The sequence below is a fragment of the Polypterus senegalus genome, chromosome 6, assembly GCF_016835505.1.
Source record: "Polypterus senegalus isolate Bchr_013 chromosome 6, ASM1683550v1, whole genome shotgun sequence".
Taxonomy (NCBI): Eukaryota; Metazoa; Chordata; class Cladistia; order Polypteriformes; family Polypteridae; genus Polypterus; species Polypterus senegalus.
In genome coordinates this window covers 6,449,106-6,593,284 of record NC_053159.1, presented here as the reverse complement: position 1 = coordinate 6,593,284, position 144,179 = coordinate 6,449,106, and the positions used below count along the sequence as shown (strand labels likewise).

The window sequence follows — 144,179 nt, the reverse complement described above, 5'->3', positions numbered from 1 at the left end:
TGTTTTAGTATAGATAGATAGATAGATAGATACTTTATTACTCCCAAGGGGAAATTCCCATACTCCAGCAGCAGCATACTGATAAAGAACAATATTAAATTAAAGAGTGATAACAATGAAGGTATAACAGACAATAACTTTGTATAATGTTAACGTTTACCCCGCCGGGCGGAATTGAAGAGTCGCATAGTGTGGGGTCTCCTCAGTCTGTCAGTGGAGCAGGACGGTGACAGCAGTCTGTCTCTGAAGCTGCTCCTCGGTCTGGAGATGATAATCCAGGAAGGTCCCACTCGGACCATTGTGGTTAAGGTAGACACACAGAACTTTATTTGTAACAAAGGGGGAATTTTTGGCTTTCCAGAAGCTCAATGACTAAATTTTGGGGTCCCCGACTCCAGTCCTGCAGGCTTTCATTCTAACCCTTTTTTTAATTAGTGACCTGTTTTTGCTGCTAATTAACTTCTTTTGAATTCATTTTAAGTGATTTGCTCTTGAAGACTCAGACCCTTTAATTGTTTCTTTTTTCCTTAATTAGCAGCCAAACAATAATGAGAGTTGGCACCCTGCCCAGGATTGGTTCCTGCCTTGTGCCCTGTGTTGGCTGGGATTGGCTCCAGCAGACCCCCGTGACATTGTATTTGGATTCAGCGGGTTAGAAAATGGATGGGTGGACAATAATGAGATACAAAATGAGCCAAAACATGAGCAGCAGACTGTGACCATCATACAATCTCTGAAAATACAGAAAGGTGGAGGTCTCAGGAATGCTGATCTGCTCAGGTCCCCAGTGCTCTTAGGAAAGAGAAGATCAACAATTTTGGGAATGTCTGCGATGGCACAATGAGAAGCAACAAGCCATGGAATTAAAGAATAAGTTTAGTTAATGACAAGAATCAGCGCCTCATTAAGCAACTGGTTGGAGTGAAATTGGTTGAAGTTTGAGGCCCTGACTTAGTTGGTCTTCTGTTGGCTCACTCACTTCACGTTTCATTTCTGTTTGGGTGCCATTTAAGGAAAGAAATGAAGCAATTCAGAGGAACAATGAAGAAATTCAAGGGCACAAATCCATCCAACCTGCTATATCCTAACTACAGGGTCATGGGGGTCTGCTGGAGTGCAAGACAGGACAGGGCACACACCAGGGACAATTTGGGATGGCCAATGCACCTGACCTGCATGTCTTTGGACTGTGGGAGGAAACCCACGCAGACATGGGGAGAACATGCAAACTCCGCACAGGAAGGACCTGGGAAGCGAACCCATGTCTCCTAACTGTGATGCAGCAGCGCTACCCACTGCGCCACCATGCCGCCCTGGCACAAATCTTAAAGAAAAAAAAGTCAATTAAAATGGAAATAAAAGAAGTTAATTAATAGCAAAAACTGGTCACCAATTAAGAAAAGGGTTAGAATGAAAACCTGCAGAGTTTGAGAACCCTGGAATAAATAAATAAATATTATATTACTAGCTGAAGTGCCTGGCATTTCCCAGATATTTTTGTAGAATGTGATAAGGAAAGAAAGCAAAGGTTTCTGTGTTTTTTTGAAATGGTGTCCCTGTTGTCATTGCTGGCCGTCCCATCCGTCATCCACACCGCCCCTCTCTTTCAATGCCTTGTGATGCACGAGTTCCTGCCTTGCACCCCAAAACACAAGACTGAGTTGCAGCACTTTAGCAAATCCAGCTTTATTCAAGTTGAAACAGGAACAGCACAGTTATTTATTGCAGCGGGAGCTACCACTGCCGCACACAGGGTACAAAAACAAAGCAGAACAAACTGAGACCCACCCCTAGAGATCAAAGTTTCAGGTTCCAAAGAACTTTTTCTTCTCCGTATGGTCCTGGAGAGCAACTAGGCACCATTTGGTCCGGATTGTTCTAAGGGTGTAGGATTGTGATACTAGCTGTGATCCAGCAGGTGGCGCCGATGTGTAAATGGTAGCACACAGGAAAAAAACAAAACCCCACTGGCACCCCTAGGGTCAATATTTTGGGTTTCCAAAGAAGTCTTTCTTTTTGCCAACCCGCACTGCCTGGTATCAATTTGTCAGGAAGTCAAACAGCTGGAGCTGCTCAGATCAAGTTCTGTGAGCTTTAGTGCCAGCGTGGAGGGCACAATGGTGTTGAAGGCAGAGCCATAGTCCTTACCCAGTGTTGATTTCTTCCTTTCCGGATGTCCCAGAGCAGTATGCAGGGTGATGGAGATGGCATCCTCCATAGATCTGTTACACTGGTATACAAACTGGTATGGGTCCATCGCAGCAGGGATGTTGTGGTTCATGTGGACCATGAGCAGTTTCTCCAGACACCATGGTGGTTAATGCGAAGGTCTATTCAAGCATATTATATCAGGCACTGGCACAAAAGTGGTTTTCTTAAAATGCTGCGGCACCCTACGTAAAGACATGGTCACGGTGAAGGTGTCGATGTGCACCCATGATGTGCCTTTGGGATGCCATCTGGGCCACCAGCTTAGTGGGCTTTAAAGGGAGTAGTGAAACAATACCAACAAAATGACCGCCAAAAAAAAAAACTGCATCCATAGACTGCAACATACACGGGACCCTGGGCCTATGAGGCAGCCGAGCTCATCAGTGTGCCATCCAGGGCAAACGTAACAACAAATATTTCTGGTTTGTCAGTAGGATTTGAGCCACTCTCCTGCTCGTCAAGACCGAAGTGAACAGCTTCAGGTCAAAAAGGGCAAAACGAAAAGAAGCCGCCATAATCTCCTCTTGCTTAATTAGCCGCTGTCTGCCGAGAGCGCCAGCGCGGCCCTCGTCTTCCAGGCTCTGTCTGTCAGTGTCAGTTTCTCTGTGATTTCAGCTCGGTGCCCCCCAGCGCACTAATGATCTCCTGAAAAGCACATGGAGATTTCTGCTGAATAAAGAACAAAGTCGCATGCATGAATAACAACAAGAAGGAAAAAGGAGCGGCATTGTTTTCATCTACCGTACATTACTTATTAAATTCCTGCAGCATTTTTCAGCTGTGAATCTTCCGTTCCACTTCAGCCCAAAGGCGCTATAGAGGATTGAGATGAGGGGAACCACGCGGGTCATTGCGGCAAAGTGAAGTCCCTGTCATGTTCACAGAGCCAGCTTGAGATGAAGATGATGATGATGTGTGCTTTGTAACATGGCTGAGCCTGTCCATTTGAAAAGACAAAGATATGGGGCCACAAAGGGCTGGCATTCAAGATGTGTCCGGCTGGCATTAGGAGGTTCAGCGTGTGCCAAGAAAACCTCACCACAACCATTAACACCATCAGTACCTGTCTGTGGTACTGGGGGCAAGCAAGGGATTCATGCTGTTGGCCCTCATTACAGCACAAATTGACATTCAACACACCAGGAAACATTTTTTCTAATCTTCAGTGGTCCAGTTTGGTCGAACACATGCCCACTGTAGCCTCCTTTGCCTGGTTTGGGTCTTGTGCTGCTTCAAGGATGGACATGATGTTCTCTCCGAGATGCCCTTCTGCACTGTTCTTATAATGTTTGAGACTGATCTGTTAGCTTAAGAGCGAGGCTTCTAAACTGGGGGGGCTCTTTGGTGGGCCCTGCCCAAGCAACAACCTTAGACCCACCATCTTAATACACACACAACAGATATCAATGAAAAAAACTCTGTTCTCCTGTCACATAATCCAAATGTTGGGAATCCACAACATCATAACTACACAGGAAAGACACTATGTTAGGGATGTTTAGATCATATAGATTAAAAAAGGCACTGGAGTAAAGAACCACACTAATATAGTAAATATTAAAAAGATAAGAAAGACACTGAAAAAGGGTAAAAGGCACTATATTATGGAAATCCATAAATATAAAAATACTAAATAGGTAAATATGAAGATAGGAAAGACACTATCTATTATACAGTGCCTTTTTAGAATATATTATTTTTTCATTATAAATATAAAAAATACACTATCTAAAGAATGAGAAGTTAGGCAAAATAACACCTTTTATTGGCTAACTAAAAAGATTTACAATATGCATCAGGTCCCTTCTTTACATCCATAATGGCAAACACGGTACAACATTTTAGTACTACATCCTCTCTCTCTCTCTCTCTCTCTCTCTCTCTCTCTCTCTCTCTCTCTCTGTCGTCCAGCCCGCTAAATCCTAACACAGGGTCACGAGGGTCTGCTGGAGCCAATCCCAGCCAACACAGGGTGCAGGGCAGGAACAAACCCCGGGCAGGGCGCCAGCCCATCGCAGGTACTACATCCTAAGGAATAAATAAATAACTATGAAAGGTACTAGATGGGAAACCCACTATATAACGTAAAACTTAATATATTGCTAAAAGACGTTATATAATCAGTAAATGTAAAAATGCACTATATAATACAGTAGATAAACAGATAAATATGAAAGGCAATAGTTGATTGATCTGAAAGGCACTTTATATTAGATACTTGTGAAAGGCACTAATACAGTAGCCAAGTAGACTGATCTGAAATGACTATATATTAGAAAGATGAATGTGAGAGGTACCGTGTAATAATATAGTAAACATACAAAAGGCACTATATAACATACAGATAGATATTGAAGACATTGTATAAGACTGGACTCCTTCATCTGTCTCTTTGGAGAATCCTTGGGTCCCACTGGTTTGACTTTGTGTTGCTCATGGAGTCCCGAATGAAGCACATGACCTGCATTGTGAGGAAGCATCAGCTACGGCACTACGGCTATGTGGCGCGATTCACTGAGGGTCATCCGGCTCATTGCTGAGAGCCCAAGTGGCTGGACCAGGCCAAGAGAACGCCCACGTAACACCTGGCTGCAGCAGATACAGGGTCATTTCCGGAGGGTGGGATTGGACCACATGTCTGCCTGGATGGGTTGCCAACCGGGATCCCTAGCTGTTTTGTCATGTGGTGGGTGCGGAAACATGCTGCACCAGTGCCGGCTCCCCAACCTATGAAAGGCACTGTAAGAATATTTTATAATTAATAGGCAGGAAAGGCACTATATAATAGAAAGGTATAATGCAATAGATGAATATACCAGATTGATATTAAATGTACTATATAAGATATAGAAGAGGAAAGGCTCCATATATGTATGTGTATATATGTATATATTGTGATGGACAGCCGGGTCCCATGCCCGGCCGGGACACCCCTGCTGCATATGTTCCGGGAGAGCCACTATGGACAGCTCAATACCTCCCCCGGGACGCTTGGTGGCAGCCTCCCTGGCCGATGTTGATGGACATGGAGTCCTCCTCAACCTGGGTGGAAGCTGGGGTGGCCGCTAAGGGGTGCTGCCGAGACTCAAGAACCCGGCTGGATGAGTCATCAGCCCCACCCGGAGGTGCAATTGGGACCAGGTGGTCAAGCACCTGGAACACTTCCGGGTGGGCTATAAAACGGGCCAGCCTCCACCACTAAAGGACCAGAATCGGGAGGAAGAGGACGAGGTTGCCTGGGAGAAGTGGTGGTACAAGGTGTAGAGTTGTTGGTGTGTTTAAAGTGCTTTTGGGACTGTGTTGGGCCTGTGGGACACGGGGAAGACATGTCCCACGACTGAAGAGAAAATAAAAGCCTGTGTGGTTTGTACACGTGCCTTTGCGTCAGTCTGTGCCAGGTCGGGCGCTATATAGCGCCTTTCTCACAATATGTATATATGTATATGTGTGTGTATATGTGTGTATACACGGTGGGCCATTTATATGGATACACCTTAATAAAATGGGAATGGTTGGTGATATTAACTTCCTGTTTGTGGCACATTATTATATGTGAGGGGGGAAACTTTTCAAGATGGGTGGTGACCATGGTGGCCATTTTGAAATCGGCCATTTTGGGTCCAACTTTTGTTTTTTCAATAGGAAGAGGGTCATGTGACACATCAAACTTATTGGGAATTTCACCAGAAAAACAATGTTGTGCTTGGTTTTAACGTAACTTTATTCTTTCATGAGTTATTTACAAGTTTCTGACCACTTATAAAATGTGTTCAATGTGCCGCCCATTGTGTTGGATTGTCAATGCAACCCTCTTCTCCCACTCTTCACACACTGATAGCAACACCGCAGGAGAAATGCTAGCACAGGCTTCCAGTATCCGTAGTTTCAGGTGCTGCACATCTCGTATCTTCACAGCATAGACAATTGCCTTCAGATGACCCCAAAGATAAAAGTCTAAGGGGGTCAGATCAGGAGACCTTTAGGGGCATTCAACTGGCCCACAACGACCAATCCACTTTCCAGGAAACTGTTCATCTAGGACCTGACACCCATAATGTGGTGGTGCACCATCTTGCTGGAAAAACTCAGGGAACGTGCCAGCTTCAGTGCATAAAGAGGGAAGCACATCATCATGTAGCAATTTCGCATATCCAGTGGCCTTGAGGTTTCCATTGATGAAGAATGGCTCCACTATCTTTGTACCCCATATACCACACCATAAAAAATCACCTAACTGTGGTGTATCACACCTGAGTTCAATTTCCTGATTAATGCCACACCTGTTTCAATCAAGAAATCACTTCAATAGGAGCTGCCTGACACAGAGAAGTAGACCAAAAGCACCTCAAAAGCTAGACATCATGCCAAGATCCAAAGAAATTCAGGAACAAATGAGAACAGAAGTAATTGAGATCTATCAGTCTGGTAAAGGTTATAAAGCCATTTCTAAAGTTTTGGGACTCCAGTGAACCACAGTGAGAGCCATTATCCACAAATGGCAAAAACATGGAACAGTGGTGAACCTTCCCAGGAGTGGCCGGCCGACCAAAATTACCCCAAGAGCGCAGAGAAGACTCATCCGAGAGGTCACAAAAGACCCCAGGACAACGTCTAAAGAACTGCAGGCCTCACTTGCCTCAATTAAGGTCAGTGTTCACGACTCCACCATAAGAAAGAGACTGGGCAAAATGGCCTGCATGGCAGATTTCCAAGACGCAAACCACTGTTAAGCAAAAAGAACATTAGGGCTCGTCTCAATTTTGCTAAGAAACATCTCAATGATTGCCAAGACTTTTGGGAAAATACCTTGTGGACTGATGAGACAAAAGTTGAACGTTTTGGAAGGCAAATGTCCCGTTACATCTGGCGTAAAAGGAACACAGCATTTCAGAAAAAGAACATCATACCAACAGTAAAATATGGTGGTGGTAGTGTGATGGTCTGGGGTTGTTTTGCTGCTTCAGGACCTGGAAGGCTTGCTGTGATAGATGAAACCATGAATTCTACTGTCTACCAAAAAATCCTGAAGGAGAATGTCCGGCCATCTGTTCTTCAACTCAAGCTGAAGCGATCTTGGGTGCTGCAACAGGACAATGACCCAAAACACACCAGCAAATCCACCTCTGAATGGCTGAAGAAACACAAAATGAAGACTTCGGAGTGGCCTAGTCAAAGTCCTGACCTGAATCCAATTGAGATGCTATGGCATGACCTTAAAAAGGCGCTTCATGCTAGAAAACCCTCAAATAAAGCTGAATTACAACAATTCTGCAAAGATGAGTGGGCCAAAATTCCTCCAGAGTGCTGTAAAAGACTCATTGCAAGTTATCGCAAACGCTTGATTGCAGTTATTGCTGCTAAGGGTGGCCCAACCAGTTATTAGGTTCAGGGGGCAATTACTTTTTCACACAGGGCCATGTAGGTTTGGATTTTTTCTCCCTAAATAATAAAAACCATCATTTAAAAACTGCATTTTGTGTTTACTTGTGTTTTATTTGACTAATGGTTAAATGTGTTTGATGATCAGAAACATTTTGTGTGACAAACATGCAAAAGAATAAGAAATCAGGAAGGGGGCAAATAGTTTTTCACACCACTGTATAACAGTGGCAGTCCTACATTCTTGGTGCCCTGAAACTTTCACTGTAATGGAGGGCCTCTTCGCAACCACTGAGGTCTGGGTAACCTCTGTTTTCTTCTTCAGAGGGGTTGTTCATTGACAGGTTACCACATATTTTTTCTTTTCATGTAACTTCTCATTCAGTAGACAAACCTTTAAACCAATGAGGACTAAATTTGCTTCTGGAGGCCCTTTGGGATTGGGGATCCCAAAGCTTCACTAGTAGATAATTGATCTGCCCCTGACTCCAATCGCCAGATGACCCTGCCACAGCTGCCATTGCTGCATTGGCCGCTGTTATGTAAGCCTTACCTGCTCTCATGGTGGCTGATTGGCTCCAGTGGGTTTGTGTTCTGCTAATGACCGACCTACCGTGCTGTCCAGCATTGGCACCCTTTTTTATTTCTCTACCAGGACGCTTCATCCTCCCATTATGCTGAACTGGAGACAATGGCACACAATTAATAATGAACTGGCAATTCTTTGGCGTCAAGCGTGCTGACCTTTAGGATTTTGTTATCAAATCTCAGCTGTGCTATGATGAATCCCGACTCACTTCAGCACGATGGTATGCACACTTAAATAACTAATTGCTGGATTGTTTAAAGGTTACTTCACCTTAGGGTGTTGCCTGCCATTCTTAATTGATGGACAGAGCCACTTTACGCAGTCGCACTTTTCTCAGATACAGTAAGTTTGAATGCGATCAGCGTGGACGGCTGGGGGGGGGAGGCGAAAAGGTCCAGAGCACATGCCGCTTGACTTGACCAAAACAGCGCACCTCGCTGTCCAAAGTACGGACGTACGGTTGCGCGCACCACTTCAGTTACATAAATGGCGTGCGCCCATTAACTTTCAGAGTCCACGCCCGCCTGTGTCGCCTAATGGACTGACCGGCTCGGATTTGGAGACAAACGAATTGTAAAGGATTGTTAGTTAATACAAGTAAAACTCGGACTGACGAACCCCCCCAATGACAGCATGCAAAGATTTAATCTGGAAAAACGAGGTCTTCCTCTCCTCCATTATAAAATGAAACAGCGGCCCTTAATGAATTCAATCAGCACATTGTCATTCTTTATCTTGCCTTGAAAGCCTCACCAGGCGGCAGTCAATACCCATGGATTCATATGATAAGTTCCCCCCTTGATGAATCACCCGCTCGCAGTGCCACTACCCAATAAAATCTAAATGTCAGCATATGACACTCTAAATTAATATTAGTACAAGTAAATGAAAGCAGGTCAGACGGAGAACGCCTCTAAAACGGGGTCCCACTATTGATAAATACGCAGAGTCGATGCGCTGGCCTGTTATTTCCTGCTTGAATTCATTTTTACTAATAGATCACCGCTGCATATTTTATCCCACGCAATGCTGAAGTGCCTGTGTCTATCCGTGACATTTACTGGTAGCCGTTCCCAAATAACGGTGGACAAAAGCTGCAAGATAGGTGACACTTCTTCTTCATTAACTGCAGTGCAACTTTTAAATAACAACTTGACAAATGAAGGGATGAAACAAAATCATTCCGTCGATGTATAAAAGAGCAGAGGTGTCCGCCCTATTGAATGTGATCATCCAAAAACCAGAACTGAAATAAGCCCTGTGGGGGGCGCTATAACTGAGGGGGGAAAAAAGGCAATGGGGCTTCCAAGAACAGCGAGCTCTGATGTGCGGGTGTAGATCAGGGAAGCATGGGAGTTGTAGTAGGAGGGGGATTGAGGGTAATGATTACCCAGGGCCCACTGGGGTGGGGGTGGGCGGGGCACAAAGCCTGTGATGTAAAGGATATGTGACAGACATGGATTGAGAGGAAGGGGCCCGCAGGGACTGCTTACGTACAGTATAAAGGGCCCAGAGTTCTGTGCTACAACCCTGCAGGGAAGTCCAGCTCCCATCTGTATTTATAAGGAATTGACCATCGGGGCAGGGCATCCAGGGACCTTTTGGGTGTGGCTCAGATGCCCTTACTGGGTGTGCTCTCAGTACTGTGTGGGGTGAAAAAGAGACAATACTGTTAGTGATGGTGCCTCCTTTCAATCCACAGTGGTACTGCAGAGTCTGAAAGGTGATCCTCAGACCCCCATGCGTGACACTACATAAACACAATAGCAGTCAGAGGAAGTCTGGGCAAATTGGCAAATTATTAGGTAATAATAATAAATTCTATTCATATAACACCTTTCCCATGCACACCTGCTCATCCACATAATTATGTAATCAGCCAGTCATGTGGCAGCAGCGCAAGGCACAAAATCCTGCAGATGCAGGTCAGGAGCCTCCGTTCACATTCACATCAGAGACCACACGTGTCATCTCAGTAACTTTCACTGCTGGGACCAGATGGGCTGGTTTGAGTACTTATAGAACTTCTGGAATTTTCACCAACAACAGTCTCTAGACTGCGAAAAACATCCAGTGACCATGCGTTCTGTTTGAGAGAGGTCAGAGAAGAACGTCCAGAGTGGTGGGACCTGACAGAAAGGCTATGGCAACACAGATGACCGCTCTCTACAACTGTGGTGAGCAGAAAAACATCTCGGAGTGCACAACATGTTGAACCTTGAGAAAGAGGGGCTACAACAGAAGGGGACCACATTGGGTTCCACTCCTGTCTGCCAAGAACACAAAGCTGAGGCTGCAGTAGGCACAGGCTGGCCAAATCTATCTATCTATCTATCTATCTATCTATCTATCTATCTATCTATCTATCTATCTATCTATCTATCTATCTATCTATCTATCTATCTATCTATCTATCTGTGTTCTTCAGTGGTCTTCTCCAGCCCTGAATCCAACAGATGTGGTAGAAAAGGAGATGAATGTTCAGCTGACAGACCCGTAGACATTGTGTGATGCAATCATTTCAATATGGACCAGAATCTCAAAGTAAGATGTCCTCCATTGTATTATCGTAGTATTTCCCTCTAATTAGCCTTTACCTGTTTTCCCTCAAGGGTAAGTGTACTCGTCATGTTCATTATCAAGTTGGTCTACTGTTGCACTTTAAGATGAATACACACATACATAGCTATACGCATACACACAGACCGTAACCACAACAGTGCCCCATGAATGACACACACACGCTGATTAACCTCCAGCACTTTAAACCACACAAGTGCTTTAGGAATAACACAGCCAGTCACTCAGCACTTCAAGAGACTTACTTATTATTGGCACGAACAACATACAATGTTTTAATGATATCTCAGACCTAAATATTACTTTTGGTCTACAAGAATACATTTAAACATACAAAGGATCAGCACTCTTGACTATTGGCCATTTATCAGCCAAGAATGCCTTCTTTACATCCTGTCCCTACTACTGAGTGGAGCTCTCACCCTCAGCCTTAATAAACCTCACAGCACAGAGGTAATGGCAAATCTCCGGCTGCGCCAGGTGCTGAAAGAAATCAAACTTATTACTTCAATCACTCTATAGACATTAAGACAAAGCATAGAAAGTTAAAAGCAGCTTGGTATTTATTATAAAAAAATGAATAATACCACTGGAACAAAGAATAATAGAAAAGTGGAACTGATAGGAAAGTCTTGCTTGGCTCCTTAGTTCCAGTGAAGGGAACTCTTAATGCTTCAGCATACTAAGCCATTTTGGACAATTTCACTTTGTGGGAACAGTTTGGAGATGGCAACATGACTGCGCACGCACCAGTGCACAAAGCAAAGGCCTGTAAAGAAATGGAGGAGCGAGTTTGGTGTGGCTGCACAGAGCCCTGACCACAACCCGATACTTTTGGGATGAATTAGAGCGGAAAGCCAGGAATTCTCATCTAACATCAGTGCCTGACCTCACAAATGCTCTCCTGGTCACAAATTCCCATAAACTACACTCCTACACCTCGTGAAAAGCCTTCCCAGAAGAGTCGAAGCTGTTAGAACTGCAAAGGGCGGGCCAATTCCTTATTAAAGCCTATGCATTACCAAAGCTGATCCTCCAGGTAGGACGTTGGATATCTCTAAATCCATGGTTCTTGTGGCTGATCCTCCAATTAACTGTGAACCACCCAGTCTTACTGAGATTGCACAGGTGGTGAACCAGCTGAGGGTAGGAAGGGCTGCAGGGATCTGTGGTAACTGGGTTGAACTTCTCCAGGCTGTTGGCAAGGCTGTCCTCCTGGCATTGCAAGCAATCTTTACTTCCATTTGGGAGACAGGCATCATCCCAACTGACTGGAAAAAGGGACTTGTCGTCCCTATCTGGAAAGGGAAGAGTGATTATCTGGATTGCAGCAACTACAGGGGGATAACACGGCTCTCGGTGTTGGGTAAGGTCCTTGCTAGGGTCGTCCTCCATGGGATCCGTGATCACTTGCTCACCTACCAATGACTGGAACAGTCTGGTTTTACGCCTAAGAAGTCTACCATCGACCGCATCCTGGTACTGAGGGTTCTCATAGAGCGTAAATGCGAATATCAGCAGAGTTTCTTTGCAGCCTTTGTCTATTTTTGCAAAACGTTCAACTCATTTGATCAAGCTGCCCTGTGGGACATCCTAAGGGTTTGCGGGATCACCTCAAGGTTGTTGGATATCATGGCCGGCCTGTACACTGGTACTGTGAGTGCTGTGCAGAGTGGATGCAGGACCTCTAAGTTTTTCCCAGTTGATTCTGGGATTCGTCAGGGGTCTGTTCTGCTCCTACTCTGTTCAATGCTTGCCATAGACAGGGTGCTGGGTAAGTTTGTGGGGTCCAGTGGCTGTTGGGCATCTGTTTGGTGATGAATGATTCACAGATATTGACTTTGCTGACGATGCTGTGATCTTCGCGGTGTCAACTTAGGCTCTGATCGGGACGCTCGAGAGACTGAGTGAGGAGTTTGAGTGTCTGGGCTTGCGAGTGTCCTGGATAAAAACCAACATCCAGTCCTTTAATGACCTCTTGGACATGGCCATCACCAGTGTGTCTGTCTGTGGTGAGAGTGCCGACCTCATGGAGAGGTTTACTTACCTTGGCAGTGACATTCATGTCTCTGGTGACTCATCCTATGAAGTCAGTAGACGGATTGGGAGAGCATGGGGGGATCATGAGATCACTGGAAAGGGGTGTGTGGCGCTCCCGATATCTGCAAACGGATGAAGGTCCAAGTCTTTAGAGTCCTGGTGCATCCTGTCTTACTATATGGTTGTGAGTCATGGACGCTGTCCAGTGACCTGAGACGGAGACTGGACTCCTTTGGTAATGTGTCTCTCCGGAAAATCCTTGGGTCCCGTTAGTTTGACTTTGTGTTGCTCATGGAGTCCCGAATGAGGCTCTTGACCTGCATTGTGAGGGAGCGTCAGTTACGGCACTACTGTCATGTGATGCGTTTCCCCGAGGGTGATCTGGTTCATAAGATCCTCATTGTGGGTGACCCAAGTGGCTGAACCAGGCTAAGGGGTCGCCCACGTAACACCTGGCTGCGGCAGATAGAGGGTCGCTTCCGGAGGGCAGGACTGGACCGTGTGTCTGCCTGGGGGGTTGCCAACCGGGATTCCAAGCTGTTTCGACGTGTACTGGGTGCGGCAACACGCTGTACCAGTGTATGCTCCCCAGCTTGACTTGACTTGATTACCTATGGGATGTCAGTAAAGTTCATGTGTGTGTAAAGGCAGACGTCCCAATACTTTTGACAATATAGTGTATATCTTTATAGCATTAACGACGGTCTTCATGGAACCAGGAGGCTGAGCCAAAACCCTGCCATTAGCTCCCTCATCCACCAAACATGGTACAGTGGGCACTGTGCCATCCAGAGGGCAGCATTCACCTGGTATCCTCCAAACTACATCTTATCCATCAGCCTTCCAGAGAGTGAAGCAAGATTCATCATTTCAGAGAACACGTTTCCACTACTCCAGAGTCAAATGGTGGGTGGTGGGCGGCGGGCTCTACACCACTCCAGCTGACACCTGGCATTGCGTGTAGTGGTCTTAGACTTGCATGCAGCTGCTTGGCTGTGGAAGCCCATTTCATGAAGCTTCTGATGCTCGGCTCTTGTATTGATGTTCCTTTCATGGGGAGTTTGGACCTCTGCTGCCGGTGATGCCATATAGGAGAGGCCATTTTTACGCACTTCCGCACTCGGTGGTCCTGCTCTGTGAGTTTGGGTGGTCTACCACTTTGTGACTGAGCTGTGATGGGGCACTTACAGTTTACTGCGGTACATCTAGCAGAGCTGATTTGTGGCACAGGCGGCATCATATGACAGTGCCAGGTTTAAAGTCACTGAGCCCTTCAGGGCAACCTGTTGTCCTGCTGATGGACACTGAAGGTCTTTGTGCCGATTGGATGAACCTGCTGACAATGAAGCACCTGAACTGTATTATGCGTCTCCCTTTTCTCATGTAAACTTGCCATTGCTGCATCACAGCCTCCTACTAAAGGCACTTGATTTCTCTTCTGCTTATTTTTATTATGTTTTGAACATTTTATATTCTGGAAGTCAGAACAGAAAGGATAAAGGCAGTTTAATCACCACTGAAAAATACTATTATTTGTCAAAAGTGAAAATTGCTCCAAAATGCTACTATTGATAAAAGGCATTCATTACTGTAAAACACTGTCATTAATGGAGGAGGAAAATGGCCTGCTGCTGTAGGTCTGCTTTCCAAAATTTCACCCACTATATCAACATAAAAGAAAATCATCAATCCATTCTTCTGCAGCTGGGCACAGGATGACACAATCCATACGTGTGCTGCACTGGGCACAAGACAAGAGGCAATCCTGTGTGGAATGGCAGTTCACTGCAAAGCACACAGCAATCGAGAGCTGCTAATCGGCAAAGTAAATCTGCAGCCTTATGATGTCAAAGGAAAAGGAAGCGACTGAATAAAACCCACAGGAGAAAAGGCAGATAATGTGCCAACTGCACGTAAGAGGTGGCTGAATTGTCATTGGAATCCATGTCACCTGCAGCATCGGGCAGGAGTGCTAACCAATGTGCCACCACACTGTGGCATAGGGGTTAAGGCTTTGGACTTCATGGATTCCAATCCCACTACTGACACCATGTGACCAGGTCACTTCACCTGCCTGTGTGCCAATAATAGGGGGAGGGGGGGCACAAAAGTTGTATCTCAAATGTTGTAAGTCACCTTGGATAAAAGTACCATATTCTGAGCTAATTAGTAAAATCATTACTTTGGTAGAAAAGGAGCACTCATGTGAAGTAATGACCTGTGCCTTTAATCGTTGTTACAAAGCCATTCTGTGGGTTACACCGCATTTTATATTAATGGGCGACTAATCTTGTCTGATTCAAAACGCGACCCGAACAACTCAGGGCTTGGTGCTGCTGCCTCCCCACATTTGAGACATTTTTAGACACTCTGAATTGTCACCTGGTGCCCAACTGTACCTTTGTGACATTCTGAATTGTCCCCTGGTGACACCGTGAATTGTCACCTGGTACCCAACTGTATCCTGGCGACATTCTGAATTGTCCCCTGGTGCCCAGCTGTACCTTGGTGACACTCTTTAATTGTCACCTGGTGCCCAACTGTACCCTGGTGATACTCTTTAATTGTCACTTGGCACCCAGCTGCACCCTGGTGACATTCTTTAATTGCACCTGGTACCCAGCTGTAACCTGGTGACACACTGAATTGTGCCCTGGTGCCCAACTGTACACTGGTGACACACTGAATTGTCACCTGGTGTCCAACTGTACCCTGGTGACACTCTTTAATTGTCACTTGACACCCAGCTGCACCCTGGTGACACACTGAATTGTGCCCTGGTGCCCAACCATACACTGGTGACACACTGAATTGTCCCTTGGTGGCCAACTGTACCTTGGTGACACTCTGCATTGTCCCCTGGTGACACTTTTTAATTGTCACCTGGTGCTCAACTGTACCCTGGTGACAGTCTGAATTGTCACCTAGTGCCCAACTGTACCCTGGTGACACTCTTTAATTGTCACCTGGTGTCCAGCTGTACCCTGCTAAATCCTGGCGTGCCATCTAAGATGGTATACAGAGTGGCTCGGACTCCTCGACCCTGGGAATAAACAGAAAATGTAAAGCTGTGAAGACGAGGAAGAAGGCTTCAAAGTGATTACTCTCCTAATCGCACGGTACGATTGCTCCAAGAAAAACACATTGCCTTTTAAATTTCTCTTTCTTTAAGTTTGTGGCGGCTTCTTTTCAAGTACTTTAAAGCGTGTTATTATTAGACTTCCCCTCGGTTCTTTCAAGAAAGCACAAAGAGTTCCTGCAAAAATGACATTTCAGAAGAAGAAGTGGGTCTTGTGATTACAAACAACACTAATAAAGCGGTGCAAAGTCTCAAGTGATCCTTCCAACCGACACAAAAGAACGTCTTTAAGAACATCCAGCGAGAAATTGACATTTGGGGGCCGCTTTGCTCTGTTTTAGTTGATCAGATGGCTTGTGAGTGTGGTGGGATTAGTGGTTGACAACCCGCCACCCCCCTTTTTTTGTTTGTACGCTGTTAGGTTGCACTTGCTGATTGCAGTAATTGTGTTGAAAGGCACCGTAACTACTTCAGCCATTAAATGACGTTAAATCACTTGGAGTCAGAGGAGTCCCGTTTGTGTCAACCATTCGTCTCCTGATCCTACCAGAAATGAATACCACGAAACGCTTCGAGTGATCGACAAGGACAGTGACGTGCGCTGAGGTTCATGGCTGGTGACTCCTTCAGCGTCAGATTTACAAATCTATGAACCCCAAAGAGTCGCTCATTCACTAATCAACTGGCAGCCAGCACTTTGACTACTGGTTATGTTTCATATCTCATCAGCGTGCTTTACACACATGCAGGTAAGGTTCATATTTGGATAAGAGAGAACATTACATTTATAACGGAGAGAGAGAGCGGAGACAGCGCATTTGCTCCTCACCCTCCATCCATCCATCCATCCATCCATTATCCAACCCGCTATATCCTACCCAGAGGGTCACAGGGGGGTCTACTGGAGCCAATCCCAGCCAACATAGGGCGCAAGGCAGGAAACAAACCCCGAGCAGGGCACCAGCCCACCACAGGGCGCACACACACACACACACACAAGGGACAATTTAGGATCACCAATGCAGCTAATCTGCATGTCTTTGGACTGTGGGAGGACACCGGAGCACCCGGAGGAAACCCACGCAGACACGGGGAGAACATGCAAACTCCACGCAGGAAGGACCCGGGAAGCGAACCCAGACGGGTCTCCTAACTGCGAGGCAGCAGCGCTACCCACTGCGCCACCGTGCCGCCTCCTCACCCTCCATGTGCTCTAAATTTGCTGCTGCAATTCCACAATTCATACTCATACAATGCAAATGAAAGTATAGAGTGGTGTACAAAAGAAATCGGATTTGAATTTTGACCTTAATTGAAATATTTAGTTGCTTTTAACTCTGATGCTTTAATCAATTTTAATACAGACTGATTAACAAAAGGATGACAAGAAAAACAAAGGAATATTTTAAGGTCAAAATTTAGTTTTTAAATATTGGATCTTTTTTTCTTAGTCTGGTGCCATTTTTTATAAAATTGAACACTGTTTAAGGTCTTACCTTTATTTGTAAATGAAGTCCATGCGCCTGTCCTTCTCCATGAAAATCTCCGTCACTTTCTTGTAAAAGTCCTCCTTATTTTCCTTTAGTTTTAAAAATCTTAATCTTCCATTTTGGCAGTCAGTCGGAACAAAAAATAAAAATAAACGGACCGCGGGAGTGCACTTGTGTTTCTGATATCGCTGTCTTATTGGCGCCTCTGCGTGGAAGAACAGCAGCAACGAGCACCTGTTGGGCTCTCATGCGCCCCCTTCAGGACGGTACTGTCTGCCTCACCTTGCGCCTTTTCACTGCGGTTTTATGTCCAATCAGCACGACTAAATTAAAGATATTAGCCAGACTGTGGAAAGTCAGGGTGTATAATAAACGTGTCATCAAACATTATATTGGCGACGCACAGAGAGACAGCGACAGGCACGTGCCAATTGCATGTGAGGGAGAGCGCAGTCCGAGGTGAGATGAGGCTCGTCGCTGCCGCACCTCTCGTTTCTCCCCTGTATTTGAATAGGAAATACTCCGATTCGGCGATTTTGACTAAAAAATGATCTAAATTATTGGAATCATACAGAAAACAAATGTATAGCACAGACCATTGGACACATTTCTTTTCTGTTATTAATATTAGTTTTTTTCACTTTTCGTGATAACAAGTGAGGCTCTTCTTCATTTGCCTCCTCTGACCGCAGGTCCCTGGATAACGACCAACATAACAACAGTCACTCTTGCTCCATTAGTACAGTTGTGCTTGAAAGTTTGTGAACCCTTTAGAATTTTCTAGATTTCTGCATAAATATCATGACCTAAAACATCATCAGATTTTCCCTCAGATCCTAAAAGTAGATAAAGAGAAACCAGTTAAACAAATGAGACAAAAATATTATATTTGGTCATTTATTTATTAAGGAAAATGATCGAATATTACATATCTGTGAGTGGCAAAAGTATGTGAACCGTTGCTTTCAGTATCTGCTGTGACCCCCCCAATAACTACAACTAAACGTTTCCAGTAACTTCTGCTCATTCCTGCTCACCGGCTTGGAGGAATTTTCGCCCATTCCTCCGTACAGAACAGCTTCAACTCTGGGATGTTGGTGGGTTTCCTCACATGAACTGCTCACTTCAGGTCCTTCCACAACATTTCGATTGGATGAAGGTCAGGACTTTGACTTGGCCATTCCAGAACATGAACTTTATTCTTCTTCAACCATTCTTTGGTAGAACGACTTGTGAGCTTAGGGTCGTTGTCTTGCTGCATGACCCACCTTCTCTTGAGATTCAGTTCATAGACAGATGTCCTGACTTTTTCCTTTAGAGTTCTCTTTTATAATTCAGAATTCATTGTTCCATCAATGAAGGCAAGCTGTCCTGGCCCAGATGCAACAACACAGGCCCACACCATGATACTACCACCATCATGTCTCACAGATGGGATAAGGTTCGGGTGGAATGCAGTGTTTTCCTTTCTCCAAACATAACACTTTTCATTTAAACCAAAAAGTTGTATTTCGGTCTCATCCGTCCACAAAACATTCTTCCAATAGCCTTCTGGTTTGTCCACGTGATCTTTAGCAAACTGCAGACGAGCAGCAATGTTTTTTTTGGAGAGCAGTGGCTTTCTCCTTGCAACCCTGCCATGCACACCATTGTTGTTGAGTGTTCTCCTGATGGTGGACTGACTCATGAACATGAACATTAGCCAATGTGAGAGAGGCCTTCAGTTGGGGTCCTTTGTGACCTCGCCGACTATTACACGTGTGTCTCGCTCTTGGAGTGATCTTTGTTGGTCGACCACTCCTGGGGAGGGTCACAATGGTCTTGAATTTCCTCCATTTGTACCCAATCTGTCTGACTGTGGACTGGTGGAGTCCAAACTCTTTAGAGATGGTTTTGTAACCTTTTCCAGCCTGATGAGCATCAACAACTCTTTTTGTGAGGTCCTCAGAAATCTCCTTTGTTCGTGCCATGATACACTTCCACAAACGTGTGTTGTGAAGAGCAGACTTTGATAGATCCTGTTCTTTAAATAACACAGGGTGCCCACTCACACCTGATTGGCATCCCATTGACTGAAAACACCGGACACCTCACCTTCAAACTAACTCATCACCCTAGAGGTTCACATACTTATGCCACTCACAAATATGTAATATTCAATCATCTTCCTCAATAAATAAATGACCAAGTATAATATTTTTGTCTCGTTTGTTTAACTGGTTTCTCTTTATCTACTTTTAGGACTTGAGTGAAAATCTGATGAAGTTTTAGGTCATATTTATGCAGAAATATAGAAAATTCTAAAGGGTTCACAAACTTTCAAGCACAACTGTACGTGTTCACATACTTTGCAAGTTCTGTTATTCATCTGTGTCTATTATTGCACTCAGTTCATATGTGCTTGTGGTATTGCGGGTCCACAGCTCCCGTCAAAAGGCCATTTGTAAATAAATAATCGCCTCGCTTGCAGCGTAGCGAGGGGGTGTGGTGGTGGAGTGGCTGAAGCAGTTCCAGGGGTGCACAGGTGAGAAACTGTCCACATCCGTAATTGTTCCCAGGAGCTGCTGATTGCTACAGCTACCATGTCCTCTTCATGAATAGAAGCGCGAGGCGGCTAAAGGAGGAAGAAATAAGGGAAAAAAAAAAAGGAAGAGAAAGAAAAGAGAGAGACGGAGGTTGTAGGAAGTAGTATGGAGAGAGGGAGAACCGGTGTGAGCGAGCGACGAGTGAGTGAGCGCGTGCTCGCAGGCAGGCAGCAGGGGTGGTTGGCCGACACTCGGTGGGGCAGAAGGAAGCGGTCGCTCTAGCTGAGCGAACAAGGAGCCGGAGTGACCGGTGAAGAAGGACGGCTGGCCGCGTAAGGCCGGGAAGGCAGCGGGAGTCGGGACTTGGGACGCGGATTCCCCAGCGCGAGAGCCCTGGTCGTTGGGGATCCCAGGTCGCTGTTTGGTGGAGCCTATCGGAGCCAGGGATCAGCGAGGCGAGCCAGCCAGTAGAAGTAGGCAGAGAATGTCAGCTGCTGCAGAAGAGCGGCTCTCCTGTTGCGGGGTCCAGATGGGAGGAGCACACCGGGCTTTGTGCTTTCAAAAAGACTACTTCCAGCGTTGTTTTAACCTCATCGTCGTTTTAAAGGATTGGTTCTTTTTCTATGGTGTTTTTAACCTCCACTTCAGCACTTGTTCTATGGATTATTTATTTAATGACTTTTTGGAAGGCACTGCACTATTTATTTGAACATTGTTTTGTTTGTTGGTTTTTAATAAATGCACTTGACACTTTTTTTACACCATCCCCTTGCTCCATTTGTTGTGCCTCATCGGTGACATTACCGACGGCGTTGGGTTCAAGGGCTCCCGGACAGACGATGGGAGCATGCAGCGAACCCGCGTCATCACAGTGCTTTATACTGTTGGGCCCCCCCAGCGAGACCCTTAACCTGCAGTCGCACCGTCCCAGGTGTGACGTTCATCTGCTCCCAGCTCAGTCCTCCAATGTGCAGGGAAATCTTGGGGCCTGGTCGCAGGATTGGCACTCCAGATGCCGTCAACAACTTCCTACTGTTCCAGTGAGGTGCTTGGGGTGTCACTGTGATATAGTCGCGGTCTGCGGCTTAGAAGAAAAGGCCATTTTTTAAATACATATTCTCCACACTCACAGCTTGTTGTGGCGGAAACGGTTTTTGGACACAACGCATTGCGGGCGTTTCCACAGTTAATTAAGTACACAGGTGAGGAATCATCCGTATCCATGATTGATGCCAGGAGCTGCAAATCGCCACACCTGTGCCACGTCGCCAAAATGAATTCACAAGAAATTAATTAGCAGCACAAACAAGGCACTCACTAAAATAAAAAAAAGAGGGTTTAGAATGAAAACCCGCGGCCACTGTGGTCCTCCAGGACCGGAGTTGGAGACCCCTGCTCTAGAAGACCGCATGCTACCTAGAGAGTTGCCTCAATCCGGACCCAAACTGCAACCACCAATGGAGGTCCCCCACTGTCCCAAACTTGACGAGTGTGAGAAAAAGTGAGCATTAAGTCTAGCGTGGTGACTGCTTGTACCGAGGCCTTCATCACTCCATGGAGGTGTAATTCATTTAGTGAACTTAAGTGAGCAAATGTGTGGATATCACTGGAATGTGCTATAAAATGAAAACGCTAACGTGTGTGTGTGTGTGTGTGTGTGTGTGTGTGTGTGTGTGTGTGTGTCCGGTTCCTCCAAGCAATCGGATGGGTTGGTTTTGCCTTTGGTGATGTAACAGAAAGAGGGAGTGTGAGACACGTGAGGATGAGGAGTAAAGCTGTAGGAGGCCCCCTGAGAGTCGCCCTCAAAAGCGAACAGGAGGTGAGCAAAATGGCGGCGTCTAACCGCCGGGTTTTACAGGAACGCACTCGTTGGGGGGGACCACCGGTCAAGAGAGGTTCAGACGGTGCACACGGATACCGAGGAGCTGAAGGTGATGAAGGTTCACGTAGGCTAAAGGATATTACGTATTTTTATATCTTCGACGTGTAGCGTAGCTAGTAGATAAATAAAACATCTCTATGTAGGAAAGAACAAAGGGCCGCCAAAAGTCAAACGAAGCTTAACATTTGGGAATATTATCTTCCTTCGCGTCTCCATTTTCTTTCCCTTCATCCTCAGTATATTAAAAATACCTGGAAGTGCCACAAAGCCTGAATGATAATCTTTCTTTTTTTTTTTCCATTTCCGAAAAGAAGTAAACATATTGTTTATAGCCACTTCTATTTGTGATCAACCATAGACTTTAATGATGGATTAATTGTGTGATTATGGCTTCCTCTTGTACATCTCATGGCTGCAGGCAGCCACATTGTTATTCATGTCGCAATTAAGAACCCAAGTGTCTTCATTCAGCCGCCAGTTTTATCACGGTCTTAATGAAAGGATTTATGAATATTACTGTTGCCGTTGTCGTTATGGCTTCTAGACCTAGAAGGAGGGCCATTTACAAACTGTCTGCCCCGCGTTCAGCCGCAAATCTCCTTGTTGTACTCTGTTTTACAATCGCAGCCCAAAGACAGTCAGGAGGGCTCATTGATCGCTTGGTATTGACTTGGCAGGAGTGGGCGCCCCCTACAGGCTGATTGCCTGGACTGTCGTCTTTTATTCTCACTCTCATTAACATGATCCATCCTTTTATTAACTCACTTTTCTGGTACTTCCTAGAGTTATCCAGTCGCACGCTCACAATGTGCAAAATGCCTGTCATTTTTGTTAAAATATCATTGAACGCTTTGTGAAAATATCAAGAAGCGCATTCAGATGGGATTTGCACCTTTGAATTGAAGGTCCTTCATTCATTGGTCAAGAGTCCTGTCTTCAATTCAAAAGCTTAACCCAATGTGAAGGAGGAGCCTCCTGCCTGTAGACTACTTTCATTTTTCCAGATTTATTTGTTTAACAATATTTTAGTAAAAGTTTTCCTGTTGTGGGCAGGTGACTGGACATGTGGATTGTACAACACAAGTAGTGGTAGAATTATTCCAAGTTGTATTTATATTGTTTGATGTTGGCCAGTGTTTTTCATCTTTGGTACCCATTCTACCATAAAGGTTATGTCTGTTCTCCATGAAAACATAAGAGTAACTTTTTCTTGGCTATCACTACAATCTGCATGGGTTAGGTAATTTTTTTTTTTTTAATTTAAATTTTTGGATGGAATATTTCTTTAAGGGCAGAGTAGAATTTAGGGTGGAATAAATTCTAAAGCCTCTAGAAGACATTTGACCTTGTAACCATCAGATTACTTGGTATATTGTCTACCTTAATATAAGGATCAGTGCCTATGTATCTGTATTTGTGTGTCTGCCCAGTTGCTATGTCTGTTTATTTCCAACAGATGGGGCATCACAGTCATTTGTGTTAATAAAATTTGTTGCATTTGTCATTCCAACAGATGGCGCATCACCAACATTTGTGTAAATAAAATACATTGCATTTCTAATCCAACAGATGGCAGTTCACACTAATTAATAATGCTTTTACAAATTCCATACCAAATGGCATATAATAGAGACGTGTGCATTGTATTTTTCATTCCAACAGATGGTGCATCACAAACATTTGGGTTAATAACATAACATTGCATTTGTTATTCCGACAGATGGCATGTCACACTCATTAACAGAGCTTTTACAAATCCCATTCCAAATAGTATATAACAGAGACATGCACAATTGTACATGCCATTCCAACAGGTTGCACACCACACTCATTAACACTGCTTTTACTAATCCCATTACAAATAGCATATAAGAGAGATATATACAATACAATACAATACACAGTATACAAACCGGATTCCAAAAAAGTTGGGACACTATACAAATCGTGAATAAAAACTGAATGCAATGATGTGGAGGTGCCAACTTCTAATATTTTATTCAGAATAGAACATAAATCACGGAACAAAAGTTTAAACTGAGAAAATGTATCATTTTAAGGGAAAAATATGTTGATTCAGAATTTCAAAAAAGTTGGGACAAGGCCATTTTCACCACTGTGTGGCATCTCCCCTTCTTCTTACAGCACTCAACAGATGTCTGGGGACCGAGGAGACCAGTTTCTCAAGTTTAGAAATAGAAATGCTCTCCCATTCTTGTCTAATACAGGCCTCTAACTGTTCAATCGTCTTGGGCCTTCTTTGTCGCACCTTCCTCTTTATGATGCGCCAAATGTTCTCTGTAGGTGAAAGATCTGGACTGCAGACTGGCCATTTCAGTACCCGGATCCTTCTCCTACGCAGCCATGATGTTGTGATTGATGCAGAATGTGGTCTGGCATTATCTTGTTGAAAAATGCAGGGTCTTCCCTGAAAGAGATGACGTCTGGATGGGAGCATATGTTGTTCTAGAACCTGAATATATTTTTCTGCATTGATGGTGCCTTTCCAGACATGCAAGCTGCCCATGCCACACGCACTCATGCAACCCCATACCATCAGAGATGCAGGCTTCTGAACTGAGCGTCGATAACAACTTGGGTTGTCCTTGTCCTCTTTGGTCCGGATGACATGGCGTCCCAGATTTCCAAAAAGAACTTTGAATCGTGACTCGTCTGACCACAGAACAGTCTTCCATTTTGCCACACTCCATTTTAAATGATCCCTGGCCCAGTGACAATGCCTGAGCTTGTGGATCTTGCTTAGAAATGGCTTCTTCTTTGCACTGTAGAGTTTCAGCTGGCAACGGCGGATGGCACGGTGGATTGTGTTCACTGACAATGGTTTCTGGAAGTATTCCTGAGCCCATTCTGTGATTTCCTTTACAGTAGCATTCCTGTTTGTGGTGCAGTGTCGTTTAAGGGCCCGGAGATCACGGGCATCCAGTATGGTTTCACGGCCTTGACCCTTACGCACAGAGATTGTTTCAGATTCTCTGAATCTTCAGATGATGTTATGCACAGTTGATGATGATAGATGCAAAGTCTTTGCAATTTTTCGCTGGGTAACACCATTCTGATATTGCTCCGCTATCTTTCTGCGCAACATTGTGGGAATTGGTGATCCTCTACCCATCTTGGCTTCTGAGAGACACTGCCACTCTGAGAAGCTCTTTTTATACCCAATCATGTTGCCAATTGACCTAATTAGTGTTTATTGGTCTTCCAGCTCTTCGTTATGCTCAAATTTACCTTTTCCAGCCTCTTATTGCTACTTGTCCCAACTTTTTTGGGATTTGTTGACACAGTGAAATTTTGAATCAACATATTTTTCCTTTAAAATGATACATTTACTCGGATTAAACGTTTGATCTGTCATCTACGTTCTATTACAAATAAAATATTGACATTTGCCATCTCCACATCATTGCATTCAGTTTTTATTCACAATTTGTTTCGTGTCCCAACTTTTTTGGAATCCGGTTTGTGGAACAAATCCTCAAAACAGTATAAAAATAAAAATTTTAGAAGTACGTAGCAGAATTTAACAATGGATGACATCACATAATATGATTTGGATTTGTTTATAGCCCTGGGATATATGTATTGCATGGTGCACTGCACACACTAACACTGAGGTCTACATTGGTTATTGAGACTTTAACCCATCTAGGACGGTAGCACAGATTGTAATAGGATGAGCGTCTGTGCATCTGTGTGTCTGTCCGGATACTATGTCTCTGTCATTCCAACAGATGGCACAGGACAAACATTGACACTGCTTTTACGATTCCCATTCCAAATAGTGTATAACAGAGACATTTGTCATTCCATTAGATAATGCATCACAAACAGTAGCACTTTTTTTGCAGTTAATTTTAACTAAGCTAATATTTTATTGATACATTTCAGAAAATTAGAACTTTTGATAAATGAAAACACACAAATTTACCCACAAAATAGACCTCCCCTCCCCCAACCAATTAACACTGTTTTACAAATCCCATACCAAACGGCATATAACAGACACCTGCACTGCATTTGTCATTCCAACAGTAAATTGCAATGCATTGTATTACTTCAAGTGTTTGTGATGCGCCATCTGTTGGAATTAAAAATCCAATTCAGTTTATTACTATCATGCATTACAACATACTTCCCATAAACAGATGGTGCACTACAAATGTTAATGCTGAGGTCTACATTGATTATTTAGATTTCAACCCATCTGAGTAAGTTTTAATTTGAAACGGTTCATTTAGATAGATGTTTATCTGACCCAAAGGGAATATTTAGCTTTTTACAGAAGCTTGAGAAACTTTATAATGAACACCAATAGCAAGACCCAAAAATTCTAGAAAGGAAGATTTTCTCCCTGGCTAATAAGAGAGCAGTCCCACTGAGACACTATAAAGGTGTACCGTCGTAGACGTGGAGGAGCCCCAGTGGTATTTCTGGGCACACATTTGTTGGGGCCCTTTGGTGGGCTGGCACCCTGCCTGCGGTTTGTTCCTGCCTTGCGCCCTGTGTTGGCTTGAATTGGCTCCAGCAGACCCCCGTGACCCTGTAAAAGTCCTCAGTGCTGGGTGGGCAGCATTGTTCCTAAGGGCCATCATCTCTTAAGGTTTGCTATGAATATTTCGATTTTTAATTTGTTCTATGAATGACTTTGTTACATTTTTCAATAAAGTATTTCAGAACTTTTGCTCCTTTTTTGTTTTTATTTTAGGAATTATTTTTCTTTCATTTCATCAAAGTGTGGGGTGTGTGTTCAGGTGCTTTGCCAGCTTTTGCTTTGCCATTTTGGGAATTTAACCATACCGGGCATTATTTCATGTTAAAAAACACACTGTCCCGGGGGGGCGGCCCTCCCCCATACTCTCGGTGGTCCTCCAGTTTTCTCCTACTACTCTGCCCGTTCTCTGCGCTCCCAATAAAGAGTTAAGTGTTTGCTTGTTGAATTGATTAAAGCTTTACTGTCCTTGCGTCGATGTACATTTGTCATTCTCTCAAGGTGGGCACTGCAACACTCCAGCTGAGGAGAAGACATAAAGGGAGTTCTGTCCCCATTACTGGATAACTAGTCACAATGGAAAATCTGTCTGACAGGGGCTGCCTTGGGCATGGCTGGCACGCCGGTTTATGCTGCTGCATCGGTGGGCAAATGTCTGGAGTTCAAATCCCAGCAGAGTGTACAATTTGTATGTTCCCACCATGTCTGTGTGGTCTTTACTGCTGGGCACTCTGAGTTTTTCCTCTCATGTCCCAAAGACGTGCAGCTTAGACTAATTGAAAATTCTAAACTGGGCTTGTAATAATGAGTGCCAACGTGGCCAGGCAGTAGGCCAGGGTGTGCCCAATGCTAACCTTAATAGGTGTAGGCGTCTCGCAACCTTTGGCTGTGTTGGAAAATGTGTGGATGAATGGATGGATTGTGCATGCACATTAATGAGTGTTGCCAATGGAAATCATTCACAGTGAAAGGCGCTATATAAAGTTTGGAATGGGGGGGTATGTCAGAGCAGATAGGGAGAGACCTGTGCACAAAGACTCAAAGCTGTCATGGCTGACTAAGGTGCATGCTCTGAATACTGAGGTGAATACTTATTTTATTTTGTTTAATATTTGTAATTAACTTTGCAGAAATCTGATTTTCACGTCATTTTTCTAACCTGCTTAATCCGGACCACGGTCACGGGGGGGAGGAGCCTATCCCGGAAAGCACAGGGTGCAGGGCAGGAACAAACCCTGGACATGACGCCAGCCCCTTGAAGTGCGAACTCATACACACACGTAATACAGGCACTGTAAACAAAAGTAAAACAATTATATAATTTCAGATAGAACAAAACCAATCTTAAAAACCTGAAGACTAATATGACAAGCGACAAAACAAAACATGCCAGAGCCAAGGCTCACACCCAGGCTGGTCTTGCAGGGCCAGCATTGACTCTCGGGGCGACTCGCTAGACAGTCTGTGGTGCTGCTAAACCGGCTCCGCCCACAGAGCTTCTTCCTAAGCGCCGCCCCCAGTTTCCTCCAATCCGTGGCAGTGTCCCAGTATAAGACAAGCAGTGGAGAGACGAGGAGAGAGAAAAAGAAACTGAACAGAAGACTCCACTTGAGACAGAACACAGAGAGCTAAGATCGTTGTTGCCAATTCATGGGCTCCATAACGCAAGGCCACTAAACTTTTAACAATCAATTCATTTATCTTTTTGGTCATTTTGACTTTTGCCTCACTACATGGCATACAGTGGAACGAGAAAGCATTAAGACCTTTCCTGTTTCTGTACACTTAATTGTGTTGAAGATTACTTTTAGACCAGCTCTGCTACTCGTTTGAGATGAAATCTAAATAATCCACGGTGACCTCAGAGTTCACTTTGCTGTGCTCCATCTCTTGGAATGTATTTTGGAATTTATGGCACATTGCAAACATTTGTAGTAAGGACATGCACTGCATTTGTCATTCCAGTAAAAACTAAGCTTCTGAGTGTCTGCGTATCTCTGTCCCACTGGTTGCTGTGTCTCTGTTTTCTAACAGCTGGTGCATCACAAACATTAGCACTGCTTTCATGAATGCCATACCAAGTGTCTGTGTGTCTGTCTGGTGGCTATATCTGTGTTATATGTAATTTGGTATGGATTTCATAAAAGCAGTATTTGTGATGATGCCATCTGTTGGAATGACAAATGCATTTTCTGAATACTGTACAAATATTTGCAATGTGCCATCTGTTGGAATAATAAGTGCAATGCATTTCTTACTACAAATGTTTGCAATGTGCCATATGTTGGAATGACAACTGTAATTTATTTTCTTACTACAAATGTTTACAATGTGCCATCTGTTGGAGTGACAAATGCATTTTCTTACTATAGACATTTGAGCCGTCTCTTGAATGATAAATGCATCTTCTTACTATAAATGCTTGTCGTGAGCCATGTGTTGGAATGTCAAATGCAATGCATTTTATTACTACAAATGTTTGCAATGTGCCATCTGTTGAAATGACAAATGCAATGAATTTTCTTACTACAAATGTTTGCATTGTACCATCTGTTGGAGTGACAAATGCATTTTCTTACTATAGACATTTGAGCCGTCTCTTGGAATGACAAATGTATCTTCTTACTATAAATGCTTGTCGTGAGCCATGTGCTGTAATGTCAAATACAAAATTCATTCCAATCAGTGGAGCACTGTTAACTTTATGCTGAGATCTTTGTTGATTATTTCGATTTCAACCTGGTCACACAGCTAGTAATCAAAATAAAACCTCAAAGAAAGACCAAATCCATCATTCTTTATACAGTCCTGTAGCGCAGACACCTGAGTGGCCAATAAATTGGCCTCGATGTTCCCTCACTCCATTGCTAATCAATAGCCTTTGTGCTCCTCCAGATTTCAGTGACAATGGCTCTATCCGTCCCCAAGCAGTGCAGTAATGTCCCAACTTTAAGCCATTTCCCTCCATTCCCTTTTTTTATTTCCTGCCTGCACAGAGCACAGCAGGTAAATCGCGGCTTCCAGTGGCCGAGATCAATAGAGCTAAATCAATACCTCTTTCCTTTAGAGGCCATAGACGTGGGGAAGCGTATCTGCCGTCACCAGCGACTTGTCAAATGACACTGAATTGTGAACGTCTGTTTAAGCCCCAAGCACCTCGATGAAAGCTTTGACGTATCTCGTCGTCTAGTCGCGCTTCTTTTGGTCTCTGATTGCAGAAGACATGGCCGGTTACACACACAGCGTTAGCCTGGTCTTGCCAGAAAGAAAGAAGAGAAAGTGAAAGGTGCTGCTTTAAGAGACCACCATGCCGCTCAATAGACACCTGCGAGGACAGACTCGGTGGGACAGAAGGAGTTCTTTGGATTTTAAATTCTCCCCTCAGTCCATTTAATCAGGCCAATTTTGATCCACGTTTGGTCTCCATTGTTAGGCCTTGATAGGACTTCTGCTGTTTCCCGGCCCTGTTTACAATTTCCTTTATGTCTGTCATTTTCTCCCGTTGTCTTGCTTTTTGTTCCAGCTATTTTGTGTCATTTTCTTCCCATTCAGTTCCTTTCAAAACTGACGTAGCAGATTGGCTGCACTTAGCTCTGCTCAGTCCCCTTCAAATAAATGTGATCCTCAGAACGGCACCTTCACTTTCTTAAGGGGTGACAGACTATGTACCTTCATACAGGATGGTGCAGAAGACTAATGGATATCACCAAAAGACCCCTAAAAGAAAAAAAACATTGGAAATGTGAAACTGTGCTGGAAAGTCGTCACAGAGTCGTGCACTTTGTGCTGGCCTGGTGACATCCAGTCATGTAATCTGATATTTTCAGGTGACAAGAGTCGAGGTCACATTGGTTAGCTCTGCTCAGAAGGTGACAAGTGACCCTTCAAACAGCACCTTCACTCCATTAAGGGGCCACTCTAAGACATGACAGCTCCTGTGCCTTCATACAAAATGGCAGAGAAGATGGTGGGACAGACTGATGGACATCACCGAAAGCCCACAGAATAAAAAAAAAAAAATGAAACCCAAATTTACATGGGAATTGTGAAAGGAAATGTGCTGGAAAGTCATCACGGAGTCAATCGGACCAGTCATGTAATCTGACGTTCCCAGGTGACGGGAGTCCGGGTCACATTGGTTAGCTCTGCTCAGAAGGTGACAAGTGACCCTTTAAACAGCACCTTCACTCCATTAAGGGGCCACTCTAAGACATGACAGCACCTGTGCCTTCATACAAAATGGCAGAGAAGATGGTGGGACAGACTGATGGACATCGCCAAAAGCCCACGGAATTTAAAAAAAAAGAAAAACCCAAGAATGACATTGGAAAGTCATCACGGAGTCGTACACTTTGTGCTGGCCTGGTGACACCAGTCATGTAATCTGACGTTCTCAGGTGACGTGTGTCGAGGTCACGTTGGTTAGCTCTGCTCAGAAGGTGACAAGTGACCCTTTAAACAGCACCTTCACTCCATTAAGGGGCCACTCTAAGGCGTGACAGCACCTGTGCCTTCATACAAAATGGCAGAGAAGATGGTGGGACAGACCGATGGACATCGCCGAAAGCCTACAGAATTAAAAAAAAAAAATGAAACCCAAATTTACATGGGAATTGTGAAAGGAAATGTGCTGGAAAGTCATCACGGAGTCAATCGTACCAGTCGTGTAATCTGACGTTCCCAGGTGACGGGAGTCCGGGTCACATTGGTTAGCTCTGCTCAGGAACTCTTTAAATAAAAGGTGACAAGCACCTTCACCCCATTAAGGAGTGACAGCTCCTGTAGTGTCATACTGTAGCGGTCTGGTGCCACTCAGATTCGACGGTCAATCAGATTATTTATTTAATTTGGTGGGGATTCCAGGAATGTACCCAGCAACCCACACTCACTCACAGACAGGGATACGGAATTCAATAAATCAAATAAATGAATGAATGAATAATAATAAATGGAAAGTAAATCTAAACTGCCAATAACCAGATAACCCTCCCCTTCGCCTACGGCGATAACAAATACGGGACCCTCATTGTTGAGGACCCGAGCGACTGGACCAGGCCAAGGTGATGCCCATTTAACACCTGGCTGTGGCAGATCGATGGGCATTTCTGGAGGGTAGGAGAGTACTGCGTGTCTGCCTCTGGGGGTTGCCAACCAGGATCCCAAGCCGTTTTGTCGTGTGGTGGGTGCGGCAACACGCTGTACCAGTGCAGGCTCCCCAACCTGACCTGACCTGACCTGACCTGTGGTGGTGGTGTAATGTTGTGGGCAGTGTTTTCTTGGCACGCTTTGGAGCAGTTTAGTGCTGGAATACCATGGCCTATTAAGTTTAGTTGCTGACCGTATGCATCCTACTGTATAATGGCCACCGTTTACCCGTCTTCTAATGGCTACTTCCAGCGTGATGATGCACCATGTCACAAAGCAAACTGGTTTCATGACCATGACAAGGAGTTCAGTGTTCTTCAGTGGCCTTCCCAGTCACCAGATCTGAATCCAGTAGAACAAGTTTATGGATGGGGAGACTGGCACCACTTGGCTCTTGGCATTGGCCAAGTTGGTACTGACTTAGTGACCAAAAAACCATTTCATATACGATCTTTAGGGCGTTGATGCCACCGATACTCAATTTCATATATGATTGCCGACCCCCCCCAGAGGGACATTCATCGATCGCAGTTCTGGATTTAAAAGAATTAGAAACTATTTTGGGTATTTACAACAGCGAGTCTGCCAGGGGGCACAATGTACCCTTAAACCAGCTCTGATTGTGCAGCTGACTATTCTGCAGAAGCTATGTGACCAGAACACGGACCAGAAGCTCAAAGGAATGTTTCCAACATCATGTGGGAGATCTAAAGGAAACCCCTTTGCCCCCCAGGGTATGAGTATATCGCGTGGTCCTAAGAATTTGCTCAGTGAGCGCATTCCTTCCGTTCTCCTTCCTCTCCCTCTCTCTCTCTCTCTCTCGTGCTGCGCCAGTGGCTCTCCTTCATCTAATTCACCATTGATTGCTGTAGTCGCCCAGGCACACTGCGAGTCGAGGCACCAAATCCACTAAAACGAGGTCAGGAGCGGAGAGACGCATTCCTCTCACTCGAGAGACTTCACACGGCAGGCGGGCCGCGGCTTCTGAGTGACTGATCTCCCCGTGGCACGGCATTGCAGGTGTCTGACAGTCTTGTCAAGGTGACAGATTGATTCTCTCTCTCTCTTTCTCTGCCTCCTAGATCTCATCACATAAGGCTGATTGGCAAAGCAGCCCACCGGGACAGCGAGGCGGCACAGGCGGGGTGGCCCTTGGAGCTGAAGTGAGACATTAATAAAATGAGAACCTCCTGCCTCTGACAAGACCCCGAGATGCATGCGTGATCGGATGGAGGATTCCACGACTGACAGGGAGCTACTGAAACTGGCACTTGGCTGCTTAATTTGTGCTTTATTTTGTCTGAAAGGAAGAGAGAAAGAAGTGTCAACGTTGTTTTAAAAAATGTCCCCGCTAAGTAAAAAGTATTAAAGCATTCAGTTGGATGGGCAGAATGGCTTTTTTTTTTTTGTTCGAGCTGTTATAATGGTGGAGAACATGCCAACTCCATACAGATAGTCACCAGTCTGTATTTGAGCCCGGTCTGCTAGAGCTGTGAGGGTGGCACTGCAAATCACTATATTAAAGCCTTAATAAAATCATAAATCATAATCATAATGATTCTAATTTGGCCATGTCTTTTGTAAGCAACTGGTCGTGTGTGTGTGTGTGTGTGTGTGTGAATGTGCCCTGTGATGGAGTGGCAATATGCTGAGGATTCCTTCCTGCTTTATAAGGTTTTGTATTCCTGTGACCCTCTGCAGTAGATGGTGTGCTTGTTGTGCCCAACTGTGCCCTATGATTGGCATGCACTTTGACTTGGGTTGCTTGTCCCCCAGTGATGGATCAAATATGCTGTGTGTGTGTGTGTGTGTGTACAACTATGCCTATGACAGACTGGCACCCTATGATGGAGAGCCACCATGCCCAGGGTGAATAGCATCCTTACAAGGGCTCATCTCCCTGTGACCCTGGCCACTAGAGCAGGCATTGTGGCAATTTGCATCAATGTGCCTGTCATGGAACTCTGGTTGGGGTTCAAATTCACATTTTATGTCACCTTTGATTCTTTTGTGCTGATTAAGTGTATACATCTTTCTTCATGGCTTGGTCTACATATGCATATCACTTGTCTCTCTGTGTGTTTTGTGGGTGGTTCCCTAAGAGGCGGGCCCACCTGCCAACCACTGCCAAGAACCGCCCTCTCCCACAGTTCCTGGCGGCTCGTTTCAAACGTGCTCTGGAGTGGCGGGTTTACTTGTGTTTTGCTGTGCTTATTATGATTAGGGATTTTTTTTTTTTGACTTCTTGCTGTCTGCGGTGGGTTGGCACCCTGCCCAGGATTGGTTCCTGCCTTGTGCCCTGTGTTGGCTTGGATTGGCTCCAGCAGACCCCCCGTGACCCTGTATTCGGATTCAGCGGGTTAGAAAATGGATGGATGGACTTCTTGCTGTGATTTTGTGTTTTTGGGACTTTGCTTGCCTGGGATTCCCTCGCTAGCAACTCATTTAAGCCTTTTGTACTCTAGTGATGAGAAATCCCTTTTATTTATAAACACTTTATGTTTGCCCTTATTGCTAGGTGGGGTTTCACTGTGATATCCCCCTCTAGTGTTTTTAAAACTTTTTTAAAACTCCTAGTTCACAGCAGTGCCCTTTGATGGACTGGCACTACGCCCAGGGTGGCTTTCTGCTTTACTGGGGTTCAGCTTCTTGTCACAGAGTGAATGAGTCAACCTCAGGTGACCCTCATCAGTAGGCATACAGGATGCTGTACCAGTGTGCCCAATGGTGGACTGTCACCATGCCTGAAGTTGGTTTCTGGCTTATAAGGGCTCATCTCTCTTAGTGACCCTGACCAGTAGGCAGTATGAAGAAGTTTGCCAGTCTGCCTAACATTACATGCTTGCTGCCAGCCTCATCAGTACTCCTCTCACTGTCATCCTGTTGTGTGCTCAAGTGCACCCTACGATGGAGAGGCAGGCACCGTGCCCATAATTGCTGCCTGCCTTAAAAATGCTCATCTCTCTGTGTGACGCTGGCCAGTAGGCATTTTGGTTGTCCAAATCAGTGTGCCCTATTTTCAACTGGCAACATACTCAGGGTTGCTTACTGCTTTATAAAGGTTCAGCTTCTTGTGGCTGTGTGTTCATGGGACCCTGACCAGTAGGCATTATAGATGTGGTACCAGTATGCCCACTTTGCCCAGAGTATGCACGTGGACAAAATTGTTGGTACCCTTCAGTCAATGAAAGAAAAATTCACAATGGTCAGAAATAACTTTAATCTGACAAAAGTAATAATAAATATAAATTCTATGAAATTTAACCAATGAAAGTCAGACATTGCTTTTCAACCATGCTTCAACAGAATTATTTAAAAAAATAAACTCATGAAACAGGCCTGGACAAAAATGATGGTACCCCTAGAAAAGACTGAAAATAATGTGACCAAAGGGACATGTTAATCCAAGGTGTGTCCACTAATTAGCATCACAGGTAGGTGTCTACAATCTTGTAATCAGTCAGTGGACCTATATATAGGGCTCCAGGTAGTCACTGTGTTGTTTGGTGACATGGTGTGTACCGCACTCAACATGGACCAGAGGAAGCGAAGGAAAGAGTTGTCTCAGGAGATTAGAAAGAAAATTATAGACAAGCATGTCAAAGGTAAAGGCTATAAGACCATCTCGAAGCACCTTGATGTTCCTGTGACTACAGTTGCACATATTATTCAGAAATTTAAGATCCATGGGACTGTAGCCAACCTCCCTGGACGTGGCCGCAGGAGGAAAATTGATGACAAATCAAAGAGACGGATAATACGAATGGTAACAAAAGAGCCCAGAAAAACTTCTAAAGAGATCCAAGGTGAACTTCAAGCTCAAGGAACATCAGTGTCAGATCGCACCATCCATCGTTGTTTGAGCCAAAGTGGACTTCATGGGAGACGACCAAGGAGGACACCATTGTTGAAAACAAATCATAAAAAAGCCAGATTGGAATTTGCCAAACTACACGTGGACAAGCCACAAAGATTCTAGGAGAATGACCTATGGACAGATGAGACAAAAATTGAACTTTTTGCCAAGGCACATCAGCTCTATGTTCACATATCAAGAAAAGAACACTGTCCCTTCTGTGAAACATGGAGGAGGCTCTGTTATGTTCTGGGGCTGCTTTGCTGCATCAGGCACAGGGTGTCTTGAATCTGTGCAGGGTACAATGAAATCTCAAGACTATCAAGGGATTCTAGAGAGAAATGTGCTGGCCAGTGTCAGAAAGCTTGGTCTCAATGACCCAAAACACACAGCTAAAAACACCCAAGAATGGCTAAGAGGAAAACATTGGACTATTCTAAAGTGGCCTTCTATGAGCCCTGACCTCAATCCTATTGAGCATCTTTGGAAAGAGCTGAAACATACCATCTGGAAAAGGCACCCTTCAAACCTGAGACAACTGGAGCAGTCTGCTCATGAGGAGTGGGCCAAAATACCTGCTGAGAAGTGCAGACGTCTCACTGACAGTTACAGGAATCGTTTGATTGCAGTGATTGCCTCAAAAGGTTGTGCAACAAAATATTAAGTTAGGGGCTTCCATCATTTTTGTCCAGGCCTGTTTCATGAGTTTATTTTTTTTAATAATTCTGTTGAAGCATGGTTGAAAATCAATGTCTGACTTTCATTGGTTAAATTTCATAGAATTTTTATTTATTATTACTTTTGTCAGATTAAAGTTATTTCTGTGACCATTGTGAGTTTTTCTTTCATTGACTGAAGGGTACCAACAATTTTGTCCACGTGTTGTATGCCCAGGGTTACTTTCTGCCTTATTGGGGATCATCTTCCTGTGATCCTCACCAATGGGCAGTGTTTATGGTACGAGTATGCCCTTTAAAAGACTGGTACTATGCCCAGGGTTACTTTCTGCCTTATTTGGGCTTATCTCTCTGTGGCCCTAACCAGTGGATACTGTGGATATGGTGCCTGTGTGCCCTTTAATGGGCTGGCACTATGCTTAGGGTTACTTTCTGTTTTATAAGGGTTCAGTCTTCTCTAGCTATGGGTAACTGTTCTCCTGGAAAGTAGTCAGTGTGGATGCTGTGCCAGTGTGCCCTATGGTGGGGAGGCACCATGTCCTGGATTGCTTTCTGCCTTTTTTGGGCTCATGTCCTTGTGACCTTAACCATTAGGCAGTGTAGATATGGTACCAGTGTGCCCCTTTGATGGGCTGGCACTGTGCTCAGTTTTGCTTTCTGCATTAGAAGGGTTTATCTTCTTGTGGCTATGGGCACCTGTTATCCTGACCAGTAAACAGTGTGGATGCTGTGCCGGTGTGCCCCATGGTGGGGTGGCACCATGTCCTGGATTGCTTTCTGCCTTTTTTGGGCTCATGTCCTGGTGACCTTAACCATTAGGCAGTGTAGATATGGTACCAGTGTGCCCCACCTAACAATGATGGGCTGGCACTGTGCTCAGTTTTGCTTTCTGCATTAGAAGGGTTTATCTTCTTGTGGCTGTGGGTGCCTGTGGCCTGACCAGTAGGTAGTGTGGTGGGGCGCCATGTTGAGGTTTGTTTCCAGCTGTGGCACCCTGTGACCCCCAGTAGGTAATAGGTATAAAGATCATGATGTATGCCCCTCGTGTTTAATGAGATTTGTTTACGGTCGAGGGCTGCTGCTGAACTCTCTCTTTAAAATGCGTAACGCATCAGGCTAATTAATAATAAGCAAAATACACATTTCTGTCTAAAACCTTTAGCCTCTCTTATGGCTGGCTAATATTGTTTGTTTTGAATTACAATATTGATGTGGAAATCTATTAGATATACCATATAATGCTTAGTTGGTTTATAATTGATTTTTCTTCTGTTGCACAATGGTTAATGACTGAAACAATCCATTAAAACCATTAGGTAGGAAAATTTCATTTTCGGTGATAACATTAATGTACAACACGGCAGACGAGATGTAATATCGGTCGCCATAAAGTACTGGAACATGCCGTACATGTGCAGCATTTAATAAAAGGAAAAGAAGGATAAATAAAGCTCGGTCCGTCTGTGTGGGGCGGCCGATGAGGGGAGCAGAACTCAATCCGTTATCGTTGTGTTTAAAGGTCCTAACTGGAGTGCAGATGCGGACAAACGTGTCGGTGCCCACCCACGAAAAAAAAAGGAACCCACAATTGCCTCTGCAATAACTTGAAACTGACAAACGTCATCGGCAGCCATCGTCGTTTATTGTGCCTTTGACACCAATTAGACTTTGCTTCAGAGTTTTGATTCAGCAGAATAGTTCAAATAATAACATCGATGAAAACGGTGCGGGCAACAATGATGGGACCCGTCACCTCACGGTTGGTCGCACAACCTGTCGAGTTTGCCATCACTGCACACAAGCGACTCCTGGAGGTCTCCGTGAGATGTCTGCACCCGTCCACAGGTCGTTCGGGCCTCTCGTCCTGAGCAAACTGCTCCAGCGGGGTCAGGTTTTTGGGGTTTGTGGGGTTGGGGGTCTTCTCTGGACTGCATGCTTCAATTCTTTCCTTAGATGGGATCACTTCACATTAGTTCAATGTTTTGTTGTTAGCCACTCTTGGTGGCTGTGGGGGCTTTTAGTGGTGTGTTTTGGCTCATTATCCTGTTGGAGGGTCCACGAGGCAGAGCTTCCTGACACTGGCACTCCAGAATGTCTTCTTGGGAGTCTTGAGATTTCAAAGTTCCCTGCACAGACTCAGTTCACCCCGTGCCAGGCGTGGCAAAGCAGACCCTCCGAAACCTAACCGAGCGTCCTCCATGTTGCACAGCAGGTCAGGTGGCCTTTCGTTTGCAGTTTTAGTAAATTTCACTGCAGTGATCCCCTTCGGTCGCGGGGTTGCGTTCCAGCAGGGGGCAGCCTAAGGCATGTGCAAACTGGGCACCTGCACAGGGCCGCCACGCCAATATACTGTATATTGAATATAAAACAGAAAGAGAAAATGGCGACACAGCTGACAGCTGAAGCGAAGCTAGTGCAAGTGGGCGAGTCGTCTTACAAGTGAATGTTTTAATAAAGTATTAGTGTTAGCGCAATAGTCATAGTGAATATCTGGTCGGATAGGGGACACGAGACATTCGCATACCCATTCTAAGCAAAATGAAGAGATTTCGAGTACAAGAATCTGGTTATTCAAAACGAGAGAGAAAGGCGGCTCACGGGGCTTTCATTGCGTCACAGGAAGGAGCAATCCTGAACTTTATCATAAGTTAAACGCTTCTGTCGTGAGCACGAGGCGGCAATGCAGTATCCGCAACGGACGTGGCCACCCGCCGTGCATAAGATACCATATTGACACTGAGCGGGCGAAGGGGCCACCGATTCTTTCTCTGCCCAGGGCCGCCACAAGCCTAGAGCTGCCCCTGATTCCAGAACCCCCCGCGAAAGGTGAAAATCTGCAAAGTAAAACCCATATGTTCATATGGTTATTTTTATACATTTTAAGCCCTTATAAACTCTCCCACACTCTTATAAACAGTTATAAACCCTTTATATTCTCTTTGATGTTAGGTAAGATTCGTTGAAATTATGTACAGTATCTCACAAAAGTCAGTACACCCCTCACAGTTTTGTAAATATTTGATTCTATCTTTTCATGGGACCACACTGAAGATATGACACTTTGATCCAATGTACAGTAGTCCGTGTCCAGCTTGTATCACTGTCTAAATCTGCTGTCCCCTCAAAATAATTCAACACACAGCCATTAATGTCCTAACTGCTGGCAACAAAAGTGAGAACACCCTGTCAGAGTCGGCTGGGGAGGCAACCCGGCCAGGACACCCAGGAGGACCCACTTCGTTGGGGACCTGCCCTCGCGGGACGTGCCGCTCCACCCGACGGGTCTTGACTGGCGATGGGGCACTGTCAGAGTCGGCTGGGGAGGCAACCCGGCCAGGACACCCAGGAGGACCGGAGGACGGCTTGCCCCTTCCCCAGACCATGTGGGGCCGACCGCCCCGGTTGCTTTGGGGACTACGGGTAGGGAGCTTGGAAGCTCAACCCTGTGGTTACCACCAGGGGGCATCCCAAATGCCTTGGAGACCCTGGACCTCAGCACTTCCTCCACACCTGGAAGTGCCGGGGGGAAGAGGAGCAGGGACACCCAGAGTGCTTCCGGGGATACGGCCGGCACTTCTGCCACACTGGGGCGTGTCGGCGGGAGATTGCCGGGAAGCACCTGCAGCACATCCGGGTGTGTATAAAAGGGGTCGCCTCCCTTCATTCAAGGCTGGAGTCGGGTGGAAGAGGACAGAGCTTGGAGGAGAGGAGTGGAGGTGGACCAGAGACACTGAGAGGCAGACTGAGAAGGCCTGGACTAGAGGGGTGATTGGTGCTGCGGCACTGGGTTGTGCTCACTTCTGTAAATATGAATAGTGTAAATAACGTGTGTGTGGTGAAACCATCATGTCTGCCTGTCTGTGTCCGGGCTGTACCCCCACAACCCCTAAGTGACAAATGTCCAGATTGTGCCCAAAGTGTCAATATTTTGTGTGGCTGTCCACCATTATTTTCCAGCACTTCTCAGCTATCCACCATTAGCGTCTCTTGTGTGAAATCAACTGGGCAAACCAACTGAGGAAGCATGTACAGGAAGTAAAAAGACCCATTGTCCGCAGAAATCCGTGAAGCATTGAAAAATCTGTGATATATATTTAGATATTCTTACATATAAAATCTGCGATAGAGTGAAGCCGTGAAAGATATAGTGAAGGATTACCGTATTGGATTTTTTATTTTAAAGTGGAATCCTCCTGGGGCGTCTTCTATCAATCAATCAATCAACATTTATTTATATAGCACATATTCATACAAAAAAATGTAGCTCAAAGTGCTTTACAAAATGAATAGAGAAATAGAAGACACAATAAAAGATAAACATAAGTCAACATTAATTAACATAGAATAAGAGTAAGGTCCGATGGCCAGGGTGGACAGAAAAACAAAAAACTCCAAAGGCTGGAGAAAAAATAAAATCTGTAGGGTTCCAGACCAAGAGACCGCCCAGTCCCCTCTGGGCATTCTACCTAACATAAATCATCATATTTTCATGGAAGGACCTGATGATGATGGTCACGTAGACTTCTGGCTTTCAGTCCATCATTGTTGGAGCATCATGATGCTTTGAGTAGGTGGTGGTGGCGCAGGCCGCCACCACAAAGAAACCGGAAAAAAACAGAAGAGAGTAGGGGTCAGTACGGATTTTAGAGCCACCATGAATAGTTATTATGAATAATTGAACATACAGAGTATCAGGATTATGTTAAAGTGAAGTTATAAAAGGCCATGTTAAAGTAATGTGTTTTCAGCAGTGTTTTAAAGTGCTCTACTGTATTTGCCTGGCGAATTCCTATTGGCAGGCTATTCCAGATTTTAGGTGCATAGCAGCAGAAGGCCGCCTCACCACTTCTTTTAAGTTTAGCTTTTGGAATTATAAGGAGACACTCATTTGAAGATCTAAGGTTACGATTTGGAATATAACGTGTCAGGCATTCCGATATATAAGATGGAGCGAGATTATTTAAGGCTTTATAAACCATAAGCAGTATTTTAAAGTCAATCCTGAATGACACAGGCAACCAGTGTAGTGACATCAAAACTGGAGAAATGTGTTCGGATTTTCTTTTCCCAGTTAGGATTCTAGCAGCTGCATTCTGCACTCGTTGCAAATGATTTATGTCTTTTTTGGGTAGTCCTGAGAGGAGTGCGTTACAGTAATCTAGTCTACTGAAAACAAAAGCGTGAATTAATTTCTCAGCATCTTTCAATGATATAAGAGGTCTAACTTTAGCTATGTTTCTTAAGTGAAAAATGCTGTCCTAGTGGTCTGATGAATATGCGATTTAAAATTCAGATTACAGTCAACGGTTACCCCTAAATTTTTACTTCCGTCTTAACTTTTAATCCTAGTGCATTAAGTTTATTTCTGATAACCTCTGAATCCATTATTGCCAATTACCAAAATTTCAGTTTTCTCTTTATTTAGTTTGAGAAAATTACTATTCATCCATTCAGAAATACCAGTAAGACATTGTGTTAGTGTATCGAAAGAGTCGGAGTCATCAGGTGCTATTGATAAGTACAGCTGTGTGTCATCAGCATAGCTGTGGTAGCTCACATTGTAACCTGAGATAATCTGACCTAACGGAAGCATGTAGATTGAGAAAACAGCGGACCCAGGATAGAGCCTTGTGGAACACCATATCGGATATCATGTGTCTTTGAGATTTGATTACCACAACTCACAAAGAATTTTCTCCTGCCAGGTAGGATTCAAACCAATTTAAGACACTGCCAGAGAGGCCCACCCATTGACTAAGGCGATTTCTAAGAATATTATGATCAATGGTGTCAAATGCAGCACTCAGATCTAAGAGGATGAGAACAGATAAATGGCCTCTGTCTGCATTTACCATAAGTCATTTACTACTTTAACAAGTGCAGTTTCTGTACTGTGATTTGTTCTGAAGCCTGACTGAAAGTATCAAGAATAGCATGTTTATTTAGGTGGTCATTTAACTGCATAATGACTGCCTTCTCTAGAATTTTACTTAAGAAGGGCAGGTTAGAAATGGGTCTAAAATTTTCAAAGGCAGAGGGGTCAAGATTATGTTTCTTAAGAAGGGGTTTAACTACAGCAGTCTTAAGACAGTCTGGAAAGACCCCCGTATCTAATGACGAATTTACTATGTCCAGAATATTGTCAATTAGACGCCTGATATTTCTTTGAAAAACCTGGTTGGTATTGGGTCAAGGACGCAGGTGGAGGTTTCAGTTGAGAGATTATACTATGTAATTCAGGTAAATCTATCCTGGTGAAAGCATTTAATTTGTTTATAATGGAGTACCGGGGCTTTGGAGGTTCTGCAGTGTTGGGGAGATATACTATGTTATCTCTAATATCATTAATTTTTTGAGTGAAAAATACAGCAATGTTCTCACAGGTTTCACTGGAAGTATTCTGGGGGCATTCCTTTGTGTTACCTGGGTTTAACAGACGATCAATTGTTGAAAATAAGACTCTGGGATTACTAGCATTGTTATTTATAATATTAGAGAAATAGCAGCCTCTCAAGACGGACAGTGTTATTGTATTCTGTTATTTTAACTTTTAATATCTCATAATGGATAGTTAGTTTAGTTTTCCTCCATTTACGCTCAGCTCTACGACATGTTCTCTTTAAATCAGACACTCTTTGGCTCTTCCATGGAATAACAATACTAGAAGATTTTTTAACTGTCTTTTCAGGTGCAACTATGTCAACAGCAGTTCTTACTTTAGAATTAAAGTTTTCCACTTTACTATTTACATTATCCTCGCTATTATAGCTGGCATTATAAACGGACTGATTGCTTAGAATAGTTGTAAGTTTTAAAGCTGCTGATGAGTCAAAGAAGCAGTTTTTAACAAAATGCTTCTCATGAGCGTTTTCTATCTTTATTTCTATATTAAATAGTAGAAGGAAATGGTCTGATAGACCGATATCAATGACCTGCTTTATATCAACTTTAAGTCCTTTAGTAATCACTAAGTCTAACGTATGACCTGCTTTATGTGTAGGCTGATTTACGAGCTGCCTCAAATCAAAAGAGTCCAGGAGGTTCATGAATTCCTTTACCTTTTGGTCACACTGATTGTCGACATGAAAGTTAAAGTCGCCGACTATTAAGAGTGCATCATAGTTTGTAACTAAAATTGACATTAAGTCAGAGAATTCCTCAAGGAAAGACGCGTTATATTTAGGAGGTCTATACACGGATAATACGAGAACGTGAGAATCTCCATGAATAACAACGGCGAGATACTCAAAGGACTTAAATTTACCAAAACTAACATCTTTACATTTTAATCGGCTCGAGTAAATGTTTGCCAAACCGCCCCTTTTTCCCCTGGCGGTCTGCACGAGTAAAACTGTAATTCGGAGGCGCAGATTCGATTAAAACTGCCGCCCCATTGGAATTAAGCCATGTTTCATTTAGCGCAATAAAATCAATGTTTCTATCACTAATAAGATCGTTTATAAAAAATGTCTTGTTAGTTAAAGCTCTAACATTTAATAGTGCCATATTTAATGTTTCTGAAGGGCAGAGCTGAATTTTATGCGTGTTATCGGTAATCGGAACAAAAATTAAGTTATTTTTGTTAACGCCTCTGTGTGTACTTTTTATGTAATCTACAATCCGTTTTTATAGTCTTAACGCAGTGTTGATCTGAAGTAGTAATTTCAATTAAATTATTGGTGTTTTTGCCGCACTGCCTAGATTTTTTACGTGCGTTAAGATTTGTTATTAGATTATTAATTATGTGCACTTTAACGGAAGACTCTGTTAAGCCATTATGTCCTATCAAACCAGTAGCATTACGTAAGGGGTTAGCAGTAGAAGTAGACAGTCAAGATAGACGAATTACCTTAGCGATGTTTTCGGAGAGGACCCGGGCGCCAAATCTATTCGGATGCAGTCCATCCCGCTTGAAGAAGCACGGCCTTTCCCAAAAAAGATCCCAGTTGTCTATAAACCCGATGTCTTGAGCCCACTAAAAATCAAAAAGCGACGGACGGGCCCTGACCTTGGTGTTCCGCTCGTATTTTTTTTGGAAGTTGTCCTTGGCCTTTTGTGTTCCGTTCTGGCCAGTCTGGGGCCCGCGTCCAGGGAGTTTTCCTAAAGTCCCATGGACCTTCAACTTCATAATGTTTGCCACTGTGGTCACAGAACCATCAAGCTGCTGCTGGTGGTCTTCTAGCCTTTGTCTTTCACCATGCTGGTCTATCATTTTCTCTCTGATCTCCTCAGACGACTCTCTCCTTGGCTTTCCCTGGTCCGTGTTCAGTGTGGGACACACGGTGACACCAAACAGCAGAGTGACGACATTTCTCCTTTTAAATCGTCTGAATGACTGATTGGAAATGCGTGTGTGATACAAATTACCATGTTTGAAAAGTCACAATTGATGATCTTTTCTAGGGGTCCCAACAAATGTGACCAGGCCATTTTAGAAGATCTCTGTAGAATAAGCAACACCTGATGTCTTGTCCGATGGTCTGGACTAACTAAGCAGGTTAGAAAGGACATGACGTCCAAAGAAACGACAAGAAAAGCACATCACACTTCCCATCATATACCATCTACTATCTATTTATCCATTTTTCATTTGTATATACTACTAGCTGTGTAAGCCCGTGCTGTAAAAAGCCCAGGCTCCTAGAAACCATGGATTCTGGAACTTCAATCAATCATTCAGTTCATCAATCATATTGGTTGTCTATGAGTGGCTAAGCGAGGTTCTCTTATTTCATCTTCTGTTGGACCCGCCACTTGAATGCCTGTTATGAATAAAGACTATGTGAATATTAAAAAGGGGTGACCCGATTGGCACCCCAACACTTCCTCTGTGACCAGTGTGCTCCCTTAGTTCATAGCCATAAATCCGTGTGTAACTGTAGGTGACAAGAATAGACAGGAGACATCAAAGGTTTGGGGCAGCCACCTGTATAACATCCCCTGCCTGCAAATGGGAATCTTCTGTTGAGTTGAGCTCGGTACAAAGTCCAAAACAGAACTGATTTAGATGTGTAAAGGTGGTGGCTTTAAAGGCCGAGACCGGAAGTGACATCATCGTTTGGCGCCAGAACCCGGAAGTGACATTATCGTTGGCCCCGGAACCATAAGTAACATAATCAGGACCAAATGCGACTTCAGCGTTGGCGACAGAACCAGAAGTGACATCTTCTCGACCGGAAAGTGACATCTTTGTGGGTGCTGGAACCAGAAGTGACGTCATCGTGGGTGCTGGAACCAGAAGTGACATCTTCATGGGCACCAGAACCATGTGGGATTTTCTGTGAAAGGTCTACAGAGGATTGAGAGAGAAAGTCAGTGCACCTCGGCAGCCCCTGGTCTGGCATGGGACTGCCATTATTCAGGTCCTTTAGCTGCCTCCCATGGGAACATGTGTGACACTGTACAACCATTTTTTAGCTTTGTTGTAAGACAGGACTGCCTTCTTGGTTTTGATTCTGCGCTCTTCTTAAGTTTACTTTCCTGGTCATCTCATCAGACTTGGTGGCTTTTCCAGTGAGGTGGGATTGGCCCACAGGATGTTGGATCTGTTTAACGCGAGCTCTAATTATTGTGCCGGCACACCACATGTACAGTAAGAGTGACAGTGAAAAACGATGACGCGTCCCACTTATCATCCCATTTAGCCTTCACATTCTTTTCATTTTGTATTCCATATTTTCCACTTCAGGAAAACAGCAACGTTGCTCATTGCTCCACTGGTGTAAACTGCGTCATTATATCCCTAATTAGAGCATTGTACAAATCTACAGGTTGCTTCTCTTCATTTGTATTCCACCCTTTGCACATCTTATCTTACATTTTGTTTCTTTTTTTTCCCTTTTTTTCTAATTGCTTCCCGACATTGCATGGATGCTTTTAGAGTACAGTCCACAGTGACCTTAATGTGATTTATTGCCATCCTCTGCATTATGTCTTCCATTGCTGGCATTGCTATAAAGTATTTTGCATTTTTGAAAATTAAAACATGAAATGCCCAATTGGTTATTCAGTTCACATTCTTCTATCAATATGCTGGTTAGCTTGAATTATTTAAAGAAGTTATTAGGCTGAATGTTTAAAGGCACTTTTGTAAATGTTTTAACCGGTGACTTTCTCTGTGTTCATTTTAGACATCCTTCTTACCTCATGGATAACCGTAACAAGCGATAAATGAATGGGCGCTTTGTTAACAAAGCTGTTCCTGTACGTCACGTTCACCGTGGCTGCCAAGCAAAGTGATTCACAAATAAACGAGACTGCAGGCTGGGTACCCTTCTGGGTATGTGAGGGGGCCAAAGTGAGAGACAGGCCCGAGTCGGGGACCTAATCGAAATCTTCTGAATTCACAAAGTCATCGACAAAGCCAAATTCATTTGGATTAAATGGCAAACCACATCTCCCCAAGGGCTAGCGTTGATCGGGATTGGGTTCGCCCGTTTTCTCTCGTGAAATTTGTGAGACTTACCAAGTCCACTTATATCACGGATGTCGAACTCCGGGCCTGGAGGTCCGCAGTGGCTGCAGGTTTTTATTCTGACATTTTTCAATTCAATTCTTTATTGTCATTTGTTCAAGCACAAGGACCATGTACAATGAAATGCTTGCTTGCATATGACAGAGAACATCGACAAAAAATACACAATAAATAAATGAATATAAAGAAGTAAATAAATAAAACTAGAATCCTAGGAATAAATCGAGACAGTGGCAAAAGTATATCTACAGGTAGCAGTGGATTGTTCATGAGTCTGATTGTAGTTGGGTAGAAACTGTTCCTGAACCTGGAGGTGTGCGTCCGAATGAACTTTATTCGCTTCCCCGATGGGAGGAGGGTGAAAAGTGACAGTGCAGGGTGGCTGGGGTCCCGTCTGATACGGTTCACTTTCCTGAGACAGCGTGTAGTGTGGATGTCATGGATAGCAGGGAGCTGAGTGCCCGATTCACCACACGCTGCAGAGCTCTGCAGTCCTGAACTGAGCAGTTGCTGTACCAGGACGTGATGCATCCTGTCAGGATGGATTCCACAGTACACCTATAGAATCTGCACAGAGTTGTGGGGGACATGCTCAGTCTCCTGAGGAAGCAGAGGCGTTGTTGAGCTTTCTTGACTACTGCCGCACTTGACCATTTAAGGTCATCAAAGAAGGTGACTCCAAGGAAAACCTCCGATGTAGATGGGACTGTGCACTGTTGCCTGTTTGCGGAAATCCACAATCATCTCCTTAGTTTTGCAAACGTTCCCATCAGTGACCAGTTTTCACTGCTAATTAACTCCTTTTCCTTTCATTTCAACAGCCCTGTTTTTAAGGATTCAGTCATCTGAATTGATTCTTTTCTTCATTAAATGACAGCCTGTTGTGGGGTACAAAATCTGTACATTTTGGTTTATATTTCCATTATATTTTGTTCAAGACAAGACAACAGATGAACTATATTCAGGACAAATCAAAGCATGTCTTCTTTCCAGTTATACCTCAATTTTAAAACGGCTGTTCCGATAAAGAAAGGAAGACATGCTGGTGCCCAAGGCTTATTGATTAGTTTATAACCTGGGCATCTGGGACAAAAGCAGCAAAATTATTTTACAGCCTGGGAAAGGAAGACATGCCGATACCTCAGACAACATCAAAAAAGTTTTATTGTTTGGGAAAACGGACAGTGAATTAATTCATCATATTGACAGCCAGCCAATCCGAATATTTAACAATCGGTAGAATTTTATAAGAAACTAGCAAAATAGCCACGCTTCGCAGTGGAGAAGTAGTGTGGTAAAGAAGTTATGAAAAAGAATAGGAAACATTTTAAAAATAACGTCACATGATTGTCATAAGCTTATTTTAGTATTGAGAGTGAATTTAATGATTGTGAAGAGTTTATTTAGGATTGTAAATGTTGTGTATGAGAAATGCACATTTTCAGGATGTAAGGATCTTTTTGTAAACGACGTTCGCAGTTCTGGACCCTTACTGGAAATTGGAGGCATTTGAATTGGAATGGGAGGTCAGAGGGTATGAGAGGGTCTCCCCTGAGCCAGTGCCAGTGAAGACAGTCGCTTCAATGAGGTTCTCGTGCAGAGACTTGATCTAAAGCTTGGTGCCGTTACAAAGGTTTGGTAGTTGTAAGTTTCTTAGTAACAGTCGAGTATGTGGAGGCCTGCCCGGAGGATTAAGAGTGTGAAGAAACGAAATGAAAAGGCAGGAGTCACCAGCAGGAAGACGTGAAGCAAGACGAACAATAACAGGCTTGAAGCGATGGAGTAAAGAAGAAGGGAGCAGTGAGCACGACGAACAGCTGAGGAAAAGAAGGAGGCGAGTGAGGAGGCACAAGAGCACAGGATGTCGTTAATGTATAGAGGCAGGGAGCCAAACACTTGGTAGGTGCACGGAAAAAGGAAGGGGGACCGGGGGCGGCCCTGGTGCGTCTCTGCCGTGAAATAAATACTCTGTTAATGAAAATAAGGAATGAAACTGCTAAAAGGAGAGGTAAATTCTGAAAGTTCCTTACAGCATAATGGTGAGACTCACCAAAAATAAGACATTGTTTTCAAAAGTTCGTTATGGGGCACTGCACGAAATGAAAAACACTTGATGTTTGTAAGTACAGTGTAAAGGATGAGCATGGGAAATTTGAGCTTCCTACGTTTAAAGGAAGTCGCAGAAATAGTGAGGTGGGGTTTCCCCTATCTATATATACAGTTTAGGGGTACACCCGTTTCCCCCCACTTGGGTGTTGCAATTGGACATGAAACATACCTAACTTTTTTGTAAGTACCGTGCAAGGAATGCGCATGTGAAATTTCAGCTTCCCACCAATATGGAAAGTGGAAGAATTAGTGATGAGTCAGTGAGGGCTTTGCCTTTTATATGTGTAGATATGCCTTGTCTGAAGAGCGACATAGGAAGGAGTGAGGAAGAAGAAGGGACGAATACGTCAGAAGAGAACTGAGCGACGGCAATTTCGATGTTTCCATCTGATCATCAGAAAAGCAACATGAACAACTACAAGTGCTCGATCACAAGCTGCCTGAGACATTACTTACTTTTTCGTAAGCTTTTTCTGAAGACTATATATATCCTGACTTTTCTATCAGTCTTATTTTCTATTATTCTTTGTTCAGCTGGTATTATTATTATTATTCCTGCTTTTAACTTTCTATGTTTTGCCTTAATGTCTATGGAGTGATTGAAGTAATAAGGTAGATTTCTTTAAGCACTCTTCATATGAAGTCAGTAGACGGATTGGGAGAGCATGGAGGTCATGAGGTCACTGGAAACGGGTGTGTGACGCTCCCGATATCTCTACAAAAGGACTAAGGTCCAAGTCTTTAGAGTCCTGGTGCTTCCTGTTTGTGAGACATGGACGCTATCCAGTGACCCGAGATGAAGCCTGGACTCCTTTGGTGTCTCTTCAAAGAATCCTTGGGTAGCGTTGGTTTGACTTTGTGTTGCTCACGGAGTCCCGAATGAGGCACATTACCGGCATTGTGAGAGAGCATCAGTTATGGCACTACGGCCATGTGGCGCATTTCCCCGAGGGTGATCTGGCTCGCAGGATCCTCATTGTTGGGGACCCAAGTGGCTGGACCAGGCCAAGGGGTTGCCCACGTAACACCTGTGGCAAATAGAGGGTCATTTCCAGAGGGTGGGAGTGGACCGTGTGTCTATCTGGAATGGTTACCAACTGGGATCTCGAGGTGACTCGTCGTGTGGTGGGTGCGGCAATGCGATGTACCAGTTCAGGCTCACCAACTTGACTTGAGTTGACTTAGTAGGAAGAGACCTGACAAACTCTGTATTTGTATTATGTGTATCATTACCATACTTTCTCCACTTCTAACTTTGTACTTTTAGTTTTTTTGCACGTTTTACAGTAGAAAGCTGAGATTTAATAAAAATGTAATTTTTTAAAGCCAAAAACTGCAGTGCCTTTAACATGTTTTTTGAAAAAAATGATAAAACTAAGAAGCTTAATTAGATATATTAATGAATTAAAGGAATGGATGGATGAAGAAGTACTTGTCTTTAAACACAGATAAAAACGAAGTGTTAATTATTGGAGGGAATGCTGGTCATAACAATATTTGGTGATTATTTAACACCATTGGAATCGCCAGAATCGGCCCGCAATTGAGTTGTTGTCTTTGACACTAGCATGTCCTTCAAAGCCCACATTACAAAACTTTCCAAAACGTTTTTTCCATCTTAAAAATGTTGGAAAATGAAGGTTTTTTTTTTTCGAATATGCTGAATACTGAGAAATTCATTTTGTGCATTTATTTCTAGCAGGACTGACAACTGCAATGTGGTGTTTACTTACAGTTCAAATTGTTCTTTATACTGCTTCAGTTAATTCAAAATTCTGCTACAAGAATTATTGTTAAAACCAGAAAGTACAAACCCATCACTCCAGTCCTCGCATCCTTACACTGGCTCCCGGTTAAGTTTAGGGCTTTTAAAAACTAGAAAGCCTTAAATAGCTGAGGTCCTGCTTACTTATCTGAACCTATCATTCCATACAAACCTGAACACACATTAAGATCTGAAAATGCCAGCCTGCTTATTCCATGGATTAATAAAACAGCAGTGGGAGGTCGAGCTTTTAGTTACGGGGTCAGAAGCTGTGGAGTGGTCTGCCTGCTACCATAAGAGAAGCCCCTTAAGTGTCAGTTTTTAAATCCTGGCTGAAGACTCACAACTTACCCTGACTAGAGCTGCGGATTGGCTGTGTATTCTACATCTCCGTGGTTACTCATCAGTACTAAAATATAAATAACTAACTGTCCCTCTCGGCTCCACCCACTTCCTCCAGTACTGAAACAGAATCAACTCTAAAAATCAATAAAAAACGTTTTTTAAACATGTCATTCTGGCAAAGCGGAAGGAAGGTACACTCCAATGTGAAACGTTGGCACTGATTATGGTATCTGATCATGTTCAGTATCCCCCGTGTTAGCAGAAAAGCAGGTGGCCATGATATCTCTGCCATTGTGCAGGTACCCTCTAAAACACACACAGCTGTGATCTCTCTCTCAAAAACGCCAAACTTTACTCCTTACCAATCTGTAGATGATGATGTCCGCTGAACCAACAGGTATCGCTAGCTAAGGGGAGGTGAGGTGCACTCCAACACGGTTGGATGAGGTACAGGGACTCAAACGGAGGCTGGCACGTGACTGAGGTGGGCCCCGCACCCCTCCCCTTGGCCCGCAGCCTCTCTCTCGGATTCATGTAAATAAATTGGTACCAGCAAGTGAACTATAATACATAGCTCAATGAGGGAAGTCGCAAAATCAACCGGAATATTCAGTAAATTATACAAAAAAACACAATCTAAATCCGTTAAGTGGTTCTCATGTGAAAATCGGAAAGACATACAGACAGACCGATTTTGGATTTTATACATTGTCACGCTTGAGCTTGGGGAGCAGCTTAACGAACAATTTTACAACGGCAGCATACTAATCTCTTTCTCTTTGCTTCCTCAGAAAGACCGGGACAACGCCGCCGTAAAGATCACCCGGATGACTTTAAGAGACGCACACTTCTGGGTTCCTTTTTTCCCTCTGCTTCCCCATTGATGACATCATACCCCCATACTCCACCACGATTCTCCCAGCATCCCACAGCTTCATTTCCGGTCCTGTACTATAAACTGTCCGTTCTCCCGCCCATCAATGTCTTATGAGTTTTTGTATAACGAAAGATGATTTTTTGTTGCAGTATATGGGGCTAAAAACCCCAAACCTTTATACGAGTCTTGTCTTTTTATTACAACATACCCTCACCTGAAGGATTATTAGGACCACCACACTAATACGGTGTTAGACCCCCTTACGCCTTCAGAACTGCCTTAATTCTACGTGGCATTGATTCAACAAGGTGCTGAAAGCATTCTTTAGAAATGTTGGCCCATATTGATAGGATAGCATCTTGCAGTTGATGGAGATTTGTGGGATGCACATCCAAGGCACGAAGCTCCCGTTCCACCACATCCCAAAGATGCTCTATTGGGTTGAGATCTGGTGACTGTGGGGGCCATTTTAGTACAGTGAACTCATTGTCATGTTCAAGAAACCAATTTGAAATGATTCGAGCTTTGTGACATGGTGCATTATCCTGCTGGAAGTAGCCATCAGAGGATGGGTACATGGTGGTCATGAAGGGATGGACATGGTCAGAAACAATGCTCAGGTAGCCCGTGGCATTTAAACGATGCCCAATTGGCACTAAGGGGCCTAAAGTGTGCCAAGAAAACATCCCCCACACCATTACACCACCACCACCACCAGCCTGCACAGTGGTAACAAGGCATGATGGATCCATGTTCTCATTCTGTTTACGCCAAATTCTGACTCTATTATTTGAATGTCTCAACAGAAATCGAGACTCATCAGACCAGGCGACATTTTTCCAGTCTTCAACTGTCCAATTTTGGTGAGCTCGTGCAAATTGTAGCCTCTTTTTCCTATTTGTAGTGGAGATGAGTCGTACCCGGTGGGGTCTTCTGCTGTCGTAGCCCATCCGCCTCAAGGTTGTGCGTGTTGTGGCTTCACAAATGCTTTGCTGCATACCTCGGTTGTAACGAGTGGCTATTTCAGTCAAAGTTGCTCTTCTATCAGCTTGAATCAGTCGGACCATTCCTTCTCCACTGAACTCTAGCATCAACAAGGCATTTTCGCCCACAGGACTGCCGCATACTGGATGTTTTTCCCTTTTCACACCATTCTTTGTAAACCCTAGAAATGGTTGTGCGTGAAAATCCCAGTAACTGAGCAGATTGTGAAATACTCAGACCGGCCCGTCTGGCACCAACAACCATGCCACGCTCCAAATTGCTTAAATCACCTTTCTGCCATTCTGACATTCAGTTTGGAGTTCAGGAGATTGTCTTGACCAGGACCACACCCCTAAATGCATTGAAGCAACTGCCATGTGATTGGTTGATTAGATAATTGCATTAATGAGAAATTGAACAGGTGTTCCTAATAATTCTTTAGGTGAGTGTATATTAGCCATCCCTCACGGCTTTGCCTGCATAGTAGTGAAACAGCACAAACTTTAAAAAGCAATAAACAAATGAGTATCGCTAGCTAAATGAAGGCGAGGTACACTCCAAAACGTGGCAAGGGATTGAGCGATTCGAACAGAGGCCAGAAAGTGAGTCAGGAGGACCCTGCCCGGCTACCCACTCCTGACGTCACGCTTCCCCCACCCCTCAGTCCGCAGCCTCTGTCTTGGATTAGCACAAATATATCGCTATAGCAATATGAGAGATGAGAGAAAACGCAAAATCAACCGGAATGTTCAAGCAAATTCCAGAAATAAAACACAATCTAAATCCATTAAGTGGTTCTCTCGTTTGCTAGCTAAGCAGATGTAAGATACGCCCTGAGGCTGAAATGATTGAGGAGGGGCCAGCGCCCCTCACCTTGGCCCGCTGCGTCCCCCTTGGATTTGCGCAAATAAATCGCCACTGTAACTGAACTGTAACACTTAGCGTGATGAGAGAAGTCTCAAAATCAATCGGAATGTTCACACAAATTATAGAAAAAAACCCGATCTAAATCTGTTAAGTGTTCTCTCGTGAAAATCGGACAGACAGACAGATGTTGGATTTCATATATATATATATATATATATATATAGTAAGTTGATGGACGCTTGAGGGCGCTGTTGCCCCGTGAATCCCAACAGACCGATGCAGACACTGGTTTGAAAGCACCCAGAAGTATTTTCATTTTCTTCTTCAAAGTGCCCCAAAGCACCTCCACCACCATAAATCAATAATCACAATAACAATACGCTACAATAAACCAATCCTCCACTCCCAGCAGCTCCATCACACTCCCTCCCAACTCCGGCTCAGCTTGCTGGGTCTGCACCAGTCCTTCAAATAGTCCTTGACCCGGAAGTGCTCCTGTCCTTGTGATTCCATAGCACTTCCTGGTCAGATAAAGCCTTATGTTTTTCTTCAGGCCGGAAGTACTTCTGTTTCTCCGTCCTCGTGACTTGGAAGTACTTCCGGGCTGCAGGGAAAATAAAAATCCCCATGTCTCTCTGCAGATTCCCACCATGGTGCCCTGCGGGAATCCGGGGCACCTCCATGCTGCAGGGAAGACGTCATCTAATGTCTTGGATGTGTCTGTTGGGATGAGCTGCCGGCCATCCATCACAATAGATATATATATGAGACATATATATATATATATATATATATATATATATATATTCTAATTTGTTACTAACGCTCGGTTAATTTTGTTTCTCTTCTCAGTATTGAAGATCTTTTTCAGAAGATCTTTCAAATATAACAAAAACAGCAATAAAACATAAAATGAACGTAAATCTAAGTTGATGCATGACTTTGTGATGTTACTCATCTTTTATATGTAATAAAATCTTTTACTTTAGAGGTTTTACTTTGCATGTATGCTTTACTATGAACCTTTACTTTTGGATGTCATATTTATTATCGCATTACTCGTGTATGCAGTACATAATAAAATTTACTTGTAAACATCAAATATAATTTTACTTTTCTTGCATATCTAATTTGTTCATTTTGAAAAACTTACCAAAAGCAATCAAAAACAAGTGGAAAAAGTGAAATATGTGCATTCCTTGTAGATGTCAAATGGAATTTTAATGTTCCTATAATATGTGACGTGTGATTTAATTTACTTATATCTGTCATCCCCCTTGTTGAGACAGCGGCTAGCGTCGGTGGTCCTCGGCAAGACGCATCACATCTGGGAGACCAGCATCCCTTAGCAAAGCAGAGTAATCTCACTTCACAGCTTCATGCTTTATTTATTCCGGTAGAAATCGCTGAGTGATGCTGCCTTACCGGTTTTCTTTTTTCAATTATGTATAAAAAGGGGAGATAACTTGGCATAAAAGTGATTGTACGGCTGCTGGCGTCTGAAAAGCACTATAAAAAATTAAGCAGCTTGGAAAATGCCATCAGAAGCACGACTGCTGTTTATCATACGCATGTGGAGACACAAAATGGGAGAAACGGGACGCGGAAGACGCGTGTGCTCGTAACTTACATGTACGTCTGCCGAGACCACCGCAGGGCTGTAATTTTTTAAACACGTGAACAAGTTTGTACCTATAAGAATGGAGCATTTTACAATTTCAGTAAACTTGAAATGTTAAATATTTGTTTCTGCCCTGTTTTTCTTTGTTACATACTGGAGCGAGCGAGTCCGATATCTTTTGAAGGGAATTTGGATCTGACAGACACACAGACACATCTGCACAGCCAGACGCTTGTAATTCCGCTAAAAAATCAACACAGATTGACGTAGCTGAAGGTTTTCACTTCCACTCTTTTTATATAACAAACAATTATTATACAAATAAACACAAAAATGAATTTAAAGCAATCTATGGGGAGAAGGACATCAAAATGTGAAGAGTTAGGTGAGCTGCGGACTTCACTCTAAGTCTGAGCAGAAAGACAATCAAAGTGTGACACGCAGGAGCAGAGCGTGTGGGCTGCGAAATCCCCTTTTAGAGAGGCTGAGATCAGGGGGCATTGAGCTCGGGCTGACTGACAGCGGCGGCCCCTAATCAGATCGGCAGCAGGAAGGTCACTTAGATCTCGGGAGTCCTGGGAGTCCCAGAAGGAACTGCAGTGGAATTTCTCATCTGTTTAAATCTGCTTCTGAGCTGATTACTTAAGCTTAAACAGCAGAGATTTTCTTTTCTTCCCTCTTTATAATTATGGCTTCTGCTCGGTGAAGAGGTTCGTCTTACCTTATGATTAGCCTTTCATATGACAAATATGTCTATATAAGTAAATTGCTTAAGGATTATTTTCAAGATACCTTGCAAGAAATATGCTTTAAAAACACTTAGATTTTTGCATCTATCTATTGCATTTATCTTATATAGTGACTTTCTTATGTCTGAATCTATTTTAAAGCACATGTCATATCTACAGTATATTTTATATTACCTTTCACATAACAATCTTTACACTTAGCACATAGTGCCTTTAACATTTATTTGTACTCATAGATTTCTTTGAAATTATTTTCATTCTCCAAAGAGATTCATACACATTCATATATATGTATGTATGTATGTGTATATGTGTATGTGTATATATATATATATATATATATATATATATATATATATATATATAGAGAGAGAGAGAGAGAGAGAGAGAGAGAGAAGTGAATTCTAAATTCAGCTGGAGCCTCTATGGATAACAAAAATGAGGTATTTCTGTACGTTTGATGGTCTCTAAATAAGAAGGATGTGGAAAAAGAAGTAAATCACCCTATAGACGTGAAAGAGATGGAGAGACGAGCAAAACAACTCACTGCGTGTTCAGGTGTGCACCAGAGGCAGCTGCAGATCCTTTGTTCTTACAATAGCAATATATACCTATATAATAGCCACCACCTACTCAAAGCATCCTGATGCTCCAACATTGATGGACTGAAAGCCAGAAGTCTACGTGACCATCGTCCTTCCATGAAAACCCTAAATACAAAGAGGACTATTTGACTTATGTTAGGTAGATTGCCCAGAGGGGACTGGGTGGTCTCGTGGTCTGGAATCAATACAGATTTTATTTTTTTTCTCCAGCCGACTGGAATTTTTTTTTGTTTTTTCTGTCCACCCTGGCCATCGGACCTTACTTATTCTATGTTAATTAATGTTGACTTATGTTTATTTTTTTATTGTGTATTCTATTTTTCTATTCTTCATTTTGTAAAGCACTTTGAGCTACATTTTTTTGTATGAAAATGTGCTATATAAATAAATGTTGTTGTTGTTATTAAACTGTATATACAAATATACATATGTATCAAATGGATGTAAGAATATCCCAAAAAGTAGCAGGAAGGAAATTTGGTTTGTGTCTATCTATCTATCTATCTATCTATCTATCTATCTATCTATCTATCTATCTATCTATCTATCTGTATATATATATATATATATATATATATATATATATATATATATATATATATATATATATACTGTATACATATATATACTGTATATACATATATATATATATAGATGTATGTGTGTGTTTATATATATATATATATATATAATATAGTGCCTTTTTATATTTATACATGTATTAATTTTGCAGCATCATTATTTTATATAATACTAATATATACTAATAGAGAGAGAGAGTGGCATGATCTTTAGATGTTTGTAAGGTCTTTTCAGAGTCCAATACTAAATTGAGTTAATATGGCTCAGTTTCTGGTCATATGGGTTTTATAGCAGGAAGAGGCAGGTTAAGGAGGGCAGGTAGCGGAAGTGGCATCAGCTCAGCAGTGGAATGGCAGTCAGTGTTCTGTTCTGCAGAGGGAGGAAGAGAGAAGGCATTAGAACACAGCGCCATCCCTTGGACCAGAATGTAACTACAATCACCTGAACTCTTAAGCTGCCACCCAAGCTCATATAATAAAACAATCCTAGGACAAGACTTTTTAGCCTGGGACGAGATTTGACTTTTTCAGAGAGATACTTTCACATCCCAAGACTTTGTGCCAAGAGGTTTAACCATACCTGGGGCCGGAAATAAAAGACAAAGAGTAGATGACAAAGTAGAACATTGTAGAGAATTCAAAAATGTTAGTGCGATACACATGCAGAGCAGGTTAGAGATAATGAAAGTACTAAAATTGAAAGTCTCAAAAAAATGAAATTAAAGATCGTATTAGGGCAAACAAACGGAAATTATTACTCGGAACAGCGAAAACAGATCGAATATATATATATATATATATATATATATATATATATATATATATATATATATATATAGATATATATAGATATAATAGATAGAGTATATACAGCTACAGTATCCAAAAGAAGAGTAAGAGGTGACCTGATTGAAGTGTTTAAAATTCTGAAGGGAATTAGTGCAGTGGATCGAGACTTGTATTTTAAAATGAGTTCATCAAGAACACGGGGACACAGTTAGAAACTTGCTAAGAGTAAATTTCACACACACATTAGGAAGTTTTTCTTTACACAAAGAACGATAGACACTTGGAATAAGCGACCAAGTAGTGTGGTAGACAGTAAGACGTTAGGGACTTTCAAAACTCGACTTGATGTTTTCTTGAAGGAAACAAGTGGAGAGGACTGGCGAGTTTGGTGGGCCGAGTGGCCTGATCTCATCTCAATTGTTCTAATATTCTAATGTTCAAAACAAAATGTTAAATTTAAGAAAAAACAATATTGGAAAGTTTGTTATACTTTAATAAATTTGCAGACCTTTCTGAAAACATGTATACTGCATATAATGTGTTATACTTTTGAAATTAATTGTGTGCATTAATGCTTTAACCATATATGATGTGTATGTGTGTGTGAGTATGTATAAACGCACATACAGTACCTTTATATACAGTATATATGTATAAATATAACTAGCTATGTAAGCCTGTAGATTCTGGCACTTCAGTCAGTCAGTGGCTTCAGTTGTCTATCAGTAGCTAAGCGAGTTTCTCTTTTCGCTCTTCATGCTGTAGCCTCACACTTCCAGGCCATACAGACAGACAGACACACTTCCACACATAGATGTTCGTTTATAAATAAGAAACCATTAATTCTGTTCTTTTCTCTTCAGTGTACTTCATTTAAAGGAATATTATTTGCCCCTTGGTGTTTTTAGATAATATATTAATCACCTGAATTTACTGAAAACAGAAAAATGGAAATTGCTGTCACAACATGCATAAATGGAAACCAATGCTGAAGAACAGCAACATTTTATGAAAGCGTCCAGTGACATGAATTTGCTGCCGTCTCCCAATCAGTGCCGTTGATTTCTTCCTCCAGCCGTGTTGCCACATTCCAGCCTCTTCGAGGAGTCAATTTCTCTTTTTCTCTCATGCTGATCTTTCACAGACATTCAGACTATGGATCAGCCATGGCTGCCAATGTAATGAAGGTCCTATGACCCGCATGCACTTTTTTCCCATTTTCCTCTGCTATCTCCACCTGCTCACTTATAGAAATCGGTTGTAGAAACATGAAGCGCGTTATTTGTGGAGATGCATGTGGTCCACCATATTAAGCTGAGACACTTGACCAGAGGACCTCTTGTTCATTTATAAGATGGCTGGCTACTGCCAGTGGCTCATCAGGATGTGCAGCCGCCTCACAGGACGTTGACTTTGCTTTCCTTCCCAGCGTGTCTCTCTATTTGGAGTTTTTCTCCAGAACTTCAGTTTCCTCTTGGAGTTGCCAGACGTGCTGTTAGGTTGATTGGGGGCTTAAATGGCCCAGCAGGAGTGGCTCTATGGCTCTGCATGAACACGTCTGCTGTCTATGCGGTGGTCCTGCTATGCATCTGTCTTGTAGGCTCTGACTACTTAAGTGAACCAATTGGGCATAAACTCCCTCCCCCATTTTTTTTTTTTTTTTTGTTTTTAGAAACATTTTATTAACAAAAAGGATAAGAGTTCATCTCTTTAAAATTCAGCTTTGTTTTCGCATGGAAGCATGAAGTTCAGCATGAACAACATGATGCCCTGTTACAGAGACACCACCTAAATCTTCATCGTCTCCAAATGACAGGGTGCCGTCAGTCCCACCCGATGATCTCATCATGCAGGCTCACATGAGATTTTATTTTATTAATTTTATTTTTTTGGTGTGTTCTTTAAAACTGAATAGCAAAGGGGTGGAACATTTCTCATGCAGTCTCTGTTTCCCTCTTTAGAATGGAGGAGCAGCAATCTGGGAGGAAGCGGTCATTGCCTCCTTCTCCTCCTCAAGCTCTGCCCCTGCCATTTGGCCGAGATGACGTAGACTGTCGCTACCTGATCTGTGCTGCCTGCCACACATGCAGAACCTTCAGCATCCTGACACTGCCCGATCTGCGCTACATATTTTACAACACGACTCTCCGTCCAATCCTCATTGTGCATGTGATCTCTGCTCAATAAAATGACTTTTTACAGCATTGCCTGATTTGGACTGAGCCTAAGTAATATTTAACAACAGACGCCATTGGGCCACAGACATCCGAGCGAGACGGCCACTCCTGCAATTCCTATTTTGACACCACTAGGAGGCGAGAAAATGCTACTTTTTGTGAATACTGTGGGCAGCAAGATGACGCAGTGGGTAGCGCTGCTGCCTCGCAGTTAGGGGACATGGTGTTCGCTTCCCGGGTCCTCTCTGCGTGGAGTTTGCATGTTCTCCCCGTGTCTGCATGGGTTTCTTCAGGGTGCTCTGTTTTCCTCCCACAGTCCAAAGACATGCAGGTTAGGTGTATTGGTGGTCCTAAATTATCCCTAGCGTGTGCTTGGTGTTTGTTCCTGCCTTGCGCCCTGTGTTGGCTGGGATTGGCTCCAGCAGACCCCCGTGACCCTGTAGTTAGGATATAGTGGGTTGGAAAATGGATGGATGGATGGATATACTGCCCAGCTTTGGTGTGAATATACGTTAAATGGGAATCTACCAGTTAGAGCTTCTTTTACCAAATGGCATATAATTGAGACCTACACTAGAAATTATTTAGATAGGAATATAAGTAACAAGCTGGTTAAGTTTGCAGATGATACCATGATAGGTGGATTAGCAGATAATTTGGAATCCGTTATATCATCACAGAAGGACTTGGACAGCAGACAGGCTCGGGCAGATGAAATTTAATGTCAGGAAATGTAAAGAATTACACATAGGAAATAAAAATGTGAGGTCTGAATACACAATGAGAGGTCAGAAAATCGAGAGTCCACCTTAGGAAAAGGATTTAGGAGTCATATCAACTTCCAGTCAGTGTTCAGAAGCCATGAAGACGGCTAACAGAATGTCAGGTTATATAGCGCCTTAACGTCACAGAAGGTTCTGCTCAGGCTTTATAACACACTGGTGAGGCCTCATCTGGAGTCCTGGGTGCAGTTTGGGTCTCCAGGCTACAAAAAGGACATAACAGCACAAGAGAAGGTCCAGAGAAGAGCAACGAGGCTGACTCAGGGACTACAGGGGATGAGTTATGAGGAAAGATTAAAAGAGCTGAGCCTTTACAGTTTAAACAAAAGAAGATGAAGAGGCAACACGATAGAAGTGTTTAAAATTATGAAGGGAATTAGTGCAGTGGATCGAGACGGTGACTTTAATATGAGAAGAAATTGAAAGTGTTCCTCATGAGAAGGATTTAGGAGTCGGTGTGGACTCGTCACTATCAACTGCCAGACGGTGTCACTTCTCTTCTTCCCCCAGCACTTCCTGGTGTGGCGGAAGTGCTGAGGTCCAGGGTCCCCAAGGCATTGGGGTGCCCCCTGCTGGTGACCACGGGTCCCTACAGGGTTGGGTTTCCAAGCCCTCTACCCATGGCCCCCAAAGCAACCAGGAAGGCAGCCCCCACGTGATCCAGGGTGGGCACTGACCCTCTTCCAGTCCCTCAAGGCATTCTGGCCGGGTCATTGCCCCTGGTATCCCTGCCAATATATATATATATATATATATATATATATATATATATATATATATATATATATATATATATATATTTTTTTTTTAATATATTTTATATGTGTATATATATATATATATATATATATATGTATATTTATATAGATAGATAAAACTTTTTTTATTTATTTATTTATTTGTTTGTCCCCCATATATTATATATACACAGTAATATATAGTACTGAATATTACCAGGGACTCCGGTCTTCTCCCACATTCCAAAGGTGTGACACTTAGGTGGGCTGATGATGCTAAATTGACCCCAACTGTGCGGCCGTTCATTTAGTGATGGACTGGAGTCCTGTCCAGATGTTGTTCCTACCTTGCACCCAATGCTTGTACTGGATAAGCGGGTTTGGAAGATGGCTGGATATATGTATATAATTATATAGTCATTCATGTACATCTAAGAATCTCCTCCTAGCTTGACCAAGGTATGTAATAACCCATCAGAATGGGAGGGGGCGCTATAAGTAACAGCATCCTCTTCCTTCTCTCCAGCAGCAAGGCAAAGCTGCCAAGTGAGGGCACTTGACTCCGCCCATTCTGGGGTGTTGCCTTTAAGGACCCGAGGGGTACTGAAGAGAGTGTTGATGGAGTTCCTGAAGCGTTGATAATCCCTAATGCGGTTTTTTTTTCTCTTTTTTTCCATTGAGTCTCTTGCTTTTTGTTGCCCCTAGCTTGGGCAAATACACCATGACGGGGGTTAGTTTGATTTATGTTGGACCCAGTTGACGCCCCAAATATTAATCAATTCCACTGTCAATTCTGCACTTGGTCACAACATATATGTTTATGTATCTACATATATATATTTATGTGTGTATATGTATGTATATATATATATATATATATATATATATATATATATATATATATATATATATATATATATATATATATATATATATATATATATATATATATATATACTACTCAAAAGAATTAAAGGAACACTTTTAATCAGAGTATAGCATAAAGTCAATGAAACTTATGGGATATTAATCTGGTCAGTTAAGTAGCAGAGGGGTTGTTAATCAGTTTCAGCTGCTGTGGTGTTAATGAAATTAACAACAGATGCACTAGAGGGCAACAATGAGATGACCCCCAAAACAGGAATGGTTTAACAGGTGGAGGCCACTGACATTTTTCCCTCCTCATCTTTTCTGACTGTTTCTTCACTAGTTTTGCATTTGGCTACAGTCAGTGTCACTACTGGTAGCATGAGGCGATACCTGGACCCTACAGAGGTTGCACAGGTAGTCCAACTTCTCCAGGATGGCACATCAATACGTGTCATTGCCAGAAGGTTTGCTGTGTCTCCTGCACAGTCTCAAGGGCATGGAGGAGATTCTAGGAGACAAGCAGTTACTCTAGGAGAGCTGGAGAGGGCCATAGAAGGTCCATAACCCATCAGCAGGACCAGTATCTGCTCCTTTGGGCAAGGAGGAACAGGATGAGCACTGCCAGAGCCCTACAAAATGACCTCCAGCAGGCCACTGGTGTGAATGTCTCTGACCAAACAACCAGAAAGACTTCATGAGGGTGACCCAAGGGCCCCATGTCCTCTAATGGGCCCTGAGCTCACTGCCCAGCAGCATGCAGCTCGATTGGCATTCGCCATAGAATACCAGAATTGGCAGATGCACCACTGGTGCCCTGTGCTTTTACAGATGAGAGCAGGTTCACCCTGAGCACATGACAGAAGTGAAAGGGTCTGGAGAAGCCATGGAGAACATTATGCTGCCTGTAACATCATTCAGCATGAGCAGTTTGGTGGTGGGTTAATGATTGTCTGGGGAGGCATATCCATGGAGGTCACACAGACCGCTACAGGCTTGACAAAGGCCCCTTGGCTGCCATTAGGTATCAGGATGAAATCCTTGGACCCATTGTCAGACCCTATGCTGGTACAGTGGCTCCTGGTGCACGACAATTCCTGGCCTCATGTGGTGAGAGTATGCAGGCAGTTCCTGGAGGATGAAGGAATTGATACCATTGACTGGCCACCACACTTTCCTGACCTAAATCCAATAGAACACCTCTGGGACATTATGTTTTGGTCCATCCAATGCCACCAGGTTGCACCTCAGACTGTCCAGGAGCTCAGTGATGCCCTGGTCCAGATCTGGGAGGAGATCCCCCACAACACCATCTGTCATCTCATGCAACGATGTTGTCAGGCATGTATACAAGAACACAGGGGCCATACAAAGTGCTGCGTACAATTTGACGTTGCTGCAATTCAATTTTGGCAAAATGGACTAGCCTGCCACATCATTTTTCACTCTGATTTTTGGGCGTCTTTGAATTCAGGGCCCTGTAGGTTGATCATTTTCATTTCCATCAAGCGATGTGGCATCCTTTCGTTCCTAACACATTACCCAGTCTATATCAGTATAGATATCCAGGAGGATTTCTTTTTCCCATTGAGATCTGATGTGTTTTCAAAGTGTTCCTTTAATTTTTTTTGAGCAATTTTATATATATATATATATATATATATATATATATGTGTGTGTGTGTGTGTGTGTGTGTGTATGTGTGTGTACAGGTATAATTTTATTCTTATTATTAATAATAAGAATATTTAACACATACCCTGTATGTTCCAGCATGTTGTGTGTGTATAAATATATATACTTGTAAAATATTATTCCTATAAATAATAATAATAATATTATAACACATACCCTGTATGTTCCAACATGTTGTCTGTGTGTATAGCATATGCAGTTGTTCCTTTCCTCCTCGTACACGTCAGGTCTCTCAGTGCTTTTCTTTATCTTTCTGTTAAGTCAGCGGAAGGCTTTAATAAAAGAAAGTGAAACAGCGACGCCTACAGGACTTTCTCAGTAAGACCAAAGCAACTGCTGCAATGCTTTCAAGGTTAATTTGGTGTGCATGTGTGATCCTCCGCTTGTTTATGATTTTTTTTTTTCCTTCTTCTGGACAAACTTGATCAATTGTCACCAAATGTGTATTGCATTAAACAGGCGCTTTACGGCATGTCCACTACAGAGTGAAGTAGCAGCAGGACGCTGTCAGCAGCCTGAGGAAATTGTAGGTCTGGTTTAAATGAAATCAATCGAATGTGTACACGCGAAGAGTTAGAATTATTTGATTGAACTTTTAAAAACAGAAACCCATTCGTCAATTTCAATTTTTTAATTTTTTAACTATTAGAACTATACAAATATAAAGTGCTTATTTATTTGCTTGTCTGGTACAGTTTCCCTCTTCAGACAGCATTAACTGATTAATAAACGCATCATCATTCCTCTGGCTGGGTGAGTCAGGAGCGCCGCGGTGCTAAGGACGGATGAGAAATCGCAGAATCAATTCAATAGTTTTGCTGAAGGGAGGCAGTACAGTTCTGCATGTATAGACCATGACGTGCGGGCGAGCCGGCGCTGACAGGCGCTGTCCGTGGTGCTGAAGAGCAAGCCTCCTCTTACGGAACCGCAGCCGAACACGCAAGGTGCACAGAGTCCGCCTCGCTACACGGACGACCGTTGTTGTTCGCGCCCCGCCCTTTCTGAAAACGCAGCCGGCGAGCTCAGTCCGAGGAACCTGCGGACGATTGTGGTTCGAGTTCTTCTCGCCGTCATGTGCGAGCGGATGTGCCCGGATAGCCGAAGGAAGGAGCGGCATTATTTTGTGACCGTTACAAGATTTTCTTCTCGTCGAAGGCTTTAAACTTTTGCAGTTCTACGCCTTTTTATTTCCCGCTCCCCTCATTTTGCTGGGACGATAGATAGGACACCACTCGGATCTCCGAGCTAGATGTCTGCAGTATTCCCAAGTCTTGAGCCTTTGACTTGAAGATTGCGGTGATGGAGTATTAACCCCGTCTGCTACGGCGTAAGGCAACTTTTTTTTTTCTACTGGATTGCCAAAGAAGATTTGTGGATTTTGCAAATCATTTCTGCTAGAAATCTAAAATGCAAGCCAAACACGGGTACAGCTTTCGCTTCAGCCAAGAAAAGACGCTGCTGTACGAGGAGCATCGTTACTGATCATCTACTTCATGAATTCATTTGTGTTAAATATTTATTTTTATAAATACGTGTGTATTTTTGCAGGGGTGGCAACGACTTACAAAACCAGGGATGTGTTCCGTTTTCTCTTATCTGTCAACAATGTCGCGTAAAGTTTCCAGTCATAAAATGAGTCTGAGCAATACGGGAGTGCCAAAACTGGACTAATTCCTAATTAATACTTTTTTTTGTTAGCTGATGTTGTTTTTTGCCCCCCGTGGTAAGTATGACTATTGCGATTGTTTTTTGTAAATTCATGTAGAAAACCATTACACGCTTTGTCTGTGGCGGTACACAATTGCTGAAACTTTGCATTCGTCTTCTTTGCTGTGTATGTGGTCACCATTCGGCTAAAAAAAAAACAGCTGTCCCCTCGATTGTGCGACGCCGCCTTTATTTGCAATGAGTGACATCGGTCGGGCTTCCGTTTCTTTACACAAACCCCTGCTTTTCTCACCCGGTCGTTGTTTTACACGCTTTTAAACGTAACGTTTTGAGATGTTAAAACACACCCACGGGTGCCGACTTTTCTGTTTTGCTTTGCTCCGTTCATAGATCGTTTATTTACCAGCCAATGCGTTAATGAGAAAGAAAGAAAAATGTCCCTTGTCGCAATGGGCAGTCACTTTTATAAAGCAAAATCCCGCCTGCCTTACTTAATGCTACCACAATAATTGAATGCCGCGGGTTTATTCTCTTAAATTCTGGAGCTTACGAAGGAAAACCCGAGCGCGCTGGGATCTGATCAGCAGATAATCCTGAATTTTGTGACACAGATGCGCCGATGGCCGACTATCACCACATCAGTACGACGAGAACTTAACTCCTCTATGTCGAGCGGCTAAGAAAGGAGCAACTTGTAATGTCCTTTCCGTGTGGTGTAAACCCGTCAAGCCGCATCATTCACGCTTTTCTTTTTCTTTAGAACCTTTTACATCTGTCCTGTGTATTTGCTGCCCCCCGCCCTTTTTTATTTTTATTTTTTTTTTAATTTCCACATCCCCCGACTATAAAACAGTGGATGACGGATTTCGGCACCGTGTGAATCAGCTGCCTTCCTTTAAGTTCACATGACATTCCGCACTTCCTATGCTTCTCTGCAGTCTGTTTTTGGTTTTGTTTTTTTGTTTCTGCTTCCAAAGCCGCCACTTGTTCGCCTCTGTGTGACTGCTGTGTACGCCGGTCTGTGATTAAGACCTGATTTTTTGATGTCTAGGAAGTCTGCGTGGAAGGATGGCTCTTCTTGTTCAAGTAGCTTCTGTCCTCCTTTTAGCGCTCCCTGCAATGGTCACTTCAGCAGCCATCAATCACGAAGACTACCCGGCTGACGAGGGCGACCAGACCGCCAATAACGACAACCTCATCTTTGATGACTATCGAGGCAAAGGCTGTGTGGATGACAGTGGCTTCGTCTACAAACTCGGGGAGCGGTTCTTTCCTGGCCACTCCAACTGCCCCTGTGTCTGCACCGAGGACGGGCCTGTCTGCGACCAACCGGAGTGCCCCAGAATCCACCCCAAGTGTACCAAAGTGGAGCACAACGGCTGCTGCCCCGAATGCAAGGAAGTTAAAAACTTCTGTGAATACCGCGGGAAAACCTATAAGATACTCGAGGAATTCAAGGTAGGGGGCTTTACATTGTATGCTGGCATTTAGCGGGCGCTCCTTACTGCGGCCGCATCAGTTCTGGGCTCTTAGACCTGTCCGCACACTGCTGGAGGTTAATCTGAGGAGGAGTGTGTGCCCGTGTGTGCCCGGGAGAGCTTCTGCTTGTCTGTCTTTGCAGCCGTTCAGCGGGCATTTGAGGGGTGGTCTGCTGTTTGTAATACTAATAATAATCTATCAAAATTCAAGGGGCTTCTGTTAAACGACCATTTTTATTTGTCTGGGAACAAATGAGGTTCTATCTGTCTGTCTGTCTGTCATACAATTCCTTTCGTATTTATTTATCTATGGTGTCTTTCACATTATTTTATCTTTCTTTAGTTTGTGTTGTGCTTTTCTGACTATCTAAAGCTGTAGGTTTGTAAAGGCCAGTCGCCACAAACCCAAAGTTTCCATGCTCTGACTTACAAAGATAACAGACATAAAACTTAAGGAGGTAAAGTGCTGGAATAGAGCAAAAGAAGCACCAAAGATAAAGACTTCATGGTGACTGATGTGGTGTTATGGTTTAAAGTTCTTGTAAAAAAAGACAAAGACTCGACTTCACCTGCTAGAAGTGGACTAACAAAATGGAAATGTTTGGTGAAATTTGAGTCGTTGGAGGAGTGTTGGGTTCTAATCAGGGGAGTGAGCTGATTTTGAACTGGTAAACTTTTGTTAAGACTGTAGTGGGAGTAAAACAAAAAAACGCAGTGGTTGTGGGGGGTGTCATTTATTCTATATATGCAAATTATCTATCAATGTTTGTGAATCATAAAATTGTTTTAATTTCTGTATATTTCAAGCAATTGTTGAAATTTGTGTGTGGTGTAGGAGGATTGTATTGGAATAGTGGTGACAAAGTAATTCATTCATTTCCATCTGTCTATTTTATAGTGACCATCACATTCATTTGTCTATCATATGGCACCTTTTCTATCTATTATATTGTGCCTTGTCATGTCTCTATCTATTCATCAAATAGCACCTTTCATTATCTATCTATCTATCTATCTATCTATCTATCTATCTATCTATCTATCTATCTATCTATCTATCTATCTATCTATCTATCTATCTAGTGCCTTTCATATCTATCTATCTATCTATCTATCTATCTATCTATCTATCTATCTATCTATCTATCTATCTATCTATCTATCATATAGTACCATTCACATCTATCTATCTATCTATCTATCTATCTATCTATCTATCTATCTATCTATCTATCTATCTATCTGTCTATCTATCTATCTATCTATCTATCATATAGTGCCTTCATATCTATCTATCTATCTATCTATCTATCTATCTATCTATCATTATATAGTGCCTTTCATGTCTATCTATCTATCTATCTATCTATCTATCTATCTATCTATCTATCTATCTATCTATCTATCTATCTATCTATCTATCTATCTATCTATCATATAGTGCCTTACACATCTATCTTTCTGTGTACTATAAGGCCTCTTCTTGGCTGAGTATAATGAAGATTGGGTGCCCTTTAAGTGATCTCTGATACAGGAGAAAGTTAGCGTGTGTCTTTTATATTAATGCTTTCTTTTGCCGAGTGATTTCTGGCTATTTTACAGCCTTATTGATTAACCTGCGGGCTCCTTTCTCCAAGCGATGAGACGCATCTTCAAGAACAGCCTTAATGAATGGTGCTTGCGTGACGTGATGTGCTTAATAACAGGAGAAGTCCAAGCAGCGCACTTTATGTGACATTGCTGTCCCCAGTGATGCGAGTCGATGGCTCACACATTTGTTTTTCTTTATGTGAAAGTGGAAGTGAAAGTTTTGTTTTATTTGCCTCTTTACTGTTCATTTTTTATTGTGCTTCACTTATATTGTTGTCTTAAGGATTGGACTTTTTTATCTTCTTCTTTTATTTTTAGTAATGCTTTACACTAAGGTCCTAAAGAGAGGCAGTGGCTGCAGATTTTCATTCTGATTAATCAAAGTATAAAGGGATGGTTTGAGTTTTCAGGCTGAACTCTTTGTACCTCTCATGTTTGGTTCCATTCAGTGTGCAGACTGCATGCTCTCCCTGTGCGTCTGTATTTTATTTTTAACGTCTGTGTTGCTTTCCTCTCACATCCCCTAAAATGTTTGTGTCCGGTTCACTAGCAAGTCTAAGTTAGCCCACCTGGCGGGTCTGAGGGGGTCCAGCTATGCCTTGAGCTCCACGCCGCTAGGAGAGGCTCCCAGATCTGTGGAGGATTTGTTAGGTTTGGGAAACGCGTGGATGGATCATTGGATTTTTTTTTTACTATTTACACTGGATTCAGAGAGTTTTCTTCAGTCTTTGCTCTATTGTATTTTTTTTATCTTAAATGAATACATTTGCCAGTTTTGCCAATTAATTTACACTCAATAATCCATAATGACAAAGTGAAAAAAAAATGTCAGAAAGGTTTGCAAATTTCATGAAGATCAGAAACTGAAATCTCCCCTTCCTAGACGTGTTCAGAGCCTTTTCTGTGTCTCTCCAGACTGTAATCAGGTCCATCCTGGGTGCTTCAATCCTCCTCGAGATGTTTCTAGAAGGTGAGTGGAGTTCACCAGTGACAAACGGAACTCATTGGACGTCATTTAGAAAGGCACACGTGTCCCTGTGTGTAGAAAGACCCCCCAATTCCCAGTGCAGGTCAGGACACATCCCAGACCATGAGGTCCAGGTGACTCTCTTTAGACATCCACCACCAAACTGTGGCGAGGCACAACCAGGACAAGGAGCACAGCGGCCTCCTGCAAAAACGGGAAGAGGTTTGGAACAACCAGGAGTCTCTCAAGATGGGGGCCTGTCTGGCCAAACTGAGGAACCGAGCGAGAAAAGTGAGCTGAGACGGGAGAGCCGGCCAGAAAGACAACATCTCAGCAGCACTGCGTCAGTCGGCTCCTTATAGTAGAGGGGCTCTGTCTGTCTGTCTGTCTGTCTGTCTGTCTGTCTGTCTGTCTGTCTGTCTGTCATAAAGGATTCTCTCACCTGTCTCTCCCTGATCAAGTACTTTTCACATGTCTGCTCACCCACCATCCTTTCATAACTATCATTCATATCGGTATTTTTGACATAGCGCCTGTCATCTCTTTTTATGTGTCTGTAATCTACTGCTCTTTGTTACCTATTATAAGGCACCTTTCATATCTCCCTCCTGCCCTCTTATATATTGGCTTTATCTCCCTACCTCTGATACTGAGCCCATCATTACCTGCATAGTGCCTTTCTAATTTGTCGATAATAGAGTGCTGTTCTTTCCTCCATTTATCCATCCTCGATGTAGTGCCTGTTATTACTTTAAGGGCAGTGTTTATAATATGCTGTAGTGCCACTCTTTACCTATCAATTGGATATAGTGCCTTTCATAGTTGTCTCTGATAAAGCACCTTTCTTATCTATTTGTCCACCTTATCATATACTTCCTTTCATATCTGCAGTTTTGATTTATTGCCTATTGTCAGTTTTATCTCTCTCTCTCTCTCTCTCTCTTATATACTGACTTTATCCATCTGTCTGTTCCTTGGCATGTTGAATATCACAACCCATCTATTTAATATAGCGCCTTTCTTAATTGTCTATAACATCGTGCTTCTTTTGTCCTATCCCTTCTTAATGTAATACTTATCATTACTTATTTAAAATAGAGCCATTCTCATCTGTCTATAATATACTGCTGTTCTTTACCTGTCCATCTATGGCATATAGTGTCTTTTATAGTTCTCTGTCAGAGATATATGTTATCTGTTATATAGCACCTTTCATATCTATCTATCTATCTATCTATCTATCTATCTATCTATCTATCTATCTATCTATCTATCTATCTATCTATCTATCTATCTATCTATCTATCTATCTATCTATAGGTGGAGTGGTGGCTCTGAGGTTAGGGATCTGCACTGGCAATAGGAAGGTTGCCGGTTCGAATCCCATAAATGCCAAAAGGGACTCTGCTCTGTTGGGCCCTTGAGCAAGGCACTTAACCTGCAATTGCAGAGCACTTTGAGTAGTGAGAAAGGCGCTATATAAATGCAAAAAATTATTATTATTGTATACAGTAGTGCTTTTCGCATCTATCTATACTGCCTTTCCAAGCTATATTTCAATCTGTTTTTTTGATATAGCGCCTTTCATCTTTTTCACACAGTGGCTTTTTACCCATCTATAATAAATATCTTTTTGTTATCTACCTTATATATAGTGCCTTTCATATTTATCTATCTATCTTATATAGTGCCTTTCATATCTATCTATCTATCTATCTATCTATCTATCTCATATAGTGCCTTTCATATCTGTCTATCTATCTATTATATAGTGCCTTTAATATCTATTTATGATATAGTGCCTTTCATATTTATATTTCAATCTGTATTATTGATATAGTGACTTTCATCTGTTTCACACAGTGGCGTTTTACCTATATATCATAATCATATTTTTGCTATCTGTCTTTTATATAGTGCCTTTCACATGTATTTGTCTATCATATAGTACTTTTCTTATCTATCTATCCATCTATCTATATCTATTACATAGTGCCTTTTACATCTATCTATACTGCCTTTCATAGCTATATTTCAATCTGTATTTTTGATATAGTACCTTTCATCTTTTTCACACAGTGGCTTTTTACCCATCGATAACAAACATCTTTTTGTTATCTACCTTATATTAAGTGCCTTTCATATCTATCTATCTATCTATCTATCTATCTATCTATCTATCTATCTATCTATCTATCTATTATATAGTGCCTTTCATATCTATCTATCTATCTATCTATCTATCTATCTATCTATCTATTTATCTATTAATTATTTGGTGCCTTTCATATTTATATTTCAATTTGTGTTTTTGATATAGTGACTTTCATCTGTTTCACACAGTAGCTTTTTACTTATACTGTATATAATAAACGTATTTTTGTTATCTGTCTTTTATATAGTGCCTTTCACATCTATCTGTCAATCCTTTATACAGCAACTGTCATATCTGTCTGATTTATATATTGACATTCACATCTGCTTTCTTCTATCCCTATTATTACTCATTTATTTCATATAGATCCTTCCTCATTATTCTATCTTAGAGTGCTGTTTATTTGTATCCGTTCTTCCTTGATGAAGTTCCTATTATTTAATATAATGCTATTTTTCCTATGTATGTATTGCAAAAAGTTATCTATCTAGCTGAGCTGTTGGGAGCCTATCCTTGCAGCAACAGACACAGTGCAGGAATCAGCCGAGAATAGGATGCCAGTTCATTGCCGGGCGAACTCACTCATGCCAGGGCAGTTCAGCCTAAAAGGAAAGAGCAAAGCCAGCTGGCACCGCACCGCACTCAGGCTGGCCGGTCTCTCGGGCACTGTAACGCAGCAGTGCTGCCCGCCGGCAGGTTCCAGTCAGTTAAATGACAAGTCGGTTAAGATGGAGTCCCCCCGAACATCGCTTTAAGTGGCTCCACTCGATTACTGAGCGCTTTTCACTCAACTTCCATTTTTCTTTTCCTTTAATAACGGCTCTATAAATTACATGGACTAAAATTGGGCTACGTCATGCGGGTAATGACTTGCGAAGACAAGCCTTATTTACCAGTGTAATTGAAAGAAACATCACGAGAGGACCTTTTTATTTTTTTTATTTTTTTTTTTTGGTCATATATATCACCAGCTTGGAAATTGCCCTCAGTTGATTGAATTTAAATTCTCTTTGATGTGTGCCTACTTAAACTCAATATGCCTCCCTTTAGATAATGATGCATATAATGGGACTTAAAGTCGCACAAATTGCACAAATGGCTACGAATCATTTGGGAAAGAACATCAAGGATTCCTATGGCTAAGAAAAAGAGAAAAAAAAAAAAAAAGAAGATGAATGGGGTTGACGACGGCAGGCGCTCCTACCTGCTCGGCCCATTACGAGTGTCAGCGTCGTGCAGAAAGTACATTAGGGGAGCTGAGACAATGCGTGTCACATCGAAATGAAAACTGTTTCTATAACAACACTCGACGTGACAACAATGGTGCTTTGTAGTACAATCAAAGGTATTTATGGGCGGGAAACAGTTGCCGTCCGTTTTATGACTTTATTTTGATTACGGATTGTGCAGCAAAACATAAAAGCAAAGACGGTGCCAGTCACACGCCGAGACTGGGATGTGGGGGTGGGTGGGTATGAGCATCTGCTTGCCAAAGATCCGCGATTGTGAATTAAAATGCTTTACATCGCACGATAGATAAGAGTCGGGTCAATTAGTGCCACTGCTATTTGAGCCCCTGTTCACGTCGGCCCTTCCAGGTGGAATCTGCACGAAAAACTCCCAGTAAGCCGGCAGCCCACCACAAGACTGCACGGCAGACTGCGCGTCAAAGTTAGTTAGCTATGGACCGCGGGAAGCGTCGGCAGAACTAAGGGCTGGGTGGCGCAGAGAGACGCGCACGGAGCGAAAATTCGGCAACGTTATTTAGACGTGGTCGTTCAACTCGGATTTTAAATCGCCACAAATCGAGACGCTGTATTGGCATCAGACTTTAAAATAACACTAGACGCGTCACGAAATGGATTGGAATAAATGTCTACCGACGATATATATAGAAAAACACAGGGAAAGGGTAAACGTTACTCATTTGTTTTTACTCACTCAAACATGACGTCCCCAGTCGTTCCCTCTGTATCATCTCCTGGGGAATAAAGTGACTTGGCATCGCAGCAAAGGAGATCATAAAGAGTTGTAGTGAACCCCAACTTCTGGAGGGTGCTGAGGTGGCGAGGGACGGCTGGAATCAGACAGACACCCCAACACACACCAGAAAAATGTCCAAATAGATTAAATCGGAGGTCCCCAACTCTGATCCTGGAGGGCTGCAAGTTTTCATTCCAACCCTTTTCTTAGGTGACCTATTTTTGCTTCTAATTCTCTAATTTTCCTTTGATTTTAATTGACTTATTTTTTAAAGATTTGTTCCCTTGAATTTCTTCATCGTTCCTCTGAATTGTTTTATTCCTTTTTCCACAAATGGCACCCAAACAGAAAATGAAATGTGAAGTGAGTGAGCCAACAGAAGGCCAGCTAAGTCAGGGCCTCAAACTCCAACCAATTTCATTCCAACCAGTTGCTTAATTAGGTGCCTATTCTCGTCGTTAATTAAACTCGTTCTTTATATTCCATGGCTTGTTGCTCCTCTCATTGTGCCATAGCAGACATTACTGAAATCGCTGATTTTCTCTTTTCTAAGAGCAGATCAGCATTCCTTCACCTTTCTTTATTTTCAGATGGGCACAGTTTGATGGTCATGTTTTGGCTCATTTTGTATTTCGTTATTGCCAGTCAGTCAGTCACCAACCTGCTATATCCTAACATAGGGGTCTGCTGGAGCCAATCCCAGCCAGTACAGGGCACAAGGCAGGAATAAACCCCGGGCAGGGCGCCAGCCCACCACAGGGCGCACACACACACACACATACTAGGGACAATTTAGGATCACTAATGCACCTAACCTGCATGTCTCTGGACTGTGGGAGGAAACCCAGACAGACACGGGGAGAACATGCAAACTCCACGCAGGGAGGTCCCGGGAAGCGAACACCAGGTCTCCTAACTGCGAGGCAGCAGCGCTACCCACTGCGCCACTGTGCCACCCAATTCAATTAAAATGAATTCGAAAGAAGTTAATTAGCAGTTAAAACTGGTCAGTGATAAAGAAAAGGGCCAGAATGAAAACCTGGAGCCACTGGGGCCCTCCAGGACAGGAGATGGGGAACCCTAGATTAAATATATTCAGTAACAAAAATATATATATTAATTATTTACTATTATAGCTACTTACAACCACAGCAACAACAGATAATGACAAAACTACAAACCAAACGCCACAAACAAACCCCTCCCGACGATATGTACACTCCGATATTTACGGTAAGTGTGGGTCCAGAAGTGAAAACAACGGATGTCAGAAAGAAAGACGTAATGGAATGATCCGCTTCAATAAACTGCTTCTCTGAAACACACATGAAGAACACCCGCCTGTGTCCTGAAGGAGAATAACCACTTCAGAAAGTGCGACCACAGGATTGGGACAGGAAGTGCCCACCACCATGCCCGTAACCAACAGCCGTGCAAAATCCTGCTCCACCGCGAACGTCCGGTTCACAAAGGTGCTGCTGATGATGTAGTCGATAGAAAATGGAGAAGTGAAGAAGTTTCAGCCCAGTGGCGTAGCTCGAGTTCGGGAGGCGTGGCGGTGCTTCAATTTGCCACCCTCCAACATATCTGAATATCCATCCATCCATTTTCCAACCCGCTGAATCCTAACACAGGGTCATGGGGGTCAGCTGGAGCCAATCCCAGCCAACACAGGACACAAGGCAGGAACCAATCCTGGGCAGGGCGCCAACCCACCGCAGGACACACACAAACACACCAAGCACACACCAGGGCCAATTTAGAATCGCTAATCCACCTAACCTGCATGTCTTTGGACTGTGGGAAGAAACCCACGCAGACACGGGGAGAACATGCAAACTCCACGCAGAGAGGACCTGGGAAGCGAACCCAGGTGCGCCACCGTGCCGCCCACCATATCTGAATATGCTAACCTATTTAAATAGAAAATTAAAATGATGTATAGAGAAAAATTAAGATCGATTTTGCGTAGATTTATTCATATATAGGGAAACAGCAAAAATTTCTCACGTATCTCTCTATTATATAAAAAATATCCTGGAAAGGAAAAGCAGGGCGATGAGACGTGATCTTCTCAGAAGTTCTCGAAAGACACTTAAAAGACCCGCGAGACGCAGACAGCATCAAATAAGAGCACTCAGTCGGGTAACGGCACGTCGCACACAGAGATCCTGAAGCGTATAAGGACAATACGTTCACGATGAAACGTCAACGACTAAGCAAAGAAGAAAGAGCAGAGAAAAGAGACCCAAAAGCATTTTGACAGATAAAAAGGCAGATAAGAGATTATGAAAGCAGTGAAATTCAAAAGGCTCAAACAAACGATAGCGTGATACACACGCAGAGAAAGGTAAAGAATATAAAAGCAGTGAAATTCGAAAGTATTGTAGCGTCCCATTGTGGTGGGCTGGCACCCTGCCCGGGGTTTGTTTCCTGCCTTGCGCCCTGTGCTGGCTGGGATTGGCTCCAGCAGACCCCCATCACCTTGTAGTTAGGATATAGTGGGTTGGATGATGGATGGATGGATGTAGCGTCCCAGCCAGGTTGAAGCCGTTTTTGTTTTAAGTGACTGTTCGGTCCAATTGAGGGAGGGCGGAGTGCAGCAGTGACATCAACGGTGGTATAGCCGTCAAGTTTTCCAGTCAGCAGAGGGAGGAAGGGAGAAGGACACAGCGCCAGTCCCTGGAGTGGTAGGGAATTTCAATTATTAGAGTCTTTATAGCTGTCCCTTATACACACACACACACACACACACGACAACATGCACGACCAAAAATAAAAAAAAATCATACTTCATTCTGTTTCATTGTGGCTTGGCTTCATCACAAATATTGCCTGCCAGTCCCAAAATCCCAAATTCCTCAGTAACTTAACTCTGTTTTTATGGGGAAAAATGATTTTGTGAGATATTCTACCTTTGAGGTGTCTAGGAAGCTCGAAAATGAAAAAAGAACACTTTTATTATACAATAGCTGCCAAATACGTCAATCTTCTTGAGGAAATAAAATTGAAAGTGGAGCTACTTACTATGTGGTGTGCAGAGTCCGGAAGCGACCATTTCCACTTCCGTGTTTCGCCAGACTGTATGCCAGTCTCTCCAGTCTGCGCTAATAGCATCAAGTTGGTTGCAGAATAACTGTGTTTTACAAAAACGGCTTCATATTTATGTACTAGTAATTGGATGTCAGGGCCAAAAGGGTTAATGTGTGCAAAATGATGATGAAGGTGGCAGACGGTCTCTGGCTTCTAGATGGTTCCTCACCATTATGAACACTCACACCTTTGGCATACTCATTGAGCTTTGATGAAACTTTCCCTGTACGGGTAACAACCATCTGACCCCTGGTATTTATGGACTGTGCTCTTCTACGACCCGACTGGCGCCTTCTCCCCTGTCTGTGCACAGGGCGCGCCTGCTCGAAAAAATCCCTGTCTGAAAGTCCCATCCTCACGTCAGCTGGCACGTATGCTAAACACTTAGGCTCACAAATCACGATTGTCAAGTAGATGTTATTCATTTCTGCTTACAGCCCGTCAAATGTGCAGCTTTTCAAACAGAAGAGGAAAAAGTAACACAGAAGTAATGCACAGTTTGTGACGCAAGAATCCTGATATCACTTTTGTTTTGTAAGTGTTGAGTAATGAAACTAATGTTACTTTTAAAGTTAACCTGTCTCACACTAAAACTCTGCAAATCCCATCCTCTGTAGTGCACCATCATCAGTGTTTCACATTCAGTCCTGTTACTGGAAAGCTAAAATGGTTCTCCCTAGCTACGAAAAAACTGGCATTGATTGGCTGGTGATATTGCCTCATTTATATGATTGGATGATGATACTGCTTCATTTGTAACGACTGGATGATGATATTGCCTCATTTGTAGTGATCGGATGATGATATTGCCTTATTTTTAAAAATTGGATGATGATTTTGCCTCATTTGTAAAGATTGGATGGTGATACTGCTTCATTTGTAACGATTAGATGATGATATTGCCTCATTTATATGATTGGATGATGATATTCCCTTATTTGTAATGACTGGATGATAATATTGCCTTATTTGCCTTATTGATGACTTCCGGTTGAGCGAACGCTGGTGTGACTGATCGCCACTGCTCTCCAGTAGCTTTTTAACATTTTTATTTTTTCTTTGTTAACTTTTTTACGATTAACTTACAATCTAATGGACTAAGCAGCTGTTTTCATTTTGGGCAGATTTATTCGCCGAGTTTTATTTTTCAATCATTTAAAGTTAGACAGACTTCTAGCTTGACTGCTGATTTGGCTGTGTTTGGACTATTTTTCGGCCTCTCCCTGCCTTGAGACTTACCTGGCTTTATTCTTCGGACATCCGAGTTGTCTGCGTCTTCGCTTAACCTGTGGACCAGCAGGATTTTAATTTGGTTCGTGTTTGTTTGGTCCCTCCTGTTGCTCGCTGTTCAACCTGCGATGGGCCTGCTTCAGAACTCAGCTGCCGAACTCCTCCGACTCCGCTTTCACCTGTCCGAGCCACCACCCAGACATCGTATTCCTCCCCCGTCGGAGATTCATCCACCGCGGGTCCCGCCAGTGTATACAAACTGACAGTTCGAAAATAATAAACTCCATCTGGTCCAGTTATCGATGTCCTCCACGTAATTTAGGCAGAGTTGCTGACCACAGTGTGTTAAGCCAGCCTAGCCCGGTCGGCTAACACCGTTGCTAAATGCGATAACGCTGTTGTTAACTTCGGTCTGCTGAATATCCAAGCAAGGGGCCTCTCATCCACGTGTTTGACTTTTTCTGTCTAACTGAGACATGGCAACAACCCCATGCCTGTTCCCAACTTAACGAATCCACTCCCCGGGGTTTGCTTACATCTCTCATCCCCGTGGCTCTGGTCTCGTGTTAATGTATCGTGAGAAGTGGAAAGTCCTGCCGTTGTTTTGAATCTCTCGTGTGTCAAATAACTGGACCTGTTCCTACTATCATCGCAACTGTTTACCGGCCCCCTAAATCTAACAATGACTTTCTGAACGACTTTGCTGTTTTCCTTACACACTTATCTACTGTTTCATCAAACATAATACTTCTGGGGGATTTCAATATACATGTGGATATCAGTATCAATGTCCCTCTTACTAGACACTTTACATCCTGCCTTGAGAGTTTTGCATTCCAGCAGCACACTGGTGTCCCCACTCATTCCAAAGGACATATCTTGGACTTGATTTGCTGCTCTTGAGTCACCCGCTTGATTGCACTGCAGATGAACTCCCCATAACTGATCACTTTCATATTTCATTCAATGTTAAACTTGCACTTTCCAATGCTAAGCTCTCCCGTCTCATGTCTTTCCGTAATATTAAGAATATTAACTTAGACTCTCTTTCCTCTGGTATTGATTCTCTTATAGACATTGATCATTTATCTACTCCTGAAATGGGCTCACACTAGAACACTGGACTTAATGGTATTCTTAACTCTGTCGCTCCATTAAAAACTTGATCTGTCTCTTTCTCCTTTTCTGCTTCCTGGTTCACACCTGAACTTCGGCTTTTGAAAGCCAAAGGCCGGCAACTTGAACGGTTACATAAAAAAGCTGGACTCTTTGTTCACAAAGAGATGTAGAAAAACCGTATACTTTATTACAAGGACTGTATTGTCCAAACTAAATCTAACTATTATACTTACATTATTTCTTCCAATGAAGGCAACACCAAGTCATTGTTTTCACTGCTTAATAATATCACACAACCCCCGGATTCTTTACCTTCTCACATTTACGCAACTGAATTTTGCAATTTTGCAATTCCCTTATGTCCATTCATCCATTCATCCTCTTCCGCTTATCCGAGATCAGGTCGCGGGGGCAGCAGCTTGAGCCACTTCTTCTAGCGCTTCCTGGGGAATCCCGAGGTGTTCCCAGGCCAGCCGGGAGACATAGTCCCTCCAGTGTGTCCTGGGTCTTCCCTGGGGCCTCCTACCAGTTAGACATGCCTGGAACACCTCACCAGGGAGGCATCCAGGAGGCATCCTTGATCAGATGCCCGAGCCACCTCATCTGTCTCCTCTCGATGCGGAGGAGCAGCGGCTCTACTCTGAGTTCCTCCCGCATGACTGAGCTTCTCACCATATCTTTAAGGGAAAGCCCAGACACCCTGCGGAGGAAACTCATTTCAGCCGCTTGTATTCGCGATTTAGTTCTTTCGGTCACTACCCATAGCTCATGACCATAGGTGAGGGTAGGAACGTAGATTGACTGGTAAATTGAGAGCAGATACAGATACAGATACAAGTACAGATTCCTGCAGTCCTGCATTTGAATTTCACCCACCAACTCACTCATTGTCCTCTTTTCAGCTTCCTACCTTCTCAGAAATCTCAGATCTTGTCTGTAAGTCTAAGCCATCTACCTGTCAACTGGACCCTCCCTACAGTTCTGGTCAAAGCCCCTCTCTGGTCCCTCTCATTTCTGCTATAATCCACTCTTCTCTCACTACTGCTACTGTTCCTTCATCTTTTAAAACTGCTGCAATAACCCCAATACTGAAAAACCTGGTGCTGATCCGACTAATTTCAGTCATTTCCATCCTATTTCTAACCTACCCTTCGTTTCCAAAATTCTGGAAAAAATAGTGACTATTCAACGTCACTCTCATTTATCTCAAAATAATCTCTATGAACAGTTCCAGTCTTGTTTTTCGCCCCTCCACAGTACAGAAACGGCACTTATAAAAATGACTATGGCAGCTGATTCTGGTTTAATTCCTATTCTCAACCTCCTTGATCTGTGCAGCCTTTGACACTATTTGTCACACGACTCTCCTCAATAGATTATCTTCGATTGGCATTACCCACACTCCACTAGACTGGTTCAGATCCCACTTCTCAGGCCGAACTCAGTTTACTCAGCTTAAAACTTTCACTTCCCAACCTACCGCTGTCACTTCAGGTGGGCTCTGTCTTGGGGCCCGTCCTTTTCATTATTTACCTCCTTCCCCTCGGTAATATCTTTCGTAAATATAACATTAGCTTCCACTGTTATGCTGATGACCCCCAGCTCTATCTCACTAGCAAACCTGCTGCTTCCTTCCCACCCTCCTCACTTACTGATTGCATTGCAGAAATCAAATCCTGGTTTTCTTCAAACTTTCTTAAATTAAACCACCAGCCTTCCTGGTAGCTTACACTTATGGTGACAATACCGTTAAAATTTTACTATGCAGACCCATAAATCGTGACCGTACAAATTATATTTAGGACTTTGAGGTAATCAGAATATCTTCAAATCATTACAAAAATAAATTCAATTGAAGTAAAATGATTAGCACTAGTCATTTACCCATAATTCCAGTTGTCTGTATCTTGTGTATATAAATAAGGCAATATTGCCATCCAATCATTACAAATGAGGCAATATCACCATCTGTATCCAGCAGGGGGCGCTAGTTCCCTTGTTGGAATAAGTCCTTTTGTAATTGCGGCGTGTTACATAACCCAAAACTATATAGATATAATATAAAAAGGCGATACCCCTCCCGTAGTGATACAGCGGTAAGAAATCACATAGGAGAAATAACTTAGCTTTCTTTAATGATGGCTTATGCTGCATAACAGACGAAGGAAGCCATGATAAGACCTTCGGGTAGTGGGAACTCGATGTATACAGTCTGCCATTTTCGTCGCTGCGCTGGAAGGATTTTCAGGATCGGATGACGTTATCTCTCATTCGTCCGTCGGCTTCAAAGGTGTGCCGGGCAATGATCCAAGGCTTTATACCGTTTCTTCATGTTCAGGCCCCCACTTAGGTAAATCATATAATTCCAAACAAGGAGAAGAGAGAATACAATGTCATGCTGAGTTTGACACACAGAAATAGTACACGTTGCTGATTTCGCAGGTGTTCTATCTTGTCTTAAATAGTGACAAAACTGAGGTTCTCCTTATTGGTACAAAATCGACATTATCCAAAACGGATCACTTTTCATTTGTTGTTGATAATTCCTCTGTCTTCCCTTCCCCACAGGTGTCATCCTTGACAGTACTTTACCCTTTCAGTCCCACATCAATAACATCTCCCGGTCTTCATATTTCCACCTGCGTAACGTTAGTCGTATTCGCCCCACACCACTGCTATCCTTGTTCACAGCCTTGTCACGTCTCGTCTCGGTTATTACAATTCCCTTTCTTTGGTCTTTCTCGTAAATCTCTTTATAAGCTTCAACTGGTCCAGAATTCAGCTGCCCACCCGCATCATTACTAGAACCCCCCTCTATTCACCACATCACTCCCATCTTGCAGCAGCTTCATTGGCATCCAGTTCAGTTCCGAATTCATTTCAAAATTCTCCTACTAACTTTTAAGGCTCTCCACAACCTCGCCCTCCATGTCTGCCTGACCTCCTCCATGTTGCCATTCCCTGCCGCACCCTCAGATCCTCTTCCTCCATCCACTTGAGTGTCCCCTTCGTCTGTCTTACCACTATGGGGGGGCACAGCATTCAGTTGCTCTGAAACTCACTACCAGCTGAACTTAGAAATATTCAATCATTCTCACTTTTCTAAACCTAAAACTCATTTGTTTAAGACTGCTTTTTCTCTTTGATTACAATTGCTCTCTCTGATTATAACTTTTGTACTTTATTTTTGTTTATAATCTGTGTTATGTCTATTATTCTGTGTCCCTGAGTGTTAGAAAGGCACCTACAAATAAATAAAATGTCTTATTATTATTATCATTACTAGGGGGCTTCACCCCCCGCTCGCTTTGCTCGCCAACCCCATGTTTGTTTTTCCGGATACACACTTTTAAGATTTTTGTTTTCTTTGAATTGTTGCTATTTCATTAGTTTCACTTTTATTTCAGAACTTCTGCAAAAACAATATTTGGAATCTTTTGTGTCCCAATGTGCTGAATCATTTTAAAGAGGTCAGTGAGACGTGTTTAACGACTTTGTACCCCAATTCAGGACCGTTTTCTCCATTTATAATTTCAGCACCAGACAAAACGATCTTCAGCAACTGCAGTTAATCTTTTTTTTTTTTTGCAAAGTAACCAATCAATGCATGTGAGGTGAACTCCGTTTTTGAAATTCTCTTGACTTCAAAGTCTTACGATATTTACATACTTCTGTCCATATATTCGATCTCTATTCGCCTTTTCGTTATTTCTCTTTCTTTGCTAATGCGATCTTTACTTTCTTTGTTTTGTCGTTTTTTTCTGCATTCCTATTCTGTATCTTGCTCTGCGTGTGTTTCGCGCCTTTGAGTCTTTTGAATTCCAGTTGTCATTTTCTCTAACCTGCTCTGCATGTGTTTGGCCGCCTTGTTTTTTAACCTCTTTATAACGTTTTCCTTTGTTTTCTACTCGTTGTCTTTTATTTCTGACCTCGCTTTGTCCTGCTTTTGTTTCAATGACACCTGGTCCGTGGTGATTATTTTCCCTTTTCGAGTAATAATTTCTGTTTCTCTTTACTTTACTCTTTACTTTTTCTTTATATACTTTCTAATTTTCTTTAACTTTCTCCACATGTGTATCGTGCCTTTTTTTCCACTGCTTTCATAATCTCTAACCTGCTCTGCAACAACAACAACAACCTTTATTTCTGTCGCACATTTTCATACAAGGGCGGCACGGTGGCGCTACTGCCTCGCAGTTAGGAGACCCGGGTTCGCTTCCCAGGTCCTCCCTGCGTGGAGTTTGCATGTTCTCCCCGTGTCTGCTTGGGTTTCATCCCACCATCCAAAGACATGCAGGTTAAGTGGATTGGCGATTCTAAATTGGCCCTAGTGTGTGCTTGGTGTGTGGGTGTGTTTGTGTGTGTCCTGCGGTGGGTTGGCACCCTGCCCAGGATTGGTTCCTGCCTTGTGCCCTGTGTTGGCTGGGATTGGCTCCAGCAGACCCCCGTGACCCTGTATTCGGATTCAGCGGGTTAGAAAATGGATGGATGGATGGAATTTTCATACAAATAATGGAGCTCAAAGTGCTTTACATGATAAAGAAAAGAGAAAAAGAAAAAGAAAAAGTAAGAATTAAAATCAGAGAACGCTAATTAATATAGAATAAAAGTAAGGTCTGATGGCCAGGGAGGACAGAAAAAACAAAAAAAAAAAACTCCAGACGGCTGGAGAAGAAATAAAATCTTCAGGGGTTCTGAGGTCACGAGACCACCCAGCCCCCTTTAGTCATTCTACCTCACATCAATGACCTCAATCAGTCTTCATGGTGTTCAGGGTTCTCATGGAAGGGCTTGATGATGACAGTCAGGTGGACTTCTGGCCTTTAATCCATCAATGGAGGGACATCACGGTGCCCTGATTAGGTGGTGGTGGCGCAGATCACAGATCACAGAAAACCAGAAAAAGAACAGAAGAGACAGTCGGGGTTAGTAGGGATTATGGAGCCGCCATGAATAGTAATGATAATTAATTGAATATACAGAGCATCAGGATTAAACTAAGATGAAGCTCTGAGAAAGCCATGTTAAAGTAAAGTGTTTTCAGCAGTTTTTTTAAAGAGCCTGGTGAATTCCCAGATTTGAGGTGCATAACAGCAGAAGACCACCCGCCCGCCTCACCACTTCTTTTAAGTTTAGCTCTTGGAATTCTATGCAGACCCTCATTTGAGGATCTAAGGTTACGTTATGGAGTGTAAGGTGACAGACACTCCGATATATAAGATATTTAAGGCTTTGTAACCCATCAATAGTATTTTAAAGTCAATTCTAAATGGCACCAGTAACCAGTGTAGTGACGCTCAGACTGGGGTGATGCGCTCAGATTTTCTTTTCCTAGTTCAGATTCTGGCAGCTCAATTCTGCACTCGTTGTAATCGATTGATGTCTTTTTTTGGGTGGTCCTGAGAGGAGTGCGTTACAGTAATCTAGTCGACAGAAAACAAAAGCGTGAACTCATTTCTCAGCGTCTTTCAGTGATATAAGAGGTCTAACTTTTGTTATATTTCTTAAGTGAAAAAATGCTGTCCTAGTGGTCTGATGAATATGCGATTTAAAATTCAGATTACAGTTAAACAGTTACCCCTAAATTCTTTACCTCCGTCTTGACTCTTAATCCTAATGAATCAAGTTCATTTCTAATATCCTTATTATTTCCATAATTGCCAATCACTAAAATTTCAGTTTTCTCTTTATTTAGCTTGAAAGAATTGCTATTCATCCATTTAGAAACACAAGTAAGACATTGCGTTAGTGAAAGAACAGAGTCGGGGTCATCAGGTGCCATTGATAAGTACAGCTGTGTGTCATCTGCATAGCTGTGGTAGCTCACGTTGTGCCCCAAGATAATCTGACCTAACGGAAGCATGTAAATCGAAAAGAGCAGCGGATCAGGATAGAGCCTTGTGGAACACCATATAGGATATCAGGTGTAGTCCAAGTATAATCACCACAACGAACAAAGAATTTTCTACCTGCCAGGTAGGATTCAAACCAATTTAAGACACTGCATGTGTATAGCGCCAACATCCGGATTGGACCTGCTTTTGTTTCAGTTCCACTTGTTCCAGGCTGATTATTACTTTCCTTGTTTTCTGAATTTGCACCTCGATTATTCTTTTTCTTTTTTGTCTCTCCAATGCTTTTCTCCACGCTGCTTTCTTCATCGCTTACTCGTCTACGTTTCATTTATAACGTATTGTCCTTATACGCTTTATATGCGCTGAGAGCCCTGGACCTGCGTGTGCTCAAAGCCTCCTTTACACGACTGAGTGTGTGTCTGGCTGCCCGTGCTCTTATTTGGTTGTAAGTATGGCGTGTCTTGCAAGAATCTCATGTTCTACGTCATGGCGAGACGGTCCTGAGTCAATCTCTCGGCACAAAGTCTCATGTTTAAGGTCCCCGCGAGACACTCTGTGGTCAATCTCTCTAGTCTCGCGGGTCTTTAAAAGTTCCTTCTGTGATCTTAACATGAAGATCTCATCTCGTCGCCCTAGTGTTTCCATCCAGGATTTATTTTTATAATAGAGAGATGATGATGATGATTATTATTATTTGTAATGATTGGATGGTGAATCAGTGACAAAGGGTGGTATATGTAATCAGAATATAAGTTTAATATGTCACTCTGCTCTGGGCAAATATTTTAAATCTACTTTTCTTTCTGCTCACACGTACAGAGAACACAAAGCCAGATTTAGCACACAGGAGTTTATCATATAGGAACTGCTAGGCAAGCTTTGTAAGACAAGACAAGTTAAGGACAACTACGAAATGGGCAACGTGCACTATTTCTGTGTGTCAAACTCAGCATGACATTGTATCCTCTCTTTGCCTTGTTTGGAATTGTATGATTTACCTAAGTGGGGACCTGCACATGAAGAAATGGTATAAAGCCTTGGATCATCGCCCGGCACACCTTTGAAGTCGATAACGTCATCCGATCCTGAAAATCCTTCCAGCACAGCAACGAAAATGGCAGACTGTATACATCGGGCTCCCACTACCCGAAGGTCTTGTCAAGGCTTCCTTCATCTGTTATGCCGCATAAACAAAAGTTATTTCTCCTATGTGATTTCTTACTGCTGTATCACTAAGGGAGGGGTATCACCTTTGAATATTATAAAATGCCGCAATTACAAAAGAACTTATGCCAACAAGGGAGCTAGCGCCCCCTGCTGGATACAGACTGAAAGAGACAGACAGATGTGGTCAGAAGGGGTGGAGCCTGAAAGAGACAGAGAGGTATGGTCAGAAGGGGTGGAGCCTGAAAGAGACAGAGAGGTATGGTCAGAAGGGGTGGAGCCTGAAAGAGACAGAGAGGTATGGTCAGAAGGGGTGGAGCCTGAAAGAGACAGAGAGATAGGAGCAGAAGGGGTGGAGCCTGAAAGAGACAGACAGATATGGTCAGAAGGGGTGGAGCCTGTGTAACACAAGTTTAATATGTTACTGTTCTCTGTACAAAAATATTTTATAAATCTACTTTTTTTTCTACTCACTTGCACAGTGGAGACATTTAGCACACAGGGGCTCATCATTTAGAACTGCTAGGCAAGCATTAGGAGACAAGACAGAGACAACTACGAAATGGGCATTGTACTATTTCTGTGTGTCAGAATCAGCAGGACATTGGATCTTCTTTTCCTTGTTTGAAAAGACACGATTCACTGAAGTGGGGGTCTGCACATGGAGAGAGAGTATAAAGCCTTGGATCATATACTGTCATTCATATCTATCCATCCATCCATCCATTATCCAACCCACTATATCCTAACTACAGGGTCATAGGGTTCTGCTGGAGCCAATCCCAGCCAACACGGGGCACAAGGCAGGAAATAAACCCCGGGGAGGGCACAAGCCCACTGCAGCATTCATATATATATTTCTGTTTATATTGTTTGATATAGCGCCTTTCATCTGTTTCACACTGTGCCTTGTTATCGATCTACAATATGCTTCTTGTGTTATCTTTTATGTAGTGCCTGTGCTAGAGTTGATTTTTACTGTTAAATATTCCATGATTAAGATTTCCATGATTTGATTATATTGAATGACTTGTATTCTTCTTAACTCTTCACTTTTGCCTTTAGCAACGACAGAAAGCCTTTTAGTTAACGCGTCTTGATCTGTGACTCAGTCCCGCTGCTACTTTAGTACAAGGGCAAGTATGGAAACGAAAACCGGCGTAATCTACTGTGCGTAGCAGAATTCCAACTCCGAGGGTCCGTTTAGTGGTAACTTGCAAGGACAAGAGAAATGAAGCTAATAGATAGATAGATAGATAGATAGATAGATAGATAGATAGATAGATAGATAGATAGATATGGAAGGCACTATATGATAGATAGATAGATAGATAGATAGATAGATAGATAGATAGATAGATAGATAGATAGATAGATAGATAGATAGATAGATAGATAGATAGATAGATAGATAGATAGATAGATAGATAGATAGATAGATAGATACTTTATTAATCCCAAGGGAAATTCAAATATCGCACACTTCTGTAATCAACGGTGCATTTAAAAAGTGCAATCAACGGCTGTCACTCCCTGTACTGGGTGGCTTCGCACTCGTGTCACATGGAGGGATTCTTCCCATCCTGAACTGGCTTTGCGGGTTTCATTTTGACACCCGACACCTGGCACTCACATCTATCTTTCTGTCTGTGGTACACGACTGCGTGCCACAGAACAGGTCAAATTTGGGGACCTTAGTTTGCCGGACCTCATCGTCTTGTGGATGTCAAATTACACGACCAGAAATGGCAGGGCCAGGACCAGCTGTGGACTTTTCAGATTTAGATTTTTCGCCCCACAAATCAAAATTTTCTTGAGGTTGCTGCATTTTGAAGACGTAGTCCTGTGCTTCTTTTATCTATCCATTGTATACGGCCTCCCTTCATATTGAATTTTCCATCTCTGTTTCTTGATATAGCGCCTCTCGTCTGCATCACCCAGCACATTTTACCTACAATACATCCCTGTCATTATTTATGATATAGTGCCTGTCACATCTGTCTCTCTTATATACAGGTATATATATATATTGACATTTATGTCTATGTTTCTTTCTACCCAAGATGAGGTGCAAGTCACAGAGCTCGCCAAATTTAGCAACTGTATTTTGCTGGGCCTCGTCATTTAATGGATGTCAGATTACAAGACTTAGAATTGTACGGGATGACCCGACTGGCACTTTTCAGTGTTTCAGAATTTCAAAGTATCTCGAGTTTGCTGTATTTGGTCAACCGAGTGCTGTGCTGCCTTTATCTACCCATCATGTACGCCCCCCCCCTTCATATTGATATCTCCGTCTGGATCTTTGGATCTTGTGCCTCTCGTCTGTTTTACATTGTGCCTTTTTATTGATCGTTGCATGATCTGTTATATCGACATTCCCATCGGCTGTATGTTTCTGTCTGTCCTACACGACTCTGAATCGCAGTGCTTGTCCGATTTGACGGCGGTAGTTTGCTGCTCCTCGTTGTCATGCAGATGTCACATTACACGACTAGACATTGCAGGGGATGACCAACTCCACCCAGTCAGGGCCTCGTCCGGAGAGTGAACCCCATCTCTTGTGTCTGCGAGTGCTCACTTAGAAGATATTTTATAAAAAAGACTTACAAAAGAGGTCAACGTCATCCAGCCATCCATTTTCCAACCCCTGCTAACCCACAGTGGGGGTCACAGGGAAGCTGGAGATCATCGCCATCCAGCACTGGTTGAGCATAAGGAAGGAACACCACCTGGACCGGGCACATAACTGAGACAAACATCAGGCTGGGAGCGCTGATTTGGAAAAGGCATTACTGGGCAAGAGAAAAGCTCCAAAGCAAACAGAATGCAAAGCAACTTCATGTTTCCTTACATACAAGAACCTATCAAAGCCATTAGCTAACCACTGAGCCACCTGTTTTCAAGCTCCAGGAGTGTCCAGCAGCAGACCCCAAGAAACTCCACGTGGTTAGTTGTTCTTTATCAGTATGCTGCTGCTGGAGTATGTGAATTTCCCCTTGGAATTAATAAAGTATCTATCTATCTATCTATCTATCTATCTATCTATCTATCTATCTATCTATCTATCATAGCACCTTTTATTATCTATCTATCTATCTATCTATCTATCTATCTATCTATCTATCTATCTATCTATCTATCTATCTATCTATCTATCTATCTATCTATCTATCATATAGCACCTTTTATTATCTAACTATCTATCTATCTATCTATGGTTAACCTCCTCCAATAATGACAAGTGGTAAGTAAACCAGATGACATAAATGTGCAATCCAATTGGCCGTTTACCGGTGCTGCCAAGGTCTTGAGCTGGACTGATCTCAAATAATGACGACTGCCCATCAAGTCAGCTCAACCTACTTGGTATGGGATGCCTAAAAACAGTGTTATTTGTGATGCACCATCTGTTGGAATGACAAATGAATACATTTTAGTACTAAAAGTGTTTACTATGCCATCTTTGGGAAGGACACATAGCAACTAGATGGACTTGGACAAACAGACAAACACACCTTTCATGAATCCTCTCATCCAGCTCAAAGCTGTGCCTATAGTGTATAGTGTTTGGTGTAGGAAGCAGCCCAGGATGGCATGCCAGTCCATCATGGGGCACACGCACAGTCTTAGCTAGAGTCAGTTATCCAAAACATGCATCATTAACACAAGAATAAAGCCCTCGGAGACTTGAGAAGAACACACGGTGTCCACACAAGCCAGGCACTGGCAGGGCTAATCACTGAGCCGCCTCATCACTCCTACTGCACATCGCGACACCACAGAGTTAAAGGGCGGGGAGATGCAGGCTGATCTTGTGCTCCTTGCACAATGGCTGTAATTGCTGTGTGATTAAACAATTAACACATTTACTAATTTCTATGTGATTTAGTTCAGGTAAACACAGGATCTCCATTTCAGAGACAAAAACGAGCACAGCGATGAGCGCCATTGTTACGCTAGATTAGAAACGTAATACAATTAGCAATCAAAGCGGCAAATACTGCCACATGAGTTAAAACTTCTTCATTATTCCCCGAATGCGATGAAAGGGAGAGGACGTTCTCGTTTGTCTTAAACACACGGCACACCTCTGACATTACACGTGGAAGGCTGTCTTGCTGGAGTAGACGTGTGCCTTTACAAGTCTGGAAAGTGAGGTGGCTCAGTGGTTAGCTCTGCAGCCCGACTGCTCTATGGACCCGGGTTCAAATTCAGACCCAGCTGGTTTCTTTCCTTTTTCCTTCTCTGTCACATCTCAGTGGTAATTTACATTTCCGACAAAACCCCAAAGACGTGCAGTTTGGCTAAGTGGCCATCTTAACTCTGCATGAAGGCCCTCCAACCTGCAGGGAAACACTTGGGGGTTGGTGGCAGAATTGGCACTCCAGCCACCATAAAAACCTCACACTGTTCCGCTCCATCTGAAATAGTGTGGTGCTGAGGTGTCACCCGTTCCGTTGCTAAACTCGGGCCCTAATCTGGGATCCTGAGTTGGTTTGTCGTGTGGTGCGTGTGGCAATGTGCTATATCAGTGTGTGCTCCTAACCTCATCTCTCCTGACAAAGACCCTTCGTACCCGACTACTCAGTTTGGCTGGATTGCCAAAGTCTAGGAAGAGTCCAAACTTCTGCCATTTCACAATTCTTGTGCTGCTAGGAGGACTCAAAGCTTTAGAAATGGTTTTATCCCCTTGTCCTGATCAACCTGTGATATTGGAGGACTACAGAGAGTCCCTTGCACTTCATTGCTTGGTTTTCAAACTTGACATGCAGTGTGAATTGTAGGACCTTCTATACAAAAGTCCTGGTTGTTCCAGACATCTTCAAGTTAACCATTTTTGAGTCTACTCTGGTCCAGGGGACACTCGACGCTTTACAAATGGATTCATCCCCTTGACCTGGTGAATGCCTCACCACCATTTGATCATGGTGGTCTACAGAGAGTTCCTTGGACTTTGTGGCTTGGTTTTCAACCCTGACATGCGGTGTGAAGTGTGGCTCCTCTATTCTCAGGTCCATGTGTGCCTTTCTAAATGATGTCCAGTCAATCCAGTTTGTCACAGGTGGACTCCAATCATGCCAAGAAAGAGCACCACAGATATGATGTTTGTTCTGAGGATGTTGATGGAGAAGTAAAGAGAGAAGGCCAGAAGGAGTTGCATTGTGTCTTTGTGGACCTGGAGAAAGCATATGACAGGGTGAGGAGAGGAGTTGTGGTATTATGTGAGGAAGTCGGGAATGGCAGAGAAGTACGTTAGAGTGGTACAGAATATGGACGAGGGAAGTGTGACCGTGGTGAGGTCTGCAGTAGGAGTGATGGAGGTGGGATTACATCAGGGATCAGCTATGAGCTCTGTCTTATTTGCAATGGTGATGGACAGGCTGACAGACGAGATTAGACAGGAGTCCCCATGGACTGGACTGTTTACTGATGACATTGTGATCTGTAGCGATAGTAGGGAGCAAGTTGAGGAGAACCAGGAGAGGTGGAGATATGAGAGGAGAGAAGAGGAATGAAGGTCAGTAGGACCACCAAGACAGAATACATGTGTGTGAATTAGAGGGAGATCAGGAGAATGTTGAGGATGATGGGAGTAGAGTTGGTGAAGGTGGAGGAGTTTAAATACTTGGGATCAACAGTATAGAGTAAAGGAGGGTGTGGAAGAGAAGTGAAGAAGAGAGTGCAGGCAGGGTGGAGTGGGTGGAGAAGAGTGTCAGGAGTGATTTGTGACAGACGGGTATCAGCAAGAGTGAAAGGGAAGGTCTACAGGACGGTGGTGAGACCAGCTATGGTATATGGGATGGAGACGGTGGCACAGGAGACAGAGCTGGAGATGGCAGAGCTAAAGGTGCTAAGATTTGCATTGATGTGACGAGGATGGACAGGATTAGAAATGAGAACATTAGAAGTTCATCTCAGGTGGGATGGTCTGGAAACAAAATCAGAGAGGTGTGGACATGTGCAGAGGAGAGACTCTGGGTATATTGGGAGAAGAGTGATAGGGATAGAGCTGCCAGGTAAGAGGAGAAGAGGACGGCCTAAGAGGTTAATGGATTTCGTGAGAAAGGATATGCAGGTGATGGGTGTGACAGAACAAGATGATGAGGATAGAAAGATATGGAGAAGAAGATGATCTGCTGTGGCAACCCCTAATAGGAGCAGCTGAGAGAAGAAGGAGGAGGAGAAGAAGAAGAACTCCAATCAAGTTCTAGAAACATCTCAAGGGCAATTCAAGCCAACAGGAAGCACCTGAGCACAATGTGGAGAGCCACCACAAAGGGTGTGAAGACTTCCAGGAAAGAGAGATTAAAGTTTTTGGTTTTTAATAAGTTTGCAAACCTTTCTGAGGACAGGTTGCCACTTTGTCATTACAGGTTACTGAGTGTAGATTGTTGGACAAAAATGGCAAATGTATCTGTTCAAAAGTAAACCTACAATACAGTAAAGTGTGCAGAAAGTGAAGGGGTTCTGCAGACTCTCTGAAGCCACTGTCATTAGGGTCATGGTTGTCTTTTCTTCTTTTTAAATATATAATACACACAAACATGGAGCAGTAATCATAATTAGAAATGGCATGAGAGGAATAATTTAGTAATGTTAACGTCGAGCCTTTATTCTTCTGTAAATCAAATTCCTAAATTTCACAAACGGCCGATTAATGGAGTGCTGCTCACGGGGTGGTCCTTCCAATGGGTTGGTTCTCCCAAGTCATTACAGGACTTCTGTAGGTCTGTTAGGATGACCATTGGGGTTTTGGTCACCTCTCTGACCAATGCCCTGCTTGACCAGTTAGCCAGTTTGGCTGGATGGCCCATGTTGGGGAGAGTCCTGGTGGCTTCAAACGTTTTCCATTTCACATTACTTGAGGCAGCTGGGCGCCTGGGGACATTCAAAGCTTTAGAAACAGTTGGATCTCCTTACCCTGATCAGGGTCTCTCCACCATTTTATCATGAAGTGGTGGGGGGGTCTACAGAGACTTCATTGGTTGATTTTTGTCCTTACCTGCAGTGTGCATTTTGGAGACTTCTATGCGCAGGTCCACATGTGCCTCCTAAATAATATCCAGTCAGGTTAGTCTACCACAAGTGGGGTCCAGTCAAGTTCTAGAAACATCTCAAGGAGAACAATAGCAAATGGGATGGACCAGAGAACAATGTGGAGTCTCACAGAAAAGGATCTCCATACTTTTAGGGATGACTGGTTTGTTTTTGATAAATTTGTAGGACTTTCTGTTTTTGTATGTTGTTACTTTGTGATGATGGATTATTGAGTTTAGACTTGTGGGCAGAAATGGCAAATGTATTCATTTCAGATTAAAAATCAAAGTGTGCAAAGAGTGAAGGGGGTCTCGATTCTCAATCCACTGCCTTTCTGATATCAATATTTCTTTGTTGCTCTCATGATTGTTTGTTTTTTTTTTCTTGGAATTTCACGACTCCCTACCTCCAGTCAAATTTTTATTGCTTTACCTTTTTATTTATTTCTAACTGATTTTCTTCTTCTCCAGTGTGCCATCTCAAGAAAGAAAGAGTTATAACAAAAGTTTTAATGTTTGTGTTCTTTATCGCTAGCTCTGTCTAAATGAAAAGTGACATCAATGCTTTGTGTTTGCACCTTTTGTTCCCTGAAGTACCCTAACTCAACCTTAGTAGGTGTTTCACCTCCAGGGATCTCCGCTGCCAGAGGATGGAACTGAATTCCCCGCGACCTCGCCACAGCTGCAATCAAGAACTGGAAATCTTAGGGTGAGTTCAGATCCCAACCGGACTGCTTGTGCTGGGATGTGAACTCAGGTTTTTACTGTGGTCGGCCCACCGGGATAATATTTTGAGGAGACGCTGAGCCGCACGCCGCTGCATGGCCGAAAACGGGCAGATGTCCTCTCGACTATTAAGATGAACGGGGGGAAGCCGATCAATTGGAGCTGAATGGGCTCAAGGCAGGAGGGCACAACTGGCACTGAAACAATACGAGTGGCACTGGATCCATAGGGGCACGTGCAGAAGATGGACTAGGGTCTTTGTCAAACTGAATGATGCTTTACGCATACTTTGGCTTACTTCAAGAGTTTACTCTCCACACAAACAAAAAATCGTATTTTTAGTGAATGCATACATGTTGAGGTTAGACATACGATGTTGGAAAGATGAGGCCCTCTATACTACATAGACAGATAAGCAGATATAATATTCAAGGCACCTTATAGCAGATTAGAAATGCACTATATGATAGATAGATAGATAGATAGATAGATAGATAGATAGATAGATAGATAGATAGATTTGAAAGGCACTATATAATAGATAGATTTGTGAGGCACTATATAATAGATAGATAGATAGATAGATAGATAGATAGATAGATAGATAGATAGATAGATAGATAGATAGATTTGAAACTATATATAGATAGATTTGTGAGGATAGATAGATAGATAGATAGATAGATAGATAGATAGATAGATAGATAGATAGGAAAGGTAGCCATGAAATTCACTTAGTACTGTATACTGTATGTGATAAGAAAAGCACAATACATTTCACTGACAGCTTTGTAGATAAATATCCAACACAGCATATAATAGAGATATGAGACTTCGCTGGTATGGGATTTGTGAAAGCAGTGTTAAGAGGTGCAATGCGCCACCTGTTGGAATGAAAAATGTAATGCATTATATTACTAAATGTTAAAATTGAACATACATTATTAGAACATTAGAACACTCTAGACGAGAACAGGCCATTCGGCATGTCCCTCTGTAGGTTGATCATTTTCATTTCCATCCTTTCGTTCCTAACACATCACCATATCAGTCCATAGCAGTAGAGATAGCCAGCAGGATTATTTTTTCCCCATTGCAATCTGATGTGTTTTCAAAGTGTTCATTTAATTTTTTTGAGCCGTCTATAATCACATATAGTAGAGCAAGGCATCTCCTCCCAAAAACAAAATCCTAATTGATGGCCATCACGGGGGAGGTGGATTGAGCGTGTGCGAGAAAAATGCTGAAATGTTACTGGACGTCAAATTCTAGCAAAGGGCTTTCTCTCTGATCTTCATCATCTCTAACACTGGCGGTTTTTTTTAATAACTTGAGGAGCCCTTCCATTTACAGCCTCCTCTTTCATTAGATGCTGATGTATTTATTTATTTATTTATTCTGTTCTTTTTTTTACCTTTCCCCACTTCACAGCTTCTTGATCTTTCTGCATCCATTTCTGCACCTGAATAAATTTATATTTCATCAAAAAAAAAAAAAAAACACTCCACTCTCGCTTGCTCTTCATCACACCTCTATGAACGTATAAGCCGCAGAAGGAGCTAAAACATTGAATTTCAAGGGCCGTTCGCTGGTTTGTTCTGAAAGCTCGGAGGTCTTAAAAATGTCATCAAATGCGTCACACAGTAAATAAGTTTCTGTTCTAAAGGGTCTTTTTATTGTTCTTGAGAATAAGAATGTAAATCACGCAGAGCTTTTTGAATAATCTGCAAAGGAGACTAATGTGTTATTAACCCAGGAATTGGGTGTATGGCTGTACATTTTCTCTGGATGCTGTCCATGGTCCTGGTTCATTTGCTCCAACCAATTTTGAGAGGGCATTTGATCTCCCGACAGCAGTAGTAGGTTGCCTTCAATCTCGAGGGGTCATGCGTTTGGACCCCAAGGTGGTAGCAGCGTCTTCTGTGGCCATGGTGTCCAATATGAGAGTGGCATTTCTGGGCCACACTGTGTGCTACAGAACACTACAGGATGTCCAACATCTTGGGCGTGGGATTTCCTGTTTACCCTCTTATCGTGCCATATCTTCAGAGACCCTTCATCACCTCCTCCTTCAAGGTATTCCTGGCAGAACCATGTATAACAGAATGCTGAGGGAGCTCCAACATCTTGGGCATAGGATTTCCTTTGGACCTTCTTATTGCATCACTCTGGTGTCATACATCTAGAGACCCTTCATCTTCCTCCTGCTTCCAGGTACATATCGTATTTTTCGTGTACGAAAACATTTGGGCATGAGATTTCCTGTGGACTATCTCACCTTGGGCATGGGATTTACTGTAGCAGGTCACTTTCTTTCTCGCGGGATCATGTGTTTGTACTCCTGGAGGACTTGGTGGTAGCAGCATCTAATGTGGCTGTGGAGTCCATTTATGAGAGTGGCAGTTCTGGCTGCGCTGTGTACTTCAGAAAATTGAGGAAGTTCCAAAATCCTGGGCATAGGATTTCCCAATTACCATCTTATTGTGCCATACTTCCAGAGACCCTTTGTCACCTCCTGCTTCAAGGCATTCAGATCGAACCATGTATAACAGAACACCATGGGAGCTGTAACGTCTTTGGCATGGGATTTCGTTTGGATCCTCCTATTGCATCACTTTGGTATCATATGTCTAGACCCCTCATCTTCCTCCTGCTTTTAGGTACTCCTGGCCATACCATGTAGAAAAATACTGAGGTAGCTCCAATGTCTTGGACATGAGATTTCCAGTGGACTCTCTCACCTGGAGAATGGGACATAGTAGGCACCTTCAATCTCATGGGATCGTGTTTGCACCCCTGGTGGACTGGTGGTAGCAGCATCTGCTGTGTACATGAAGTCCATGATGAGAGTGGCAGTCCTGGCCACATCGTGTACTACAGAAAATTGGGAAAGCTTCAACATTTTGGGTATGGGATTTCATGTTTACCCTCTAATTACTCCAACCCTCCAAAGACTCTTCGTCATCTCCTCCATCTTCAAGTTACTGCTGGCTGAACCATGTATAACAAAATACTGAGGGTGCTTGGGCATGGGATTTCCTTTGGACCCTGTGTTCACTAACCCTTGCTATGATGTAATAAATCTAGAGACCCTTCATCTTCCTCTTGCTTCCAGGAACTGTTGGCCATACCGTGTACAAAAGAACACTGAGGTATCTCCAATGTGTGGAACTTCTCACCTTGGGCAGGATATTTAGTAGGCCACCTTCGATCTCGAGAGATCATGTGATTGCACCCCTGGTGGACTGCTTGTAGCTGCATCTGCTGTGGTAGTGAAGTCCAATATGAGAGTGGCAGCCCTGGCAGCACCATGTACTGCAGAACGCTGAGGGAGCTCCAACATCTTGAGCATGGGGTTTCCTGTAGACCCTCTCATCTTTGGCATGGGATTTTCTTTGATCCCTCATATTGCATCACTTTGATGTCATACCCCGACAGAACCTTCATCTTCCTCCTGCTTCCTGGTACTCCTGGTCATACCATGTACATCAGAACACTAAGGTAGCTCCAATGTCTTGGGCATGATATTTCCTGTGGACCCTCTTATTGTCAAGCTTTCTGCATCTGTTTGGTTTGATACTTTGAGAGACCCTTCATCACCCTCTTCTTCCAGGAACTGTCTGAAGAGACCAACTGCCAAATGATGGTGTTGATGCCAAGAAGCTTAAGGTCATGTTTGCAGACATCCTTGAAGTGCTTCAGGGGTCTTTACTGTTGGCCTCTTGTATGTTGCCAGTTTTTCAAAGATGTGGTCCTTAGGTATCCAACCATCGGTCATGCATGAAACATTACCCAGCCATTGCATACAGCTTTGCTTTAGGAAGGTGAAGCTGAAGATGGTATTCTGATGGTTACCATGTCTCTCCAAGTGGTGCTGGGTATACACCTGAGGGAGCGCATGTGGAAGGAGTTGAGCTCGCCATTTTTGTGTGAAGCATCCAAGTCTTGCTGGTATGCAGCAATGTGCTCAGGGGTCAGCATTATGCACCTGGACGTTGGTGTTTTTCCATGAGCTTACTGTCACTGTTGAAAAGCATCAAGCACATGTGGTGTGGCAACCTGCTGGTACTCTGAAACTACTGGAGCTGGAAATTTGATCTTGGGAGCACCTTAGGGGTCCATGCCTGGAACCTTGTTCTTGGGAGGACAATATGGGGGCTCCACATCTTAAACCTTGCTCTTGGTAGGACCTTGGAATGTCCACATCTGGAACTTTGATCTTGGGAGGACCCTGAAGGTCTGTGTCTGGAACCTTGCTCTTGGGAGGACCTTGGGGGTCTGCATCTTGAACCTTGTTCTTGGTAGTACCTGGGGGTCTGCGTTTTGAGCCTTGATCTTGGGAGGACCTTGGGAAGTACGCGTTTTGAACCTTGATCTTGGGAGAAACTTGGGGGGTTTGTGTCTGGAACCTTCTTCTTGGCCAGACCCCGAGGGTCTGCGACTGGAACCTTGATCTTGGGAGGACAATAAGGGGGCTCCACATCTTAAACCTTGCTCTTGGGAGGACCTTGGAAGGTCCATGTCTGGAATCTTGATCTTGGGAGGACCCTGAGGGTCTGTGTCTGGAACTTTGATCTTGGGAGGACCTTGGGGGTCTGCATCTTGAACCTTGCTCTTGGTAGGAGCCTGGTGGTCCACGTCTGGAACTTTGATCTTGGGAGAACCTTGGGAGGTCCATGTCTGGAGCCTTAATCTTGGGAGGACCCCTGGGGGTCTGCTTGTTTCTAGCAGTTGAGTATTTGCTAAAGGAAGCACAAATCATTCTAAATGTCCATCTGTTTTTGAAGTAAGTGCTTTAATTGCCAAGATTTTATGTGTCTAATCAATACATGCATGAGATGAAGGAAACCCACAGAACATAATCATTCATAGTTCATCATGGTCCATGGTCATATCAGGTGTGGAGTACCAACATCTCACAGACAGAGGCTAAGCTTGGATGTGAACCTGGCAGCTGTAAGATGGCGGATCTAACCTCTGGGCCAGCTATGCTTGAATGTGCTATGCAATGAGACAACTGAATAGCAATGAGCTGCAGATTTTCATTTGTATGGCAGATTGTCATTCTGAGTTGATCCTCATTTTCTTGTTGATTTTCAAACCTGCTCCCCCCAAGCCCCCTCATATCCCATTCAATATTTACCAACTCGTGCTGCTCTTAGACCTTTCAGCCTCTCATCGCGCTGGTTTCTGCTCTGAGCAATTCCCATTTGATCCTTGTGCTTTGTGCTGACACTGGTCACTCTAAATGACTGCTTGTTATAGCCGCCACGTTTGTGCTCCTATAGCTCAAAGGCAGCACATGCCAGGGTGGGCTGGGAATTGAAACAATCCGACTGCTCTGCTGTCTTTATTTCTTGTAATAAACGGTGACAGGAATGTCTGAATTAATGAAAAGCTAGCAATGCAGAAGCATGGGCAGAATCGACAGATTAAAAGTGCCTGATTATAAACAGACACAGTGATGGAAAGTGAAAAGCAAAAAAGAAGAGGAAGTCTTCACTTCAGCAATTTCATTTGTTTGGGCATGGTGGCACAGCGGGTAGCACTGTTGCTGCATGAATCCTGAGTTTGAACCTTGTGCCCCCACTGGCTGTTGATGTGGAGTTAATGCATTTTTTTCTGACTGTGTGGGTTTTCTTCAGGGCACTCCTACATCCTCTATGAAGCCTATGTTGAAAGAATAAGCCCCCCAAAATGATCTGTTACTTACCCTGTGTGGTTAGTAGTGAGGAGTTCAATATCAACAAATTGGCATGAATCGGTATACACATAATAAACAAATACAAAATAAAAGAAAAATCTTAAACTAATCTCAAAGTATTTCCACCTTATTAAAAGAACAAGTGTGTGTTTGTGTGTGTGTGTCCATCTGGTTGTTATTCAGCTGGCACATCACAAACATCTGTATAGGGTGGTCCAGATCTAATCATGCAATTTTCATTATGCTATAACTTATGAAGTTTATTACATAGAAAATCACCCAAAAAATCCCGGACCATTAAGAAGTGTGCGAACTGACAGCATGAAGAATCGCCTTTGCACAGAACTGGAATCATCCCTGCATAAATCAAAGTCATCCAGATGATCTGGATCTGCATAATTAGATCCGGACCACCCTGTAGTATTAAAATACACTGCATTTGTCATTCCAACTGATGGTGCGTCACAAACATTAACACCACTTTTCCAAATCCCATACCAAAAGCCATATACAGTATATTAGAGACACATGAATTGCCAGTCCAACAGATGAGGCATCTCAAACATTGGTAGTAATAAAATACATTGAACTTGTCATTCCAACAAATGGCGCATCACAAACATGAACGCTTATTTACACATCCTATATCAAATGGCACATACCAAAAACTTTTATATCTTTATGGGCTCATTATTGTCATGAGTGCAGAGTCCAGGGAAATTCTTACTTGCATGTGCTGTGGTTGGGTGCAGGAAATGAAAGGGTGCCAGAAGAAATTTTAGGGCGCCAACCCAAATGTCCGGTTAAATATTCTAGCAAAACACACACACACAAAATAAAAAGGTATGCACTTTTGTGTCTTTGTCTTTGAGTTCAGGCTAAAAGTCAGTCAAAAAGAGTTCCGGGGTCAGCGTTGCTCAGGAACTCCATCTTTTTTTGGGGGGGTCAATCTTTCCAAAATGACGCCTCCCTCCAGGAAACTGGGAATTTTATAAACAGGAAAGGGCGGAGTCAGTTGCCCTCACTGGCCGGTTTTTTGGCAATGCTAGAAAAGAAGGAGATGACAGTATTAATGATGCCCCCCTGCCCCTCGTCCTTGTCCCGGTGGGTTATTACCTATCTTGAGAGAGCCTGTAAGGAGGTCTGCCAATGGGCACCCATGACAGTCCTAATCGACATGCCACACGTCACCACTGATTAGTGAGAAGAGCAGCCTTACTGTCCAAACCTCCGTCTTCCGTGCCTTAAATAAACTTAGCAGATATGCCCAGTTGGTTCCTGCCTTGTGCCCAGGATGGACTCCAGCGCCCCCATGACAACCCTGAATCGGATGAAGTGGTCCTCAGAATATTATGAGTGTGCAGTAAATTGCCTAGACGCTCCAGACGGTTTTTTTTTCTTCTTTTTCCTTGGAATGTGCATTTTAATGTGCTTTCCCTTCCAGGATTTGAATGGTCCTCTTCATGATGTTCTGCCCTTTTAAGGATCTTTACTTCTTTCTTTTCTTTTCTTTTTTTATCTCTTTATGGACTCTGCAGCCCTCTCCGTGCGAGTGGTGTCGCTGTGAACCGAACAACGAAGTCCACTGTGTGGTCGCTGACTGTGCCGTGCCGGAGTGCGTCAACCCCGTCTATGAGCCTGAGCAGTGCTGTCCTGTCTGCAAGAACGGTAAGCGTCCCCTACTGAAGTAAGGGGTCATCGTTTAATCCGTCACTAGACGATATCGGGCGATGAGGCTTGGAGAGGTGGGGGGGTTTGGATCCTAGCTCTCTGTACTCTCTCCCCATGTCTGTGTGGGATTGGCCCAAGACACACATAACTGGAGTAGGAAGAGAAAATGGCATAAGGACACGGGGAGAACATGCAGACCTGCGACTTGAGCTCAAATGAAGTCACCTGTTGGCCACCGTGCCACCCGTTCCTCCAGCATGCGAGTTGTAATTTTATTTTTGTTAACAGGCTTTTTGTGAATTTCCCCTTGGGATTAATAAAGTATCTATCTATCTATCTGTAATATAGTGGCTTTCACATCTATCTATCTATCTATCTATCTATCTATCTATCTATCTATCTAGTATATAGCACCTTTCCTATTAATCTATCTATCTATTATATAGTGCCTTTCATATCTATCTATCTGTCTGTTTTATAGTGCCTTTCACATCTATCTATCTATCTATCTATCTATCTATCTATTATATAGTGCCTTTCATATCTATCTATCTATCTATTATATAGTACTTTTCATATCTATCTATCTATCAAGTATATAGCACCTTTCCTATTTATCTATCTATTATATAGCGCCTTTCCTATTTATCTATCTATCTGTTATATAGTACCTTTCACATATATCTATCTATATATCTATCTATCTATCTATCTATCTATCTATCTATCTATCTATCTATCTATCTAAGCTAAGCTAAGCTTCTTCACGGCTGTAGGGTTTCTCAGACTGGCTCTTTGCCTTCAATTATTTAAACTTAATGGACACTTGATGAGGGGTTTCCGACCGATGATTTCCTTTAGACCTGGACGGGTTGTCTATTAAATGGTGAGAAGTTCATTTTTGGACAGGGAGGACAAAAGCAGAAAAATAGGATGCCACCACATCACAGGGGACACCACCCAATTTAAAGTCCCCAAAGAGCCTAACATTCATGTATCCCCCCCACCCCAGAGTGCCCCGAGTAGCACTCACTTGCACATGCAGAGGACATGCCAAGGATTCACAGGCGCCAGAGTTTGAACCTTAGATCTGAGAGTTAGCAACATGGAGTTTATAGATTGGGGATCCTGCAAAATTAGCTAACGGTGGTGTTGGTGTGCTTTCCACTTCATGAGCAGTCCATTTGCCTGTGATAGAATTATAACTGGCATGTTAAGAATCGCCATGCCTTTCAAGGATATAAAATAATAAAGCGTGACAGTGAGATGATATCATATTTATTTCCATACTACATTAATCATGGATAAATGGGAAATGATGCTTCAGCACGGGAGCTCTAAGGAGAACTGATTACAACTGCTTGGGATCGGCCATGTAGCCTAATTACGGTCCACTTGAGAATGTTCTGTCCAAGCCAAGGTCGCTTTAGCGCAGCCATTAGACTCATTTGGTACCTGCGTGCACACGCGGAAGCTTCTGCCGTGTTGCATACTGGCAGCTAAATTAGTGCTGCATACATTACGGCAAAAAGAAAAGAACATTTTGAGCGAGAAGCTGTGAGAAAGCCGTACTTACAAATGTCATTAGGAGGATATTATGCAATGGAGCTCAGGAATTCCATTTAGTTTTTCTCATGTAAATACTGTAGCAGGGAGAATGAAGAGGCAGGTCAAATGCCAAATGCTTGTGGTGCCAACTGGGCAAAATTCGAACCAAAATTTTATTTTTTTTTGCATTTAATTCAAACCAAAATAAAGACAGACAATAAAAAGGGTGCGCTTAAGTGGCCTCCTTGTGAAGGACAATTTCCTTTTGGGAATAACTTCACAGCAGGGCCAATGAGACTCCGCCTTCTAGGATTGGCCTCCTTTTTATATGGGGTGGGCTGGAAGAGGCGGGGCTTCTTTTGGCTCCATTGCCCTCGAGGGGTGTTTTATTGAGGCTGGCAAGACCATTAGTGACAGCACCCCCTGTTGTCCTGGCGTGGTACCACATACCTAATGGGAGCCTAAAATACAAGGAGCCGGTCCCGGTGACAAAAGGGTGCAATGCAGGAACAATGCCTGGACTGGGTGCCAGTCCATTACAGGGTGATCACACACACATTTATCCACACCCAAAACCAGGAATCCCCAACTCCAGTCCCAGAGAGCCCCAGTGGCTGCAGGCTTTCATTAAAACCCTTTTCTTAATCAGTGACCTGTTTTTGCTGCTAATTAACTTCTTTTGAATTCATTTTAATTGACTTGCTGTTGACGACTCGGACCCCTTAATTGTTTCTTTTCCCTTAATTAGCAGCCAAACAATAATGAGATACAAAATGAGCCAAAACAACTGGCGTCCGTCATACAATATCTGAAAATAAAGAAAGGTGAGGGTCTCAGGAATGCTGATCTGCTCAGGTCCCCAGTGCTCTTAGGAAAGAGAAAGACAGCAATTTCAGAAATGTCTACTATGGCACAACGAGAGCAGCAACAAGCCATGGAATTAAAGAACGAGTTTAATTAACAAGAAGACTCTGCGCCTCATTAAGCAACTGGTTGGAGTGAAATTGGTTGGAGTTTGAGGCCCTGACTTAGGTGGTCTTCTGTTGGTTCACTTACTTTACATTTCATTTCTGTTTGGGTGCCACTTAAGGAAAGAAATGAAGCAATTCAGAGGAATGATGAAGAAATTCAGGGGAACAAATTATAAAAAAAAAAAAGAGTTAATTAGCAGTAAAAACAGGTCACTAATTAAGAAAAGGGTTGGAATTAAAACCTGCAGCCACTGCGGCCCTCCAGGACCGGACTTTAAGAACCCTGACCTACATGTTAGTGAGGTCAACAGTGAAATGAGACTCCGCCTTCTGGGAGTGGCCTCCTTTTAATATGGGGCGGGCTGGAAGAGGCGGAGCTTCTTTGGCTTCATTGCCCTCGAGGGTCAGTTTATTAAGGCTGGCAAGATCGTTCATGACAGCCCCCCCTGTCATCCCAGGTGGTACCACATACCTTATTGGAGCCTGTCCCAGTGACAATAGGGCACAATACGATTTATTTTTCTATAACCCAAAATCACACAAGAAGTGCCGCAATGGGCTTTAACAGGCCCTGCATCTTGACAGCCCCCCAGCCTTGACTCTCTAAAAAGACAAGAAAAAACTCCCAAAAAAAAAAAAAAAACACCCTAATAGGGAAAAATAATGGAAGAAACCTCAGGAAAGGCAGTTCAAAGAGAGACCACCTTTCCAGGTAGGTTGGGCGTGCAGCGGGTGTCAAAGAGAATGGAGTTAATACAACATACGGAACAAAACACAAGTAATCCTCAATGTAGTATAACAGTAAAATAAAAATATTTCAAGTACGGAGCAGAATTTAACAGTAGATGATATCCCGTAATATGATTTGGATTTGGTTAGAGTCCTGGAGACCTCGGCCATCAAGCTGCCTCCCCCATTTGGCCATTCCACAACTGGGATAGCGCTGAGCCAGCCAATCCAATTAAAGGACCCCTCTACCCGACGATTCCTGTGATAATCCATCAGAGATGACTTTACCATAGGCAGGCAAAGCAACTTGGCAGGTGGGCCGTGGCACCAAGTGGCACATGTGAGTACCAAGAAGAGAAACAGAGTAGGTGAGGGTTAGTATCCAATTCTAACTATCATGTTACTTCTGTTTTAGTGCTAAGGACTGACAACAGAGATGTTAACCGTACAGTTAATCAGCAGCTCTAGTCAGGGTGTGCTAAACTGAAGTAGTGAGATTTGAAAGCTGAGACCGAAGGGGCATCTCTTATAGTAGCAAGCCGACCAGTCTCCCTGTAACTAAAAGCTCGACCTCCCACTGTTATTTTATTAATCCTTGGAATCGTAAGCAGACCGGCATCTTGAGATCTTAATGTGCGCTCAGGTTTGTAAGTCATGATAAGTTCAGACGAGTAAGCCGGACCTCGGCCATTTAATGCTTTATATGTTAAAAGGAGGATTTTGAAATCTGCCCTAAACCTAACCGGGAGCCACTGTAAGGATTTAAGAACTGGAGTTATGTGTTCGTATTTTCTTGTTCTTGTAATAATTCTTGCAGATTAGCTGGAGGCTGAATAAAGAACAGTTTGAATATCCAGTGAACACCGCATTGCAGTAGTCAATCCTACTAGAAATAAATGCACGAATTAATTTCCCAGAATCCCGTTTATTTGGAATGTGCCTGAATTTCCCAACATTTTTAAGATGGAAGAAACATGATTTGGACAAGTTTGTAATGTTAAATGGCACGCTAGAGTCAAAGAGAACTCCGGTATTGTGGGCTGATTCAGTAAAATTAATGGTGATTAGGCGTTAAGGCAGGGTGCCAGTCCATCACAGGGTGATCACACCCTAAACACACACTAGTTTCTATTCATCATCGCCAATTCACTTAACCTGCATGTCTTTGGACGGTGGGAGGAAACCGGACCACCCAGCAGAAACCCCTGGAGGCACATGGAGAACATGCAAACAGGCAAAGTTGGCAGGTTGGGTTTCATTTTGAATGCACTCCTCCTGGATAACTTTATTTATTTATTTATTGACTGAATGTGCCCCCTACTAGTGTGGTGCCCCTTAGGAGGCACTTTTAGAGACTTGATACATATATACTCAGCAAAAAAAGAAACGTCCCTTTTTCCAGGACTGTGTATTTCAACAATAATGTTTTAAAAATCCAACTAACTTTCCAGATCTTCATTGTAAAGGGTTTAAACAATGTTTTCCATGCATGTTCAATTAACCATAATCAATTAATTAACATGTGGAATGGTCGTTAAGACCTTAACAGCTTACAGAAAGTAGGCATTTAAGGTCACAGTTCTAAAAACGCAGGACACTAAAGAGACTTGTCTACCGACTGTGAAAGATGCCCAGGGTCCCTGCTCATCTGCGTGAACGTGCATTAGGCCTGCTGCAGGGAGGCATGAGGACTGCTGATGTGGCGAGGCCAATAAATTGCCATGTCCGCACTGTGAGACGCCTAAGACAGCACTACAGGGAGACAGGAAGGACAGCTGATCATCCTCGCAGTGGAAGAGCCCGGATCTCAATCCCATTGAGCACGTCTGGGACTGTGACGATGTGGGTTCTGGCTCCACACTCCCATCTGATTTTGGGAACCCAACACCGTCGATAATGAAACCGAGTGAGCTAGTCAGTGAAGGCAATAATTGAGCATCTGAGCAAGGGGATGGTTAAAAGTGAAACAGTGCTTTTATTTAAAAGAAACAATCAAAAACAAAATAGTGTTCCAATAAATAGTGCAGTTCATTCAATAAATAATCCAATAAAAGAACGTGGAGGTTAAAATCAATAAATAGAAAAAACAAGAGGTTAAAAATCTTCTTTAGGAAGCAGTCTTAAAACAACAAACAAGCTCGGTGCTTCTTTTAACATGTGACTCCCCTGCATCTCCCTGTCCAGGCTCCGCAACAGAGGAGTCACACTCTCTATGCAGCTGCCCTCCTACAACACACATTCGAGACTGGAGACCTCCCGATCCCTGGCTCCGGTATGGCACTCATCCCAGCCTCGGAGAACTTGGTTTCCACCAACGGCCAGGTCGCCCACGTTGGGGATTCCAACCACCAACCGACTTCCGCTGCCTTTCCGTGGCCTCTCTGCGGCCAGTCGCCTTCCCTTGGTCACTCCCGCTACATAATCGCTCAGCGGGAGCGACATCCAACTCAAACGCCTGGGTGTAGGCCCAACACCCCAGGCCCTCGCAGCTGCCCGTGAGCGCTCGTTCGTTCGCTCGCTCTCTCTCTCTCTCTTTCACCGACCTGCCTCCTCATCTGCTCCCGGTAACCTCCGTCCTCATTCCTTTCCTTTTTCTCTCCGATCGTTTCTTTTTCACCCCCTTCAACCGACTTGCGCTTCTTTTTTATAACGTGAGGGGCCATCACAGCTGTAGCATTAGCCACGGGAGCAATCACGAATGTGGGCAGTTCCTCACCTGTGCACACGGTGAGAAATGCCCACATCGACGACTGCCCCGCGGCTCGCTACAACATCGCCCCTCACGAAGCCGCCTCGGGTGCGGTGATTATTTAAAAATGGCCTTTGCTCAGTGAGCTGTGGACCCGCTATACCACAGGGACCTGTTGGATCGCAGGGTGAGGGCTAGGGCCATTCCCCCCAGAAATGTCCAGGAACTTGCAGGTGCCTTGGTGGAAGAGTGGGGTAACATCTCACAGCAAGAACTGACAAATCTGGTCCAGTCCATGAGGAGGAGATGCACTGCAGTACTTCAAGCAGCTGGTGGCCACACCACATACTGACTGGTACTTTAGATTTTGAGCCTCCCTTCATTCAGGGACACATTGTGAAACATTTTTAGTTTATGTCTTATGGTGTTGACTCTTTTAGTGTTCATACAAATATTTACACATTAAGTTTACTGAAAGTAAAAACAGTTGAAAGTCAGAGGACGGTTCTTTTTTTGCTGAGTGTATATACAGGTAGTCCCCAGGTTACGAACATCCGACCTACGACTTATGAACGGGGCCGCAGCTGCGACGCATGCACCTCTGTAACTGCCACTCCTTCATCATCGGCCTGAGGACGCTGCAAGCGGGTGCTGGATAGAGGATGGGGGGGGGGTTCGGGCGATTTTGATGCCCGCGTAGTGTAGTGTCCCTCAGGCGGCTCCCGTGGGCAAGCGGTTTCACTTCCTGCCCACGTTTTCGGTGGGCGGCTGGTAAAGTTGCAAGCGGTGACCCTGTTGTGGCTGAACGGAGACCATTGAGGGTGAGCGGGGCAGCGAGGAATAGTATTGTAGTGTGCATCGGATGGCTGCCTGTTGAATGGGAGCGATTCGCTACCCGCCTTTGGCCGCACCGTGTTCGTTCTCGGTGGGCGGACACTGCAGGCAGCATACTGTAGTGGAGGTGACTGTGAGGTGGGCTGGTGATGAATCGCCCCTCGCTGCCCCCATTCATTCTCGATAGCAGGCCTGCTTGTCCTGTTGCACACATAGCTGGAAGTCGTCACTTGTCAGTACATCAGACGTGTTGACGACGGGTGCCTTCCTTCTGTGATAGCGTGGACAGTGCTGTGCAGACGAGCTCATCTTAACCTTCTGTCTTCACCCTTCAACAATGTCTCTGAAACACAAATCTGATGCAAGTGCTGGTGATACAGTAAAGAAGAGAAAAACCATCACCATTGAAAATAAAGTAGAAATAATAAAAAGCTCCATCATCGATTGGCCGAGCACTTGGTTACAGTCGGTCAACAATAGCATTTATTAAATTTATGTACCTGTTCCGACTTACATACAAACTCAACTTAAGTACAAACCTACAGTCCCTATCTCGTACTTAACCCGGGGACTGCCTGTTGTGACAGATTGGGGGCGCTGTTGTCCCCTTGAACCCCCATACAACATGTCAGACACCAGGTAAAAGTCCCAATAATAAATTTATTTTTACAATAATGTGCACAAAGCACCTCCACCTCCACAATACTCCAATAATCACAATAATAATCTCAATAACAAAATCCTCCACTCCCAGACGCTCAGTCACCCTTCCTCCCAACTCAGCTCCACCTGCTGGGGCTTCCCAGAGTCCTTTATAGTCCATGACCCGGAAGTGCTTCTATCCCTCAGTCCATGTGCTTTCCCAGCACTTCCGGGTCAAATGAAAACTCCTTCTTTTCTTCAGCCCGGAAGTACGTCATTTCCCCTGTCCCCGAGACTGGGAAGTACTTCCGGGCTATACGGAAAATACCCTGCAGCGTCCCCTGGCGGCTCCCATGGTATCCAGCAGGGCTGTGAATTAAAACTCCAAGGTCCATGATGCCCTGCTGGAATTCGGGGCACCTCCATGCTGCAGGGAGGGCTCCATCTGGCGGCTTGGGCGTATTGGCCCTCTACCACCCTGTATATATAAAGATGCTCCCCACATTCAGCTTAGTCAGTGAAATTTTGGATTGGCGGCCAAAGTTGTCCCCTCCAAAGGGGGATTTCACTCAATGCCCACATCGCATGTTTATCCATCCCGGGCTCGGCTCTTGTTTTTGGTTTGCAGATTTGCGTTTTGGTTCATTTCTATTATCGATCTCCCGGTGTTGACCTGCCCTGTCCCTGGCTTTTGCTTTCGTCTTCTGGTCTGTTAAATCCCGTCCTCGTCTTCACGCACAACCACTGGGCCAGTGGCAGCGATGACTCTGATCGATCAAATCCCAGCCAAGTGTTGCCTTTTTTTAAAATAAGCAGTTAGCCTCTGCCTTGAGCCAAAAAAGCACATCACTCTCCGTATGCGCGCATTGATTTTTGTGTCGGATTTAATTATACCAAACCTAACCCCCCGCACCCCCCCCACCACAGACGTCTGCAAGGGAGGGGGTGCAGCTAAAATCCTGCAGAATCAGCACTTTTTCCCTGTTATTGCAAGGCAGTAAGAATCGGAATTCTATAATTCTAATTTAAACAGTGGATGACGGAGAGAGGCGAATCGGGAGATGACGACAAGTTCAAGTCCCCTTTTGGCGAGGGGACCTGCCGGACATCCCGCTGAACATCACTCCACGCTCAGTCTGGGGTTCGTCCCTATTAAGATTGACAGGCATTTTGATTTTGTGGTTTTTCACAAGCATCCCACCGGGCAAGTTTACAGGAGCTTTATGAAGAACGGCCAGGCGGTCCGCGTGACGCTTTTTTTGTTAAACCTTCAGGGGACGCATTGCTGGGATGATATCGGCTTTGTTTTCAGGAAACGTTTTCGCTTTTAATAAAGTTGGCTTAACTAAGAACTTGGTCTTTAAATCAATTTAACTACTATTGATAAATATACAGCGCCTTTAGAAAGTCTTCAGACCCCTCCACATCTCACGACAAAGCCAGAACAGGACAGAAGACATCTTTGCAGAGCATTGTCAGAGCTATTCAGACCCTCTACTCATTATTTCATTGAAGACCCTTTCAGCAGCTGTTCCAGCCTGGATTCCCCTTGGCTCTGATGTGACAAGATTGACCCACCTGGTTTTGGAGGGGACGGGACGGTTTCTGCCAATTCTTCTCTACAGAAGCTCTCAAACTCTGTCAGGAGGAATGGAGACCACTGGTGGACAGCAATGTTCAGGTTTCTCCAAAGATGTTCGACTGGGTTCCAGTCCCGGCTCTGGCAGGGCACCTCAAGAACGTTCTCCGATTGATCCCTAAAGCCACTCCAGTGTTATCTTTGCTTTGTCCTGCTGGAAGCGGACCCCCGAGGTCCAGATCACTCTGCAGCAGGTTTTCATGAAGGATATCTCCGGACTTTACTCCATTGACCCCCTGACTAGTCTGCCAGGTCCCTGAGGTTTGTCACCACCACTCTTAACCACAGGGATGGCACTGCATTGATCAGGGGTTTTCAGACTCAGTCCTGGGGGTCCCACGATGGCAGGCAAGCAGATTCATAATCAGTGACAACACCTGATAACACTCATGGCATTTAATTTGCTGGCATTTTTCCTCTTCTCTTATTCTATATTCATAAAAATATAGCAGCATGATTTTTACATCTATAAGACATTTAGAACTGCAGTTTTTGCTATAAATTCAAATGTTTAACTCATTTTTTTTTATTTAATTATAGTTTGCCCTTCTTTCTGTGCAGTTTTCCCCCTTCATTGTATTTTAATAATGATAATTAAAAACAAGCACAGCAAACACCCGGAGAAACAACACGGAATCACGAAAGGCTGCAGCTACTTTAGCGTCAGCCCCACTAATTAGTAAATAATGGATTCATTAAACAATTAGAACACCTGGACAACTAAAATGAAAATCAAGATGAAAATATCCATCCATCCATCCATCCATCCATTTTCCAACCCGCTGAATTCGAACACAGGGTCACAGGGGGTCTGCTGGAGCCAATCACAGCCAACACAGGGCACAAGGCAGGAACCAATCGTGTGCAGGGTGCCAACCCACCGCAGGACACACCCACACACCAAGCACACACAGTAGGGCCAATTTAGAATTGCCAATCCACCAAACCTGCGTGTCTTTGGACTGTGGGAGGAAACCGGAGCGCAGACACGGGGAGAACATGCAGACTCCACGCAGGGAGGACCCGGGAAGCGAACCCAGACGGGTCTCCTTACTGCGAGGCAGCAGTGCTACCACAGCGCCACCGTGCAGCCCATGAAAATATCTCCCTATTATAATAAAAAAATCTTGGGTTGAAACGTGATTTTCTCAGTGACGCTTTAACGTCCCGCGAGACAGAAGGACAGCTGCTGTACAGGCTTTTAAATGATCGATGCGCAGCGCAACAAGCAGAACACGCAGCACAAGCAACAGCAGCAGCAAGCCAGCTGATCGAGCATAGAGGAGGTAAAGAAACCCTGTACGGTGGAACCTCGGGTCACGAACGTCTCGGAGCACACACAAATCGGGTTACGACCAAAAAGTTCACCAAACATTTCCATCTGTTCACGAACAAGCCAGTTTCCCTTCCGGTTTGTACGCGCCAAAGATTTCCGCACGTGTTCAGTCTCTCCCTGTGCAGCGAGCGAGCGAGTGAGAAAGAGAGAGAGAGAGTGAGAGAGAGAGAGAGAGAGAGAGAGAGAGAGGAGAGAGAGAGAGAGAGAGAGAGAGAGAGAGTGAGAGAGAGTGAGAGAGAGCGAGAACGCAGTTAAAGAAGGCACCGGGCTTGTTTTTAAAGAGACTACTTCAAGCATTGTTTTAACCTCGTATTTTATGAAGACTTTTTTTCTATTGGATTTTAACCTCCACTTCACTTCTTTATGGGATCATTTACTATTGAAGGATTGTGAAACTGCACTTTAATTTGGACTTTGTTTTTGGTTGTTGTTTTGTTAATTTTAATAAAAGCACTTGGCACTTTTTGCACTATCCGATTGCTCCATTGTAGTGCCTCACTGTCGTGCTCATCGGTAACATTACCGACGGTGACGGGTTTAAGGACTCCCGGAAGCGAGATGGGAGCAGGCAGCGAACCCGCATCATCACAGACTTTACCTCAAAACTGTAATCGCCTCTCCACCCACTTCCTTCATGCCAGAACTCGACTCATGCAGGGTTACTTTTCTTGGTTGTTTATGGTTAGTTTTTGTACAAATTACGGATTTTTCAAATGTTTATTTTTTTCCCTGTGCTTAAAACTCATTAATAAAAAGTGTTTACAGTGAGCGGTGCGTAAGGCCGTAGCGTGAACTCCTGCAATGTTAGTTTTCTCTGTTCAAGGATTTCTCAGTGTTTTTACATTTAGTTTACTATCACACTGTGCATTCTATGGTGTAATTAACTATTTTTGTGCTTAAAAATCTTTAAAAATAGATATTTACAGTATATACAGCTCGTATGGTCCGGAACAGATTAATTGTATTTACATACAATCCTATGGGAGAAATTACTTTTGAGTTTTGGAACGCATTACGGTCGTGACCCGAGGATCCACTGATTTGTTTCCCATTGTGTCCCCATTTAAGGGGGGGTTTCTGAGGAGCGACTGCATCTCCTTAGCGTGCGTTCAGCCCCCCTCAACATAATGCGAGAGGCAGAGACAGCAGCTGGCACATAGCGCGCCCCTCTGGATAACTCATTCACTACAGCTTTATCACTGGCAAATATCAAGAAATAAAAAAAATGAATGAAAATGAATGAAATGAAAACACCAATCTCCTTAAATTGTATATCCGGTTAACCAGACGCGGGGGTGATTAGCTGTTAGTTGTTAAAAAGAAACACAAAAAATGCATTATTCCCATATAACGTCTTCATACATTTTATTTTTAAGTAAACTTAACTTTCTAATTTCTATATCGTTCCCAAAACACAGAATCTGTGAAATAACATTCAACTTAATTAGCCCAGGAGTCCAATGAAAAACAGAAGCTGGTTGGAACAAAAACCCACAGCCACAGGGGGTCCCCCAGGGCTGAGTCTGAAAACCCCTGGCACCCGTGAGGAGCGGCGCCTCGTTTCCCTTTTGCCCCCCAGACGTGGCACTTAAGAGTTCACTGTTGGTTTCGTCAGACCAAAGGACCGTGGTTCTCATTCGCCGAGAGTCTTTTAGGTGTCATTTTGCAAACTCCAAGTGGGTGTTCATGTGTCATCTGGCCACATGAAGCTCCATGTAGTGGGGTGTTGCAGTGATGGTTGCCCTTCTGGAAGTTTCTCTCATTCTCCACACTAGTTCTCTGGAGCTCAGGAGGAGTGACCATTGGGGTTATTGGTCATCAGTAGTTCCAGGGCCAAAAAGCTCAATTCAGTCTCCTTGGACCACAGAACTTCCTTCCATTGGACTGCAGAGTCTCTAATGGGCCTTCTGTCCAGATGTTCTACATGCTTTTTTTCTATCAATTTATCCATCTAGCTATCTGTTATATAGTGCCTTTCACATCTATCTATTACAGGGTGAGCCAAAATGAAGTACCCCATTTCTCAAGGTCATTGCACGAGGTAGAGACAGCCTAGTGGGTTGTGATGGGGGGTCCTCTGATAGGCGATCCCTTGTAGTTTTCAGTTGGCCACATGCCTTGGTCCAGGTGTGCACCTCAGTGCTTTCACTGTCAAAGCGTTCTTCAATAACAACGAATCCATCATCGCTACACCACGCGCCTTCTGAACGCACTTCAGTATTCCACCCAAAGGTGACATCCCAAATCGGAAAACAATTCTTCACTGGGCGGCTACATTTAGACAGACGGGTACAACATTGAACAGAAAATCTCCAGGCCGTCCTCAGACTGTACAAACGAACTTCTGAAAACATCCAAGGTGTAAGGGCATCCATTCTGCAGTCTCCTTGAACTACGGAGGGAAAAGCAGAAGCAGACCACGTTTGTCATTCCCTCACAGACTCTGAGGATTGGCCCTGTTGAGTCTCAAGCTGAGGAGACCACATGAGGACCTAATCCTGGTCCTTCAAAATCCTCAAAGCCATCGATTGAGGAGATCCAACAGAATTCCTTCAGCTTAATGGTGAATCACACACTCGAGGACACCCGCAGAAATAAAGGAGACACCAGGAAACACGTCTTTACGCAGAAGAGTGGAAGAATCTGAAACAAGCGACCGAGCCATGGAGTTGTAGCAGGAACCTGGACCACCTTTATGAAAGATCTGGAGGAGATGCTGGGACAGATTTAGCCATTTGGTTAAACAAACGAGCAACAAATGAACTGAATGGACTCCTCAGGTTGTCACATTTCTGATGTTCTTATGTCATATACTGCTAAATTAGTAGATTGTGATGTGTCACCGACAGTCAGCAAGATAAGGGACAACAAAAAAGAGAAAAGTGGAGAAAGACCATGAAAATCTGCCAACCCATCATATCTGCAGTCGGGTGGTGAGAATATGACGACAGAAGGATGGACAGGTCCACTAGATGGCGCTGCCTTGTTAAACTCTTGTCCATGACTTGTGTCTCCTGTCACATTCACATTGCCATCTTCTCCATCATCTAACACCTTAGAAGAAACTGAAATCACTCACTCGGTCAGGCTGAGTGGAGGTTACCTTAGTTTTTCTGATGTCACATGTGATGAAGACCATGGAGCGGCTGCTGCTTCACCACCTGAGACCACAGTTCCGCCACGCCCTCGACCCTCTGTAGTTTGCATACCAGGAGAAGGTAGGAGTGGAGGATGCCATCATCTATATGCTACACCGATCCCTCTCCCATTTGGACAGAGGCAGTGGTGCTGTAAGAATTATGTTTCTGGACTTCTCTAGCGCCTTCAACACCATCCAACCTCTGCTCCTTAGAGACAAGCTGACAGAGATGGCAGTAGACTCACACCTGGTGCCATGGATCGTGGACTATCTTACAGACAGACCTCAGTATGTGCATCTCGGGAACTGCAAGTCTGACATTGTGGTCAGCAACACAGGAGCGCCGCAGGGGACTGGACTTTCTCCGGTCCTGTTCAGCCAACATACATCAGACTTCCAATATGACTCGAGTCCTGCCACGTGCAAAAGTTCGCTGACGACACTGCTATGGTGGGCTGCATCAGGAGTGGGCAGGAGGAGGAGTATAGGAACCTAATCAAGGACTTTGTTAAATGGTGCGACTCAAACCACCTACAACTAAACACCAGCAAAACCAAGGAGCTGGTGGTGGATTTTAGGAGGCCCAGGCCCCTCATGGACCCCGTGATCATCAGAGGTGACTGTGCAGAGGGTACAGACCGATAAATACCTGGGAGTGCAGCTGGATGATAAACTGGACTGCCAATACTGATGATCTGTGTAAGAGAGGACAGCGCCGACTATACTTCATTAGAAGGCTGGCGTCCTTCAACATCTACAATAAGATGCTGCAGATGTTCTATCAGACGGTTGTGATGAGCGCCCTCTTATATGTGGTGGTGTGCTGGGGAGGCAGCATAAAGAAGAGGGACGCCTCACGCCTGGACAAACTGGTGAGGAAGGCAGGCTCTATTGTAGACACGGAGCTGGACAGTTTGACATCCGTGGCAGAGCGACGGGCGCTGAGCAGGCTCCTGCCAATCATGGAGAATCCACTGGATCCACTGAACAGGATCATCTCCAGACAGAGGAGCAGCTTCAACGACAGACTGCTGTCACCGTCCTGCTCCACTGACAGACTGAGGAGACCCCACACTATGCGACTCGGGGGGTAAACGTTAACATTATGCAAAGTAATTGTCTGTTATACCTGCATTGTTATCACTCTTTAATTTTAATATCGTTCTTTATCAGTATGCTGCTGCTGGAGTATGGGAATTTCTCCTTGGGATTAATAAAGTATCTATCTATCTATCTATCTATCTATCTATCTATCATATAGTGTCTTTCATATCTATCTATCTATCTATCTATTATATAGTGCCTTTCACATATCTATCTATCTATCTATCTTATCTATCTATCTATCATATAGTGTCTTTCACTCTATCTATCTATCATATAGTGTCTTTCACTCTATCTATCTATTTTTGTAATGGCAGGATTTATGTTGAAGCTTCAGTTTCATGAATTCATCTATTTTAAGTAAAGGTATTCCAGGCAGGTGCAGCACCCCGATTATACATTGGCAGCAAAGAACAATTAATTACTCGAGAGTTGTGTGGCTCTGTCCACGATCAACACGTGACGTACCTCGCCTCCCCTTCAAATGGCCGTAGCATCGATTTCACCCGCGTGTTGCTCAAGGTCAACTAGGAGTGGAGTGATTAAAGAGAGCCGCCAGGGCATTTATTAAATTGCACCCGTGCCAGTCCGCCCGGTGGTTGCTAACGGTAATCAGATTCAGGGGCAACGGTGGCAGGTCCCCTCCATCAATGTCATGAGCAGTGCAGGCACCGCTTCGAGGGGTTGCTAGGGGCAACATTCATCAGCGCTGGCTTGTGTGCGGGTCGCCGGTTGCTAAGCAGAAGGGAGGGAGTCACTGAGCTGCACTGTGGGTGCCATGCATGGATATGCCGGAAAGTTCTTAAGGTCGATGGGCTCATTTCGGGTTGTGTGGTGTGACCATCCTGAGTACTCACTCCACCGACCCCATTTATGTAGAGATCTTCTGAGCCTGTCATGGAATGTGGAAGGACTGGTTAGGCACCGCGTGAGGTCACAGCAGAAATAAAGGCAGACTATCAGGTGACAAAGTATGGTCTGATGTCACCATACCTGAGAAGTCACTCATTTAGGCTTCTTTTGACTTTCTATAGTCAAGTGAAAAAGTAAGTACACCCCATGATTTTTTTTTTCTTTTCCTAATATGCTGACAATAATATTAAGACTGGATGATCTTCATCTTTAGATAACGTTGGCAGCATGTAACACACATCGTGTCACACTTACATTTTGCAGTCCATTTAAATGCAGTATATACCCGCGTATAAGTCGGGACTTCAAACCCAAAAAATCGATCATAAAATTCAGACCCCGACTTATACACCTGTTCAAAAATATGACACTTAAAACCATTTGTGATATGATTTTCCAATGCCGGCTATGAGGCGCAGTGCCAGTTCACAGACCACACTTTGTCTCAGGCATTTTTCTTAAGGTGCCCAATTCCCAGATGAGAATACTGGGAGTGTGAACTGGCCTGATGTGCACCCAGTGAGAAACTCACCATTGGACGATGCAGCTGAAAATACAATGACATAAGATCTGCTTAATCCAATTCAGGATCACAGGAGGCCAAAGCCCAGCCCGAGCAGCATTGGACAGAAAGTAGGAGACAACTCCGGATGGGATGCCAGCCCAATGTGGTGCCCACTCTCAGACACAAACCCACACTCACAACAGGGACAGTTCATTTTCTGTTTCCCTGGCATTTAAGGAAAAGTCATGCAAGGACCGTCATGGTCTTATAAACAGTCTTGTGAAAAAGGAAGTGCACCCCAGCAAAGAAGTTGACTTTTTCAGCATATCTTCATTCGACGCGTGCCAACGGATAAAGAGTGCAGATCCTGCAGATCTTAGGATGACATTTTGAGTTTTTTGAGTCTTCTTTTACTGTCAAACAGTCAGCTCATGGACTGAATTTACTGGGCTGGACAGTCCTGGACTGGTTAGTAGTCATATGAAAACTACCGTATATATTCTCATATAAGCATCAATCATAAAATCAGACCCCGACTTATACGCCTGTTCGAAAATACAACACTTCATTTTTATTTATTTCTTTTTTTTTAAATCTTCTTGCCTCCTCCAGTCTCACACCAGTTTCTCAAACACATCAAATTCTGTTGCAGCAGCGCAGTTACCAGTTTCTTTCACCACTTCAACGACTTTTCATTTCAAACCAGCTTCATATTTCCTTCTGATCGTAGATTAGGGATGCTCTTATAATAAAGGTGTATGAGGGTGTGAGATACAAAAAACACAAACCAGTGCAAACGTCACTTCGGAATAGTTTGGTATTACCGTGTGGTCACGTAGGCTGTGGAATAAGCGCTTCACCAGCGCCGACCCGACACAGACTGACACCGGAGGCACGTATAAAAACAAATAAACTTTTATCGTCTTCACCCATGGGGCACGTCTTCCCAGTGTCCCATAAGCACAAAACACACTTCTCTTCACCACCACTCCTCCCAGTAAGCGTTGTCCTCCTCCTCCTCCCGACTCTCGCCTCTCGAGTGGTGGCTGCTGGCTCCCTTCATAGCCCACCCGTGATTGATGACCTGCACAAGGCGGCACTTCCGGGTGAGGCTGCATCACCGCCCACAAAGGCTCAGGAAGCCATGCAGTTCCCCCTGGTGGTGGCGACGGAGCCCAACAGGGCTGAACTCCAAAGTCCTATGTCTGTGGCCCCGATACAGCCTAGGGGGGCTTTCACCAAGCGTTTCCTGGGAAAGTAGTATGCCAACCATGGCTGTTCCCCCCAGGCCAAGTGTCAAAGGGGCATCCCGGCCGGGGCATGGGTCCTGGCCGTCCACCACAAGGAACAATACATAGAGTAAAAAAAGGCCGTGTGCTCCGCGCTTACACTCTCAGGTGGGTGTTAGCATATCATAATCTCTTGGAGAGGAATAGCATCAGTTTTCCACATTCGATTTATACGACCGACATTATAAAATACTGGAAATAATACGGTACAGTCAAGCCCTGACTTATGCGCGGGAGAACTTAAAAGAGAGTATATACGGTAAACATAAATGCTAAATTTCACATATGGAAACAATATGTCCACAACTCCATTTATCACCGCCTCAAATACTTCAAATTATATCCTGGTGCAGATGAGCAGAACCTCAGGAGAGAAGATCCTGCCTGAAGCTGTCCTCGAAAAATCCCTTCACAAGTTTCTAACTGTGTCCCCGTGTTCTGGATGACCTCATTTTAAAGTCACCATCTCAATCCACTGCACTAATTCCCTTTATAATTTCAAACACTTCAGTCAGGTCTCCTCTTAGTCTTCTTTTTTTTAAACTAATCTTTCCTCATAACTCAACCCCTGTAGCCCTGAATCAGCCTTGTTGCTCTTCTCTGGACCTTCTCTTGTGCTGTTATGTCCTTTTGTAGACCAAACTACACCCAGGACTCCAGAAGAGGCCTCACCAGTGAGTTATAAAGCTTCAGCAGAACCTCTTGTGACTTGTACTCCACACGTCAAGGCGCTATATAACCTGACACTATGTCAGCCTTCTTAATGGCTTCTCAACACTGTCGGGAAGTCGATAGCTTAGAGTCCACTATGACTCCTAAGTTCTTCTCGTATTGTGACCTTTATATGTGTCCCCGTGTTCTGGATGACCTCATTTTAAAGTCACCGTCTCGATCCACTGCACTAATTCCCTTTATAATTTCAAACATTTCAGTCAGGTCTCCTCTTAGTCTTCTTATTTTTAAACTAATCTTTCCTCATAACTCATACCCTGTAGCCCTGAATCAGCCTTGTTGCTCTTCTCTGGACCTTCTCTTGTGCTGTTATGTCCTTTTGTAGACCAAACTGCACCCAGTACTCCAGATGAGGCCTCACCAGTGAGTTATAAAGCTTCAGCAGATCCTCCTGTGACTTGTACTCCACACATCAAGGCGCTATATAACCTGACACTATGTCAGCCTTCTTAATGGCTTCTCAACATTGTCGGAAGTCGATAGCTTAGAGTCCTCTACGACTCCTAAATCTTTCTTATAAGGCGGACTCTCGATTTTCCGACCGTCCATTGTGTATTCAAACCTCCCATTTTTACTTCCTATGTGTAATTCTTTACATTTCCTGACATTAAATTTCATCTGCCCGAGCCTGTCTGCTGTCCAAGTCCTTCTGTGATGATATAACGGATTCCAAATTATCTGCTAATCCACCTATCTTGGTATCATCTGCAAACTTCACCAGCTTGTTCTTTATATTTCTTTCTAAATCATTTCTTTATATTAAATATAGCAGCGGCCCCAGCACTGCCCCCTTCTGGTCACCACCCTTAATATCATCCAATCCTGATCCCACCACACCTTCCTGTGTCTGAGCCAATTCTGCACCCATCTGAACTGCCACTTCTTTTAGTCTGATGCCCACCCTCTCATGTGGCACCACATCATCTTTACTAAAAGCCTGCAAAAAGTGTCAAAGATGAATGAAATTAGAGATGTCAAAGATGAATGTCCCAAGCCAAACTTTGGATTCAGCGATTGGAGTTCTGTCCTCCAATGTTTAGATGAAAAGGTCACACGTGTCTTGGTATGTTCTTCTGACATCGATTTCTTCTTCTCTCTTTCCCCTTCTCTGTCCTGGTCCGTCGGACAAGACAGATTTATTTGTGACGTGTTCTTCGTGACACGCCTTTGACTGGCTGGCTGTCAATATGATGGATGTCCTCGCTCAGACTCTTTGATCGGTTTAACTCTGTCCGTTTCCCTTCCCTTCCCAAGCTGTAAACCGATTTGACAATTTCTAGTCCCAGGCGCCCATCTGCTCACAGGTTATAAAGTAATCAATAAAGCCTGAGGCATCACCCCGGTCTTCTGCTTTGTTTGCACGGATGTTTTAAAAATGAGGTACAATTTGAGAAGAGAAGACACCTTGATGTTTACTCTCCTTGTAAAATGAATTTCATCTTTCTTTGTGTGGGTAAAAATTAAAATAAAATATAAAAGTTCAAATCCAGGACTACATAACTTTTTTTTGTGGAATGCAGAACGTGTTATTAACTTGCAGTTGATATTCTTCAATTTTCAGCAATTCTGCATTTGTAATTATAATCACAGGCGGGCGCTAAGCACACAAGTACCAAAGCAAACGGGATTTTCTCTATACAGCTACTTTTCTTTCCTTTCCTTTTGTTTCTTCTTTTTTATCACTCTTTCTTACTTTCTTTCTCCTCCTCCTCCTCCTGACTCTGACTCCTTTCATAGGCACCCAGAAGTGCTCCAGACGTCTGAGGACGCGTTTCCAGCAGCACTTCTGGGTGTGACGGATGAGGTGCTCTCCAGGGCTCAGCAGTAATTGTAGCGCCCCCTGGTGGTGCCCACAATCCCCAACAGGGCTGTACCAAACTCCAATTCCAATGCGGGAGTCTGAGGCACTGCAGCAACCCAGGGGGGCTGCCATCTATCTTTCCAGGGGAGGTAAATCTCTGGCAACACTTTGCTGCTCCTGGAGCTCCCAGCGTGGAGGTGCCCCCCGGGCCATCCACCACACCGTCAAACACAATATTATACAGTACGGTACACCTGATGATTTGTCAGTTTCAAATTTGAAATGTTACATTTCAACAAATAAACAAAACATGTAGCACTACGTTTCTCGGCCACTGTATAATAATAATTCTGTATATTCACGTGTCACTTGTTCTCAGTACTCAAACCACATTGCAAACTCCACGCGGTGAGGACACGGGACACAAACCCATTTTCTCCTAACTGCAAGGTGGCAGAGTTCCCACTGCGCCACAGTACGTCAAACTTGATCTAAACGTAACTCGCCCATACCGCCAACCCTCTCTGTTTACACTGCCCTTCACCGATCTCGTGGAGGTCCCATCTTACTTCTCGATTCCTCCATGAGTCAGCGTTTCACCCACGACGAGACTCTCACAGGATGTACTGTACGTCGTGTTCTCAACGCGGACCTCAAACACCCCTCCTTACCCATTCTTGCAGGTCGTGCCATGCAGCTCAGCCAATCGTATAAAAGAGTAATTGGTAGATGATGCTCATTTAATCCTAAACTTGCATTGTTGTATTATGTGTTTAATCGACCGAGGATAGATAGATAGATAGATAGATAGATAGATAGATAGATAGATAGATAGATAGATAGATAGATAGATAGATAGATATGAAAGGCACTATATAATAGATAGATAGATAGATAGATAGATAGATAGATAGATAGATAGATAGATAGATAGATAGATAGATAAGGAAATTCACTAAGTATACTGTATGTGATAAGAAAAGCACAATACATTTCACTGACAGCTTTGTAGATAAATATCCAACACAGCATATAATAGAGATATGGGACTCTGCTGGTATGGGATTTGTGAAGGCAGTGTTAAGAGGTGCAATGCGCCACCTGTTGGAATGAAAAATGTAATGCATTATATTACTAAATGTTAAAATTGAACATACATTAGAACATCAGAACACTCTAGACGAGAACAGGCCATTCGGCGTGTCCCTCTGTAGGTTAATCATTTTCATTTCCATCCTTTCGTTCCTAACACATCACCATATCAGTCCATAGCAGTAGAGATAGCCAGCAGGATTATTTTTTCCCCCATTAAGATCTGATGTGTTTTCAAAGTGTTCCTTTAATTTTTTTAAATAGTCTATAATCACATATAGTAGTCTCCAGCAGCAGCATACTGATAAAAACAATATTAAATTAAAGAGTGATAACAATGCAGGTATAACAGACAATAACTTTGTATAATGTTAACGTTTACCCCCCCGGGTGGAATTGAAGAGTCGTATAGTGTGGGGTCTCCTCAGTCTGTCAGTGGAGCAGGACGGTGACAGCAGTCTGTCTCTGAAGCTGCTCCTCTGTCTGGAGATGATCCTGTTCAGTGGATTCTCCATGATTGACAGGAGTCTGCTCAGTGCCCGTTGCTCTGCCACAGATGTCAAACTGCCCAGCTCCGTGCCTACAATAGAGCCTGCCTTCCTCACCAGTTTGTCCAGGCGTGAGGCGTCCCTCTTCTTTATGCTGCCTCCCCAGCACACCACCGTGTAGAAGAGGGCGCTCGCCACACTGTCTGATGGAACATCTGCAGCATCTTATTGCAGATGTTGAAGGACGCCAGCTTTCTAATGAAGTATAGTCGGCGCTGTCCTCTCTTACACAGATCATCAGTATTGGCAGTCCAGTCCAATTTATCATCCAGCTGCACTCCCAGGTATTTATAGGTCTGCACCCTCTGCACAGTCACCTCTGATGATCACGGGGTCCATGAGGGGCCTGGGCCTCCTAAAATCCACCACCAGCTCCTTGGTCTTGGTGGTGTTCAGTTGTAAGTGGTTTGAGTCACACCATTTAACAAAGTCCTTGATTAGGTTCCTATACTCCTCCTCCTGCCCACTCCTGATGCAGCTCACCATAGCAGTGTCGTCAGCGAACATTTGCACGTGGCAGGACTCTGAGTTGTATTGGAAGTCTGATGTATGTTGGCTGAACAGGACCAGAGAAAGTCCAGTCCCTTGCGGCGCTCCTGTGCTGCTGACCACAATGTCAGACCTGCAGTTCCAGCATGTAATTATCCAGAGTCCTTTCCCACATCACTTGTTGGATACAATGCAGGAGCCGACTCCAAATGGGATGCCAGTCCATCACAAGCCTGGAAAAAGTCCAGCAGCTCACAAATCAGCTCAGTAAGACGCCTCATCATCACGATGGGCACTGCTCGAGTTTCTCTCAAATCCCGCCTTGGCACAGAAGGCAGATGTTCTGCTGCAACTGTTACCTGAAGCCAGAGAGAAAACTGAGACAGACAAAGCATACTAAAGCTTTGAGAGACGGGCATTCAAAAGAGCTGTTGCCTATCATCTCGTCTCAAAAGGCCGGCGAGGAAATACAAATTGGCTGGCAGCTGGCAGAAATGAAGAGTGAAGCCAAAAGCCTCTCATCGGGAGCAGGAGCTGTTTGTTAGAGATTTGTGATGAATTCATACAAACTCTGGGGGGCAGCGGAAGAGCTCAGAAAAAGGAAGGGCGGGAACAACAACCTTGGGTACTGCCACAGAGGGACAGAGATAAAACGAAACGCTGAATGTGCTCGGCGTGGGCACGGGAAATTCTGAAGTGAACGCCGCTTAGAACAAATTAGAAACATCTTGGTGTTGAGTGTGTGGGGGTAACACTTTACAGAAGGGGGCTTTATGGGGTTTTTTATCTACGTTTTGACGCAGAGCACAAACAGAGGTCTTGTTACATAGCAGATGCCATTCTAAAGTGCCATGCAGAGGGGCCAATTGCTTTGGTACTCCTCTCTGGCAGTGTGTTGTGGCTTTTTTTGAACTGATATTTATGTTGCTTTTATCCAAATCGACCTACAAAAGGGCGTCTGCATGAACATGAACCAGACATCAGTCTGGGGTGACTGTTTGGGAACAAGTGAGACAGGCCAAGGGTACAAAATTCGAATCCCGTAAATGTCAATAGGGACTCTGCTCTGTTGGGCCCTTGAGCAAGGCGGCCCTTAACCTGCAATTGCTGAGCGCTTTGAGCAGTGAGAAAGGCGCTATATAAATGAAAGGAATTATTATTATTATTATTAAAATTAACGGCCACAAGTGAAGAGCTCAGTGGAACCTCAGGTCACGACCGTAATTCGTTCCAAAACTCTGGTCGCAACCCGATTTGGTCGTGACCCGAAGTAATTTCCCCCATAAGATTGTATGTAAATAGAATTAATCCGTCTCAGACCGTACAAACTGTATGTAAATGTATTTTTTTAAATATTTTTAAGCACAAACATAGTTAATTACACCATAGAATGCACAGCGTAATAGTAAACTAAATGTAAAAACACTGAGAAAACCTTGAACAGAGAAAACTAACATTACAGGAGTTCACGCTACGGCCTTACGCACCGCTCGCTGTAAACACTTTTGTTTAATGAGTTTTAAGCACAGGGGAAAAAAATGAACATTTGAAAAATCCGTAATTTGTACAAAAACTAACCATAAACAACCAAGAAAAGTAACCCTGCAGGAGTCGAGTATGAGGAAGCGAGGAGGAAGAACTAGCCACTCGTAGACGGATAATTTTGCAGCAAATCTCCATGAATCTTCCTGGCGTTCTCACATAACATCGCGTCACTTCTGCTGTCCCCTGCAAGTTGCTTGTCGTTCAGCCACACTAGTCACAGTTTTTCCACCTCTTCCAGCACTTGAGGCCTCTGATTGGTTAATATTGTAACTCCTTTTGCAACATCAGCTGCTTTCATGGCCTCTTTCTGCTTTAGAATCGTCGAAATCGTAGATTTTGACTTCTTGTACTCGACGGCAAGACCAGTAACACGAGCGCCACGCTCATACTTTTCAATAATTTCTTTCTTTAATTCGATTTCAGTTTTCTTCAAAACTTTCTTCTCACCAACACTACCGCTCTTCACTTGCTTGGAGGCCACGGTTAATTGCAAAATGAATGCAAAAGCACACGAAATACTGCAGAGCACAAAGAGTTCACAGCGAATGAACGCACGTCTGACCGAGAACAATGTGCAGGGAGAGACTGAACACGTGCGGAAATCATCGGCGAGTACGAACAGGAAGGGAAACTGGCTTGTTCGTCACCTGAGTGTGTGATCGTGAACAGATGCAAAAGTTTGACAGACTTTTTGGTCGTAACCCGATTTGTACGTGGTCCGAGACGTTCGTGACCTGAGGTTCGACTATATCCCTATATATCTGTGTATATATTGTGGATTGGGACCCGGACACAGACAGGCGGACATCGTTTCTGCACCCAACACACTCATTTATTATACGTATACACTATTTACAACAAACAGTCCAGTGCACAAACCCAGTGCCTCCAGCACCGATCCCCCAAAGTCCAGGCCTCACAGTCACCAAGTGCCTTTCTGGCCGCCTCCAGTCCTCTCTCCAGCTCCGCCCCCTTATATGGGAACCCAGATGGGCTCCAGCTGCTTCCCGACAATCTCCTGCGGACACACCCCCGTGTGGCAGAAGTGCCAGCTGCGCACCCGGAAACCCTTAATCCTTAACCCTTCGGGTTTCCCAACTTCTATTCCCCCCAGCACTTCCTGGTGTGGCGGAAGTGCTCAGGTCCAGGGTTGTTCAGGCACCGGGGCGCCGCCTGGCGGTGGCCACGGGTCCCTACAGGGTTGGGCTTCCAAGCCCTCTACCCGTGGCCCCCAACACAACCAGGGCGGTTGCCCCCTCATGGTCTGGAGGAGGTACAAGCCCTCCTCCGGTCCTCCTGGGCGTCCCGGCTGAGCTCCACCCCCAGCCGCATGTGACAATATATACACACACAGTGGAACCTCAGGTCACAAATGTAATCCCTTCCAAAACTCTGGTCGTAACCCAATTTGGTCGTGACCCGAAGTAATTTTCCCCATAGGATTACAGAATATGTAAATACAATTAATCGGTTCCAGACCGTCTGAACTGTATGTAAATATATTTCTTTAAAGATTTTTAAACAAAAATAGTTAATTATATCATAGAGTGCACAGCATAATAGTAAACTAATGTAAAACATTGAATAACACAGAGACAAACACAAAGGGTCCCTGCTCAGCTGCACGCGAGCCTGCGCTCTCTCTCTCTCTCTTCTCTCTCTCTCTCTCTCTCTCTTCTCTCTCTCTCTCTCTCTCTCTCTCTCTCTCTCTCTCTCTCTCTCTCTCTCTCCCCTCCTCTCTCTCTCTCTCTCATCTTTCTCTTCTCTCTCTCTCTCTCTCTCTCTCTCTCTCTCTCTCTCTCTCTCTCTTTCTCTCTCTCTCTCTCTCTCTCTCTCTCTCTCTCTCTCTCTCTCTCTTCTCTCTCTCTCTCTTTCTCTCTCTCTCTCTCTCTCTCTCTCTCTCTCTCTCCTCTCTCTCTCTTTCTCTCTCTCTCTCTCTCTCTCTCTCTCTCTCTCTCTCTCTCTTTCTCTCTCTTTCTTTCTCTCTTTCTCTCACTCACTCTCTCTTTCTCTTTCTCTCTCTCTCTCTCTCTCTCTCTCTCTCTCTCTCTCTCTCTCTCTCTCTCACTCCCATTCGTTCTCTCTCTTTCTCTTTCCCACTCCTCTCTCTCTCTCTCTTTCCCACTCGTTTTCTCTCTTTCTCTCTCACTCTCTCCCGCTCTCTTTCTCTCTCTTTCTCTCTCTCCCGCTCATTCTCTCTCTCTTTCTCTCCTGCACCGGCTTCCTCCTCCTGCTTCCTGCCTTCTCCCGCAACCTCCCGTCCTTTCCTGTTTTCTTCTTTTTCCCTTTAGCCGACTCGCGTTTCTATTTATGAAGAGGACGTGGTAGTCGTGGCAATCAGCAGCTCCTGGGAACAATTACGGAATGCTTTCCGCTTCTCACCTGTGCCCACATCACAAACTCCTCAGGAAGTGCTTCGGCCACAGACCACCACACCCCCTCGCCAAGCCGCGAGTGCGGGGATTATTTATTAAAACTGGCCTTTTTGACGGGAGCCGTGGAGCCGCTATACCACAGGAGGAAGCTGGGTTGAGAGGAGGTTACAGTTTTGATGGAGAGTCCCTCTGCGTGATGCACCGAGAACAACGTACAGTACAGGGAGAGACTGAACACGTGCGGAAATCATCGGCGCGTACGAACCGGAAGGGAAACTGGCTTGTTCGTCACCCGAGTGTGCGGTCATGAACAGATGCAAAAGTTTGGTGAACTCTTTGGTCGGAACTCGATTTGTACGTGTTTAGAGACGTTTGTGACCTGAGGTTCGACTGTATCTCTATATATCTATATTTCTATATCTCTATATGTATATAAAATCCAACATCTGTCTGTCTGCTTTTCATGAGAGAACTACTTAACTACTTTTCTATAATTTTACGACTTCTCTCATTGCGCTAAGTATCATAGTTCGGTTGCGGCTCCGATTTTTTCGTGCAAATCCGAAAGAGGGGCTGTGGGCCGAGGGACCTCAGGAGTAGGCAGCCGGGCAGGGCCCTCCTCACTTACTCCCGCGCCAGCCTCCATTTGAGTGGCTCTACCTCTCGCCACGTGTTGGAGCGCACCTGTTTGTTCAGTAGACATTTAGAGATAGTTAAAGAGCAACATGCGACATTTTTGAGAGAGGGACTCGAGTTGCCTGCTCATTAGCAGAGAAATCACGGCCACGTGCTCTTCATCCCCATCCCGTCAGAGCTGAACGCCATCAGATACGGTGGCCACGTTGGACGCTCCACTTGGCCAGAGATACCTCGCCAGCTTTTTACATTTTTGGCATTTTCAGCTCCATTCTCACCCCAACGGCAAAAACAAAAATATTGTACATCAAGAGGCCCTCAGACTCAAAAGCTATCAATAGAAATTCTTCTCAATACAAGTCATTACATTTTTTATTTTTCATTTTTAAACTTTGTCCTGTTTCACTACACAGGTGGAGCCGCAGGGGGCCAGCTAGTAGATTATAAAAGCATAACAGCTAATATCAGGTAAACAGAAGATCCCCAAACAAGAGGGTCTTAAACACATTTAGGGAGTCAGAGTGAGGTGGGCAGCTTGTTCTGCCAGCTAGGAGTTGGATTGAGGTGGCTTCACCAGACGCCTTTCAACAAAAGACCTGAGAAGTCGAGAAGGAGGACCGAACCTCAGATGTGCTTCAGCAGACACTCAGCGGCCATTTTATTAGGTACACCTGTTCAACTTCCAACCATCCATCCATCCATCCATCAATTATCCACCCCACTATATCCTAACTACAGGGTCACTACCCTAACGCTTCATGACTTACATAGCAAAAATAAACAAAAATAGCACAAACACCATGAGGTTTTCTGCAATATGTGACTCAGAACCATCCATCCATCCATTATCCTAACTACAGGGTCACAGGGGTCTGCTGGAGCCAATCCCAGTCAACACAGGGCGCAAGGCAGGAAACAAACCCCGGGCAGGGCGCCAGCCCACCACAGGAGACAGATAGACAGACATTCTATTTTATATAGAAAACAAAATGTAGAATAGAGATTAAATATATAGATAGACAGACAGACAGACAGATAACATTATAAACTGCTCAAAAGAATTAAAGGAACACTTTGAAAACACATCAGATCTCAATGGGAAAAAGAAATCCTCCTGGATATCTATACTGATATAGACTGGGTAATGTGTTAGGAACGAAAGGATGCCACATCGTTTGATGGAAATGAAAATGATCAACCTACAGAGCCCTGAATTCAAAGACGCCCCAAAAATCAGAGTGAAAAAATTATGTGGCAGGCTAGTCCATTTTGCCAAAATTTAATTGCAGCAACTCAAATTGTACGCAGCACTTTGTATGGCCCCTGTGTTCTTGTATACATGCCTGACAACATCGGTGCATGCTTCTAATGAGATGACAGATGGTGTTGTGGGGGATCTCCTCCCAGATCTGGACCAGGGCATCACTGAGCTCCTGGACAGTCTGAGGTGCAACCTGGTGGCATTGGATGGACCAAAACATAATGTCCCAGAGGTGTTCTATTGGATTTAGGTCAGGAAAGTGTGGTGGCCAGTCAATGGTATCAATTCCTTCATCCTCCAGGAACTGCCTGCATACTCTCACCACATGAGGCCAGGAATTGTCGTGCACCAGGAGCCACTGTACCAGCATAGGGTCTGACAATGGGTCCAAGGATTTCATCCTGATACCTAATGGCAGCCAAGGTGCCTTTGTCAAGCCTGTAGCGGTCTGTGTGACCCTCCATGGATATGCCTCCCCAGACAATCATTAACCCACCACCAAACTGCTCATGCTGAATGATGTTACAGGCAGCATAATGTTCTCCATGGCTTCTCCAGACCCTTTCACTTCTGTCACGTGCTCAGGGTGAACCTGCTCTCATCTGTAAAAGCACAGGGCACCAGTGGTGCATCTGCCAATTCTGGTATTCTATGGCGAATGCCAATCGAGCTGCATGCTGCTGGGCAGTGAGCTCAGGGCCCATTAGAGGACATGGGGCCCTTGGGTCACCCTCATGAAGTCTTTCTGGTTGTTTGGTCAGAGACATTCACACCAGTGGCCTGCTGGAGGTCATTTTGTAGGGCTCTGGCAGTGCTCATCCTGTTCCTCCTTGCCCAAAGGAGCAGATACTGGTCCTGCTGATGGGTTATGGACCTTCTATGGCCCTCTCCAGCTCTCCTAGAGTAACTGCTTGTCTCCTAGAATCTCCTCCATGCCCTTGAGACTGTGCAGGAGACACAGCAAACCTTCTGGCAATGACACGTATTGATGTGCCATCCTGGAGAAGTTGGACTACCTGTGCAACCTCTGTAGGGTCCAGGTATCGCCTCATGCTACCAGTAGTGACACTGACTGTAGCCAAATGCAAAACTAGTGAAGAAACAGTCAGAAAAGATGAGGAGGGAAAAATGTCAGTGGCCTCCACCTGTTAAACCATTCCTGTTTTGGGGGTCATCTCATTGTTGCCCCTCTAGTGCATCTGTTGTTAATTTCATTAACACCACAGCAGCTGAAACTGATTAACAACCCCCTCTGCTACTTAACTGACCAGATTAACATCCCATAAGTTTCATTGACTTTATGCTATACTCTGATTAAAAGTGTTCCTTTAATTCTTTTGAGCAGTATAGATAGACAGAAGGACAGATAACATTATATTAAAATAGTCAGGAAACAAACCCTGGGCAGGATGCCAGCCCACACACACCCCTGGGACAAGTTAGGACCGCCAATCCACCTAACCTGCATGTCCCTGGGAGGAAACCCACACAGAGACGGAGAGAACATGCAAAGTCCACGCAGAGAGGACCCGGGAAGCGAACCCGGGTCTCCTAACTGCGAGTCAGCAGCGCTACCCACTGCGCCACCGTGCCACCCTTGTTCAAACTCCTGTTAACGCAGATATCACATGGCAGCAACGCAATGCATTTCGGCCTGCAGACCTTGTCAAGACGACCAGCTGAAGTAGAAACTGAGCCTCAAGGTGATCGATGTGACTCTGAACGTGGCGTGGTTGCTGGTGCCAGATGGGCTGCTCTGAGTATTTCAGAAACTGCTGATCTGCTGGGATTTTCACACACAACCATCTCTAGAGGTTTACAGAGAATTGTCCAAAAAAATGGGAAAATATCCAGTGAGCGGCAGTTCTGTGTTGACGCTAGAGGTCAGAGGAGAATGGCCAGAAAGGCAACAGGAACTCAGATAAGCACTCGTTACAGACGAGGTATGCAGAAGAGCAGCTCTGAACACACAACACGTCCAACCTTGGAGCAGGTGGGCTACAACAGCAGCAGACCACGCCGGGTGTCACTCCTGTCAGCTAAGAGCACTCAACTGAGGTGACAATTCACACGGGCTCAACAAAATTGGAGATCAGAAGATTAGACGAAACGTTGCCTGTTCTGACGAGTCTCGATTTCTGCTGTGACATTGAGAAGGTAGGTAGGGTCAAAATCTGGCGTCAGCAACATGAAAGTGCGAGTCCATCCTGCCTTGCATCAATGGTTCAAGCCTGGTGGTGGTGTGATGGTGGGGTGGACATTTTCTTGGCCCACTTTGGGACCCTTAGTATCAACTGAGCATCGTTTCTATGCTACAGCCTACCTGAGTGTTGTTGCTGACCTTGTCCATCCCTTTATGACCACAGCGTAGTCATCTTCTGATGGCTCCTTCCAGCAGGATAACGTGCCGTGTCCCAAAGCTCAAATCATCTCCAGCTGGTTTCCTGATCATAACAATGAGTTCACTGGACTCAAATGGCCTCCACAATCACCAGATCTCAATCCAATACAGCACCCTTGGATTGTGGTGGAACGGGAGATTGGCATTATGGATGTGCAGCCCACAAATCTTGTGCTATCATGTCTCTCATGTGTCCAGCACCTTGCCATGAAGAATTACAGCAGTTCTGAAGGTGAAAGGGGGTCCAACCCAAGACTAGCAAGGTAATTAAGTGGCCGTTGAGTGTATGAGAAATGCTGAAGCCCTGACTACACAGTAGGCAGACATCGAGAATTTGAACCCAAGGCGTTCTGCTCCAGGGAGTCGGTGTAATGGTCTGAAGAGAGACATGAGGTGTGGCCGCCTCGGCTAGTTGAACACCAGACACGTTGCCAGGTTGGCACAGGCTCCAGCAGCCACTGTGACCCTGCTTTGGGTTAGGTGGGTTAGAAAGTGAATTAACATGGCACCTAAAGGCCTCTCCAGACTGTGTGGAGCAAGACTGATGAAACCAAGAACAGCATCCCGTCTGAAGGAGACATTATTATGAAAAACCTTTCATGGGGTGCACTTACTTTCTCACATGTCCGTACCTGCAGTTTTAAGCAAAAGAGAAAGAAACTCGGCTGGGGAGAGCGAGTGAACAAACAAACGAGCGAGCGAGTCAGACAACAGATGTCACAACCAGAATCCTTTGACATGCCTCTAATGACTCCGATTATGTTGCAGCCATATTTTACCATACAGAGAGAAGAGCCAAATGTAGAAATAACATCTGGGAAGCAGCAGCAAGATGAATGTGGGGAGATCTGACAGCATATTAGGAAGATCAATAGAACAGATGCATTTGTTGTAAAGTAATAACGGCCGGGCAGTAAATCTAATTCAGACGTTGAGGTCGGTTTTACTGTACCAACAAAGAAAGCAGCACCTCCATCCATTTTCTTACCTGCTTGTCCAGCTAAACAGACGTAGAGTTGGGTGACTGGCGTCCCATGCAGGGCTTCCTCCTGCCTTATGACTGATGCTGAAGTGCAATCCAAATCCTTATGGCCCTGAAAATTGAAAATTATAGGTTTACATTTCCATGCATTTGCTTACTAGAATCTTTTTATCCAAATCGACTTGCAATAAAAATGTCAACAAAATGGAGTAAACATTAGTGTAGGGGGTTCTGTTTGGGAACAAATGTTATGTTATACTTCACCCAGGCTTCCTCCCTCGTTACTTTCATTAATTATCTGCTTTGTTCTGTATGCCTCTTTAATAATTAATATGTTTTGTGGGGCGGCACGGTGGGTAGCGCTGCTGCCTCGCAGTTAGGAGACCTGGGTTCGCTTCCTGGGTTCTCCCTGCGTGGAGTTTGCATGTTCTCCCCGTGTCTGCGTGGGTTTCCTCCCACAGTCCAAAGACATGCAGGTTGGATGCACTGGTGATTGTCCCTAGTGTGTGTGCCCTGCGGTGGGCTGGCGCCCTGCCTGGGATTTGTTCCTGCCTTGCGCCCTGTGCTGGCTGGGATTGGCTCTAGCAGACCCCCATGACCCTGTGTTAGGATATAGCAGGTTGGATACTGACTGACTTTCATATTCTATCTATCTATTATATAGTGCCTTTCATATCTATTTATCTATCTATCTATCTATTATATAGTGCCTTTTAAATCTATCTATCTATCTATCTATTATATAGTGCCTTACAAATTCTATCTATCTATTATATAATACCTTTCATATTCTATCTATCTATTATATAGTGCCTTTCACATTCTATCTATCTATTATATAGTGCCTTTCACATTCCAGGGCAGCACGGTGGCGCCTCCCTGTGTGGAGTTTGCATGTTCTCCCCGTGTCTGCGTGGGTTTCCTCTCACAGTCTAAAGACATGCAGGTTAGGTGCATAGTCGATCCGAAATTGTCCCTTGTGTGTGCCCTGAGGTGGGCTGGCGCCCTGCCCGGGGTTTGTTCCTGCCTTGCGCCCTGTGCTGGCTGAGATTGGCTCCAGCAGACCCCCGTGACCCTGTGTTAGGATATAGCAGGTTGGACAATGGCTGACTGTCTGATTATTATTATTAATTTGGCTCCTATATTACGGTGAGTGTTACAAAGTTTGTTACTTAAGGGTCCTGTAAATTCCATCATAATATATTGAAGGAAAATTTCAAAATTGAATATACAAAGTCTGCAGGTTCAAAATATGAGGACACAGCGCCACCTGACTGTCTGGAGGTGAATTACGTGCTTTACAAGAGCCCAGAGGATGTGGCCTAAGCACACAAGGCTGTGGTGGTTTGAACTGTTCCTTTGTCACAGTCATTTGTCGAAGTGGGTTTATTGATTGAGAGTGTGTGTGCGCACACTGCAGTAGCATTAAAAACAAGCCCCCTCGAGCGTCAAAAATAAATGGCCTCAATCCAAACTATTCTCTATTGGTATCCAGCTGTTTGCAGCATTTCAAAGCTTTTTGCTGCTGTGCCAAAAGAAATGAAGGACCTCTCGTGCGTCTCTTTGATCCTTAAGTCTGGATGCATTCCGCCCTCCACCTAACATCCACACTGCCATCTTAGTGACCGATGGCTTTAGCAAGGAAGCCAAGACAGAACGCCTCTGCGATCCAAACAGCGACATGAGATTCTACATGGAGATAACGGGGCGACGTGGCCCTTTGGCTCATCGATTCTGTTAAGTGGGCTCGGCGTTTGACAGCTCCCCACTCCCGGCATCATTAGGGCTCTGCTGATAACCGAAATCGGCTCATCTGGTGTGCATGAGGAGCTTTAAGGAGGATTCAGACAGAATTGTCTTATATAGGGCAGAATTGGAGTCCACCTGTGGCAAAGTGAATTGACTGGACGTCACACATGTACCTGTGTATAGAAGGTCCCACAAGTCACACTGTATGTCAGGATCTCTCTGTAGACCTCAACGATCAAAATGTGGGCAAAGGAGATCAAACCACATGTAAAGCTCCGAGTGCTCCTTGGAGCAGGGCGGCCTCCAGCATTGTCAAATGGAAGACGTTTAGGACTCTTCCTAGAGTTGGCTGTCCTGCTGAACTGACTAAGGGGACCTTGATCAGGGAGGTGACCAAAAGCCCAATGGTCACTCTATCAGACCTTCACAAAGTCCTCTGCTAAGATCGGAGAAGCTGTTGGATGGACGACAATCTCACCAGCACTCTGTCAATCAGGTGTTTATGGTGGAGGGAGACCACTGCTGAGCAAAAGGCAGATGGCAGTTTAAAGGAGAGCTTGAGGAGAAAGACTCTACTAACAGACAGTGGATAAAAAGGCGCTATATAACACTATAGGCCTGTGTGTAATGCATTATGGGCAGATATGCTAGGCCCAGTATTACAGCAGAAAAATATGAAAGACTAAAAAAAAATAACACTAATAACAGATAGATATGACAGTAATACTGATTGTTTGACAGGCAGCATGGTGATAGTGTGGTAGGGCAGTAAGGACACCAGCGTTTGTGTTGGATGGAGTTTGCATGTTCTGCCCATGAGTTTCCTCCCACTGTCCAAAGGCATGCAGGTTAGGTGGACTGGGGACGCTAACTTGACCCCTGGTGTGTGTTCACCCTGTGACAAGCTGGTGCCGTGTCCAGGTGGTGTTCCTGCCTTGCACCCACTACTTGCTAGGGTAGGCTCCAGCTTCCCGTGACCCCATCCTTGTTACGTGGGCATAGTAATGGTACGTTATCATAGACTGAAGAGGTGCTCTTTGATCAGATAGTTTGGATGAGGGAAGACAATTAAGGAGTCTAAAGAATTGCTGGGGTGCCAACCAGGTCATCCACACAAACGTTAGGAAGTTTTTCTTTACACAGAGAACGACAGACACTTGGAAAAAGCGACCAAGTAGTGCGGTAGACAGTAAGACTTGAGGGACTTTCAAAACTCGACTTAAGTGGAGAGGACTGGCGAGCTTTGTTGGGCTGAGTGGCCTGTCCTCGTCCAGATTATTCTTCTAATGTTCTAACGTTCCCTCAGAGGGAAATGTCATAGCTCTTCATTTTTACAATAAATACCATTACATGAATTTTTCTTTTTTTTTTCCACCCCCAATTACATCCCCTTCACCTGGAAATGCTGTTTAACTGAAGATCCGATCTTGAGAGGTCAACATGTTTACAAATGAAAAACACATTTGACAAGACTGAATGCACCGAAAAAGAAAATTAAAAAGGAAAGTGTGGAAGAGGACTGCCTGGCCTCCCACCCGAGCCTCGTCCTGCTACTCTGTGCTGGGAGTTAAATTCTATTTTCTCATTTCCACAGCCAGTTTGTGTTTATGATGCCATCACATAGAGTATATGTCCTGTCCTGTCCTGTCCGGTCCTGTCCTCTCCCAGCTTATAGCTGCCAATGCACCAACCATGCCATTCAGAGAAGATAAAGAGAAAGCAAAGGGCGAAAATTCTTTAACGTCCCCATGCTGCCCCTAATAAGAAAAATTGAGCGAATGGCGTCAGCCCCCGCGGCCGTTAAAACAAACCGCAGTCCATGTCAGCGCTGGTCACAGAGGAGGTCTTTTTAACTCATTACACAAACTGTTTATTTATATCTTGTGCCAGGAGCTCCTCGGATCAATAGGAATTAGGACTTGGCAAAGCGAGCTAATAGTCCCCCAGTTTGCAATCAATGGATTTTAATTTTTTAAGCTTTAAGAAGGCCGGCTGTAAATCCGCAACGATGGGAGAGCAGACAACTCGGATGTGCGTCCTTGCAACATTCGTTTAGTGCGTAGGAACAGGAGCAGCGTGTCTTCTACTGTGGTGTGAAAAACTATTTGCCCGCTTCCCGATTTCTTATTCTTTTGCATGTTTGTCACACAAAATGTTTCTGATCATCAAACACATTTAACCATTAGTCAAATATAACACAAGTAAACACAAAATGCAGTTTTTAAATGATGGTTTTATTATTTAGGAGAAAAAATCCAAACCTACATGGCCCTGTGTGAAAAAGTAATTGCCCCCTTGTTCAAAAATCACCTACCTGTGGTGTATCACACCTGAGTTCAATTTCCTGATTACTGCCACACCATTTCAATCAAGAAATCACTTCAATAGGAGCTGCCTGACACAGAGAAGTAGACCAAAAGCACCTCAAAAGCTAGACATCATGCCAAGATCCAAAGAAATTCAGGAACAAATGAGAACAGAAGTAATTGAGATCTATCAGTCTGGTAAAGGTTATAAAGCCATTTCTAAAGCTTTGGGACTCCAGCGAACCACAGTGAGAGCCATTATCCACAAATGGCAAAAACATGGAACAGTGGTGAACCTTCCCAGGAGTGGCCGGCCGACCAAAATGACCCCAAGAGCGCAGAGACGACTCATCCGAGAGGTCACAAAAGACCCCAGGACAACGTCTGAAGAACTGCAGGCCTCATTTGCCTCAATTAAGGTCAGTGATCACGACTCCACCATAAGAAAGAGACTGCATGGCAAAAACGGCCTGCATGGCAGATTTCCAAGACGCAAACCACTGTTAAGCAAAAAGAACATTAGGGCTCGTCTCAATTTTGCTAAGAAACATCTCAATGATTGCCAAGACTTTTGGGAAAATACCTTGTGGACTGATGAGACAAAAGTTGAACTTTTGGAAGGCAAATGTCCCGTTACATCTGGCGTAAAAGGAACACAGCATTTCAGAAAAAGAACATCATACCAACAGTAAAATATGGTGGTGGTAGTGTGATGGTCTGGGGTTGTTTTGCTGCTTCAGGACCTGGAAGGCTTGCTGTGATAGATGGAACCATGAATTCTACTGTCTACCAAAAAATCCTGAAGGAGAATGTCCGGCCATCTGTTCGTCAACTCAAGCTGAAGCGATCTTGGGTGCTGCAACAGGACAATGACCCAAAACACACCAGCAAATCCACCTCTGAATGGCTGAAGAAAAACAAAATGAAGACTTTGGAGTGGCCTAGTCAAAGTCCTGACCTGAATCCAATTGAGATGCTATGGCATGACCTTAAAAAGGCGCTTCATGCTAGAAAACCCTCAAATAAAGCTGAATTACAACAATTCTGCAAAGATGAGTGGGCCAAAATTCCTCCAGAGCGCTGTAAAAGACTCATTGCAAGTTATGGCAAACGCTTGATTGCAGTTATTGCTGCTAAGGGTGGCCCAACCAGTTATTAGGTTCAGGGGGCAATTACTTTTTCACACAGGGCCATGTAGGTTTGGATTTTTTTTCCTCCCTAAATAATAAAAACCATCATTTAAAAACTGCATTTTGTGTTTACTTGTGTGATATTTGACTAATGGTTACATGTGTTTGATGATCAGAAACATTTTGTGTGACAAACATGCAAAAGAATAAGAAATCAGGAAGGGGGCAAATAGTTTTTCACACCACTGTATTAGGTCTCTTCAAGATGCGGCGCCTATGAAAAAAGCATTCACCTTCTTGGAAGTTTTCACAGTTTCTTGTTATTGCAGATTGAAATACGGTGGAGCTAATATGATAAACAGGGAAAAAAAACAGAAATACTTGTTAATGTCAAAGTCAAAACAGGGTACGTTTTAATTAAACGTCAGGAGTTCGACAAACAAGAGGGAGACTCTCAGACGTCAGGCCTGTTTGTTTAGCTAATAAGCTAAGCTGTCCCACCGGCTCATCCAGAGTCCTCTTAAATGTTGTCAAGCTGAATGAATTCTGCTGGATCTACTTGTCAAGAGCGCACATTAAGATCTCAAGATGCTGGTCTGCTTACGATTCCAAGGATTAATAAAATAACAGTGGGAGGTCGAGCTTTTAGTTACAGGACCCCCTAAACTGTGGAGTGGTCTGCCTGCTACTGTAAGAGATGCCCCTTCGGTCTCAGCTTTTAAGACTCACCACTTCAGTTTAGCACACCCTGCCTAGAGCTGCTGATTAACTGTACAGACTGCCATTAGCACTAAAACAGAAGTAACATGAGAGTTAGAATTTGTTACTCACCCTCACCTATTCTGTTTCTCTTCTCGGTACTCAAATGTGACACTTGCCCAGAGGGGTCTGGCTGGGTGGTCTCGTGGCCTCTGAACCCCTGCAGATTTTATTTTTTCTCCAGCCGTCTGGAGTTTTTTGTTTTTCTGTCCTCTCTGGCCATCGACCCTGACTTTCATTCTATGTTAATGTCTTATTTTAATTCTTATTTATTTTGTCTTTTTTCTCTTTCTTCATCATGTAAAGCACTTTGAGCTCCTTTATTTGTATGAAAATGTGTGACAGAAATTAGTGGTTAGTGCCCACGGCCCTCCTGCCAAGTTGGCGTGCCTGCCTGAGGTAAAGTCATCCCTGATGGAGGATCGCAGGAATTGTGGGGTCCTTTCATCGGATTAGCGCTATTTCAGTTGTGGAATGGCCAAATGGGGGAGACAGCTTGATGGATGAGTTCTCCAAATCATATTATGGGATATCATCTACTGTTAAATTCTACTCCGTACTTCTAAAATTTAGATTTTTATTCTGTTTTGAGGATTTGTTCTGTTCTGTGTATTGTGTTGTATTGACCCCCCTTCTTTTTGACACCCACTGCACGTCCAGCCTACCTGTAAAGGGGTCTCTCTTTACTTTTCCTGAGGTTTCTTCCATTTTTTTCCCCCTTTCAAGGGTTTCATTCTCATCTTCCTAGAGAGTCAAGGCTGGGGGGGGCTGTCAAGAGGCAAGCCCATTGCGGCACTTCTTGGGTGATCTTGGGCTCTACAACAAATAAATTGTATTGTATTGTATTGTTTGTGGATTTTGAAGACCTGAATTGGGTCCACACGTGGGGTCTCCTCTGCTCAGACTAAACAGGTTTAGTTCTTTGAGCTGGTCAGTTTACGTCATGATGCTCCTGGTCGTTCTTCTCTGCACAGCTTCAAGTGTTGCTATGTCTTTTCTTGGACGGTGGTGACCAGAACTGCACACAACACTCCAGCTGTGCTCTTCCTAGTGCTTTTCATAGTTTGAGCACAACGTCCCTCGGCTTACATTCAACAATTTTTAATCTGTCTTGCTGGTACAGGCCTAGGAAGGAGCTGCGCAGAATTTGGTCAAACCCAGTCAGTGTGTTGGATCGTTGCTCAGGTGTGTGCACAGGTTACAAAAAGCAACAACATGAAAAACGGGGTCTGAGGCCCTAGAATCAGGTGGTCCAGAGAGATCCAAACAAATCCAAAATCTTATTATGGGATATCAACTCTGCTCGGTACTTGTAACATTTCTATTGTATTGTATTGAGGATGACTTGTGTTCTCTTCTGTGTATTGTGTTGTATTGACACCCACTGCACAGTAAACCTACTTGGAAAGGGGTCTCTCTTTGAACTGCCTTTCCTGAGGATTCTTCCATTAGTTCAAGGGTTTTTTTTTTTCTTGCCTTCTTATGGTGGGGGGCTGTCAAAAGGCAGGGCCTGTTAAAGCCCATTGCGGCGCTTCTTCTGTGATTTTGGGCTATAAAAAATAAATGGTGTTGTATCAAAGGGTGTAGGATTGTAATACTTGCTCTGAGCCAGTAAGTAGCACTGGTGTGCAAACAGGTTTAAAAAAATAAATAAATAAATAAAACCACCACCACCGGGACCCCAGGGTCACAACTTTGGTTTCTATCTAGTGTCTTGGTTCTATTTTAGTGTCTATCTTGTCATTATGATTTTAGAAAGGAACTATGAAAAATCTGATCCATATTGGTCAAAGGGTATAGGATTGTAATACTTGATCTGAGCCAGCAGGTGGTACTGGTGGGCAAACTGTAGCACTCAGGGAAAAAAAACAAACAAACAAACAATTGAGACCACCGCAAGATCAAACGTTTGGGTTCCAAAATAGTCGAATGTGTCGGTATTATCCTAGAAAGGAACTATGAAAACTTTGGCCCAGAAAGGTCAAAGGGTGTAGGATTGTAATACTTGCTCTGAGCCAGTAGGTAGCACTGGTGTGCACACAGAGAACAAACACTGCGGTCCCAGGGTCCCAATTTTGGGTTTCAAACTAGTCCATCTTGTATTTCTGGTCCTAGAGTGGAACTATGTCAAATTCGGTCAAAGGCTGTTGGACTGAAATAGCTGTTAGCCTGCAGGTGGCGCTGGCGCACAAATTGTAGCACACAGGAAAACCAATACCCACTGGGACCCCCAGGGTTAAAATATTGTGTTTCAAAGTACTCTGTCTTGCCCTTATGGTCCAGATTTGGTCGAGCTTAGTCAAAGGGTGTTGGACTGCAATAGTTGTTCTATGCCAGTAGGTGGCACTGGTGTGCACAGAGATTTCTATAAATAAACAAACAAACAAACAAACAAACATGAATCCCAGGGTAAAAATTTGGGGTCTCAAAGTGATCTATCTTGTCCTTATGGTTCTAGAAACTGTGCAAAATTTGGTCTAGGTTGAGTATTGTATGGGGAAGAGACAGATGGACAGACAGGCAGGCAGACATCCATCCATCCATTATCCAACCCGCTATATCCTAACTACAGGGTCACGGGGGTCTACTGGAGCCAATCCCAGCCAACACAGGGCGCAAGGCAGGAAACAAACCCCGGGCAGGGCGCCAGCCCACTGCAGGAGACAGATAGACAGACATTCTACTTTATATAGAAAACAAAATGTAGAATAGAGATTGAATATATAGATAGACAGACGGACAGACAGATAACATTAAATTACAGACAGACAGATAGACAGACAGACCACATTATATTAAATTACAGACAGACAGACAGACAAATAGACAGACAGGCAGACAGACAGACAAATAACATTATATTAAGTTACAGACAGACAGACAGGCAGACAGATAACATTATATTAAATTACAGACAGACAGACAACATTATATTAAATTACAGACGGTCAGACAGACAGACATATAACATTATATTACAGACAGACAGACAAATAACATTATATTAAATTACAGATAGACAGACAGATAACATTATATTAAATTACAGACAGACAGATAGATATCATTATATTAAATTACAGATGGACAGATAGATCACATTAAATTACAGACAGACAGATAGACAGACAGATAACATTATATTAAATTACAGACAGACAGACAGACATACAACATTATATTACAGACAGACAGACAGATAACATTATATTAAATTACAGACAGACAGATCACATTATATTAAATGATATTATTATTTTCTATTCCCCAGGTCCAAATTGCTTTGCAGGAACAACTATAATCCCAGCTGGCATTGAAGTCAAGGTGGACGAGTGTAACATCTGTCACTGTCACAATGGCGACTGGTGGAGGCCGGCGCAGTGCTCGAAGCGCGAGTGCCAAATCAAACAGACTTCATAGACGCACAAAGGGACACAGAAGACGGACACGGCGGTGTAATCTGCAGGAGACCGATGGCGAGGAACACCTACCTACCTGACTGACGCGGCAGAGCAAAACCTCCTCGTCAAGCGGATTGATGAACGCGCTCAAGGGAAACAACCGTTCACGTTTTTTGTTAAGAAACAAAAAGAAAATAACGTTAGACCTTTTGGATCACTGCAGCTGCTTACGAGTACACAGGTAGCATTCCTAATTTTAAATGTTTATATAAAGCAGCTTGTTCCGGTCTTTTCCTTTTTGCCCCCCACTCCCCACTTTTGAAACTGCTTTTCCAGAAGAGTGACAAAAGGGTCGTAACGCTGTACCTGGAGATCGAATGACGAGTTAGAAAATGTGGGCTTCCGGGTTACACGACTTGCAGACGCACCTGCTGGAACATTGAGCACGGACTTTCATGCGTAAACGACGCTAGGCAGAAGCCGACGGAGCAACTGCGAGGGAACCCGGAGCAGCACGAGGTTGGACGGTCAGGTGGGTTTGGGGGTCCCAAATTTGAAGTAAGAGGGGCTGCCGTCCCCAAAACATCCCAGCGTTCCGACTCCGCCGCTTGGCACCCCTAAAAAGCACATCCAACACCTGGCAGGACTTCGTCATGGGACTCTCATGGGTTATCATGGCCCGAGTCAATCCTAAATATCTGGTGATGTTTGTATAATGTTGAATATGTGGGGGAATATTTGCACCTTGCAAATTATAAATATATATATATATTTTTTTAAACCGTGTCGGTAAGATGAAAATCCCATTTAGTTGATTTAATTAATTAAAAGCTCCAGCATTAAATAATACATCTCTGCTGGTTTTTCTTTGGTTGTTTTGTTTCTTTATCAAAAGGTACATACAGAAGTCACACTTCACCACCAGTAAGGGTAATGGGTGAAGTACCAGCATTAAAATATCCAGTCCTAGACTCCATCATCCCCCTTCCCGCTACGAGTAACTTGGTTTACAAGCAAAAAATTTGTAAAAAATTCTGACTTGATAAAATGAGTGATGTCTTGCAATACGAGTAGCATGGATACACTTTGTCTGCTGAGCGTCATGTGATCACAACTGAGCTGATGGTTCTTCTCTCTCTCTCCTTATCTCGCTCACTCGCCCAGCGTGTCTCTCTCTCTCTCTCTCTCCTTATCTCGCTCGCCCAGCACGTCTCTCTCTCTCTCTCCTTATCTCGCTCGCCCAGCACGTCTCTCTCTCTCTCTCTCCTTATCTCACTCGCTCGCTCGCCCAGCGCGTCTCTCTCTCTCTCTCCTTATCTCACTCGCTCGCTCGCCCAGCACGTCTCTCTCTCTCTCCTTATGTTGCTCGCCCAGCACTTCTCTCTCTCTCTCTCCTTATCTCACTCGCTTGCTCGCCCAGAACGTCTCTCTCTCTCTCTCTCCTTATCTCGCTCGCTTGTTTGCCCAGCACGTCTCTCTCTCTCTCTCTCCTTATCTCGCTCGCCCAGCATGTCTCTCTCTCTCTCCTTATCTCACTCGCTCGCTCGCCCAGCACGTCTCCCTCTCTCTTTCCTTATCTCGCTCGCTCACCCAGTGTGTCTCTCTCTCTCTCTCTTTCTCTCTTATCTGGAGGGCAATCGTCTCCTATTCTCCGTCTGAGTCTGTGTGCCTCACTCATATAGTCAACATCCGTACAAGCGTATAGTGTTTACTACAGCATTGTGACTGTGTGTGTGTGTGTGTGTGTATGTGTGCGCGCGCTGTGAAGTGCGAGTCCCCATCTTGCTCCCCAAAACACGAAGCTGAGTCTCAGAACTTTAACACCACCAGCTTTATTCAGCTTGAAACAGCAACAGCGCTGTTATTTACTGTAGCGGGATCTTTATAATGTTCCTTGTATCACCCATCGACGGCAGGCGCTTATAGCATGTCTGCGATCTTTTTGGATGCGCTTATACGGTGAACTGCTACAGCACTGGGGGACTGCGATTGCTTTGGGACACTCTTCCGCGTGTCGTTCCGTTGGGTGGAATCCCACAAGAGTTTAGAAACTCACTCACACCAGCCATGATTCTTTATAAAGGAAAAGTGCAGGTTAATTTGTTTTATGTATTTTACTTTATATTTTGTATTAATCATTTTTATATAAATAGTTTTGGGTTGTGGAACGAATCATCTGAGTTTCCATTATTTCTTATTCGGGAA

General features: G+C 43.8%; 1 protein-coding gene across 4 annotated transcripts; it reads left to right on the top strand.

Moving 5' to 3' along the window:
- Positions 1–64,607: 64,607 nt before the first annotated feature.
- On the top strand, positions 64,608–142,821 carry vwc2l (von Willebrand factor C domain containing 2 like). 4 transcript variants are annotated; one of them, XM_039755338.1, is made up of 5 exons: positions 64,608–65,710; positions 66,764–67,113; positions 93,946–94,038; positions 101,298–101,427; positions 141,845–142,821. In XM_039755338.1, exons 1-5 carry the CDS (start codon positions 65,689–65,691, stop codon positions 141,991–141,993), a joined length of 744 nt encoding a protein of 247 aa, XP_039611272.1. In that variant the 5' UTR covers positions 64,608–65,688; the 3' UTR covers positions 141,994–142,821. The 4 variants fall into 4 exon arrangements, with proteins under 4 accessions (XP_039611272.1, XP_039611270.1, XP_039611271.1 ...); XM_039755336.1 differs by having other exon boundaries at positions 64,615–65,710; positions 66,707–67,113; XM_039755337.1 differs by having other exon boundaries at positions 64,617–65,710; positions 66,707–67,113; positions 93,961–94,038.
- Positions 142,822–144,179: the final 1,358 nt, after the last annotated feature.

Bases quoted from the DNA above. Each gene is read 5' to 3' on its own strand.
- vwc2l (XM_039755336.1), top strand. From the start codon at position 65,689: ATGTTGTTTTTTGCCCCCCGTG. The intron at 65,711-66,706 runs GTAAGTATGACT...TTTGATGTCTAG, and splicing joins GTTGTTTTTTGCCCCCCGTG to GAAGTCTGCGTGGAAGGATG. The intron at 101,428-141,844 runs GTAAGCGTCCCC...TCTATTCCCCAG, and splicing joins CTGTCCTGTCTGCAAGAACG to GTCCAAATTGCTTTGCAGGA.